At 48.7% G+C, this 106,171-nt stretch overlaps 3 protein-coding genes and 2 pseudogenes across 7 annotated transcripts; 4 read left to right on the top strand and 1 right to left on the bottom strand.

Annotated features, from left to right (window-relative positions):
• The first annotated feature begins 25,942 nt into the window (after positions 1 to 25,942).
• LOC139252433 (U2 spliceosomal RNA) lies at positions 25,943 to 26,174 on the top strand (annotated as a pseudogene).
• Positions 26,175 to 26,299: 125 nt separating this feature from the next.
• Positions 26,300 to 26,538, top strand: LOC139252434 (U2 spliceosomal RNA; annotated as a pseudogene).
• A 3,325-nt stretch (positions 26,539 to 29,863) lies between these two features.
• Positions 29,864 to 40,959, top strand: LOC139252428 (zinc finger protein 154-like). 5 transcript variants are annotated; one of them, XM_070873422.1, is made up of 3 exons: positions 29,864 to 29,942; positions 33,381 to 33,556; positions 39,709 to 40,959. In XM_070873422.1, exon 3 carries the CDS (start codon positions 40,063 to 40,065, stop codon positions 40,819 to 40,821), a length of 759 nt encoding a protein of 252 aa, XP_070729523.1. In that variant the 5' UTR covers positions 29,864 to 29,942; positions 33,381 to 33,556; positions 39,709 to 40,062; the 3' UTR covers positions 40,822 to 40,959. The 5 variants fall into 5 exon arrangements, with proteins under 5 accessions (XP_070729523.1, XP_070729522.1, XP_070729520.1 ...); XM_070873421.1 differs by having other exon boundaries at positions 33,381 to 33,612; XM_070873419.1 differs by having other exon boundaries at positions 33,381 to 33,815.
• A 6,171-nt stretch (positions 40,960 to 47,130) lies between these two features.
• LOC139252427 (zinc finger protein 420-like) lies at positions 47,131 to 79,055 on the bottom strand. The gene is made up of 4 exons (XM_070873418.1): positions 78,935 to 79,055; positions 68,761 to 68,947; positions 64,325 to 65,527; positions 47,131 to 48,430 (listed from the first exon to the last, which is right to left on the bottom strand). Exons 3-4 carry the CDS (start codon positions 65,218 to 65,220, stop codon positions 47,827 to 47,829), a joined length of 1,500 nt encoding a protein of 499 aa, XP_070729519.1. The 5' UTR covers positions 65,221 to 65,527; positions 68,761 to 68,947; positions 78,935 to 79,055; the 3' UTR covers positions 47,131 to 47,826.
• Positions 79,056 to 98,826: 19,771 nt separating this feature from the next.
• Positions 98,827 to 99,726, top strand: LOC139252425 (zinc finger protein 239-like; the record flags this gene model as incomplete). Its single annotated transcript, XM_070873417.1, has 1 exon — positions 98,827 to 99,726. A coding segment is annotated over exon 1 (651 nt), but the record flags the coding sequence as incomplete, so codon positions are not given.
• Between the last annotated feature and the right edge of the window lie 6,445 nt (positions 99,727 to 106,171).

The following is a 106,171-nucleotide window of genomic DNA, read 5'->3' as shown; positions in this document are numbered from 1 at the left end:
TCTCCTTCACACCCTGATCCCACTCCCCTCTCAACACCACAATTGTCTCTCCTTCACACCCTGACCCCACTCCCTTCTCAACACCACAATTGTCTCTCCTTCACACCCTGATCCCACTCCTTCTCAACACCACAATTGTCTCTCCTTCACACCCTGATCCCACTCCTTCTCAACACCACAATTGTCTCTCCTTCACACCCTGATCCCACTCCTTCTCAACACCACAATTGTCTCTCCTTCACACCCTGATCCCACTCCTTCTCAACACCACAATTGTCTCTCCTTCACACCCTGACCCCACTCCCTTCTCAACACCACAATTGTCTCTCCTTCACACCCTGATCCCACTCCTTCTCAACACCACAATTGTCTCTCCTTCACACCCTGACCCCACTCCCTTCTCAACACCACAATTGTCTCTCCTTCAAACCCTGATCCCACTCCTCAACACCACAATTGTCTCTCCTTCACACCCTGATCCCACTCCCTCCTCAACACCGCAATTGTCTCTCCTTCACACCCTGATCCCACTCCTTCTCAACACCACAATTGTCTCTCCTTCACACCCTGACCCCACTCCCTTCTCAACACCACAATTGTCTCTCCTTCACATCCTGATCCCACTCCCTCCTCAACACCGCAATTGTCTCTCCTTCACACCCTGACCCCACTCCCTTCTCAACACCACAATTGTCTCTCCTTCACACCCTGATCCCACTCCCTTCTCAACACCACAATTGTCTCTCCTTCACACCCTGACCCTACTCCCTTCTCAACACCACAATTGTCTCTCCTTCACACCCTGATCCCACTCCCTTCTCAACACCGCAATTGAGTCTGCCTCCACCAACCTTTCAGGCCGTACATTCCACATCCTAACCACTCACTGCGTAAAAAATTGTTTTCTTCTGCTGCCTTTGGTTCCTTTGCCAATCATCTTAACTCTGTGTCCTCTGGTTCTTCACCCTTCGGCCAATGGGAACAGCCTCTCTATCGACTCTGTGCAGACCCCTCATGATTTTGAACACCTCTATCAAATCTCCTCTCAACCTTCTCTGCTCCAAGGAGAACCCCAGCTTCTCCATTCTATCCACATAACTGAAGTCCCTCATCCCTGTAATCATGCTCCTTAGTCTTTTCTGCACCCTTTTGCAATTTTTCTCCATTTAAATAATAAATTGTTCTTTGATTTTTTTCTGTCAAAGTGCATGACCTCACATTTTCCAACATTATGCTCCATCTGCCTAAATTTTTCCCACTCACTTAGCCTGTCTATGTCCTTTTGCAGGTTTTTTTGTACTCCTCACACATTGCTTTTCCTCCCATCTTTGTATCATCAGCAAACTTGGCTACGTTACACTCAGTCCCTTCTTCCAAGTCGTTAATATAGATTGTAAATAGTTGGGGTCCCAGCACTGATCCCTGCGGCACTCCATTAGTTAGTTATTGTTTGCCAACCAGAGAATGAACCACTTATCCCAACTCTCTGTTTTCTGTTAGTTAGCCAATCCTCTATCCATGCTAATATATTACCCCCAACCCTGTGAGCTTTTATCTTGTGCAGTAAACTTTTATGTGGCACCTTGTCAAATGCCTTCTGGAAGTCCAAATACACCACATCCACTGGTTCCTCTTTATTCACCCTGTTTGTTACATCCTTGAAAGAATTCCAGCAAATTTGTCAAACATGACTTCTCCTTCATAAATCTATGCTGACTCTGCCTGACTGAATTATACTTTTCTAAATATCCTGCTACTGCTTCTTTAATAATGGACTCCAACATTTTCCCAACCACAGATGTTAGGCTAACTGGTCTATGGTTTCCTGCTTTTTGTCTGCCTCCTTGTTTACAGTTTTCCAATCTGCTGTGACCTCCCCAGAATCCAGGGAGTTTTGGTAAATTATAACCAATGCATCCACAATCCCTGCCGTTACTTCTCTTAAGACCCTCGGATGCAAACAATCAGGTCCAGGGGATTTATCCGCTTTTAGTCCCATTATCTTAGTGAGTACCATCTCCTTAGTGATTGTGTTAAGTTCCTCATTGCATAACTTACTTGGTTTTGTACTCTATACTGCTGTTCATAAAGCCAAGGCTCCATATGCTTTAACAGATTGATCAGCTGATCCTGTCACCCTCCCAGATTTGTGTACATACACATGTTTCTGCATCCCCTTTAAATTGTACCATTTAGTTTAAAATGCCTCCCCTTTTTCTTCCTTCCAAAATGCATCACTTTACAATCTCTGCATTAAATTATCATCATCATAGGCAGGCCCTCGAGCGAGGATGACTTTCTTCCACGAGAGTTCACAGATGTTTCAATAAAGGACCCGATGTTCCAGTCCTGAACTCCAGTTGAGGGGGTGGAGGATGCCTGTGCGTGAATTTTTTTAATGTGTGGTGACCGTTGCACATCAGCCAGCACACAAGCTTGACAGAGCTAGGTCTTTATCCAGTGGCAACGATTAACCAGGATGACTGTGTTGATTTCTGGATTCTTTTCCCTCAATCTGGTTCAGCAAAATTACTGAAACGAATACCGTTTGTGCTTTAAACAAAGCAAGCTTTTATTTAAAAGGCAAATCCCGATCGGGGACCTTATCAGACAGAAGGAATGCAACTCTGATAGAACGCACCCACTTCCTACGGACAAAGTGATGTTACATTGTAAAGGGACGACGGTTATACATTTTCGTCAAAAGATAACTAGATAGGGCTAGAGTGACATCCTAGTTCAGCCTATCTCTTTTGATCCCTCTTTCCCTTTGTCCACTCATAAGCTGACCTAAGTATGGTCTGATTTTAAACAAAGATCTTCTGTTAATGTTTCAGGTTAATAACATGATTTAATAAGACCTTGAGGTTTTTCTGCAAGCTGTGGGTTTTTTTTCAATATGTGTTAGTGTTGTAACATTTCGCAGTCTCGAGTCTGAGATGTCATGGCTATTCCTCCATGAATTCTTTGTTAGCTTATACTGTCCCTATACAATTCCCACGTTCTCAACTTCAATGTCTCTATACATTTTTAAACATTCACATTCCCCCCTTTTATCATTCCATGATAACCCTGGTGACTATTCCAGAAGTATCGCATTCAGCCGTTCGCACTCTCTTTCCTGATCCATATTGTTGTTAGTGTCGAGTAGTTCTTCAGTTCGTTGGATCATAACTCGAGAGCCCTTGACCACAAGAGGGTTTGCTAACCTTGCCATCATTACTTTACATCAAAGGTTAAGGCAACCAACAATTAGATAGGATCTCCAAGATCCATCTGATAGCCAATCAAACCAGCTAGATCCTTCTGCTGGTGTGGATAACTTCTTCACCTCCCTTCTTATGTGATCAGCGAGATTGGTTATGTTTTCTGAACTATCAGGAATGTAAGTGCAACATTCAGATCCTATCAGGGCACATGTTTCCCCTTTCTCAGCTAACAGGTAATCGAGGGCCATTCGGTTTTGTAATGCTATGGTCCTTATTGCTACCATTACAGCTGTGATGCCCTCCAGAGCTTCAGCAGTATTGTATTGGCCCCCCTCCTCTCGTGATAGTTTGGCTCTGAATCCATCTGACAGTCTCAGTAGGGTTAGTGGAACGGGGCGCAAAGGAATTCCCCCTTTGGAATGTATAAGGAATGTGAACACACCCAACATCTAGAAAAGTTCCCATTTTGCGCATAAACATAAGACATGTACAAAAAGGTGTTTACATGGAGCTCTCGTCTCTGTCTCCCCTCCCATGCGCCGAAACTGTCATATATCAACACTATTATACAGACTGTGGCATACAGACACAGTTTCATCTTATGGCTCAGGATTTAGATAAATAGTCCAATTATTTTCCTGATTAAAAGAGTTCAGTTTTCCCGTCTCTCTTCTCAGGTCACCGTCGGTGTAGCTGGCTGTCTATCACTACGGGTAAAAGTTCAAACTGGTCCACGTTCCAATTAGGATGCCAACGGCCTTGTTCAGCTATGGAGAATAGGAAGTCTGGAACAGAAACAGGAGTTAGAATAACCAGTAAAATAGGTTTGTTAGAGGGTGGTGAGCTTGCAGTGGTGCAGGTGAACCCAGGCACTTTTCCCCTCAACCTTGGCTGCAGTGGGGGTAGTGAGTAACACCTGAAAAGGCCCCTCCCATTGTGGCTCTAATCCCTTCCGAATCCATACTTCCTTGGTGCCACGAGGGACAATTCAGGTAAAACTGGGAGGTCGAGGTGAGCATCTTGAACCTGGTTGTGAGCTAGTCGCAGAGCCTGAGTCAGAGAAAGAACATAGGTGGTCATCAGTCGAGCTGAGATACCATATCTAGGAACAATTTCCCTCATTAACACCTTAACAACAGTTTGAGCCTTATTGTCCAGGGTAGGGTAGGCTTCAATCCATTTGCTAAACACATCTACTATTACTAACACATATTTGTAACACTGAACTTTTTGCAACTCAATGTAGTCCAACTGAAATGTCTCAAAGGGACCTTTGGGTAGGGGCATTTTACCCCAATCACAGGGGACTCCCTTCCCTGGATTATGTTGCTGGCAAACCAGGCAATGACTACTGATGTTCTGGGCGAGCGCCTGGAGTCTAGGGTGCCACCAAGTAGCCAAAAGTGTATCACTCGTGGTTCTTGCTCCACAATGAGTAGCAAAATGCATACAGTCAATAACCCATAGAGCCAACTCGTCAGACATGCAAGTCTGTTCCGTGGGAGTGGTCCAGAGTTTAGAAACATTGTCATAAGTACATCCATAATATTTCCACAACAGTTTATCTTTTTCAGGAGCGTCCTCCTGTGCTTTTATAACATCTTGGATGGTTTGCATTGGTTTTTCCGAGGCTAACTTATCCTTCGCAGGATTTTTAGTCTGACTCATCATTTTGGGCACTACCATCTGTTGGTCATGAGAGGCCTGTTTAGCCTCTTTGTCAGCACAGTGGTTCCCTATATCAACCAGGGATTTTTCGGTGGTGTGGGCGGTACATTTAACAACGGCAATGTGCTTGGGGAGCATGAGGGCTTGCAACAAATCAGATACTAGTTATGGGATATCTCATTCCCCTGTGAGGTTAGGAATCCCCTATTTTGCCATAATTGACCGAAATCATGGGCCACCCCAAAGGCATACCTAGAGTCGGTATAGATATTGACTTTGAGATCTTTGGCCAAGATACAGGCTCGGGTGAGGGCGAATAGTTCAGCTTGTTGGGCAGAATAGGCGGTTTCAAAAGCGGCAGATTCCAAGACCTGATTCTCCTGTTTTACTATGGCGTATCCTGAGATTCGTGTACCTTCTGGATTAATAGAAGAACTTCCGTGAACATACATAATACAGTCTGGATCTTCCATTGGTACATCAACTAAATCTTCCCTGACTGATGTGGCCTCTTAAATTAAAGATAAACAATCATGACTGGGTTCTTCCTCATCTTGGGGTGGCTCAGTAAGAAAACAGGCCGGATTAATGGCAGTACAGTGCCGAAAGGTCAGTTTAGGATTGCCTGTGATTTCAGTGGGTTCTGTCGGATAGAGGGCCAGTCCACATTGCCCTGCACTGGGATCTCAATCGGATCAATGGGAGTATAACCCACTTGGGAGGGGTCCTTTGCCCACACATGAGGATCCACATAGTCAGGTATGCCAGAGCCAGTATGATGCTGTAGAGTCGTTAAGACCTTCTCGGGGTCCCCGTGGAATTGGACTGTTCGGCCATGTTTTACAATTTGCACATCCCGGCTGGTAGGGTCAGCCTCGTCTATAGCCTGGCGCACCATAACTTCCAAATCTTTAGCGTGGTGGGGAGGTAATACTTCACGAGTAATATGTGGTGCCACCGTTGGGAACTGTCCATTTCCACAAAATCTGCCTTCCCTTCCGGTCCAGTCACTCGAGCCCTTAATAGAATTTCCTTCACTTCCCCTTCGTGATCCTGATAAAAGTTCTGCAGGTCCTGATTCTTTCCACTGGGATCGTATGCTAGGGTCACGTGATAGGGTGCCTGCGGCAGGTCCAGAGACCACCACTGAGGGGTTCTAGTGGTATAATACTGCCGCTTAAGGGTTCCCTGTTTTACAATAATCCCATCATCTCCACACTCCAAATGCAACTGGAATTTGCAGAGGAGGTCTCTAGCCATCAAGTTACAGTCCAGATTGGTTGTGATAATAAATCGATGTTCCACCGATTCTTCCTGGTAACCCATTTTAACCGGTTCTGACACTGGGAATGTAGAGACTTGTCCCAGGAATCCTGACAGTCCCTGTGTTTCAGTGAAGGCGGGGAGTTTAAGCTTCGATTGTACAGAAGACATGAAGGCTCCCGTATCTATCAAGAAGGGTTGCCACTCATTCCGAATTTTTAACAATATCATCGGTTCGTCATCCGGGGAGGGTCCCTGCACAATCAAGCTGCGCAGTCAATCGGGGGACGGTTGGCCAAAGGGGTTGTTCTGGGAGAAGTTAGTGTAAGATCCCCGTCCTCTCCCCCCTTGCCTTCCTCCTCTTCCTTTTTCATGCTGACGGGAGGGACAATTTCTATTCCAATGTCCTTCTTGCCCACAAATAAAGCATCCATCTTGTCTTTCCCAGCCCCGACCTCTTCCCATACCAGGCTGGGGACAGTAGGGCGGTCCGTAATTAGCAGGGCCCGGGCCATTTGGGTGTTTGATATAACCGTATCTCTGTTTATCCATCCAACCCTGCACGCAATACTGCGGTTCCATCTGGTATCCCCTTGGGTCAGGTTTTGGTCCTTCCACCCGAGGTGGCTCCATACTGATGGGCTTCTGAAGGGTCGTGGTGAGAGCATTAAAGATAGCGTTTAGGCGATCCTGGACATCGTTAGGGTGAGCAACCAACAATGCATCATGAGTAGCACGTCCTAGGTGAGTTAGAAATCGGGCATGCTCAGTTGGGCTCAGGGTTTGCTTTACCAGGGCCCACAGGTCCCTTGATTCTGCATTATATCCATGCATGTCGAGGTCACTCCGTGAAATCGGAGGTCAGGGTTAAGTTGGGTTTGTGGATCCCTTTCAGCTTATTTATCTTAGCCTTTTAACTCTTCAATTTGTTTTGTTTGAGTATCTATTTCTTTATTGTATCAGGCAAGTATTATTACATAAGCTAGTTCTGTTTTTATTTTTATTCTGACTATCGCACCATTCCTCTGTTAGGTGAGACTTTTTTCTATTAAGAAATCCAAATTGGTAATGTTCAGTATGAAATGGCTTTCAATGGAAAGGGTTAACTCCTTTACAGGTTTGTAAGAAGACCTGATGTCATTACTTGACTTCACGTAACCATGTGAAAAAAAATATTTTCATCAGGAAAGGCAGCATTTGATTAAACTCCAATATTTTTTTAACTTCTTGTTCAAGTACTTGCCAAAGATATTTTTTTTTAATTGATTTAAAACGAGACCACACATTTGTTTACTGAAATTCAATTTCGTCATCAGCCTCGGTCAACGCAAAGCCAACCATTTTAACTAAGTAGTCTATCGATACATTTCTCAGAGGTCCCAGTGGAACTCTGAGTACGTTTCTCGTGCACTCTTTCTTTAAGACGTCTACGGTTTTTAATATGTCCTCCTTCTGTCAATGAAAGCCCTAATTTAATGGAGTTTTTCTGCCAACTCGACAGGAGTGATTTTTTTTTAGACTGTAGTGGAATTTTTCTCATAATTTAAAATCTCAGAACATTTTTTTTTTCTTTCAGCACCTATTTAGTACGTTACTTTTTTTTTTGTCTTTTCCATAACTAGAGGGAAGTCTGGCACGTAGGCTGTGGACTGCTTTTCGTTATCTCAATTGTTCCGGCCTCAAGGTCGTGTTATTTAATATATTTTTTTTGAATCCTTTTGAATCCATCTCAGTTGTTTTGCTGGACAAGTAAGTGAGCATGTCAAATCCTTTTTTTAACCACCGGGACCATGTATTTTTTTCTTTTTTTTTAAACTCAACAAACCTATCCTTTGTGCATTTCCTGGCTCCGTAACTTATCATCCGAATATACGTAATTCAATAAGGTTCACACTCTTAAACTTCCCACATACAGGACAACACTACGAAGGGTTAAAAAAACTTTCATTCTGTTTGAAAAAGTGGGTGGAGCTAAAACAAACCACAACTCCCCGCCTTTTTTTTTTTACAGTAAAAATCACAAGCATTTCTCATTTAAAACAGACGTTCACAAGAGTCTCTTTTCTTTCCTATTAATTTTTGGATCCATGATTGATCATCTATCCCTATCTAGCTCTAACTATCCCTACTTTCCGTGTCGCCGCACGGATCTACTTGGGCCTCGAACCCACACAGACACTGGGCCTCGAACCCAGGCAGGCTCTGGGCCTCGAACCCAGGCAGACTTACCTATTCTAACCTATCTTTCCAAGTCGCCGCTTGGTTTGCGTCACCGTGCAATACTTACCTATTCTAACCTATCTTTCCAAGTAGCCGCTTGGTTTGCGTCACCGCGCAATTTCCCTATCTCTCTCCCTATTCTAAGTTTGAAAGGTATTCACCAGATTGTCCTGGATCTCGTTCAGAGACTACCTGAGAACCAGCGAGTGGCTAAACTTTCCTCAGACTTTTGAAACCGGGGGAAACTGGAGCAGTATTGAAATCATACTCACTCCAGTGGCCACTTTCCCTTCGTCTCGTCCAAGGCTAGTCTGGCTCTTAATTCGCAAGTTTTCGGCAATCGTCCGTTGAGATCCCACTTCTGACACCAAATGTTGATTTCTGGATTCTTTTACCTCAATCTGGTTCAGCAAAATTACTGAAACGAATACCGTTTGTGCTTTAAACAAAGCAAGCTTTTATTTAAAAAGCAAATCCCGATCGGGGACCTTATCAGACAGAAGGAATGCAACTCTGATAGAACGCACCCACTTCCTACGGACAAAGTGATGTTACATTGTAAAGGGACGACGGTTATACATTTTCGGCAAAAGATAACAAGATAGGGCTAGAGTGACATCCTAGTTCAGCCTATCTCTTTTGATCCCTCTTTCCCTTTGTCCACTCATAAGCCGACCTAAGTATGGTCTGATTTTAAACAAAGACCTTCTGTTAATGTTTCAGGTTAATAACATGATTTAATAAGACCTCGAGGTTTTTCTGCAAGCTGTGGGTTTTGTTTCAATATGTGTTAGTGTTGTAACATTTCGCAGTCTCGAGTCTGAGATGTCATGGCTATTCTACCATGAATTCTTTGTTAGCTTATACTGTCCCTATACAATTCCCACGTTCACAACTTCTCGACTTTATACATTTTTAAACATTCACACACCAACCCATCAAAGCATACAGGGCAGGTAGAGCATGGGTTAGATACAGAGCAAAGCTTCCTCTGAAGTGTCCCATCAATCACTCACAAGACAGGTACAGCACGGGTTATGTGGAGAGTAAAGTTCTCTCTACACTCTGGGAGGAGAGTTAAACAGCCAGAGGACGTGGTTCACATCGGTACCAATGACATGGGTAGGAAGAGGGATGAGGTCCTGCAGGCAGAGTTTAGGGAGCTAGGAGATAAATTAAAAAGCAGGACCTCAAAAGGTAGTAATCTCTGGATTACTCCCGGTGCCACGAGCTAGTGAGTACAGAAATAGGAGGATCGAGCAGATGGCTGGAGAGATGGTGCAGACGGGAGGGCTTTAGTTTCCTGAGGCATTGGGACTGCTTCTGGGAGAGGCGGGACCTGTACAAGTCGGACGGGTTGCACTTCAACATAGCAAGGACCAATATCCTTGCGGGTGGGTTTGCTAGTGCTGTTGGGGAGGGTTTAAACTAGCTTGGCAGGGGAATGGGAACCTGAAAAAGATTCAATAGGGAGAGGAGTAAAGCTGGAATTAGAAAGCAAAAATAAAGAAAGTGAATTTGAAGGAGAGGATACAAGCAGGAAAAAAAGGTAAAAAAAACAAACTTAAAGGCACTGTGTCTAAATGCACGTAGCATTTGTAACAAAATAGATAAGTTGACGGCACAATTTGAGACAAATGGATATGATCTGATAGCCATTACAGAGACGTGGTTGCAAGGTGACCAGGACTGGGAATTATATATTCAGGGGTACTTGACAATCCGGTAGGACAGACAGAAAGGAAAAGGAGGTGGGGTTGCTCTATGGATAAAGGATGGAATCACTGCAATAGTAAGAAACGATATTGGCTCAAATGATAAGGGTGTTGAGACAGTTTGGGTGGAGATAAGGAATAATAAGGGGAAAAAAGTCACTGGTGGGCATAGTCTATAGGCCCCCGAACAGTAACAACTCTGTTGGTCGGAGCATCAACCAGGAAATAGTGGGGGCTTGTAAAAAGGGAACAGCAATAATCATAGGTGATATTAACCTCCATATTGATTGGACAAATCAAATTGGTCAGGGCAGCCTTGAGGAGGAGTTCATGGAGTGCATAAGGGACGGGTTCCTTGAGCAGTATGTAACAGAACCAACCAGGAGGCAGGCTATCTTAGATCTGATCCTGTGTAATGAGACAGGATTAATAAACAATCTCTGAGTAAAGGATCCCCTCAGAATGAGTGATCATAATATGATTGAATTTCAAATTCAGATGGAGGGTGAGAAAGTTGGATCTCTAACTAGCGTACTAAGCTTAAATAAAGGAGACTATGAAGGCATACAAAGTGACCAAAACTAGTGGGAGGACAGAAGACTAGGAAGCTTTTAAAAGTCAGCAAAGAACGACTAAAAAAATGAAGAAGAAAGGGAAGATAGACTATGAGAGTAAATTAGCACAAAATATAAAAACAGATAGCAAGAGTTTCTATAGGTTTTTAAAAAGGAAAAGAGTGGCTAAAGTAAATGTTGGTCCCTTAGAGGACGAGACCGGGGAATTAATAATGGGGAACATGGAGATGGCAGAAACTCTGAACAAATATTTTGTATCAGTCTTTACGTTAGAGGACACCAACAATATTCCAACAGTGGATAGTCAAGGGGCTATGGGGGGGGGGGGGGAAGAACTTAACACAATCACAATCACTAGGGAGGTGGTACTCAGTAAGATAATGGGACTAAAGGCAGATATATGCCCGGGACCTGATGGCTTGCATCCTAGGGTCTTAAGAGAAGTAGTGGCAGGGATTGTAGATGCATTGGTTGTAATTTACCAAAATTCCCTGGATTCTGGAGAGGTCCCAGCAGATTGGAAAACTGCAAATGTAACGCCCCTATTTAAAAAAGAAGGCAGACAAAAAACAGGAAACTATAGACCAGTTAGCCTAATAGCTGTGGTTGAGAAAATGTTGTCCTTGTTCATTATTAAAGAAGCAATAGCAGGACATTTGGATAAGCAAAATTCGATCAGGCAGAGTCAGCATGGATTTATGAAGGGGAAGTCATGTTTGGTAAATTTGCTGGAGTTCTTTGAGGATGTAACGAACAAGGTGGATAAAGTGGAACCAGTGGATATGGTGTATTTGAACTTCCAGCAGGCATTTGACAACGTGCTACATAAAAGGTTGCCGCACAAGATAAAAGTTCACGGAGTTGGGGGTAATATATTAGCATGGATAGAGGATTGGCTAATAGAGAACAGAGAGTCGGGATAAATGGTTCATTCTCTGGTTAGCAACCAGTAACTAGTGGGGTGCCGCAGGGATCAGTGCTGCGTCCCCAACTATTTACAATCTATATTAACGACTTGGTACCGAAGGGACTGAGTGTAACGTAGCCAAGTTTGCTGACAATACAAAGATGGGTGGAAAAGCAATGTGTGAGCAGGACACAAAAAATCTGCAGAAGGACATAGACAGGCTCAGTGAGTGGGCAAAATTTGGCAGTTGGAGTATAATGTTGGAAAGTGTGAGGTCATGCACTTTGGCAGAAAAAAATCAAAGAGCAAGTTATTATTTAAATGGAGAAAGATTGCAAAGTGCCACAGTACAGCGGGACCTGGGGGTGCTTGTGCATGAAACACAAAAGGATAGTATGCAGATACAGCAAGTGATCAGGAAGGCGAAAGGTATCTTGGACTTTATTGCAAAGGGGTTGGAGTATAAAAGCAGGGAAGTCTTGCTGCAGCTGTACAAGGTTTTGGTGAGGCCACACCTGGAATACTGTGTGCAGTTTTGGTTTCCATATTTACGAAAGGATATAGTTGCTTTGGAGGCAGTTCAGAGAAGGTTCACTCCGTTGATTCCGAGGATGAGGGGGTTGACTTATGAGGAAAGGTTAAGTCGGTTGGGCCTCTACTCACTGGAGTTCAGAAGAATGAGAGGCGATCTTATCGAAATGTATAAGATTATGAGGGGGCTCGACAAGGTGGATGCAGAGAGGATGTTTCCACTGATGGGGGAGACGAGAACTAGAGGGCATGATCTTAGAATAAGGGGCTGCCCATTTAAAACTGAGATGAGGAGAAATTTCTTCTCTCACAGGGTTCTAAATCTGTGGAATTCTCTGCCTCAGAAAGCTGTAAAAACTGGGATATTGAATAAATTTAAGACAGAAATAGACAGTTTCTTAAACGAAAAGGGATTAAGGGGTTATGGGGAGCGGGTGGGGAAGTGGAGCTGAGTCCATGATCTTATTGAATGGCGGAGCAGGATCGAGGGGCCTTATGGCCTACTCCTGTTCCTTGTGCTCTTATGTACACTGTCTAATGAAATGTTCCCAGGGTAGGTGCAGCACGGATTAGATGCAGAGTAAACCTCCGCCTACACTGTCCCATCAGAGACTCCCAGGGCAGGTACAGCATGGGTTAGTTAGAGCGCAACACTCCCTGTACACTGTCCCATTAAACACTCCCAGGGAAGGTATGGAACATAAGAAATAGGAGCAGGAGTGGACCATTTGGCCCTTCGAGCCTGCTCCGCCATTCAATAAGATCATGGCTGATCAGATCCAGGTCTCAACTCCACTTCACTGCCCACTCCCCATAATCCTTGACCCACTTATCGTTCAAAAATCTGTCTATCCCCACCTTAAATACATTCAATGACCCAGCCCCCACAGCTCTCTGAGGTAGAGAATTCCAAAGATTCACATCACTCAGATAAGAAATTTCTCCTCATTTCAGTTTTAAATGAGCGACCCCTTATTCTGAAACTATGCCCTCTAGTTCTAGATTCCCCCACGAGGGGAAACATCCTCTCTGTCAAGCCCCCTCAGAATCTTATACGTTTCAATAAGATCACCTCTAAGTCTTCTAAACTACAATGAGTACAGGCCCAATCTGCTCAACCTTTCTCATTATGAAAACCCCTTCATCTCAGTTATCAACCTCGGGAACTTTCTCTGAACTGCCTCCAGTGCAAGTATATCCTTCCTTAAATAAGACCAAAACTGTACGCAGTACTCCAGGTGTGGTCCTACCAACGCCCTGTACAGTTGCAGCAGGACTTCCCTACTTTTATACTCCATCCCCCTTGCAATAAAGGACAACATTCCATTTGCCTTCCAGATTAATTACAGTAACTGCATGCTAACTTTTTGTGTATAATGCACAAGGACCCCCAGATCCCACTGTACCACCGCATTTTGTAATCTCACAATTTAAATAATAATTTGCTTTATTATTTCTCCGACCAAAGTGGATAAGCTCACATTTTCCCACATTATACTCCATCTGCCAAAGTTTTGCCCACTCACTTAGACTCTCTATATCCCTTTGTAGATTATTGGCGTCCTCTTCACAACTTGCCAGGTTAGCACAGATTTGGCACACAATAAATCTCCGTCTACATTATCCCATCAAATACTCCCAGGGCAGGTACAGTATGGGTTAGATTCAGAGAAAAGCTCCCATCACACTGTCCCATCAAATACTCCCAAGGCAGGTACAGCACAGGTTAGATACAGAGTAAAACTCCGTATGCACTGTCCCATCAAACATTCCCAGGGCAGGTACAGCACGGGTTAGATACAGAGTAAAACTCCCTATGCACTGTCCCATCAAACATTCCCAGGGCAGGTACAGCATGGGTTCAATACAGGGTAACTCTCCCTTACTATAACAGTGACTACAATCCAAAAGTGCCTCATTGGCTGTAAAGCGCTTTGAGGGCTCCGGAGGTCGTGATAGGCGCCAAATAAATTCAAGTCTTTCTCCCTCTTCACTGTCCCATCAGACACTGCCAGCCCATAATGAGCAGGGCTCAGGGAGGTTGGTTGCTAGGCACTGCAGTGATGTCATAAAGCAGGGCCATTCAGCCCAGTGGGTCCTCTCCATGTCCCTTTAAAGGTGGAGAGCTGGGACATCCTGTCTCAACACACATCCCCCTGTTTATACTGAGAATCCCCGGGGAAGGCCCAAGGCCCAGAGTGTGGAACACAACTAAGGGGGAAAGAGGAGGAGAGACGGTGCAGTGTGGGAGATGAGGGAGGAGTCTGCTCATTCCCAGGGGCAGATCAGACAAAGTGCTTTGAGTGGTGGGTCCAGCAGTGAAACTGAAAACAAACAAAGGGAATAAATAAAGATCCAATCCAAGGGAACAAGCAACGGTCATTTGGCAGACATCACAACCGGCCCAGAATTATTCAATGGCGAGCATCGATTGCTTATTGTGGGAGGTTCCACACTTCAACCATCCATTGAGTGAAGAAATGTAGCCTAACATCTCTCCTGAATGGCCTGGCTCGGATTTTAAGATTATGTCCCCTCGTCCTAGACACCTCAAGCAGCAGAATAAATTTCTCTCTATCTACCCGAGCAATTGCTTTCAAATTCACACGACATTCCCACAGACTAGGTGGCGTATGGGTTAGATACAGAGTAAAGTTTTCTCTACACTGCCGCAGAGCACACTTCGGTGTCCGTCCCGACCGCACTGCTGGCAGCTTATCAATTAAAATTCAGCAGCAGTACGATCTGCTACTGCACTGAAAACTTTCCACCCGCAGCTCCTGATCAGTTTCAGGTTAAAGCTCCTTCTAAACTGTCGCATGAAGCACTCCCAGGGCAGGGACAGCACGAATTAGGTATACAGTAAATCTGTGTCAGAGGAAACTGTACCCCAGTGAGAGTCAGTGCCAGAGGAAACTGTACCCCAGAGAGAGTCAGTGCCAGAGGAAACTGTACGCCAGTGAGAGTCTGCCAGAGGAAACTGTACCCCATTGAGAGTCAGTGCCAGAGGAAACTGTACCCCAGTGAGAGTCAGTGCTACAGGAAACTGTATTCCAGTGAGAGTCAGTGCTACAGGAAACTATCCCAGTGAGAATCAGTGCCAGAGGAAACATGCAACAGAGCCTGGTCTCCAGTCATCTTGGATCCCCTTGCCATTGGACCAAGACCTTGCTCTGCCAAGCCCTTGTGGTAGCAAATGTATAAGGGCCACCTCACATTAAAGGAATTCACACTATGATCAATACATAACAATCCTCTTCCTCTGCAGTTATCAATCTATTGCAATTCCCCATGCCTGCAGTTTTGTTATATTACGATTCAAAATATCTTCAGTTATCAGCAACAAATGGCATCTATATAGAAACATAGAAAATAGGTGCAGGAGTAGGCCATTCAGCCCCTCTAGCCTGCACCGCCATTCAATGAGTTCATGGCTGAAGATGCACTTCAGTACCCCCTTCCTGCTTTCTCGCCATACCCCTTGATCCCCCGAGTAGTAAGGACTTCATCTAACTCCCTTTTGAATATATTTAGTGAATTGGCCTCAACTACTTTCTGTGGTAGAGAATTCCACAGGTTCACCACTCTCTGGGTGAAGAAGTTTCTCCTCATCTCGGTCCTAAATGGCTTAGCCCTTATCATTAGACTGTGACCCCTGGTTCTGGACTTCCCCAACATTGGGAACATTCTTCCTGCATCTAACCTGTCTAAACCCGTCAGAATTTTAAACGTTTCTATGAGGTCCCCTCGCATTCTTCTGAACTCCAGTGAATACAAGCCCAGTTGATCCAGTCTTTCTTGATAGGTCAGTCCCACCATCCCGGGAATCAGTCTGGTGAATCTTCGCTGCACTCCCTCAATAGCAAGAATGTCCTTCCTCAAGTTAGGAGACCAAAACTGTACACAATACTCCAGGTGTGGCCTCACCAAGGCCCCGTACAACTGTAGCAACACCTCCCTGCCCCTGTACTCAAATCCCCTCGCTATGAAGGCCAACATGCCATTTGCTTTCTTAACAGCCTGCTGTACCAGCATGCCAACCTTCAATGACTGATGTACCATGAGACCCAGGTCTCGTTGCACCTCCCCTTTTCCTAATCTGTCACCATTCAGATAATAGTCTGTCTCTCTGTTTTTACCACCAAAATGGATAACCTCACATTTATCCACATTATACTTCATCTGCCATGCATTTGCCCACGCACCTAACCTATCCAAGTCACTCTGCAGCCTCATAGCATCCTCCTCGCAGCTCACACTGCCACCCAACTTAGTGTCATCCGCAAATTTGGAGATACTACATTTAATCCCCTCGTCTAAATCATTAATGTACAATGTAAACAGCTGGAGCCCCAGCACAGAACCTTGCGGTACCCCACTAGTCACTGCCTGCCATTCTGAAAAGTACCCATTTACTCCTACTCTTTGCTTCTTGTCTGACAACCAGTTCTCAATCCATGTCAGCACACTACCCCCAATCCCATGTACTTTAACTTTGCACATTAATCTCTTGTGTGGGACCTTGTCGAAAGCCTTCTGAAAGTCCAAATATACCACATCAACTGGTTCTCCCTTGTCCACTTTACTGGAAACATCCTCAAAAAATTCCAGAAGGTTTGTCAAGCATGATTTCCCTTTCACAAATCCATGCTGACTTGGACCTATCATGTCACCATTTTCCAAATGCACTGCTATGACATCCTTAATAATTGATTCCATCATTTTACCCACTACTGAGGTCAGGCTGACCGGTCTATAATTCCCTGTTTTCTCTCTCCCTCCTTTTTTAAAAAGTGGGGTTGCATTGGCTACCCTCCACTCGATAGGAACTGATCCAGAGTCAATGGAATGTTGGAAAATGACTGTCAATGCATCCACTATTTCCAAGGCCACCTCCTTAAGTACTCTGGGATGCAGTCCATCAGGCCCTGGGGATTTATCGGCCTTCAATCCCATCAGTTTCCCAACACAAATTCCCGACTAATAAAGATTTCCCTCAGTTCCTCCTCCTTACTAGACCCTCTGACCCCTTTTATATCCGGAAGGTTGTTGGTGTCCTCCTTAGTGAATACCGAACCAAAGTACTTGTTCAATTGGTCTGCCATTTCTTTGTTCCCAGTTATGACTTCCCCTGATTCTGACTGCAGGGGACCTACGTTTGTCTTTACTAACCTTTTTCTCTTTACATATCTATAGAAACTTTTGCAATCCGCCTTAATGTTCCCTGCAAGCTTCTTCTCGTACTCCATTTTCCCTGCCCTAATCAAACCCTTTGTCCTCCTCTGCTGAGTTCTAAATTTCTCCCAGTCCCCGGGTTCACTGCTATTTCTGGCCAATTTGTATGCCACTTCCTTGGCTTTAATATTATCCCTGATTTCCCTTGATAGCCACGGTTGAGCCATCTTCCTTTTTTTATTTTTACGCCAGACAGGAATGTACAATTGTTGTAGTTCATCCATGCGGTCTCTAAATGTCTGCCATTTCCCATCCACAGTCAACCCCTTAAGTATCATTCGCCAATCTATCCTAGCCAATTCACGACTCATACCTTCAAAGTTACCCTTCTTTAAGTTCTGGACCATGGTCTCTGAATTAACTGTTTCATTCTCCATCCTAATGCAGAATTCCACCATATTATGGTCACTCTTCCCCAAGGGGCCTCGCACAATGAGATTGCTAATTAATCCTCTCTCATTACACAACACCCAGTCTAAGATGGCCTCCCCCCTAGTTGGTTCCTCGACATATTGGTCTAGAAAACCATCCCTTATGCATTCCAGGAAATCCTCCTCCACCGTATTGCTTCCAGTTTGGCTGGCCCAATCTATGTGCATATTAAAGTCACCCATTATAACTGCTGCACCTTTATTGCATGCACCCCTAATTTCCTGTTTGATACCCTCCCCAACATCACTACTACTGTTTGGAAGTCTGTATACAACTCCCACTAACGTTTTTTGCCCTTTGGTGTTCTGCATCTCTACCCATATAGATTCCACATCATCCAAGCTAATGTCCTTCCTAACTATTGCATTAATCTCCTCTTTAACCAGCAATGCTACCCCACCTCCTTTTCCTTTTATTCTATCCTTCCTGAATGTTGAATATCCCTGGATGTTGAGTTCCCAGCCCTGATCATCCTGGAGCCACGTCTCCGTAATCCCAATCACATCATATTTGTTAACATCTATTTGCACAGTTAATTCATCCACCTTATTGCGGATACTCCTTGCATTAAGACACAAAGCCTTCAGGCTTGTTTTTTTAACACCCTTTGTCCTTTTAGAATTTTGCTGTACAGTGGCCCTTTTTGTTCTTTGCCTTGGGTTTCTCTGCCCTCCACTTTTCCTCATCTCCTTTCTGTCTTTTGCTTTTGCCTCCTTTTTGTCTCCCTCTGTCTCCCTGCATTGGTTCCCATCCCCCTGCCATATTAGTTTAACTCATCCCCAACAGCACTAACAAACACTCCCCCTAGGACATTGGTTCCGGTCCTGCCCAGGTGCAGACCGTCCGGTTTGTACTGGTCCCACCTCCCCCAGAACCGGTTCCAATGCCCCAGGAATTTGAATCCCTCCCTGCTGCACCACTGCTCAAGCCACGTATTCATCTGCGCTATCCTGCGATTCCTACTCTGACTAGCACGTGGCACTGGTAGCAATCCCGAGATTACTACTTTTGAGGTCTCACTTTTTAATTTAGCTCCTAGCTCCTTAAATTCGTTTCGTAGGACCTCATCCTTTTTTTTACCTATGTCGTTGGTACCAATGTGCACCACGACAACTGACTGTTCTCCCTCCCATTTCAGAATGTCCTGCACCCGCTCCGAGACATCCTTGACCCTTGCACCAGGGAGGCAACATACCATCCTGGAGTCTCGGTTGCGGCCGCAGAAACGCCTATCTATTCCCCTCACCATTGAATCCCCTATCACTATCGCTCTCCCACTCTTTTTCCTGCCCTTCTGTGCAACAGAGCCAGCCACGGTGCCATGAACTTGGCTGCTGCTGCCCTCCCCTGATGAGTCATCCCCCCCAACAGTACTCAAAGCGGTGTATCTGTTTTGCAGAGGGATGACCACAGGGGACCCCTGCACTACCTTCCTTGCACTACTCTTCCTGCTGGTCTTCCATTCCCTATCTGGCTGTGGACCCTTCTCCTGCGGTAAGACCAACTCGCTACACATGCTACTCGCGTCATTCTCAGCATCGTGGATGCTCCAGAGTGAATCCACCCTCAGCTCCAACTCCACAACGCGGACCGTCAGGAGCTCAAGGCGGATACACTTCCCGCACACGTAGTCGTCAGGGACACCGGAAGTGTCCCCGAGTTCCCACATGGTACAGGAGGAGCATAACACCCGACCGAGCTCTCCTGCCATGACTTAACCCTTAGATACACTTAAATTGGCAACAATGTTAAAAGTTACTGACTAATATAAAAAGAAAAAGAAAAACTACTCACCAATCACCAGCCAATCACTTACCCACTAGGCTGTGACGTCACCTTTCTGTTTCTTTCTACTTCTTTTTTGCCTTCTCCCTGTAGCTGCACAAGTACGCCTTTTATAGGCCTCCGACCCCGGACTCACGCCTCACCAACGAACTCCCGACGCCTCTCGCGGCCTTTTATAGGCCTCCGACCCCGGACTCACGCCTCACCAACGAACTCCTGACGCCTCTCGCGGCCTTTTATAGGCCTCCGACCCCGGACTCACGCCTCACCAACGCCTCATCATGCCTTAAACGTAGTAAAATGTCCCAAGGCACTTCACAGGACTGTTAGCAAACAAACTTTGACACCCAGTCACGTAAGGAAATATTAGCACAGGTGACTGAAAGCTTGTTCAAAAGGGTAGGTATTAAGGAGCATTTTAAAGGTGGAGAGGTTTAGGGAGGAATTCCAGAGCTTATGGCCTCGGCAGCTGAAGGTACGGCCACCAATATTGCTGAAAATTGGGGCTGCTCAAGAAGCCAGAATTGGAGGAATGCAAAGATCTGAGGGTTGTCGCGTTGGAGGAGGTTACAGCAATAGGGAGGGGCAAGGTCCTGGATAGATTTCAAAACAAGGATGAGAATTTTGAAAGCGAGGCACTGATGGACCAGGAGCCAATGTAGTTCAGCGAGCACAGGGATGATGGGTGAATGGAAATTGGTACAAGTTGGGATGAGAGGGCTGAGGACAGATTGAGTAGAATAGGCCTATAATCTCTGGAGTTTAGAAGAACGGAAGGTGATATCATTGAAACATATAAAATTCTGAGAGGAATTGACAAGGGCTGGATAGTCAAGAGTTAGGGTCCTAGTATTAGGATAAGAGATCGGTCATTTAAGACTATGTGGAGGAGCTATTTCTTCACTCAGAGTTTGAATCTTTAAAATTCTCTATCGAATAGCGATCTTACTGAATGGCGGAGTAGATGGGAGGGGCCATATGGCCAACTCCTGCTGCTACTTCCTGTGTTCTTGAGTAAGGATACGGGCAGGAGTGTTGAAGAAACATAGAAATTTACAGTGCAGAAGGAGGCCATTTCAGACCATCGTGTCCGCGCCGGCCGACAAAGAGCCGCACGGCCCTCGGTCAGCAGCCCTGAAGGTTACATATAAACCTATGAACAATGGCGGAAAGGTAAATAGCACCCAGCCCAAACAGCCCGCCTCACACAACTGCATCACCCCTTGCACCGAAACATTCTACACTCCACCCCAACCAGAACCATGTGATGTCCTGGGAGAGGCAAAAAACATGTAAAACCCCAGGCCAATTTAGGGAAAGAAAATGTGGGAAAATTTTTCTCCTACCCATCCAGGCGATCGAAACTAGTCCAGATCACCCTGGCCGTATTCGATTCCCTGCAGCACTTACCATTATATCTGCGCTGGCCAACAAGTGATCTCGTCTAATCCCAATTACCAGCTCGAGGTCCGTACCCTGCAGGTTACGGCACTTTAAGTAGTGAGGGTTTCTGTATCCACTACTCTTCCAGGCAATGAGTTCCAGATCCCCAAAACCCTCTGCGTAAAGAAGCCCCCCCTCAAATCCCCTCTAAACCTTCCACCAACCACCTTAAAACTATGCCCCCTAAGTTTAAGCTTATGTTTACAGAGAGTGCGAGGTGTGAGGCCGATCAGAGGCATGGATGAGGGTTTGAGCAAATGAGCTGAGGAAGGGGCAGAGACCGGCGATGTTATGAAGGTGGAAGTAAGCGGACTTGGTGATCGAGGGAATATGGGTTTGGAAGCTCATCTCGGGGTCAAGAACAACGGCAATCAATAAATTGCAACTCACCATATCTGTGTTTGAGTATATTAGAATACTACATACATCTCGTGATTAATGCTTCAATATTAGTAATCAATATAAAGTAGTTATCAATATATTTTCTTATAATTCTAAATGACCATGAATGAATAATTGATTCTGTGGGTGATGGGCCGTGCTGGTCTTTCAGATGGGTCTGTGCACCGTGATCAGTGAATTGATGATGTGCTTCCAGTTCAATCTTTCCATTGGCTCTCTCACCAGGTGGGAAATATTTGAACATTGAGATCTGATGGTGTCGGTGAGAGTTCAGCCGCACCTAATGTACAGAGACCGGTCCATCTGCTGGGCTCTGCCTCAAACTGGAGTCACCTCTTAGATCAAAGCCCTTTACTCTAAAACACACACAAGATTCACTGTGACTGTGTTTAGAGACAGAAACTGATCTCACTTCACCTCCCATTGCACGGCCTCATGCTGGATAATTGTGCTCGGTGGTTAGTCTCTCCCGGTTTCATTTCCTGTCTTACCTTGTAACCTGTGTACTGTCTACAGGACCGGTGTGTATCTGAGTAAATGGCACTTTCTCTTACCTTTCTCCACAGTCGATCTATTGAAACGCTTTCAATCGGAAGGGGCTCACTGGTTGGTGCTCTCACAATCCTGTGCTGGTTCACCTGCTGTTGTTCCTCAGTCCACAATCCCTGTTTCCTTCCAGCTGTGGAACTTTCGCAATCACTCCGCCATTCACCGGGATCTAATTATCACAGGGCAGGAAATTAGAAGATAAATGTTGTGAAGTGGAATGTAGTGTAGAGTGTTTTTCCAACGTTTCAGAACAGTGTATGTCCAGTATTTCTGTTTGATTTTATCCTTTTCCTCAGATCTCTGTCCCGCCCATCTGGACTTACAGAAAATCACCAGAAATCTCCTCGGGTTACACACTGTCTGATCTCACTTCGCCCCCGGGTTACACGCTGTCTGATCTCACTGGGCCCCCGGGTTACACACTGTCTGATCTCACTGGGCCCCCGGGTTACACACTGTCTGATCTCACTGGGCCCCCGGGTTACACACTGTCTGATCTCACTGGGCCCCGGGGATGGGGACGAGGAGCCGAGGGGAGAGGAGGAGGGGACGGTTACAGGAGGAGGGGAGGGGGACGGTTTCCCAGGACCCCCCCATTCTCTCCCCCTCGTCTGTCTCCTCCCTCCCCAGTCATTCTGGGGATAAGTCTGTGTGCGCATGTCTCTCTCGCCCTCACCCCCATTCCATGTCTCACCTCTCCCCCCCCCCGGGACACTCTCCCTCGGCCCCCTCTCCGCCCCGGTGCCGCTCAGCTCCGCTCACTTTCCGCCATCTTATTTACCTTCACCAACGGCCAACGGCCAACCTCTGGGGATCCTGGACATGCGCAGTGCCGCCTCTCAGGGAGGCGTTGTCCGCCCCTGCAATTGGCTGATTGACCTGATTGACAGGCCGCCAACAAATCGCGACCCTGTATCTGCCACTTACCCCGCCCACTCCCACAGTCCCAGGCGGGCTCGCTCCGGGTCACGCGGCTGCGATTCGAACTCGCGCCGCCGCTCGCTCAGCGCCAGTGACGTCAACAACCCGGCAATAATGAGTGTGTGACGTCAAAACCCCAGCAACGCGAGCTGTGTGACATCAGTAACCTGGCAATGCAGCCTATGTGACGTCATGTAGCCTGGCGGGGAGGGCACTGACCCCACAGAATGGGCGTATACTGAGCCTGGCACAAGGGGAGGGCACCGACCCCAAAGGATGGGCGTATACCGAGCCTGGCACCAGGGGAGGGCATCGACCCCACAGGATGGCCGTGTATCGAGCCTGGCACCAGGGGAGGGCACAAACCCCACAGGATGGCCGTGTATTGAGCCTGGCACCGGTAGTGGTGGGGGGGGGGGGGAGGTGGGGTAGGGCACCGACCCACAGGATGGCCGAGTACCGAGCCTGTTACCAGGGGCGGGGAGGGCACCAGGAAAACCATTGGTTCATTGGTTGTCACGTGTGTGTCCAGCGGGGCGGGAGCTGCGGGTTTTACCATCAGTGACAGGTCCAGATTACCCAGGTGTATCGGCGCTGCATGGCCCATAGGACAGGAACAAGAAGGAGAGAATGTTCTGAAGTTCTATCCTGTACTTACAGTGATGACTTTTGTAAACTCCTTTTAAAGAATATTAGGAGAAGATTAGCACACGGGAACCTCAAACCCAAAGATCACGTCCCTATCTGCCAGAGTCAGTCGATTCATCAAGGGCTGATTATCATCGGCCTTTCACATAAGAACACAAGAAATAGGAGCAGGAGTAGGCCAAATGGCCCCTGGAGCCTGCTCCGCCATTTAATACAATCATGGCCGATCTGATTATAGACTCAGGTCCACTTTCCTGCCCGCTCCCCATAACCCCTTAATCCCTTATCAGTTAAGAAACTGTCTACCTCTGACTTAAATTTATTCAATGTCCCAGCTTCCACAGTTCTCTGAGGCAGCGAATTCCACAGATTTACAACCCTGAGAGAAGAAATTTCTCCTCGTCTCAGTTTTAAATGGGCGGCCCCTTATTCTAAGATTATGCCCCCAAGTTCTAGTCTCCCCTATCAGTGGAAACATCCTCTCTGCATCCACCTTGTCAAGCCCCCTCATAATCTTATATGTTTCGATAAGATCACCTCTCATTCTTCTGAATTGCAATGAGTAGAGGCCCATTCTCCTCAACCTTTCCTTGTAAGTCAACCCTCTCGTCTCCGGAATCAACCTAGTGAACCTTCTCTGAACTGCCTCCAAAGCAAGTACATCCTTTCGTAAATATGAAAACCAAGGCAGTATTCCAGGTGTGGCCTCACCAATACCCTGTACAACAAGCAAGACTTCCCTGTTGTTATACTCCATCCCCTTTGCAATAAAAGCCAAGATCCCATTGGCCTTCCTGATCACTTGCTGTACCTGAATACTAACCTTTTGTGTTTCATGCACAAATAACCCAGGTCCCGCTGCACTGTAGCACTTTGCAATTTTTCTCCATTTAAATAATAACTTGCTCTTTGATTTGTTTTGCCAAAGTACATGACCTCACACTTTCCAACATTATACTCCATCTGCCAAATTTTTGCCCACTCACTTAGCCTGTCTATTGTTTTGCAGGTTTTTTGTGTCCTCCTCACACATTGCTTTTTATCACATCTTTGCATCGTCAGCAAACTTGGTTACGTTACACTCGGTCCTTTCTTCCAAGTTGTTAATATAGATTGTAAATAGTTGGGGTCCCAGCGGCACCCCACTAGTTACTGATTGCCAACCCGAGAATGAACCATTTATCCCGACTCTCTGTTTTCTGTTAGCCAATCCTCTATCCATGCTAATATATTACCCCCAACCCCGTGAACTTTTATCTTGCGCAGTAACCTTTTATGTGGCACCTTGTCAAATGCCTTCTGGAAGTCCAAATACACCAAATCCACTGGTTCCCCTTTATCCACCATGTTCGTTACGTCCTCAAAGAATTCCAGCAATTTGTCAAACATGACTTCCCCTTCATTATTCCGTGCTGACTCTGCCTGACCGAATTATGCTTTTCCAAATGTCCTGCTACTGCTTCTTTAATAATGGACTCCAACATTTTCCCAACCACAGATGTTAGGCTAACTGGTCTAGTTTCCTGCTTTTTGTCTGCCTCCTTTTTTAAATAGTGGTGTTACATTTGCCGTTTTCCAATCTGCTGGGACCTCCCAGAATCCAGGGAATTTTGGTAAATTATAACCAATGCATCCACTATCCCTGCCATTACTTCTCTTAAGACCCTAGGATGCAAGCCATCAGTTCCAGGGGATTTATCTGCCTTTAGTCCCATTATCTTACTTCTTAGTGATTGTGATAAGTTCCTCCCCTGCTATAGCCCCTTGACTATCCACTGTTGCAATATTGCTTGTCTCCTCTACCATAAAGACTGATACAAAATATTTATTCAGAGTTTCTGCTATCCCCATGTTCCCCATCATTAATTCCCGTTCTCGTCCTCTGAGGGATCAACATTTACTTTAGCCACTCTTTTCCTTTTTATATACCGAGAGAAACTCTTGCTATCTGTTTTTATATTTTGAGCTAGTTTACTTTCATAGTCTATCTTCCCTTTCTTAATGATTTTTTTAGTCATTCTTTGCTGGCTTTTAAAATCTTCCCAATCTTCTGTCCTCTCACTTGTTTTGGCCACTTTGTATGCCCTTGTTTTTAATTGGATACCGTCCTTTACTTCTTTAGTTAGCCACTGATGGCTATCTTTTCTTTTACACCCTCAATGAAACTGGAACTGGATTGCAGTGGGACTTTCAGGAGAATATTAAAGTTGGGCACCACAGAAATAATTACAATCTGAGCGTCAATATCAGGGCAACTTATTCCCGGGGCATTCATTCATCGTGGGCCACCCCGACCTGTGAGAGGACACCACCGCAGGTCAGGAGGATAAAAGAGCAGCGTGGGTCCTGGAATATCGTGGGTCACCCCAACCTGTGAGAGGACATATTCTAATCGCTTCTCGGCCTGTGGCGGATGGCGTAGTTGTATGCGGACAATGTATCGCTTCTCGGCCTTTTGGCTAAGATCTGCATAACTAACCTGACCAGCCACCATGACCTCCGGGTGGTTTCTCCCTGGTCAGGAAGGTATATGCTTGCTTTTTTGGAAACAGGAGGTGGGTGGGGTGGCTTGACCCATCCACCTCCACGGAGGTGTGTGGGATGGCTTGACCCATCCACCTCCATGGCACGAACCTGGTATTGCAGTACTTCCAGGAACGGTGCAGTGGCTCTAGGCCTTTTGGCTAAGAGCATTGGCGCAGAGTGATCCTTGGCATGTGCAAGGTGACCTCTGGCGTTTGTGATTTGACAAAGAATTGGAACGATTGGCTACGAATTAAAAAAAATATATATATATATTCTTCTCGGCCTTTTGGCTAAGATCATGCGTAACTGACCTGACAGGGGAGTAGCCACCATGACCTCCGGGTGGTTCTCCCTGGATCAGGAAGGTATATGTTTGCTTTTTTGGAAACAGGAGGTGGGTGGGGTGGCTTGACCCATCCAACTCCACGGAGGTGTGTGGGGGACCTGACCCATCCACCTCCATGGCAAGAACCTGGTATTGCAGTACTTCCAGGAACGGTGCAGTGGCTCTAGGCCTTTTGGCTGAGAGCATTGGCGCAGAGTGATCCTTGAATGGGCCCAAGGTGACCTCTGGCGTTTGTGATTTGACAAAGAATTGGAACGATTGGCTACGAATTAAAAAAAAAAAAAAATATTCTCATAGGAGTCCACCTCCTGGGTGTGTGGGGGGCCTGACCCATCCACCTCCATGGCACGAACCTGGTATTGCAGTACTTCCAGGAACGGTGCAGTGGCTCTAGGCCTTTTGGCTAAGAGCATTGGCGCAGAGTGATCCTTGATGTGTGCAAGGTGACCTCTGGCGTTTGTGATTTGACAAAGAATTGGAAAGATTGGCTACGAATTTAAAAAAAATATATATTCTCATAGGAGGTGGGTGGGGTGGATTGACCCATCCACCTCCACGGAGGTGTGTGGGGTTGCTGACCCATCCACCTCCATGGCACGAACCTGGTATTGCAGTACTTCCAGGAATGGTGCTTGGGCTCTAGGCCTTTTGGCTAAGAGCATTAGCGCAGGGTATCCTTGATGTGTGCAAGGTGACCTCTGGCGTTTGTGATCTGACAAAGAATTGGAAAGATTGGCTACGATTAAAAAAAAAATATATATTCTCATCCGTTTCATGTACTGCTTTCATCTGCATAGTGCTACATGTAACGTGATTCGTGATCGGTATTGAAATGTATCCTGGAATGTAATGTAAATCTGTTATTATCTGCTCCATGTAATACCCTTATTTGCACAGTACTACATGTAACGTGATTTACGGATTGTACTAAACTGTACCTTGAAATGAAATGCACGCTAATGCATCGTATGGAACTGTTGTCAGCATCCAAACGAATTGTATGGAATTGCTGACCGCAAGGTACTGAACTATTTTCCAATGTATTGTGAAAATTTTATATGAATAAAGTACATTTTTGAAGAAAAAAAAGCCATCGTGGGTCGGGAGGATAAAAGAGCATACCACTGCAGCTTCCAGAGTGAGCTGCTACAAGTGTGCGACGGCTTCGAGGTGGGCGACTGGATGACATCATCAAAACCCAGGTCGCAGTTTGGAGCGTGGGCAGGAACATCAGCGGGATCCAGGTACAGCCAAGGAGCGGAAAGATCGGGGCGGAGGACCGGTGAGAGATCGTGGCGGAGGTGTGGCGAATGTTTTTGTGGCGGAGGAACAGTGAGAGATCATGGCGGAGGAACAGTGAGAGATCGTGGCGGAGGTGCGGTGAGAGATCGTGGCGGAGGTGCGGCGAATGTTTTTGTGGCGGAGGAACGGTGAGAGATCGTGGCGGAGGTGCGGCGAATGTTTTTGTGGCGGAGGAACGGTGAGAGATCGTGGCGGAGGTGCGGCGAATGTTTTTGTGGCGGAGGAACAGTGAGAGATCGTGGCGGAGGAACGGTGAGAGATCGTGGCGGAGGAACGGTGAGAGATCGTGGCGGAGGAACGGTGAGAGATCGTGGCGGAGGTGCGGCGAATGTTTTTGTGGCGGAGGAACGGTGAGAGATCGTGGCGGAGGTGCGGTGAGAGATCGTGGCAGAGGAGCGGTGAGAGATCGTGGCGGAGGTGCGGTGAATGAGGGTACGGGGCCCAGAAGAGCCGAGAGCCCAGGGGCAGCACGGACCTGCCCACACTGCGATATGTGTGCGCACTAGGTCCTTGCATCAGAGCAGGTCTCCTGCCGTCCTGGTTAACCCTTGCCACTGGATAAAGGCCGAGCTCTGTCAATCCCGTGTGGTGGCTGGTGTGAGATGGTCACCATACGTTAAAACAATCCAGGCACAGGCATCTTCCACCCTTCAATTGGAGTTCAAGACTGGAATATCGGCTCCTTCATTGAAACATCTGCGAACCCATGTGGAAGCAAGTCATCCTGGTTCCAGAAACCGGCAATGATGATGAAGACCATTCTCGGGGAGGTTGCGGGTATTCCCGGGATTCTGTAGATATTGTGGGAGGCAGATTAGTTCGGTGACAATCACAGATCCGCCCCGGAATAGACAAAACAATCTGTGACCCTCCTGTGATGCACCTGGGGACCTTTTACTGCGGTAAAGGCGCTATATAAACACAAGTTGTTGTTGTTGTCCCGCCAATCCCTCTTTTTTTTCATAGGCAGTCCCTCGGAATCGAGGAAGGCTTGCTTCCACTCCTAAAATGAGTTTTTTTGTGGTTGAACAGTCCAATATGAGAGCCACAGACCCTGACACAGCTGGGACAGATATTCGTCGGAGGAAGGTGGGGATGGCACTGATTTATCACACGCTCCTTCCGTTGCCTGCGCCTGACCTCTTCACGCTCGCAGCGCTGAGATTCGAAGAGCTCAACAACCTTCCAGATGCACTTCCTCCACTTAGGGCGGTCTTTGGCCAGGGTCTCCCAGGTGTCAGTGGGATTGTTGCACTTTACCAGGGAGGCTTTGAGGGTGTCCTTGTAACGTTTCCTCTGCCCACCTTTGGCTCATTTGCCATGACGGAGCTCCGCGTAGAGCACTTGCTTTGGGAGCCCCATGTCTGGCATGCGGACAATGTGGCCTGCCCAGCGGAGCTGACCAAGTGTGGTCAGTGCTTCAATGCTGGGGATGTTGGCCTGGTCGAGGACGCTAACGTTGGTGCGTCTGTCCTCCCAGGGGATTTGCAGGATCTTGCGGAGACATCATTGGTGGTATTTCTCCAGCGACTTGAGCTGTCTGCTGCGCATGGTCCATGTCTCTGAGCCATACAGGAGGGCGGCTATTACTACAGCCCTGTAGACCATGAGCTCGGTGGTCGGTTTGAGGGCCTGGTCTTCAAACACTCTTTTCCTCAGGCGGCCGAAGGCTGCACTGACGCACTGGAGGCGGTGTTGGATCTGGTGGTCAATGCCTGCCCTTGTTGATAAGAGACTCCCGAGGTTTGGGGAATAGTCCCCGGTGTCCAGGGCCACGCCGTGGACCTTGCTGACTGGGGGGCAGTGCTGTGCGGCGGGGACAGGCTGCTGGAGGACCTTTGTCTTACGGATGTTTAGTGTAAGGCCCGAGCTCTCGGCCGCCTCAGTAAATACGTCACAATGTCCTGGAGTGGAACACAGGGGCAAAGGTCACCGCCCGTTAAACATTCAAATATTTCAACCCAACCGCCAAGCTCCGAGCGCAGCCTCGCTCAACCCAAATCATGGCCGCAAACCCCGCCTCCCGGCGGCGCTGATTGGCCAGGAGCGGCCCGGTGATGAGCTCCCGGGGGAAGCGGATTGGCCGGAGCGGCTGTCACCCAGAGTGAGGGAGGTGGGTTTTCGTGGGCGGGCTCTCCCGGGGGGAAGCGGATTGGCCGGAGCGCCTGTCACTCAGAGTGAGGGACTCGGGCCTCAGTGGGACTCGGAGCTCGGGCAGTGTGTTTGGGCTGGGCGCCAGTGACGCGGCGCTGGGCCCTTGTGTCGGTGAGTTGGAGCCGGTGGGAGCGGCCGCCTGGTTTTATACCCGGGGGGTGAGGGCTGGGATGAGGGGAGGGGGGATTGAGGAGGAGGGGGATGTGTTTGCTCCAGTCTGTACTATATATAATGTGTTGAATGTTGTTGTGGATTGTTACACAGGGGAAACACATTGAAATAGTGTTTGCAATGACAGGGTCTGCTGCCCAGTGAGTGAGCCACAGGCCTGGCTGCTGGGTACAGGATGTGCTGCAGAGGGCACAGATCAAATGTTTCATCTATTGGAAGGTAATGCACCTAATTCCGGACCTGCCAAGTCTGTTATTTGGAGTGGGCACCATATAGCGGATCATTTTTAAATTCACAAACCGCAGCCGTGCCTTCAGCTGCCTGGGCCCTGAGCTCTGGATTCTCTCCCTAAACCTCTCCGCCTCTCTACCCCTCTCCTTTAAAGCGCTCCTTAAAACCTGCCTCTTTTACCAGCTTTTGCTCACCTGTCTTAATATCTCCTCACGTGGCTCAGTGTTGACACCGATTTAAGAAGCGGGGTGAAATGCAACTTTTTATTTTAAACACAGCGAGTTGTTGTGATCTGGAACTACTTTTGAAGTGTACTTGTGGTTGTAATGTCGGAAACGTGGCCGTCAATCTGCACACGGCAAGCTCCCACCAGCAGCAATGTGTTAGCGACCAAATAATATGTTTTTGTTGATGTTGGTTGAGGGATAAATATTGGCCAGGGTATTGTGGATAACTTCCCCTGCTCTTCAAAATAGTGCCCTGAGATCTTTTACATCCACCTGAGGGGGTAGACGGGGGCTCGGTTTAATATTTCATCCGAAAGACGGCACCTCCGACAGTGCAGCGCTCCCTCAGCACTACATTGGTGTGTCAGCCTAGATTTTGTGCTAAAGGTTCTGGAGCAGGACTTAAACCCATAACCTTCTGAGTCTTAAAAAAACCAAATTGGTAATACAGAAAAATAGACAGGAGGAGTTGGGGGCAGGTCTTGGTGCAATTATCTCCCTCCTGTCACTATATGAAGGCACAGTTTTAAGAGGATGACTTCTTTACCCAGAGAGTGTTGAGAATGTGGGATTCGCTGCTGCATGGAGTTGTTGAGGAGAATAGCATAGATGCAATTAAGGGGAAACTAGGTTCTTTATTATTCTTTATTGTCATCCTTTATTATCAGGGTCCCCCCCGCTTTACCATTCGAGCCTGCTCCCCCGTTCAATAAGATCTTGGTTAATCTTCGACCTTAACTCTACTTTCCTGCCCAATCCCCATATCTCTTGATTCCCCCAGAGTCCAAAAATCTATCGGTCTCAGCCTTAAATATACTCAGAGACTCAGCATCCACAGCCCTTTGGGTTAGAGAATTCCAAAGATTCACATCCATCTCAGTGAAGAAATTCCTCCTCATCTCGGTCTTATATGGCCGACCCCTTATCCTGAGACGATGTCCCCTAGTTCTAGACTCTCCAGACAGGGGAAACAACCTCTCAGCATCTATCCTGTCAGTCCCCCTCAGAATCTTGTGTTTCAATGAAAACACCTCTCTTTCTTCTTAACTCGAGAGAGTATGGGCCCAATGTGCATTGGGGAGGGGGGAATAGGATGAGGATGGGGGAGAGGAAGGGGGATAAGAAGGGGGATGGGATGAGGATGGGGAGAGGAAGGGGGATGGGATGGGATGGGGAGGGGGATGGGATGAGGAGTGGGAATGGTGAGGCAGAGGAAGGATGCAAATAATCCCTATAATATAATGGTGGGTAATCTTAGTCATGGGTTAAAGACGATCTGTGCATGGGATCTTCTGTTTTTTTGAGGGGGCTGTCCTCTATTGTAAGGTGTGTATGTGTGTGCTTAAATTAGACTTGTAGTGTGAAGAATCTGCTCATAGCTGGAGTATGGGTAAGAAATGATTGAATCAGCAACGACAGGAAATGATGCTGTATCAGGACTATCTCAGTCACACACTATCGCTGACTTGTGTCTGACAGTTTCTAGCAGAGGACATGTCATGCTGCAATAATGGTGTGTGTTAATCCCGTAGAAAGAAAGACTATATCGTGTTTTTCACAAGCTCAGGACATCCCAAAGTGCTTTACAGCCAATGAAGTACTTTTGAAGCGTAGTCAGTGTTGTAAAGTAGGAAACGCAGCAGCCAATTTGCGCACAGCAAGATCCCACGAACAGCAATGTGACAATGACCAGCTCATCTGTTTTAGTGATGTTGGTTGAAGGATAAATATTGACCCAGGATACTGAGGTGAACTCCCCTGCTCTTCTTCCCAATAGGAAACATGGTGTTGCCTGACTTTACATTTTATTTAAATTTCAGGATATCTTGTGAGCTGGAGGAGGGCAGGAATCTTACTGTGAATCTAATGTTGTTGAAGTTTCAAAAGCTCAGTACTTCTGTTCATAGTTCAGCTGATTCTGCATGTCTTAACTCAGTATGTCCCGGCTCAGTGTGATTGGGACAGTCATGCCGCATACTCTGTGTTGATGCAAAGCAGTTTGAGATTGATGGCGAGGGGAGATGTGCAGAGTAACTCTGAAGACCAATAGTTTCCATTGACCGTGGGCCAGGAGAGAGTTTGACTCCACTTCAGCTTTGCACCAGCTGCAACCATTATGAAGTGAAGTTAAAACAGTTGGTCCAGCTAAGAATTTATTTTAAAATTCACATTTAATCTTTCTAATTTTAACAGAGCCCCGACTCTGCTGTCAGCACCTAGAATCATAGAAACACACAGCACGGGAGGAGGCCATTCGGCCCATCGTGCCTGTGTTGGCTCTTTGAAAGAGCTGTCCCATTAGTCTCACTCCCTTGCTCTTACCCCAGAGCCCTGTGAATGTCTCCTAGTCAACTATTTATCCAATTCTCTATTGAATCTGCTTCCACCACCCTTTCAGGCAGGGCACTCCAGATCACCATAACTCACTGTGTAAAAATGTATCCGCTCATTTATCCCCTGGATTTTTTTTTTGCCATTTGCCAATTATCTCTAGATCTCTGAGTTTCAATCTCAGGAAAAAATGAAGACAATCCTACATTCTCTGAGGAAGAAGAAAACCTTCTTAAGATTTTAAGTTTAAGCTCGAAGAGAGCATCTCCGAAATGAAGGTGAATTCTCAGTGGGCCGATATGGGCTGTGCCTGTACGGGTAGCGTGTTATGCACCCCATGCCCGGCTAACAAAACTCTATCCCTGTGCATTTTCAGCAGCTTGGCTTGGTGTTTATTAAGCATTACGGCTAAAGGGATCAAGGGGTATGGAGAGAAACCAGGAATGGGATACTGAAGTTGCATGATCATATTGAATGGTGGTGCAGGCTCAAAGGGCCGAATGGCCTACTCTTGCATCTATGTTTCTATGTGCTGGTGACCTGCGATAGTTTTACTTCCTTTTTTAACAAACTCTTTTTGTCTTCACAGGAACAGTCGAATCAGTCGCAGAACCTCATCGACTCTGAATTTTCAACATTGCGCAATATTTTGGATGAAAAGGAACAGAATTTGGTCGAAGAACTGAATGAGGAAAAGATGATATTTTATTCGGAATGGAGATAAATCTGCGAGAAATCCGAGACCATTCACGATAAGCTTTCCTTGTTGTATATAAATAACCTGAACTTGGGGATAGAAAGTACAATTTTGAAGTTTGCAGGTGATACAAAACTTGGCAACGTAGTGAATAGTGAGCAGGATAGTAGCAGACTTCAGGAGGACATGGACAGACTGGAGAAATGGGCAGATACAGTTTAATGCGGATGAGTGTGAAGTGATGCACTTTGGGGCAAACAACATGGAGAGGCATTGTAACCTAAATAGTGCTATTTTGTGGGTTGTGAAAGAACAGAAGGAACTGGGGTAAATGTTCACAAACCTTTGAAGGTGGCAGGGCAAGTTGATAAGACAGTGAAGAAAGCTTGTGGGATACTTGGCTTTGTAAACGGGGGCATTGAATTCAATACATGCTGAACCTTTACACATCACTGGTTAGGCCTCAGGGCAGTGGAAGCAGATTCCATTGGGACGTTCAAACGGCAATTGGACATGTAGTTGGAGAGAACTAATTTTCAGGGTTATGGGGAGAGGATTGGGTGTGGGAATAAATTGGACAGCTCTTTCACAGGATCAACAGCTTTAATCTCCTCGTGTCTTTGACATCCAGGCCCACATCACATCCCTGCTGTCCACTCTGCTGTGCCTGAATATATGTTTTTCCTTTAATTTACTTTTTTTTAAAAATTCATTTCACTGAGTTGTGGAAATCTGGAAGTCCCTCCCTTAAAAGACTGAATGCGAGGATCAAACCATTCACCATTTTCCAGACTGAGATGGGTAGATTGTTGTTGGTGAAGGGCATCAAGGGATTATGGAGCAGAAGTGGGTAAATGCAGTTGAGGTACAGATCGAACTGAATGGTGGAACAGGCTCCTCCTGTCCCTGTGCACCATCCTCTGCAGTCAGCCATGTTTATAATATTCCCACAACACTGGAGTTCCTGAGTGCTGCAGTAACCTCGTGTTTTGGAATTGCTGATTCCGAATGCATTCAGCATTCACGTCTATACAGCTTACTGTAGATGTTCCATCTTTTGGCCCCTAGTTTACCCTTGTTAATGTTACCTGGTTCTTGTATATCACCCACCTGCTGTCTAGATTCCACTCTGTAATCAATGTCATGTGGATCACCTTTCCTCCTGGCCTTCTCCCTCCTCCAATGTAAATGCTTCTTGCAGCTACTTCAACGTTCCTGACCAGTTCCATTGTTTTTATTTGGTTATATCTCTCCCATTTTTTCTCAGAAGAACACCACCATTTACTTTTCGAAGTCCCAGTATTATTTTAGCCGCAGGTTGACAGTTATTCATATTTGAAATATTCTTTGCAAACATCTTTTTCACCAAAAACTGTTAGTATAACAAAGGAAATTGCCTTGATTTTTCTAAGCCATTCTTGCATGGGAAGCTTGAGTCCTTACAGGATTTCTTACACTGTCATTTAGCCCTTCCTGCTGCTCCTCCAGTACCTTTTGTCATATATCTTCAATATGCACAGACCTATCTCTCGGTAACCAATTCATCATCATTACCACACTCATCACCCACCTCCCTACCGCCAGAATCTCCCTGCACCTCACCAACTGCATCTTTGTCCTAACAATGTTCTCTGGCTTCTGAACTACTTCCTCCATGACTTGGTCTTCTGCATTAGCAGTTAGTACTTGATCTATTTGAACGGAGAGCCTTTCCTGTTTTCTTACATAACCCGTAAAATGTAGAAATTGTGTTTTTGATTCCAAAGTCTAACTGGTTAATGTGAACAGCAGTGGTCCCAGCCCTAATCCTTGTGGAAGACCATTATTCATTATTATACTTTTTGTTTTTATTTTCTCCTTTAGTAGGGATTCCATTATTTTTCCTGCCACCGATGTGAAGCTAACTAGTCTGTAATTACCTAGACATGTTCTATTCTCCTCCTTAAATATAGGTACTCCGTTAGCTGTTCGCCAGTCCTCTGGCAATACACCTTTTTCTGAAGAATTTTTAAATATGTGCAGTAATGCCTCTGATATCTCTTAGATTCTTTTAAAATACGTGGATGCAGAGGTTTTATCCTGAGTTTGATTAGTTTATTTAATGTATCCCCTTTCTTTATTTTAAATGCACTTCTCATTACTCATGTCATGTCCACCTGTTCTATCTAAATACCGAAGCGAAATAATGATTTAATATTTCTGCCATCTCGCTATCGTTACTCGTGGCATTGCCTGTCTATCCTTTAATGGCCCTATTCCCATCCCAACCTTCCTTTTCCTATTATCTTCCTGTAAAATATTGAATTTTGTTTTATGTTCCTTGATAATTTCATTTCATATTTCCTCTTTGCCTTCCTAATTTTTTTTTTTTTACTTCTCTCCTGATCCCTTTGTATTCTCCCTTATCATGCCCTACCCTGTTGTTTATCTACTTAATGTATGCCTCTTTCCTTACCCTCAATTGGTCAAATCACTTTCAATCACCTGACACCCCAAATCCTTTCCACCATCCACAAGGTACAAGTCAGGAATGTGATGGAATACTCTCCACATGCCTGGATGAGTGCAGCTCCAGCACCACTCAAGATGCTCGACACCATTCAGGACAAAGCAGCCGCTTGATTGGCACCCCACCCACCACCTTCATCATTCACTCCCTTCACCACTTTCGCACTGTGGCTGCTATAGGGAGGGAGGAACTATCACTAAAGTAGTAGTACTCGGTAAAATAATGGGACTAAAGGCGGACAAGTCTCTTGGACCTGATGGCTTGCAGTGTGGGGTCCTAAAAGAAGTGGCTGCAGAGATAGTGCATGCATTGGTTTTAATCTACCAAAATTGCCTGGATTCTGGGGAGGTCCCAACGGATTGGAAAACCACAAATCTAACATCCTTATTTAAAAAAGGAGACAGACAAAAAGCAGGAAATATAGACCAGTTAGCCTAACATCTGTCGTTGGGAAAATGTTGGAGTCCATTATTAAGCAAGCAGTAGCAGGACATTTGGAAAAGCATAAATTCAATCAAGCAGAATCAGCATGGGTTTATGAAAGGGAAATCATGTTTGACAAATTTGCTGGTGTTCTTTGAGGATGTAACGAGCAGGGTGGATAAGGGAGAACCAGTGGATGTGGTGTATTTGGATTTCCAGAAAGCATTTGATAACGTGTCACATAAAAGGTTACTGCACAAGATAGAAGTTCCCGGGGTTATCATGGATTGAGGATTGGCTAACGAACAGAAAACAGAGAGTCGGAATAAACGGGTCATTTTCCGGTTGGCAAACGGTAACTAGTGGGGTGCTGCAGGGATTGGTGCTGGGGCCTCAACTATTTATAATCGATATTAATGACTTGGATGAAGGGACCGAATGCAATGTGGCCAATTTGCTGATGATACAAAGAAGGATGGGAGAGCAAATTGTGAAGAGGACACAAGAAATCTACAAAGGGATATAGACAGGCTGAGTGAGTGGGCAAAAATTTTGCAGATGGAATACAATGTGGCACAATGTGAGGTTGTCCAATGTGAGGCAGAAAAAATAGAAAAGCAATTACAATTTAAATAGAGAAAAATTGCAGAGTGCTGCAGTACAGAGGGACCTGGGGGTCCTTGTGCATGAAACACAAAGTTACTATGCAGGTACAGCAAGTAATCAGGAAGGCAAATGAAATGTTGGTCTTTATTGCCATGGGGACAGAGTATAAAAGCAGAGAAGTCCTGCTACAACTGTACAGGGTATTGATGAGGCCACACCTGGAGTACTGCATACAGTTTTGGTCTCTGTATTTAAGGATATACTTGCATTGGAGACTGTTCAGAGAAGGTTCACTAGGTTGATTCTGGAGATGACGGGGTTGACTTATGAAGGTAGGTTGGGCCTATACCCATTGGAGTTTAGAAGAATGAGAGGTGATCTTATCGAAACATATGATATGAAGGGGGCTCGACAAGGTGGATGCAGAGAGGATATTTCCACTCATAGGGGAAACTAAAACTAGGGGACATAGTCTTAGAATAAGGGGCCGCCCATTTAAAACTGAGATGAGGAGGAATTTCTTCTGAGGGTTGTAAATCTGTGGAATTCTACGTCCCAGAGAGCTGTAGAGACTGGGTCATTGAATATATTTAAGGCCCTGAACAAGGGACTGCACAAAGTCGCGCGCTGCGGCTCAAACAATCAACGGTGCAAGTCCCGCCCCTCGGGCTCCCTGATTGTTGGTTGGAGGACCCGCCGGATCGCTGCTCCAGGCCGCCCCGCTCGCTCCCCATTGGTCGGAAGCTCCCGTAAATCAGGCCATGGGCCCGTGTCACGTGTCCTGCGAGCGCGTTCCGCCAAACTGGTCTCGGGACCCGGATGTGCGTACTCTCAGGTTTGGATTTCCCTTTATTCTCTCCATATCTCCCTCCTCCCCCCCCCCCCCGTGCAATTCTTTACCCAATCGGAGCGGAGAAAACTCCGATTGCGGCTCTTAAACGGACACAAACGCCTTTCCCCGGAAGGCCCCATGCCGACTCCGTGCCACAGGATCCGAGTGCGCAGGCGCAGCTCCGAGTGTGGGGGGAGGGGGCAGTTATTACCATTGCGACCGAGAGGGAGGCGCTGTGCCGGACACGGTTCCCGGTGCGCAGGCGTGGACTCTGGGCTGTCAATCACCCATCAGGCAGTGCGACTGCTGGTGAGACCTGTGACATCATACAATCCCAGACATTTACAGCACAGGAGGAGGCCATTGGGCCCATCGTGTCCCTGCCAGCCGGCACAGAGCTCTCTGGCCTAATCCCACTTTACAGCTCTTGGTCTGTAGCCCTGTAGGCAACGGCACAAAAAAGAAAGACTTACATTTATACAGCGCCTTTCACGACGATTGGCATCTCAAAGTTCTTTACAGAGAACGAAGTACTGTTGGAGCATAGTCACTGTTGCAATGTGGGAAACGCGGTGGCTAATTTGAGCACAGCAAGTTGCCACAAACAGCAATGTGATAATGACCAGATAAACTATTTTTATTATGTTGATTGAGGGATAAATATTGGCCGGGACACCAGGGATAACTCCCCTGCTCTTCGAAATAGTGCCAATGGATCTTTTACATCCACCAGAGAGAGAGCAGACGGGGCCTCGGTTTAATGTCTCATCCGAAAGTCGGCTCCTCTCCCTCAGCACGACACTGGTGTGTCAGCCTAGATTTTTTTTTTGTGCTCAAGTCTCTGGAGTGGGACTTGAACTCACAACCTTCTGTCTCAGATGAGAGTGCTACCCACTGAGCCACAGCTGATCCCTCTGCTAAGGGACAGAGGTCCTTGCTATCCACTCTATCCAGGCCCTCATAATTTTATACACCTCATTTAGGTCTCCCCTCTAATCCTTCTACCAATTACTTTAATTCTCTGCCCCCTGAGTTATTGACCATTCTGCTAAAGCAAACAGGTCCTTCCTATCCACTCTATCTTGGCCCCTCAAGTGCACATCCAGGTACTTTTAAATGCTATGAGGGTTTCTGCCTCTACCACCCTTTCAGGCAGTGAGTTCCAGACTCCCACCATCCTCTGGGTGAAAAAAACTTCTCAAATCCCATCTACACCTTCGACCAATTACTTTAAATCTATGCCCCCCAGTTATTGACCCTGCTACTAAGAGAAATAGGTTCTTCCTATCCACTCTATCTTGGCCGCTCATAATTTTATACACCTCAATGAGGTCTCCCCTCTGTTCCAAAGAAAACAACCCCAGCCTATCCAATCTGTCCTCATAGATAAAATTCTCCAGTCCAGGTAACATCCAAGTAAATCTTTGTACCCTCTCTGGTGCAATCACATCTTTCCTGTAATGTGGTGACCAGAACTGCACACAGTACTCTAGCTGTGGCCTAACTAGAACCCAGCCAGTCAGCACCTTCAGGGGAGGAGAGGGAGGGGAACCAGTGAGTGCAGAACTGAACCCAGCCAAAGTCAGCACCTTCAGGGTCAGAGAGGGAGGGGAACCAGTGAGTGCAGAACTGAACCCAGCCAGAGTCAGCACCTTCAGCAAGAAGGAAAAAATGTTGGAGATGATGTAATGGGTTTGGATTTCAGCATGGGGAGTAGGGATAGTGTGTGTGACGGGGATTTACAGCTGTGGGGACACCAGAGAGGAATGTGTGTACCATAGAAACTAGAATTGACTGTTCTGAATTTCTATCCTGTCCTTAGTGATGACTTTTGTAAACTCCTTTTACAGGGGATTAGAAAGGGAAGATTTGTAGATGGGAAACTCACACCAAACATCACCAAGATCTGACAGTCACTTGATCCACCGCAACATGAATATCATAGGCCTCTGAATGTGGAAAGAGAAATGTTTGTCTGTTCTGTCTGCGGGAAAAGATTTCAAACATCAGTGTGATTGGAAAAGTACCGAGACACACATACCCGAGTGAGTGTTCCTGTGCAGACTGTGGAAAGAGCTTTAACCAGTTACAGCCTGAAAAAACATCGCACCATTCACAGCGGGGAGAAACTGTACATATGTTGTGTGTGTGGACCAGGCTTCAACTGATCGTTCAATCTGGAGAGACACAAGGACACCCGCACCATGGAGAATCCGTGGAAATGTAGGGACTGTGGAAAGGGATTCCGTTCCCCGTCCCTGCTGGAAATTCATCGACGCAGTCACACTGGGGAGAGGCCGTACACCTGCTCTGTGTGTGGGAAGGAATTTACTATTTCATCCAACCTCATTGAACACCAGCGAGTTCACACCGGGGAGAGGCCATTCACCTGCTCAGAGTGTGGGAAGAGATTCACTTGTTCATCTCACCTCACTCATCACAAGCGAATTCACACTGGAGAGAGACCGTTCGTCTGCTGTGTGTGTGGGAAAGGATTCATGAAATCATCTCACCACCTGAGACACCTGCGTTTTCACACTGACGAGAGACCGTTTACCTGCTCCGTGTGTGGGAAGGGATTCACAAATTCATCCAACCTTCTGGCTCACCAGCGTATCCACACTGGGGAGAGGCCGTTTACCTGCTCTGAGTGTGGGAAGGGATTCAGTCAGTCATCCAGTCTGCTGAGACACCAGCGAGTTCACACTGGGGAGAGGCCGTTCACCTGCTGTGTGTGTGGGAAGGGATTCACTCAGTCATGCAATCTCACTGCACACCAAGTTGTTCACACCAATCGGAGACCATTTAAATGTTATGACTGTGAGAAGAGCTTTAAAAGCAGAAGTGATCTGAGGAAACACCAACATATCCACACTGGGGAGAGGCCGTTCACCTGCGCTGAGTGTGGGAAGGGATTCACTGCCCCATCCCACCTGCTGAAACACCAGCGAGTTCACAAGTGACTGCAGGGATTGGATTCTGCTGTGAATCACATCGGGACTGAACCGTGTTCATTCTGACAGTCGGGCTGTGTTTCTCCTGTAACTGGGCTGGAATTTTATTTTCTGGATATCTGACAAATAAATCAGCTTTGGTTCCAACACAGTGTGTCGATTCCTTGATTTCTCCAATATAAGAGGAGACTAATTGATATCCTGTTACCGACTGATCCTTTTTTGGAACTTTTCTCCATTTAACAAAGACCTGTCCTTATGTAGCACCTTACCTGACCTCAGGATGTCCCAAAGTGCCAATGAGGTACAACAACATCAAAGTACATTTGAAGTGCATTCACTGTTGCAATGTAGGAAATGCGGCAGACAATTTGCACACAGCAAGCTCCCACGAACAGCAATGTGATACTGGTCAGATAATCTGTTTTAGTGATATTGATTGAAGGCTGATGGGGCCTCGGTTCAGCGATTCATCCGAAAGATGGGAACACTGACAGGGCAGCACTCCCTCAGTACTGCATTGGAATGTCAGCTGAGATTTTGTGCTCAAGTCTCTACAGGTGGACTTGAACCCACAATCTACTGACTCAGAGACAAAACTGCTACCGCTGAGCCACGACTGACACTCGATCATTACTTGTGATTATTTTAGTTCTCATACCTTCGGTTACTCGCATGGACAAACCGCAGCTCGCCATACCTTCCAGAGTGCCTCTCCTAGCCTTGGTATCCAGAGAAGGTATTGGTAACATGTCCATGTACCTGCCTGGAAGTGTTTGATGGGACAATGTAGAGGGAGCTTTATCTAACCCGTGCTGTACCTGACTGGAGAGTGTTTATGGCGGACACTAGGTGCTCAGAATACCCCATTCCCCGCCACAGACATCCATCACCTCGATGAGAACATCAGTTAACCCAAAGATAAGAGAAACCCATCAGTTCCTCCCCCGGACACCGATCCGGAGGGACAGTGAGTGTCCCGAACATTGTTGTACAGTGTGCTCGATAGTTCCTCCCGTGGTCTGAGCCTTTTGGTGATGATTTGAATTTGATGCCCTCGAATTACTGACTCATCGACTGGTGGAAATAGTTTATCCTCATTTACCTGATCAAACTTTGAACACCTCCCTCAGATCTCCAATTACCCTTTGTTCTAATGAAAAGAGCCCCAGTTTCTCCAATCTCCCCTGATAACTAAAGCCTCTCTTCCCTGGTATCATCTCAGTGAATCTCTCTGCATCCTCTCCATGGCCTCGACATCCTTCCTGGTGTAAGATCCCCAAAACCTGACACAATATTCGAACTGCAGCCTAACCAATGATTTGTACAGGTTTACATGCCCTCTGCTCTTTTGTACTCCACACCCCTATTTATAAAACCTAGGACCCCATGTGCTGTTTAACCACTTTATCAACATAAAATGGCTAAAATACATTGACTTTAACTTAAATGTGCATCATGGGAAAGAAAAGTTTAGTCTGAGTTAGAAACTCAAACAATCGATTCACTGCAGACAGGTCACCATGGCAACACTGATCAGACATTCCATTCACTGAACCCACTGTTGCAATCTGTAATCAGATCGGGGGAAAGAACAGAGTTTGTCTGTCAGTAACCACAATGTAAGCTCAAACCAGAGTGAGTAACACAATAGATTCGATTATAATGTGTTATGTTGATACCTATAATTGTGGAACTATAAGAAATAACAACTAACAGCAGGCAGGGGAGTTTAGGGATATTGAGAAAATTACTGAAGAAAAGTAACTGCTGGGAACCAGGGAAAGTGACCTTGTAAATCACAAATGAGAGAAGTTCCAGCTGTCTTTTCCTCGCTTCCTGCCAAAACCCAGCTGGGAAGGCAAAGAAGAGTCCGGTGCCAGAGGTGGATCAGTGCAGGGTATAAGAGTGAGGGGAGACTGATGTAAGGGGGCAGTCGGGATTGGAGACACCGGAGATCAAGCTCAGGGCATCCAGCGGGCTGACCTGGTGTCAGTTACTGTGGACACGCAGGACTTGCATCTTTACTCTGATGTGGTAGAGCACAGAGGATCTGCTCAAATTATATTTCTTATGTTAAAGTTGCTAATAATAATTGAATATATTTAAGGTGGAGACAGACAGAGTTTTGAAAGATAAGGGAGTGAAGGGTTATGGGGAGCAGGCAGGGAAGTGGAGTGGAGTTGAGGCCAGGATCAGATCAGCCATGATCTTATTGAATGGCAGAGCGGACTCGAGGGGTCAGATGGCCTACTCCTGCTCCTATTTCTTGTGTTCTAACACTAGACTCTCGATCCTTAATTTCACACAGCCAGACGAAGTGACTGCCCAGTTAATCTGTTTATGGCTGTGTTAGTTGAGGGGGGAAATGTTGACCAAGGCTCTGGGAGCACCTCTACCTTTTCAAATATTTTCGGCCCCTGAACAGGTAGACAAGGGGTTCTTGATTTACTGTCTCATCTGAAGGATGACACCTCAGACAATTGCTCCCTCTGGGATCAAGGGATATGGCGAGAAAGCAGGAATGGGGTACTGAGGTTGCATGTTCAGCCATGAACTCATTGAATGGCAGTGCAGGCTCGAAGGGCCGAATGGCCTGCTCCTGCACCTATTTTCTATGTTTCTATTACAACCCTAAATCTCTCTGCTCCTCTACTCCATTGAAAGTTTTACCATTTAATGTACATTTCCTCTCTTTTTCTTCCTCCCAAAATCTATCGCAGCACATTTCTCTGCATTAAATTTCATTTCACATTTACCCGCTCCAATTACTAACCTGTGTATTGACAATGAAGGCACTTAAAGTCCGCTTCAGTTGGCCATGGGTCCTTTTTGGCATTAACTGGAGATTTTGATCATATGCCCCATATACCTAAGCCCAGATCATTTCTCTACATCGAGCAGAGTAATGGTCCCAACACTGACCCTGGGAGACTCCACTGTTTACGCCCTCCAATTCTGACGGGATTCGATGCAGGAAGAATGTTCCCGATGTTGGGGAAGTCCAGAACCAGGGTTCACAGTCTAAGGATAAGGGGTAAGCCATTTAGCACCGAGATGAGGAGAAACTTCTTCACTGAGAATTGTGAACCTGTGGAATTCTCTACCACAGAAAGTTGTTGAGACCAATTCGTTAGATACATTAAAAAGGGAGTTAAATGTGGCCCTTACAGCTAAAGGGATGGAGGGATATGGAGAGAAAGCAGGAATGGGGTACTGAAGTTGCATCATCAGCCATGATCATATTGAATGGTGGTGCAGGCTCAAAGGGCTGAATGGCCTACTCCTGCACCTACTTTCTATGTTTCTATGAAGAACCTCCATTAACCGCTACTCTGTTTTCTGCCCTAAATCCAACTTCCTATCCAGCTGCCCCACTCCCTTTAATACTCTGAGCCTTAATTTGATCAACAAGCCTCCTGTCCGGCACCTTATCAAACACCTTTTGACAATCCATCTACACAACATCCCCTGCATTTCCTGAAACCCTGCTGTCTGTCCTGAATGAATACATTTCACAAACAAATGTTGGAATGTTTGCTCCGCACCACAGCATTTCATCTGTTTAAAGCCACAACAGAAAGATCCCGTTTTCTCAAGATAAATCAATTTTAAAAATGATGCAGTGTTTCAGCCAATGAGGGAGATCCGGGCTCAGCCCCACCCACAGTGGCACAAGCCCTGCCCCTCACACTGATTGGTTGGAGGACCATCTGACGACTAGCTCCGGCCCCGCCCCGCTCTTCCTAACCCCTGGGGGGGGTCTCCACACACCGAGTGCGGGCCCAGGCCCGAGAGACAAACTCCGCATTATCCGCCTCCCCACAATTACCCGCCAGTTTCAGACACAAACCCCGAGACAACCAGCAAATGCCGGGAAATCCCCATCGAGTCAGGGAGCGTCTGTAAATGGAGGAGAAATGGGGACTGGTCAGGGAGCGTCTGTAAATGGAGGAGAAATTACTATTTTTAGTTAACAAATGTATCAGTGATTTTAATGGGACTCTTTCCGTGTCCCAGCTCCTGTAAATACTGGCTGTAAAGGGACCGGATTCTCAGGAGGCTCCACAGCGCTGGCTGCTTGTGTGTCAGTGATCTCCCATCACATTAATGTGCTTCTACTGTGTGTGTGTTTAATAAAGTGCCAGGAGCACTTCACAAAAAGTGGGGAACCAGTGAGTGTGGAACTGAACCCAGCCAGACTCAGCACCTTCAGGGGAGGGGAACCAGTGAGTGTAGGACTGAAACTAGCCAGAGTCAGCACCTTCAGGGGAAGGGACAGAGGGAAACCAGTGAGTATAGAACTGAACCCAGACAGAGTCAGCACCTTCAGGGGAGGAGAGGGAGGGGAACCAAAAATTGAGGAGCACGCCCTTCAGGTAACTATACAGAGACTGCAACCTCTCACATTGAATATATACATGGGCCATGGACTCCTCTAGGCTGCAAAAAACAAACCCAGCCTTGGAATCTGGAAGGGTGTTAAGAACGGCTCTCTTGCTGCTGAAACCCTCATTCTTGCTTTTGTTACCTCTAGACTGGACTACTCCAACTCACTCCTGGCTGGCCTCCCACATTCTACACTACGCAAATCTGAGGTCATCCAAAACTCAGCAGCCCATGTCCTAACTCGCACCAAATCACGATCACCCACCACCCCTGTGCTTTCTGACCTACATTGGCTCCCAGTTAAACAAGGCCTCGATTCAAAATTCTCATCCTTGTTTACAAATCGCTCCATGGCCTTGCCCCTGTCTTTTTCAGCCTCACAACCCCATAAGACCTCTGCACTCCTCAAATTCTGTCCTCTTGAACATCCCTCATTGTAACTGCTCAACCATTGATGGCCGTGCCTTCAGCTGTTTGGGTCCTAAGCTCTGGAACTCCCTCCCTAAACCTCTCCGCCTCTCTACCTTTCTTTCCTCCTTTAAGATGCTCCTTAACACCTATCTCTTTAACCAAGCTTTTGGTCATCTGGCTTAATTTCTTTTATGGCTCAGTGTCAAATGTATCTGTTGTGTCTTGTTACACTGCTGTGAAGCAGCTTGGGCCGTTTTACTATGTTAAAGCCGCCCTATAAATAAAAGTTATTAATAATAATAAAAACTGTTGCACACGACTGCTCCGTGCAACACTCTCCACCCCAGATCCCCAGTGGTGCAGGAAAGGACCCCTGTGTAGAGAGCCCTCCATTGGGGACCCCAGCCTCTGCTGGACGGCAAGATGACCCACCATTGCGCCTGAGACTGAGCAATGAACAAAATTCATCAATCAATGTCACAGAAACCCGAGTGCCCGGGTTCTCAGCCCTGGGGCCAAGTACGCTGGCCGCCACTTTTCCATCACTAACTCGCACCTTAGACCCGGCCCAGTCTGGCTCAGTCACTAAATGCTTTCTAACTGTGATTCTAACTCTGATGGAAAGCTATGAGGCCTCATTTTATTGTGACCCCTATCAGAGAGGCTTTTAATGGCTTTAATAAACTGGCAATAAGATTTTTATTTTAAAAATTGGAACGTGGTGAAAAACGCCACGAGCGCTGCCACAAAACTGACTGAGAAATCAGCGCCCCTGCCACAGGACTCAATATCCACCCCCTCCACCTCTGGTGCACTGTGTCTGCAGTATGTACCCTCTTACAAAATGACCATGGTCAGATCGTGTGGAGTCAAAGGTCAGGTAGCAGAATGGATGGAAATATGGCAACAAACTGCCCTCAACTCCAACAAATGATTTCTGTTTTGCAGCCATCTTTCCATCCATTCTGCTGCCTGGCCCTTCACTCCACACGGCCTGACCTTGGTCATCTTGCAGATCTTACATACTGTTGTGGATAGCAAGCTGGTTACAAAACAGGAAACAGAGTAGGGATTAAGTGTAGCTACCCAGTTTGGCAATAGGCGGGAGGTGGTGTTCCACAGGGATCGGTGCTGGGACCACTGTTCTGGCAATAGGTGGGGGGTGGTGTTCCACAGGGATCGGTGCTGGGACCACTGTTCTGGCAATAGGTGGGGGGTAGTGTTCCACAGGGATCGATGCTGGGACCACTGTTCTGGCAACAGGTGGGAGGTGGTGTTCCACAGGGGTTGGTGCTGGGACCACTGTTCTGGCAATAGGTGGGAGGTGGTGTTCCACAGGGATCGGTGCTGGGACCACTGTTCTGGCAACAGGTGGGAGGTGGTGTTCCACAGGGATCGGTGCTGGGACCACTGTTCTGGCAATAGGTGGGAGGTGGTGTTCCACAGGGATCGATGCTGGGACCACTGTTCTGGCAATAGGTGGGAGGTGGTCTTCCACAGGGGTCGGTGCTGGGACCACTGTTCTGGCAATAGGTGGGAGGTGGTGTCCCACAGAGATCGGTGCTGGGACCACTGTTGTTCACCATTTACATAAAGGATTTGGACTCGGGAATCAGAAGTACAATTTCCACATTTTTAGATGACACAAATTGGAAAGTAGATTTAATACTGAGGAAGACTGTGACAAAATGCAAGACATTAATAAGTTTCAGAATGCGTGTGTAATTGGCAAATGTATTTCAGTACAGATCAGTGAGAGGTGGTGTGTTTTGGTAGGAAGAATAAGGAGGCCACATTATATTTGGAAAATAAGAGTCTAAATGGGGCAGAGGAGCAAAGGGATCGAGGGGTACAGATACACAAATCACTGAAAGTAGCGACACGGGTTAATACGGCCATTTAAAACAGCAAACAAAGTACTGGGGTTCATTTCTAAAGGAGCCTTCTGCTCCGTGCCCAGGAGCTCTGAACAATGAAAGAGTGTGGCTGGGACTCATTTCGTACACACCTCAAGATTAACCCGCACGACGACTTTGTGTCAGTGCAGAGAGACGAGGAAGACCAAAGTGCCATTTTCCCCTCTCAGTGTGGTCCTGAAGGACTGTGTCCAGGCTGAGGTTCTGTTCCCGCTGAACGATCCTCTGTCAGAATGAACATGGTTCAGTCCTGCTTGTAATTAAGAGCAGCAAAAACAGCAGAATCCATACCCTGCAGTCACTTGTGAACTCGCTGGTGTGCCAGCAGGCTGGATAAACGAGTGAATCGCTTCCCACACTCAGAGCAAGTGAACGGCCTCTCCCCAGTGTGAACTCGCTGGTGTGTCAGCAGGTTGCATGACTGAGTGAATCCCTTCCCACACTCAGAGCAGGTGAATGGCCTCTCCCCAGTGTGAACTCGTTGGTGTACAGTGAGTTTAGATGATCGCCTGAACCCAGTCCCGCAGTGAGAGCACCTGAACGGTCTCTCCCCACTGTGAACACGTTGATGGCAGCTCAGTTCCCCGGAACTTTTATAGCATTTCCTGCAGTCCGGGCATTTAAAAGGTCTCTCCCCAGTGTGAATTCGCTGGTGATTCAGAAGGTCGGATGACTGAGTAAATCCCTTCCCACACTCGGAGCAGGTAAACGGCCTCTCCCCAGTGTGAACTCGCTGGTGATTCAGAAGGTCGGATGACTGAGTAAATCCCTTCCCACACTCGGAGCAGGTGAACCGCCTCTCCCCAGTGTGATTGCGCTTGTGCCTTGATAGGCCAGAGATTCGGCTGAAGCCACGTCCACACACACAACACATGTACACTTTCTCCCCACCGTCAACGGTGCTTTTTGCTTCCATATTGAGAGACCGATGATATTCAGGTCCTGATGAATCAAGTGACTCTGTCAGATCTTGATGCAGTGTGCGATCTGAGCTTCCCGTCTGCAAATCCGCCCCTTCTAATACCCTGTAAAATTAATTTAAAACAGGAAAAAGGGAGTGTGAGAGAGAACCCACAAAGAGGCAGATTAGAAAATTGAACAATGAATCTGCTAATTTGTGGGGCCGGCACTCGAACAAAGTGACCATGAAAGCGGCCGGATTGTCGTAAAAACCCAACTGGTTCACTAATGTCTGACTCTGGCTGGGTTCAGTTCTACACTCACTGGTTCCCCTCTCTCTCCTTCTCCATCCTACAGCCCAGTCATTGATAATCCCCTTCCCCACCCTACAGCCCAGTCATTGATAATCCCCTTCCCCACCCTGCAGCCCAGTCATTGATAATCCCCTTCCCCACCCTACAGCCCAGTCATTGATAATCCCCTTCTCCACCCTACAGCCCAATCATTGATAATCCCCTTCCCAACCCTACAGCCCAGTCATTGATAATCCCCTTCCCCACCCTACAGCCCAATCATTGATAATCCCCTTCCCAACCCTACAGCCCAATCATTGATAATCCCCTTCCCAACCCTACAGCCCAATCATTGATAATCCCCTTCCTCACCCTACAGCCCAATCATTGATAATCCCCTTCCCCACCCTACAGCCCAATCATTGATAATCCCCTTCCCCACCCTACAGCCCAGTCATTGATAATCCCCTTCCTCACCCTACAGCCCAGTCATTGATAATCCCCTTCCCCACCCTACAGCCCAGTCATTGATAATCCCCTTCCCCACCCACTGCCCAAAACACAGTAACACACACCCCCCCCCCCCATGTGCCCAATGTCCGTGTGTGAACCTCGACAGTGAGTGTCGACAGGCTATTAGTAGGAGCATAGGAACAGGAATAGGCCATTCAGCCCCTTGAGCCTGTTCCGCCATTCAATTAGATCAGTATTTTAACTCCGTCTACCTGCCTTGGTTCCATCGCCATTAATACTGTTGCCTAAGGAAATCTATCTATCTCAGTTTTGGAATTTTCAATTGGTCCCCAGCCTCCGTTTTATGGGGAACAGAGTTCCGGATTTCCACTAGGCTTTAAGAGCATAAGAAATAGGAGCAGGAGTAGGCTAAACAGTCCCTCGAGCCTGCTCCACCATTCAATAAGATCATGGCTGATGGGATGGCAAGGCTGACATATGAAGAAAGACTGGATCAACTAGGCTTGTATTCACTGGAATTTAGAAGAATGAGGGGGGATCTCATAGAAACATATAAAATTCTGACGGGATTGGACAGGTCAAATGCAGGAAGAATGTTCCCGATGTTGGGGAAGTCCAGAACCAGGGTTCACAGTCTAAGGATAAGGGCCTATAGGACCGAGATGAGGAGAAACTTCTTCACTCAGAGAATTGTGAACCTGTGGAATTCTCTACCACAGAAATTTGTTGAGTTCAGTTCGTTAGATATATTCAAAATGGAGTAAGATGTGGCTCTTACAGCTAAAGGGATTGAGGGGTATGGAGAGAAAGCAGGAATGGGGTATTGAAGTTGCATGATCAGCCATGATCATATTGAATGGTGGTGCAGACTCAAAGGGCCGAATGGCGACTCCTGCACCTACTTTCTATGTTTCTACCTCAGCTCCACTTTCCCGCACTATCCCCGTATCCCTTGATTTCTTTAATGTCCAAACATCTATCGATCTCAGCCCTGAATACACTCAACGACTGAGCATCTACAGCTCTTTGGGGCAGAGAATTCCAAAGATTCACAACCCTTTGAGTGAAGACATTTCTCCTCATCTCAGTCCTAAATGGCCGTCCGTTATCCTGAGACTATGACCCCTAGTTCCAGACTCTCCAACAAAGAGAAACAGCCAATCAGCATTTGTGTGAGGAAGTGCTTCCTGACATCACCCTGAACGGCCTGGCTCTGATTTTAAGGTTGTGACCCCTTGTTGTGGACTCCTCCACCAGAGGAAATCGTTTCTCTCCATCCACCCTATCAACTCCTTTAATCTTAAACACCTCAATTAGATCACCCTTTAATCTTCTATATTTCTCATAATTTACAAACGTCATCACTAAGTACAGGATCATGGAATCACTAAAGTTTATAGCATTGAAGGAGGCCATTCAGCCCATCGTGTCTGTGCCGGCCGACAAAGAGCTATCCAGCCTAATCCCACTTTTCAGCTCTTGGTCCGTGGCCTTGTAGGTCACGGCACTTCAAATGCATATCCAAGTTTGTTTTAAATGCTATGAGTGTTTCTGCCTCTACCACCCTTTCAGGTGGCGAGTTCCAGACCACCACCACCCTCTGGGTGAAGAGCTATCCCCTCTAAACCTCCTACCACTTTAAATCTATGCCCCCTGGTTGTTGACCCTCTGCTAAGGGGAATAGGTCCTACTATCCACTCTATCCAGGCCCCTCATAATTTAATACACCTCAATTAGGTCTCCCCTCTCAACCTCCTCCCTTCCAAAAAAAACCCAGCCTATCCAATCTTTCCTCATAGCTAAAATTCTCCAATCCAGGCAACATCCTCCGAAGCACTTATCGTTTTGAAAATTATTGCATGGAGAAGCCTATAAAAAGGCCCAGCCTCCGTGAGTCGTTGGGAGTTCGTGGTGCATCAGCCAGAGGCTCGGGAGGTGCGAGGAGAGGCCTATAAAAAGGCCCAGCGTCTGTGAGTCGTCGGGAGTTCGTGGCGCGTCGGCGAGAGGCTCGGGAGGTGCGTGGAGAGGCGGAGCTTGTGCAGCTACAGGGAGGCAAAAAAGTAGAAAGAAATCGAAAGGTGATGTCACAGCCAAGGGGGTAAGTGATTGGCAAGTAGTTTTTCTTTTTCTTTCTTTATCAGTCAGTAACATTTTAACATTGTTGTTGCTCAATTAAGTTAATCTAAGGGTTAAGTCATGGCAGGAGAGCTCGGACACGTGTTATGCTCCTCCTGTACTATTTGGGAACTCGGACGCTTCCGGTGTCCCTGACGACTACGTGTGCGGGAAGTGCATCTACCTGCAGCTCCTGATGGACCGCATTGCGGCACTGGAGCTGCGGGTGGATGAACTCTGGAGCATCCATGATGCTGAGAATGGCGTGAATAGCATGTTTAGCGAGTTGGTCACACCGCAGGTAAAGGGTACACAGCCAGATAGGGAACGGGTGACCAACAGGAAGAGCAGTGCAAGGAAGGAAGTGCAGGGGTCCCCTGCGGTCATCCCCCTGCAAAACAGATACACCGCTTTGGGTGCTGTTGAGGGGGATGACTCATCAGGGAAAGGCAAGTTCATGGCACTGTGGCGGGCTCTGCTGCAGAGGAGCGCAGGAAAAAGAGTGGGAGAGCGATAGTGATAGGGGATTCAATTGTAAGGGGAATAGATAGGCGTTTCTGCGGCCGCAACCAAGACTCCAGGATGGTATGTTGCCTCCCTGGTGCAAGGGTCAAGGATGTCTCGGAGCGGGTGCAGGACATTCTGAAAAGGGAGGGTGAACGGCCAGTTGTCGTGGTTCATATAGGTACCAACGATATAGGTAAAAGACGGGATGAGGTCCTATGCGACGAATTTAGGGAGCTAGGAGCTAAATTAAAAAGTAGGACCTCAAAAGTCGTAATCTCAGGATTACTACCAGTGCCACGTGCTAGTCAGAGTAGGAATTGCAGGATAGCTCAGATGAATACGTGGCTTGAGGAGTGAAGGGAGGGATTCAAATTCCTGGGACATTGGAACCAGTTCTGGTGGAGGTGGGACCAGTACAAACCAGACGGTCTGCACCTGGGCAGGACCGGAACCAATGTCCTAGGGGGAGTGTTTGCTCGTGCTGTTGGGGAGGAGTTAAACTAATATGGCAGGGAGACAGAGGAAAATAAAAGGGAGACAGAGGCAAAAGATAGAAAGAATAATAATAAAAGTGGAGGGCAGAGAAATCCAAGGCAAAAAACAAAAGGGCCACATTACAGCAAAATTCTAAAGGGGCAAAGTGTGTTAAAAATACAAGCCTGAAGGCTCTATACCTCAATGCGAGGAGTATTCGGAATAAGGTGGACGAATTAACTGTGCAGATAGCAGTTAATGGATATGATGTAATTGGCATCACAGAGACATGGCTCCAGGGTGACCAAGGCTGGGAACTCAACATCCAGAGGTATTCAACATTTAGGAAGGATAGACAGAAAGGAAAAGGAGGTGGGGTGGCGTTGCTGGTTAAAGAGGAAATTAATGCAATAGTAAGGAAGGACATTGGCTTGGATGATGTGAAATCGGTATGGGTGGAGCTACGGAATACCAAAGGGCACAAAACGCTGGTGGGAGTTGTGTACAGGCCACGAACCATTAGTAGTGAGGTTGGCGACAGCATCAAACAAGAAATAAGGGATGTGTGCAATAAAGATACAGCATTTATCATGGGCGACTTTAATTTACATATAGATTGGGCTAACCAAACTGCTAGCAATGCGGTGGAGAAGGATTTCCTGGAGTGTTCTAGGGATAGTTTTATTGACCAATATGTCAAGAAACCAACTCGAGAGCGGGCCATCCTAGACTGGGTGATGTATTATGAGAAGGGACTAATTAGCGATCTTGTTGTGCGAGGCCCCTTGGGGAAGAGTGGCCATAATATGGTAGAATTCTTTATTAAGATGGATAGTGACACAGTTAATTCAGAGACTAGGATCCTGAACTTAAGGAAAGCTAACTTCGATGGCATGAGGCGTGAATTGGCTAGAATAGACTGGCAAATGATACTTAAAGGGTTGATGGTGGATAGGCAATGGCAAACATTTATAGATACATGGATGAACTTCAACAATTGTACATCCCTGTCTGGAATAAAAAGAAAACGGGGAAGGTGGCTCAACTTTGGCGAAGAAGGGAAATTAAGGATAGTATTAGATCCAAGGAAGAGACATATAAATTGGCCAGAAAAAGCAGCAAACCTGAGGACTGGGAGAAATTTAGAATTCAGCAGAGGAGGACAAAGGGTTTAATTAGGAGGGGGACAATAGAGTACGAGAGGAAGCTTGCCGGGAACATAAAAACTGACTGCAAAAGCTTCTATAGATATGTGAAGAGAAAAAGATTAGTGAAGACAAACGTCGATCCCTTGCAGTCGGACTCAGTTGAATTTATAATGGGGAATAAAGAAATGGCAGACCAATTGAACAAATACTTTGGTTCTGTCTTCACGAAGGAAGACACAAATAACCTTCTGGATGTACTAGGGGACCAAGGGTCTAGTGAGAAGGAGGAACTGAAGGATATCCTTATTAGGCGGGAAATTGTGTTGGGGAAATTGATGGGATTGAAGGCCGATAAATCCCCGGGGTCTGATTGTCTGCATCCCAGAGTATTTAAGGAAGTGGCCCTAGAAATAGTGGATGCATTGGTGATTATTTTCCAACAGTCTATCGACTCTGGATCAGTTCCTATGGACTGGAGGGGAGATAATGTAACACCACTTTTTAAAAAAGGAGGGAGAGAAAACAGGTAATTATAAACCGGTTAGCCTGACATCAGTAGTGGGGAAAATGTTGGAATCAATTATTAAGGATGAAATAGCAGCGCATTTGGAAAGCAGCGACAGGATCGGTCCAAGTCAGCATGGATTTATGAAAGGGAAATCATGCTTGACAAATCTTCTGGAATTTTTTGAGGATGTAACTAGTAGAGTGGACAAGGGAGAACCAGTGGATGTGGAATTTTTAGACTTTCAAAAGGCCTTTGATAAGGTCCCACATAAGAGATTGATGTGCAAAATCAAAGTTTTGGGGGCAATGTACTGGCGTGGATAGAGAATTGGTTGGCAGACAGGAAGCAGAGTCGGGATAAACGGGTCCTTTTCGGAATGGGAGCCAGTGACTAGTGGAGTGCCGCAGGGCTCAGTGCTGGGACCCCAGCTCTTTACAATATACATAAATGATTTGGATGAAGGAATTCAGTGTAATATCTCCAAGTTTTCAGATGACACTAAACTGGGTGGCGGTGTGAGCTGTGAGGAGGATGCTAAGAGGCTGCAGGGTGATTTGGACAGGTTAGGTGAGTGGGCAAATGCATGGCAGATGCAGTATAATGTAGATAAATGTGAGGTTATTCACTTTGGTGGCAAAAACACAAAGGCAGATTATCATCTGAATGGAGGCAGATTAGGAAAAGGGGAAGTGCAATGGGACCTGGGTGTCATGGTTCATCAGTCATTGAAAGTTGGCATGCAGGTACAGCAGGCGGTAAAGAAAGCAAATGGTATGTTGGCCTTCATAGCTAGGGGATTTGAGTATAGGAGCAGGGAGGTCTTACTGCAATTGTACAGGGCCTTGGTGAGGTCTCACCTGAAATATTGTGTTCAGTTTTGGTCTCCTAATCTGAGTAAGGACGTTCTTGCTATTGAGGAAGTACAGCGAAGGTCCACCAGACTGATTTCAGGGATGGCTGGACTGACATATGAGGAGAGACTGGATCAACTGGGCCTGTATTCACTGGAGTTTAGAAGGATGAGAGGGGATCTCATAAAAACGTATAAGATTCTGACGGGACGGGACAGGTTAGATGCGGGAAGAACGTTCTTGATGTTGGGGACGTCCAGAACCAGGGGATACAGTCTAAGGATAAGGGGGTAGGCCATTTAGGACAGGGATGAGGAGAAACTTCTTCACTCAGAGAGTTGTTATCCTGTGGAATTCCCTGCCGCAGAGAGTTGTTGATGCCAGTTCATTAGATATATTCAAGAGGGAGATAGATATGGCCCTTACGGCTAAAGGGATCAAGGGGTATGGAGAGAAAGCAGGAAAGGGGTACTGAGGTGATGATCATCCCTGATCTTATTGAATGGTGGTGCAGGCTCGAAGGGCCGAATGGCCGACTCCTGCACCTATTTTCTATGTTATTATTGATGAACTTTTCAAAGTGTGGTGCCCAGAATTGAGCCCAACCCTCAATATCTGAGGTCTAACTAGTGACTGATAAAGGTTGACCATAATGAGCTTGTTGTTGTGCTCTATACTGCTATTAATGCTTTAACAGATTGATCAGCTGATCCTGCCCCTCACAGATTTGTGGTCACCTTTAAATTGGACCATTTGGTTTAGAATGCCTCCCATTTCTCTCCTGCTTCCAGAATGCATTGAGTGTGGGTGTCCCTGGGAGCCTGAGGCCCTGTCCCCGCGGGCGGGCGGGACAACCCCGGGCTCAGCCTCTGGCCTGTTATTTATTTTTTTTTTTTTGGGGGCACTAAAATCAAATTTTTCCTTTTTCCAGTGCCCCCTATAAAAGGAGAGGGGGACACTAAAAGCACCGGCAATTAAAACAAATTAAACTTTAAAACGTAAAATCAAATTAAAATTTGGTTGCCGGGCGTGATGATGCACTCCAGTCCCTCCGGTGCCCACCTCTCGCGGAAGGCCGCGAGCGTACCGGTGGACACCGCGTGCTCCATCTCCAAGGACACCCTGGATCGGATGTAAGAGCGGAAGAGAGGCAGGCAGTCAGGTTGTCTGGCCTGTTATTGGGCCCTGGGCCCTACACCAGGTGTTTATGTCACTCACCAGCCCCACTCGCGGCTCCAATTCCTGCCCCGCGCCGACAACCCACCGTCTCGTGTTCCACATCATCTGGGCTCCACCAATTGTTGCCGCCGCCGCCCGCGCATGCTCAGTGCTGGAGATCCGGGGGGGGGGGGAATGGTGACCGCAAGCCCCGCCCCTCGCACACTCCGATTGCTCGGTCCCCCAGCCCCGCCCGCTCGGTCCTCCAGCCCCGCCCCCTGCTCATCCTATTGGACCGGAGCCGCCGTCAATCACCCGTGCAGCGTGAGCTGAGCATGCTCGGTGGGGCGGCTGTGAGATGGGCGGAGGGAGGGAGCGGGTTAATAAAACCCGGGGGGCCGCGGGCTTCACACACACCGAGTGCGGGCCCAGGCCCCGCCGTCCCGCCTGAGAGACAACACTCCGCATTATCCGCCTCACACACACCCGCTGTGGGCCTCCGGCCTTTCCCCGGGCGGGGGGCAGCTGCGGGGCTTTCTCCCGGTGACAGGCCCCCCCCCCCCGGGGGGACAGAATGTTGTGTCGGATCTAGAATTGTCTGTTCTGTATCTCTATCCTGTATTGAAAGTAACAATGTTTGTAAGCACCATTTATTTGCCGGGTATTAGAAGGGGAGGATCTGCAGCTGGGAAACTCAATCCAAACATCGCCTCAAGATTTGACAGATTCCCGGATTGATCAGGATCACCTTCTCATCAGCCTTTGTAAAAACACCAATCACAGCGGGGAGAAACAGGACACATGTTGTGTGTGTGGATACACCTTCAACCAATCGTTCAGTCTGTGAGACTCGTGCACCCACCTGACTCAACACTGTAAATGTGGGCACAGTGGGAATGGATGGTGTTGTACATGGAAAGTGATTCAGTCGCTCATCTCACCAACTGACATTCGAGGAGTTAGATAACAGACTTTCTCCTGTGAATATAGAGTTGGTTTATTGGCCTGTGATGTGTTTACTTATTCATCCTGTTGACTCTAAATCTTTGCCAATTATTTGGTGTGATTGGTTTACATGTGCGTCTTTTAAAAAATATGTTTGCTGAGTGGATTCAAATACAAATTGAAACCAGGTTTGCAGGCTTGATGCTCCATTCACACATCGAAGGTGAGAGAGATGCTGTGGGGCACACACTAAGTCCAGTATCCGAAGGTGATTAACAGACTGGGTTTTATGTTTCGTGATCCTGGGCGTCTTACCAACACCTTCCCTGGAGACCAAGGCTAGGAGATCAACTCTGGAAAGTATGGGAAATTGGGACTTGCCCCTGAGAGTAACCGAAGGTATAAGAACTAAAATAATCCAGAGTTAGAAAGGAGAAAAGGCCCAAAATGGAGCAGTCGGTAACAGGATGTCAATTAGTCTCATCTTATTTTGGAGTCATCAAATATTGACACACTCTGTTAATTGAAATTGCAAAATATTAAACTCCAGCCCAGTTATAGGGGATATTAACATCAGCAGAAACAATCCCCAACTGATAGAATGAACACAATTGAGTTAGGATGTGATTAACAGCAGCAATAACAGAAGAATCCAATCCCTGCAGTCACTTGAGAACTCGCTGGTGTCTCAGCAGGTCGGATGAATGAGTGAATCCCTTCCCACACTCAGAGCAGGTGAACAGCATCTCCCCAGTGTGACTGCGACGATGCATTTCCAGCTTACAAGTTGGGTTCAGTTCTGCACCTGCTGTGCGCAGAGTGAGAATAAATTCAATGAGCTGCTAATTTTCTCTACTGGGTCTTCTGTGCTGGCCCAATAGGCTGAGTCCATGCTGGCCCAATAGGATGAGCCCGGGCTGGCCCAATAGGTTGAGCCCGGGCTGACCCAATAGGATGAGCCTGTGCTGGCCCAATAGGGTGAGCCTGGGCTGGCACAACAGGGTGATGCAAAGACCAGAACTGTGTGAGTACTCCTGCTGTGTCCTAACTAGTGTTTTACACAGTTCGAGCATAACCTCCAGAGGGAGGTGGGAATCTGGAACTTACTGCCTGAAAGAATAGTAGGGGCAGAAACCCTCATCGCGTTTACAAAAGTACTTGGATGTGCACTGGAAGTGCATTAACCTACAGGGCTACGGACCAAGAGCTGGAAAGTGTGATTAGGCTGGATAGCTCTTTTTCGGCCACACAGACATGATAGGTCTAATGGCCTCGTTCTGTGTTGTAAACTGCTATGATTCCATGTCACTAATCCTCTCCTGTCTGATATAAACCAACCCCACAGTCACTGACACCAATCCCCTCCTGTCTGATATAATGTTGTGAAGGACAATGGAAGGCCAGAAGATTGGGAATTTTTTAGAAACCAGCAAAGGACGACAAAAAAATGATAAAGACAGAAAAGATAGCATGAGAACAAACTAGCAAGAAATATAAAAACAGACAGTAGGAGCATCTGCAGGTATATAAAAAGGAAATGAGTAGCTAAAGTAAACGTTGGTCCCTTAGAGAATGAGACTGAAGAATTAATAACGGGAAACACGGAAATGGCAGAGATTTTGAACAAATATTTTGTCTTGTTCTTCACGGTAGAGGACATTAAAAAATCCCAACAGTTGATAATCAAGGAGCTATTGTGGTGGTGAGGGTGGGGTGAGGGGGGACTTAAAACAGTCACTATCACTAGAGATAAAGTACTCAGCAAACAAATGAGACTAAAGGTGGACAAATCCCCCGGACCTGATGGCATGCATCCTAAGGTCTTCAGAGATAGTGGATGTACTGGTTGTAAGCTGCCAAAATTCCATGAATTCTGGAGAGGTCCCAGCAGACTGGAAAACTGCAAATGTAACACCCCTATTCAAGTAAGGAGGGAGGCAGAGAGCAGGAAACCACAGACCAGTTAGCCTACCATCGGTCATTGGGAAAATACTGGAATGCATCATTAAGGAATTAGTAGCAGGACATTTCAAAAATCATGTTGCAGTCCAGCAGAGTCAGCATGGTTTTATGAAAGGGAAATCATGGTTGATAAATTTGCTGGAGTTGCTTGGCGATGTAATGAGCAGAGTGCATAAAGGAATACCAGTTGAACTTGTATATTTGCATTTCCAGAAAGCATTCTTTAAGGTGCCACACAAAAGGTTACTGCACAAGCTAAGAGCTCACGGGGTTGGGGGTAATATATCAGAATGGATAGAGGATTGGCTAAGTAACAGAAAACAGAGAGTCGGTATAAATGGGTCGTTTTCTGGTTGGCAAACTGTAACTAGTGGGGTGCTGCAGGGATCAGTGCTGGGACCTCAACTATTTACAATTTATATTAATGACTTGGATGAAGGGACCAAGTGTAACACAGTCAGATTTGCTGATGATACAAAGATAGGTGGGAAACCAAGTTGTGAGGAAGATGCAAATAATCTCGAAAGGGATATGAATAGGATAATGAGGTACCAACGATATAGGTAAAAAATGAGATGAGGTCCAACAAGCTGAATTTAGGGAGCTAGGAGTTAAATTAAAAAGTAGGACCTCAAAGGTAGTAATCTCAGGATTGTTACCAGGGCCACATGATAGTCAGAGTAGAAATAGCAGGATAGTTAAGATGAATAGGTTTCTTGAGGAATGGTGCCAGAGGGAGGGATTCAAATTCCTGGGACATTGGAACCGGTTCTGGGGGGCGGGAGGGGGGGGTGGGACCAATACAACCGGTCTGCACCTGGGCAGGACCAGAACTATCCTAGGGGGAGTGTTTGCTCGTGCTGTTGGGGAGGGTTTAAACTAATACAGCAGGGGGATGGGAATCTATGTAGGGAGACAAAAGGAAGTAAAATGGGGGCAGAAGCAAAAGGTGGAAAGGAGATAAGGAAAATTGGAGGGCAGAGAAACCAAAGGCAAAAATCAAAACGGGCCACATTACAACATAATTCGAAAAGAATAAAGAGTGTTAAAAAAAACAAGCCTGAAGACTGTCTCAATGTGAGGAGCATTCATACTAAGGCGCAGATAGCTGTTAACGGATATGATGCAATTGGGATTACGGAGACATGGCTCCAGGGTGACCAAAGCTGGTAACTCAACATCCAGGGGTATTCAATATTCAGGAAGGATAGATAGAAAGGAAAAGGAGGTGGGGTAGTGTTGCTGGTTAAAAAGGAGATTAACGCAATAGTAAGAAGGACATTAGCTTGGATGATGTGGAATCTGTATGGGTAGAGCTGCAGAACAGCAAAGGGCAGAAAATGCTAGTGGGACTTGTGTACAGACACCAAACAGTAGTAGGGAGGTTGGGTATGGCATCAAACAGGAAATTAGGGATGCGTGCAATAAAGGTACAGCAGTTATCATGGGTGACTTTAATCTACATATAGATTGGGCTAACCAAACTGGTAGCAATACAGTGGAGGAGGATTGCCTGGAGTGTATAAGGATGGTTTTCTCGACCAATATGCCAAGGAACCAACTCGAGAGCTGGCCATCCTCGACTGGGTGTTGTGTAATGAGAGAGGATTAATTAGCAATCTTGTTGTGCGAGGCCCCTTGGGGAAGAGTGACATTAATATGGCAGAATTCTTCATTAAGATGGAGAGTGACACAGTTAATTCAAAGACTAGGGTCCTGAACTTAAAGAAAGATACCTTCGATGGTATGAGACATGAATTGTCCAGGATAGACTGGCGAATGATATTTAAAGGGTTGATGGTGGATAGGCAATGGCAGACATTTAAAGATCACATGGATGAACTTAAACAATTGTACATCCTTGTCGTGGGTAAAAATAAAATGGGAAAGGTGGCTCAACCGTGGCGAACAAGGGAAATTAGGGATAGTGTTAAATCCAAAGAAGAGCCATATAAATTAGCCAGAAAAAGCAGCAAACCTGAGGACTGGGAGAAATTTAGAATTTAGCAGAGGACAAAGGTTTTAATTAGGAGGGGGAAATCATCATCATAGGCAGTCCCTCAAAACTAGGATGACTTGCTTCCACGCCAAAATAGGATGAGTTCACAGGTGTTTCAATAAAGGACCTAATATTCCAGGTCCTGAACTACATCCTGAAGGGAGGAAGATGCCTGTGCGTGGATTTTTTTAAGGTGGTGGCCGTTGCACAGAAGCCACCACATGGGCTTGACAGAGCTAGGTCTTGGTCCAATGGCGAGGATTAACCAGGACGACTGGAGACCAGCTCTGCTGCATGGATCTAGTGCATACACATATCACAGTGTGGGCTGGCCCGTGCTGACTCTGGGCCCCTGGTCCCGAACTCACACCTCTTCTGGGCCCCAATCATGTCCCTCCACAGTCTCTCACTGCTCCTTTGCCCCGACCTCGCCGCTCCTGCTGCACCGACCCTTGGTCCAATCATCAACCTGGACCTTGATGACTTCACTCTTTGCTGCCTTCACAGCTTGCGCTATTCCCTGAAGCTGCATGCCTCCACGCTGCTCCCTGGGCTGCACACTGCTCCTTTTATGGCCCCGACCTGCCATAACATATCCCGATCTTCCAATATAACACGGACAGGGTATCCGGACATTTATCACATTGCTGTTTATGGGAGCTTGCTGTGTTCAAATTGGCTGCTGCGTTTCCCACATTACAACAGTGACAACACTCCAAAAGTACTTCATTGGCTGTAAAGCGTTTGAGACATTTGGTGGACATAAAAGGCACTACATCAATGCAAGTTTTTCTTTCTTAATACAAAATACTGCAGATGCTGAAATCTGAAATAATAACAAACTGCTGGAAATCTCAGCAGGTCAGGCAACATCTGAGAGAAAGAATAGAGTATGAGAAGAAGCTTGCAGGGAACATAAAAACTGACTGCAAAAGCTTCTATAGTATGTGAAGAGAAAAAGATTAGTGAAAACAAACGTAGGTCCCTTGCAGTCAGATTCAGGTGAATTTATAATGGGGAACAAAGAAATGGCGGGCCAGTTAAACAACTACTTTGGTTCTGTCTTCACGAAGGAAGACGCAAATAATCTTCCGGAAATATTAGGGGACCGAGGGTCTAGTGTGAAGGAGGAACTGAAGGAAATCCTTATTAGGTGGGAAATGGTGTTCGGGAAAATGATGGGATTGAAGGCTGATAAATTCCCGGGGCATGATCGACTGCATCCCAGAGTACTTAAGGAAGTAGCCCGAGAATTAGTGGATTCATTGGTGATCATTTTCCAACAGTCTATCGATTCTGGATCAGTTCCTGTGGACTGGAGGTAGCCAATGTAACACCACTTTTTAAGAAAGGAGGGAGAGAGAAAACGAGTAATTATAGACCGGTTAGCCTGACATCAGTAGTGGGGAAAATGTTGGATTCAATTATTAAAGATGAAATAGCAGCACATTTGGAAAGCAGTGATGGGATCGGCCCAAATCAGCATGGATTTATGAAAGGGAAATCCTGCTTGATCAATCTTCGAGAATTTTTTGAGGATGTAACTGGTAGAATGGACAAGGGAGAACCAGTGGATGTGGTGTATTTGGACTTTCAAAAGGCTTTTGAGAAGGTGCCACACAAGAGATTGGTGTGCAGAATTAAAGCACATGGAATTGGGGGTAATGTACTGATGTGGATAGAGAACTGGTTGGCAGACAGGAAGCAGAGAGTCGGGATAAACGGGTCCTTTTCAGAATGGCAGGCAGTGACTAGTGGGGTATCGCAGAGCTCAGTGCTGGGACCCCAGCTATTTACAATATACATTAATGCTTTGAATGAGGAAATTGAGTGTAATATCTCCAAGTTTGCAGATGACACTAAACTGGGTGGCAGTGTGAGCTGTGAGGAGGATGCTAAAAGGCTGCAGGGTGACTTGGACAGGTTAGGTGAGTGGGCAAACGCCTGGCAGATGCAGTATAATGTGCATAAATGTGAGGTTATCCACTTTGGTGGCAAAAACACGAAGGCAGAATATTATCTGAATGGCGGCAGATTAGGAAAAGAGGAGGTGCAGCGAGACCTTGGTGTCATGGTACATCAATCATTGAAAGTTGGCATTCAGGATTATCAGGCGGTGAACAAGGCAAATGGTATGTTGGCCTTCATAGCAAGGGGATTTGAGTATAGGAGCAGGAAGGTCTTACTGCAGTTGTACAGGGCCTTTGTGAGGCCACACCTGGAATATTGTGTTCAGTTCTGATCTCCTAATCTAAGGAAAGACGTTCTTGCTATTGAGGGAGTGCAGCGGAGGTTCACCAGACTGATTCCTGACATCGCAAGACTGACATATGAGGAGAGACTGGATCAACTGGGCCTGTATTCACTGGGGTTTAGAAGGATGAGAGGGGATCTCACAGAAACATATAAAATTCTGACAGGACTGGACAGGTTAGATGCAGAAAGAATGTTGCCGATATTGGGGAAGTCCAGAGCCAGGGGACATAGTCTAAGGATAAACGCTGAGCCATTTAGGACTGAGATGAGGATAAAGTTCACTCAGAGTTGTTAACCTGTGGAATTCCCTATCGCTGAGAGTTGTTGATGCCAGTTCATTGGATATATTCAAGGGGGAGTCAGATAAGGCCCTTACGGCTAAAGGGATCAAGGGGTATGGAGAGAAAGCGGGAAAGGGGTACGGAGGTGAATGATCAGCCATGATCTTATTGAATGGTGGTGCAGGCTCGAAGGGCCGAATCCTGCACCTATTTTCTATGTTTCTATGCACAGATGGATCTGGGGGTTCTTGTACATGAAACACAAAAGGTTAGCATGCAAGTACAGCAGGTAATCAGGAAGGCAAATGGAATGCTGGCCTTTATTGCAAGGCGGGTGGAGTATAAAAGTAGGGAAGTCCTGCTGCAACTGTACAGGGCGTTGGTAAGACCACACCTGGAGCACTGCGCAGAGTTTTGTGCTGGAGTGGTCTTTATTCTCGTGCCGAGGGGATTGCTACACCAGACGGGAGAGGCAACATTTGGGAACACTGATTCCCCACCAATTCCCATTCCGCTTCTTTCTGGTGGATAATGGAGGGGCCACTGTGTGTAATGTGCAAGTCAGTAAGAATTGTCAGCAAGCTCTTTCTAATTGGACATTTTATTCAGTAGAAACTTTCACACACTATTGTAGATTTTGTACCAAAGATCAATTTAGGATTAAAGTAAAAGTTCATAATATATTGCAAACTAACTTTCTGTTGTGAGTCGCTGAATTAAGGGGAAAGATTACACACAGCGTTTCTTAAATGGACACTGCAGCCCTGAGAACACCATCAGCAATATATGCAGAATATTAAAGTCCAGCCAAGTTATAGAGTTATTAACATCAGCAGAAATAAACCCCAACTGTCGGAATGAACATGGTTCAATTGGGATGTGATTAACAGCAGCAATAACAGCAGATTCCAACCCCTGCAGTCACTTGTGAACTCGCTGGTGTGTCAGCAGGTGGGATGACCGAGTGAATCGCTTCCCACACTCAGAGCAGGTGAAAGGTTTCTCCCCAGTGTGAACTCGCTGGTGCGCCAGCAGGTTGGATGAAAAAGTGAATCCCTTCCCACACTCAGAGCAGGTGAATGGCCTCTCCCCAGTGTGAACTCGCCGGTGTATCAGCAGGTCGGATGACCGAGTAAATCCCTTCCCACACTCAGAGCAGGTGAATGGCCTCTCCCCAGTGTGAACTCGCTGGTGTGTCAGCAGGGTGGATGACGTAGTGAATCCCTTCCCACACTCTGAGCAGGCGAACGGTCTCTCCCCAGTGTGAACTCGCTGGTGTATCAGCAGGTCGGATGAACATGTGAATCCCTTCCCACACTCAGAGCAGGTGAATGGCCTCTCCCCAGTGTGAACTCGCTGGTGTGTCAGCAGGTGGGATATCTGAGTGAATCGCTTCCCACACTCAGAGCAGGTGAAAGGTTTCTCCCCAGTGTGAACTCGCTGGTGCGCCAGCAGGTTGGATGAAAAAGTGAATCCCTTCCCACACTCAGAGCAGGTGAATGGCCTCTCCCCAGTGTGAACTCGCTGGTGTATCCGCAGGTCGGATGACCGAGTAAATCCCTTCCCACACTCAGAGCAGGTGAACGGTCTCTCCCCGGTGTGAACTCGCCGGTGAGCTACAAGTTGGGATGACCCAGTGAATCCCTTCCCACATTCGGAGCAGGTGAACGGCCTCTCCCCAGTGTGACTGCGTCGATGAATTTCTAGCTCAGACGGTGATCTGAATACCTTCCCACAGTCACCACATTTCCACGGTTTCTCCATGATGCGGGTATCCTTGTGACTCTCCATGGTTGGACGATGGGTTGAAGCCTCGCCCATGCACACAACACATTTACAGTTTCTTCGCGCTGTGAATGGTGCGATGATTTTTCAGGCTGTTTAATTGGTTAAAGCTTTTTCCACAGGCCGTGCACTGGAACACTCACTAGGGGGTGTGTGTGTCTCAGTGCTTTTCCAGTCACACTGATGTTTGAAATCTTTTCCCACAGGCAGAAGAGACAAACATTTCTCCTTCCACTTTCAAAGGCCGATGATATTTAGGTCCTGATGAATCGATTGAGTCCGTCAGATCTTGGCGTGATGTTTGGTTTGTGTTTCCTGTCTGAAAATCTCCCCTTCCAATATTCTGTAAAAGGAGATAATAAAACTCATCACTGTCAGTACAAGACAGAAATTCAGGATAGACACATCTAGTTTCCATGGAACATTCTTTCCTCTCTTGTTCTTCCAAAGCTGTAAATCCCTATCCCACACATTGTCCCCCCTGCTGTGCTGAAATCCAAACCCATCGCACATTTCTAAACTGTTTCTCCTCCACTCCCAGTTTTCACCACCAATTCTGGCTGGGTTCAGTTCCACACTCACTGGTTCTCCTCCCTCTCCACCCCTGAAGGTGCTGACTATGGCTGGGTTCAGTTCCACATTCACTGGTTTCCCTCCCTCTCTTCCCCTAAAAGTGCTGACTCTGGCTTTGAGGAACAGGGTGGATGAAGGGGAACCAGTGGATGTGGTGTATTTGGACTTCCAGAAGGTATTTGACAAGGTGCCACATAAAAGGTTATCGCACAAGATAAAAGTTCACGGGGTTGGGGGTAATATTTTCGTATGGATAGAGGATTGGTTAATTAACAGAAAACAGAGAGTCGGGATAAATTCTCGGTTTGGCAATCAGTAACTAGTGGGGTGCTGCAGGAATCAGTGTTGGGCACCCAACTATTTACAATCTAGATTAATGAATTGGATGGAGGGACCGAGTGTAATGTAGCCAAGATGGGAGGAAATGCAATGTGTGAGGACACAAAAAACCTTCAAAATGACATAGACAGGCTAAGTGAGTGGGCAAAAATTTGGCAGTTGGAGTATAATGTTGGAAAGTGTAAGGTTATGCAGTTTGCCAGAAAAAAATTCGAAGAGCATGTTATTATTTAAATGGAGAAAAATTTGCAGTACAGCGGGACCTGGGGAGTCCTGCTGCATGAAACACAAAAGGTAAGTATGCAGGTTCAGCAAGTGAACAGGAAGGCCAATGGAATCTTGGCCTTTATTGCAAAGGAGATGGAGTATAAAAGCAGGGATGTCTTGCTACAGTTATACGGGTTATTGGTGAGGCCACACCTAGAATACTGCGTACAGTTTTGGTTTCCATATCTAAGAAAGGAGATACTTGCTTTGGAGGCAGTTCAGAGAAGGTTCACAAGGTTGATTCCGGAGATGAGGGGGTTGACTTATGAGGAAAGGTTGAGAAGGTTGGGCCTCTACTCATTGGAATTCAGACAAATGAGAGGTGATTTTATCGAAACGTATAAGATTATGAGGGAGATTGACAAGGTGGATGCAGAGAGGGTGTTTCCACTGATAGGGGAGACTAGAAGTAGAGGGCATAATCTTAGAATAAGGGGCCGCCCATTTAAAACAGATGAGGAGGAATGTCTTCCCTCAAAGGGTTGTAAATCTGTGCAATTCGCTGCCTCAGAGAGCTGTGGAAGCTGGCTCATTGAATAAATTTAAGACAGAGATAGACAAGTTCTTAATCGATAAGGGAATAAGGGGTTATGGGGAACAAACAGAGAAGCGGACCTGAGTCCATGATCGGCTCAACCATGATCATATTAAATGGTGGAGCAGACTCGAGGGGCCGTATGGCCTACTTCTTCTTATGCTGACTCTGGCTGGGTTCAGTTCTACACTCACTGGTTCCCCTCCCCTGATGGTGCTGACTCTGGCTGGGTTCAGTTCTTCAATCACACATTTCCCACTCTCTGCTCCCCTGATGGTGCTGACTTTGGCTGGGTTCAGTTCTTCAATCACACGTTTCCCACTCTCTGCTCCCCTGATGGTGCTGACTCTGGCTGGGTTCAGTTCTTCAATCACATGTTCCTTTCTCCGCCCCTGAAGCTTCTGACTCTGGCTGGGTTCAGTACTACACACACTGGTTCCCCTCCCTCTCCCTCCCCTGATGGTGCTGACTCTGACTAGGTTCAGTTCTACAATAACTGGTTTCCTCTCTCTCTCCTCCTCTGAAGTGCTGGCTATCTTAGATCTGGTCCTGTGTAATGAGATAGGATTAATAAACAATCTCCGAATAAAGGAGCCCCTTGGAATGAGTGATCATAGCATGGTTGAATTTCAAATTCAGATGGAGAGCGAGAAATTTGGATCTCAAACCAGCGTTCTAAGCTTAAATGACGGAGACTACATAGGTATGAGGGCAGATTGGGCAAAAGTGGACTGGGAAAATAGATTGAAGTGTAGGACGGTTAAAGTGTAAGGCCAAATTACAGCAAAATTCTAAAGGGGCAAAGTGTGTTAAAAACACAAGCCTGAAGGCTCTGTGCCTCAATGCGAGGAGTATTCGGAATAAGGTGGACGAATTAACAGCACAGATAGCTGTTAACCAATATGATGTAATTAGCATCACGGAGACATGGCTCCAGGGTGACCAAGGCTGGGAACTCAACATTCAGGGGTATTCAACATTCAGGATGGATAGACAGAATGGAAAAGAAGGTGGGGTGGCATTGCTGGTTAAAGAGGAAATTAACGCAACAGTAAGGAAGGACATTAGCTTGGATGATGTGGAATGACTATGGATGGAGCTACGGAATACCAAAGGGCAGAAAACGCGAGTGGGAATTATGTACACACCACCAAACAGTAGTAGTGAGGTTGGGGGCAGCATCAAATAAGAAATTAGGGATGCGTGCAATGAAGGTACAGCAGTTATCATGGGCGATTTTAATCTACATATTGATTGGGCTAACCAAACTGGTAGCAATGTGATGGAGGAGGATTTCCTGGTGTGTATTAGAGATCGTTTTCAAGACCAATATGTCGAGGAACCAACTAGAGGGCTGGCCATCCTAGACTGGGTGATGTGTAATGAGAGAGGACTAATTAGCAATCTTGTGCGAGGCCCCTTGGGGAAGAGTAGAATTCTTTATTAAGATGGAGAGTGACACATAATTAAGGTGAAGATAGGCACATTTTTGAGCGATAAGGGAGTAAAGGGTTATGGGGAGCGGACAGGGAATTCGAACCTAATCCATGATCGGATCAGCCATGATCTTATTGAATGGGGAGCAGGGTCAAGGGGCCAAATGGCCTGCACCTGCTCCTATTTCTTATGTTCTGGAGAATTTCCCCTCCACTCCCAGTTTTCACCACCGATTCTGGCTGGGTTCAGTTCTACACTCACTGGTTCCCTTCCCCTGAAGGTACTGACTCTGGCTGGGTTCAGTTCTACACTCACTGGTTCCCCTCCCCTGTAGGTGCTGACTCTGGCTGGGTTCAGTTCCAGACTCTGACATAATTCACTTTGTTCCTGCACTAACATGGCCGCGCATGCGCTTTGCTACTCACTGAATACAGATGGCAGACCGTTGAACCAGCCTTCCTACACCAAAATGTCCGCCGTTAGCCTGGTCCTGTGACCGAGAGTAAGCCCCGAAGCTGCAACCGCCGATATTCCGGTTATTATTCCGGGCTTGCGGCGGGCACCGGTTGTTTATGAAGCCTCCCCGGCTCCCCGTTGGTTCATTACTCCGCTCTGTACCGATGAAAAGGACACTTCTGAGGAGCCTGCACAAAACTTGTGCTCTCCGCCATTACCCGCACTGCACACACACCAAAGCCCCGCCCCCCAGGACCCGCGCCTGCGCACTGAGCTCCTGTAGTCTGGGTGCGGCACATTCTTCCCCACGGGGCATGCTGGGTACATAAGACCATGAAAAATATAAGCAGTAGTGGGCCACCCGGACCCCCGGGCCTGCTCCCCATTCAATAAGATCATGGCTGATCTGATCATAGAGTCAGCTCTACTTCCCTGCCCGCTCCCCAGAGCCCTTTACTCCCTTATCGCTCAAAAATCTGTCCATCTCCGCCTTAAATATATTCAATGAACCAGCCCTCACGGCTCTCTGGGGCAGAGAATTCCACAGATTTACAACCCTCTGAGAAAAGAAATTCCTCCTCATCTCAGTTTTAAATGGGCTGAGGAGAAAGGCTGCATTTGTGAATAGAACAGGATTTACTGTGATTGCATTGGACACTGAAACATGTTCATTCTGGCAGCTCTTGTTAGTTTCTGATGATCTTAATAGCCCCTATACGTGAGCTGGAAATTGATACCCTGTATAAACGTTGAATAAATTATCTGTGTTTCAAAAACAGTGTTTCGAATACTTGATTGTTCCGTGATCACAGGAGACCAATTGATGTTCCATTTTAGTGCTTTTTCTTAATCTAACTTATATCACTTCTCACCAATTTGTCTTCTTTCATATCAAACCCCAAACTTGTTCTGTTTGAGGTCCTACAAGACGAATTTATGGAGATAGGAGCTAAATTAAAAAGTAGGACCTCAAAGGTAGTAATCTCAGGATTGCTACCAATGCCACGTGCTGGTCAGAGTAGGAATTGCAGGATAGCTCAGAGGAATACGTGGCTTGAGGAGTGGTGCAGAAAAGAGGGATTCAAATTCCTGGAATATTGCAACTGGTTCTGGGGGAGGTGGGGCCAGTACAATTGATCTGCACCTGGGAAGGACCGGAACCAATGTCCTAGGGGGAGTGTTTGCTCGTTCTGTTGGGGAGGGATTAGAGTAATATGGTAGGGGGATGGGAACCTATGCAGGGAAACAGAGGGAAGTAGAATGGGGGCAGAAGCAAACCCATTGTACATGTCAACAATTCTATTTAAGTGCTGTTCAAAAGGCAGTGTCATTAATTTAGAATTTTTTTACATCAACAACAATACCAGGAATCAGTGAGTGTAGATGAATGGAGTAGGATTCAGGAGTAGAAAGAAGAAAAGTAAAAGTGGAGGGCAGAGAAACCCAAGACAAAAAGCAAAAAGGGCCACATTACAGCAAAATTCTAAAGGGGCAAAGTGTGTTAGAAAGACAAGCCTGATGGCTCTGTGCCTCAATGCGAGGAGTATTAGTAATAAGGTGGACGAATTAACTGCACAGATAGCTGTTAACAGATATGATGTAATTGGCATCACGGAGACATGGCTCCAGGGTGACCAAGGCTGGGAACTCAACATTCAGGGGTATTCAACATTCAGGAAGGATAGACAGAATGGAAAAGGAGGTGGGGTGGCGTTGCTGGTTAAAGAGGAAATTAACGCAATAGTAAGGAAGGACATTAGCTTGGATAATGTGGTATCAGTATGGGTGGAGCTACGGAATACCAAAGGGCAGAAAACGCTAGTGGGAGTTATTTACACACCACCAAACAGTAGTAGTGAGGTTGGGGACAGCATCAAATAAGAAATTAGGGATGCGTGCAATAAAGGTACTGCAGTTATCATGGGCGACTTTAATCTGCATATTGATTGGGGTAACCAACCTGGTAGCAATGCGGTGGAAGCGGATTTCCTGGAGTCTTTTATGGATGGTTTTCTAGACCAATATGCCGAGGAACCAACTAGAGGGCTGGCCATCCTAGGCTGGGTGATGTGTAATGAGAAATGATTAATGAGCACTCTTGTTTGCGAGGTCCCTTGGGGAAGAGTGACCATAATATGGTAGAATGTTTTGGTAGAAAATGGAGAGTGACACAGTTAATTCAGAGACTAGGGTCCTGAACTGAAGGAAAGGTAACTTCGATGGTATGAGACGTGAATTGGCTAGAATAGACTGGTGAATGATACTTAAGGGGTTGATGGTGGCTTGGTAATGGCAAACATTTAAAGATCACATTGATGAACTTCAACAATTGTACATCTCTGTCTGGAGTAAAAATAAAACGGGGAAGGTGGCTCAATCGTGGCTAACAAGGGAAATTAAGTATAATGTTCAATCCAAGGAGGAGGCATATCAACTGGTCAGATAAAGCAGCAAATCTGAGGACTGGGAGAATTTTATAATTCAGCAGAGGAGGACAAAGGGTTTAATTAGGAAGCGGAAAATAGAGTTTGAGAGGAAGCTTGCTGGGAACATAAAAACTGGCTGCAAAAGCTTCTATAGATATGTGAAAAGGAAAAGATTAGTGAAGACAAACGTAGGTCCCTTGCAGTCAGATTGAGGTGAATTTGTAATGGGGAACAAAGAAATGGCGGACCAGTTGAACAAATACTTTGGTTCTGTCTTCATGAAGAAAGACACCAATAACCTTCCGGAAATACTAGCAGACCGAGGGTCTGGTGAGAAGGAGGAGCTGAAGGAAATCCTTATTAGACGGGAAATTGTGTGAGGGAAATTGATGGGATTGAAGGCCGATAAATCCTCAAGGCATGATAGTCTGCATCCCAGAGTATTTAAGGAAGTGGCCCTAGAAATAGTGGATGCAATGGTGATCATTTTCCAACAGTCTGGATCAGTTCCTATGGGCTGGAGGGTTGCTAAATGTAACACCACTTTTTTTAAAATGGCGGGAGAGAGAAAATGGGTAATTATAGATCAGTTAGCCTGACATAAAGAGTGGGAAAAATGTTGGAATTAATTATTAAAGATGACATAACAGCGCATTTGGAAAGCAGTGAAAGGGTCAGTTCAAGTCAGCATGGATTTATGAAAGGGAAATCATGCTTGACAAATCTTCTAGAATTTTTTGGGGATGTAACTAGTAAAGTGGACAAGGGAGAACCAATGGATGTGGTGTATTTGGACTTTCAAAAGGCTTTTGACAAGGTCAAATAGCGGATGCATTGACAGTCATTTTCCAACATTCCATTGACTCTGGATCAGATCCTATCGAGTGGAGGGTAGCCAATGTAACCCCACTTTTTAAAAAAGGAGGGAGAGAGAAAACAGGGAATTATAGACCGGTCAGCCTGACCTCAGTATTGGGTAAAATGATGGAATCAATTATTAAGGATGTCATCACAGCGCATTTGGAAAAAGGTGACATGATAGGTCCAAGTCAGCATGGATTTGTGAAAGGGAAATCCTGCTTGACAAATCTTCTGGAATTTTTTGAGGATGTTTCCAGTAAAGTGGACAAGGGAGAACCAGTTGATGTGGTATATTTGGACTTTCAGAAGGCGAGGTCCCACACAAGAGATTAATGTGCAAAGTTAAAGCACATGGGATTGGGGGTAGTGTGCTGACATGGATTGAGAACTGGTTGGCAGACAGGAAGCAAAGAGTTGGAGTAAATGGGTATTTTTCAGAATGGCAGGCAGTGACTAGTGGGGTACCGCAAGGTTCTGTGCTGGGGCCCCAGCTGTTTACATTGTACATTAATGATTTAGACGAGGGGATTAAATGTAGTATCTCCAAATTTGCGGATGACACTAAGTTGAGTGGCAGTGTGAGCTGCGATGAGGATGCTATGAGGCTGCAGAATGACTTCGATAGGTTAGGTGAGTGGGCAAATGCATGGCAGATGAAGTATAATGTGGATAAATGTGAGGTTAACACAGAGAGGCAGACTATTATCTGAATTCAGACAGATTTGGAAAAGGACAGGTGCAAAGAGACCTGGGTGTCATGGTACATCAGTCATTGAAGGTTGGCATGCAGGTACAGCAGGCGGTTAAGAAAGCAAATGGTATGTTGGCCTTCATAGCGAGGGGATTTGAGTACAGGGGTAGGGAGGTGTTGCTACAGTTGCACAGGGCCTTGGTGAGGCCACACCTGGAGTATTGTGTACAGTTTTGGTCTCCTAACTTGAGGAAGGACATTCTTGCTATTGACGGAGTGCAGCGAAGATTCACCAGACTGATTCCCGGGATGGTGGGACTGACCTATCAAGAAAGACTGGATCAACTGGGCTTGTATTCACTGGAGTTCAGAAGAATGAGAGGGGTCCTCACAGAAACGTTTAAAATTCTGACGGGTTTAGACAGGTTAGATGCAGGAAGAATGTTCCCAATGTTGTGGAAGTCCAGAACCAGGGGTCACAGTCTAAGGATAAGGGGTAAGCCATTTAGGACCGAGATGAGGAGAAACCTCTTCACCCAGAGAGTGGTGAACCTGTGGAATTCTCTACCACAGAAAGTAGTTGAGGCCAATTCACTAAATATATTCAAAAGGGAGTTGGATGAAGTCCTTACTACTAGGGGGATCAAAGGGTATGACGAGAAAGCAGGAATGGGGTACTGAAGTTGCATGTTCAGCCATGAACTCATTGAATGGCGGTGCAGGCTAGAAGGGCCGAATGGCCTATTCCTGCACCTATTTTCTATGTTTCTATGTTTCTATGTCCCACATAAGAGATTGGTGCGCAAAATCAAAGCACCTGGTATTGTGGGTAATGTACTGACGTGGATAGAGAACTGGTTGGTAGACAGGAAGGAGAGAGTTGGGATAAACTAGTCCTTTTCAGAATGGCAGGCAGTGACTAGTGGGGTGCCGCAGGACTCAATGCTGGGACGCCAGCTATTTACAAGATACGTTAATGATTTAGATGAAGGAATTGAGTGTAATATCTCCAAGTTTGCAGATGACACCAAGCTGGGTGGCAGTGTGAGCTGTGAGGAGGACGCTAAGAGGCTGCAGGGTGACTTGGACAGGTTAGGTGAGTGGGCAAACTCATGGCAGATGCAGTATAATGTGAGCTAATCCACTTTGGTGGAAAAAACATGAAGGCAAAATATTATCTGAATGGTGGCAGATTAGGAAAGGGGAGGTGCAACGAGACCTGGGTATCATGCTACATCAGTCATTGAAAGTTGGCATACAGGTACAGCAGGTGGTAAAGAAGGCAAATGGTATGTGGGCGTTCATAGCTAGCGGATTTGAGTATAGGAGCAGGGAGGTCTTACTGCAGTTGTACAGGGCCTTAGTGAGGCCTCACCTGGAATATTGTGTTCAGTTTTGGTCTCCTAATCTGAGGAAGGACGTTCTTGCTATTGAGGGAGTGCAGCGAAGGTTCACCAGACTGATTCCCGGGATGGCAGGACTGACATATGAGGAGAGACTGGATCAACTGGGCCTTAATTCGCTGGAGTTTAGAAGGATGAGAGGGAATCTCATAGAAACATAAAATTCTGACGGGACTGGACAGGTTAGATGCAGGAAGAATGTTCCCGATGTCGGGGAAGTCCGGAACCAGGGGACCTTATCTAAGGATAAGGGGTAAGCCATTTAGGACTGAGATGAGGAGAAACTGCTTCACTCAGAGAGTTGTTAACCTGTGGAATCCCCTACCGCAGTGAGTTGTTGATGCCAGTTCATCGGACATATTCAAGAGGGAGTTAGATATGGCCCTTATGGCTGAAGGGGTCAAGCGGTATGGAGAGAAAGCAGGAAAGGGGTACTGAGGGAATGATCAGCCATGATCTTATTGAATGCTGGTGCAGTCAGAATCAAGGGAAGTCATAACGGGGAACAAAGAAATGGCAGACCAATTGAACAAGTACTTTGGTTCGGTATTCACTAAGGAGGACAAAAACAACCTTCCGGATGTAAAAGAGGAGGTGCAACGAGACCTGGGTGTCATGGTACATCAGTCATTGAAGGTTGGCATGCAGGTACAGCAGGCAGTTAAGAAAGCAAATTACATGTTGGCCTTCATAGCCAGGGGATTTGAGTACAGGGGCAGGGAGGTGTTACTAGAGTTCTACAGGGCCTTCGTGAGGTCACACCTGGAGTATTGTGTACAGTTTAGGTCTCCAAACTTGAGGAAGGACATTCTTGCTATTGAGGGAGTGCAGCGAAGGTTCACCAGACTGATTCCCGGGATGGCAGGACTGACATATCAAGAAAGACTGGAACAAGTGGGCTTGTATTCACTGGAGTTCAGAAGAATGAGAGGGGATTTCATAGAAATGTTTAACATTCTGATCGGTTTCGACAGGTTAGATGCAGGAAGAATGTTCCCAATGTTGGGGAGGTCCAGAACCAGGGGTCACAGTCTCAGGATAAGGGGTAAGCCAATTAGGACCGAGATGAGGAGAAACTTCTTCACCCAGAGAGTGGTGAACCTGTGGAATTCTCCACCACAGAAAGTTGTTGAGGTCAATTCACTAAATATATTCAAAAAGGAGTTAGGTGAAGTCCTGACTACTAGGGGGATCAAGGGGTATGACGAGAAAGCAGGAATGGGGTACTGAAGTTGCATGTTCAGCCATGAACTCATTGAATGGCGGTGCAGGCTAGAAGGGCCGAATGGCCTACCCCTGCACCTATTTTCTATGTTACGATGGGTCAGACGGTCTCATGAGAAGGAGGAACTGGAGGAAATCCTTATTAGTCGGGAAATTGTGTTGGGCAAATTGATGGGGTTGAAGGCCGATAAATCCCCAGGGCTTGATGGACTGCATCCCAGAATATTTAAGGAGGTGACCTTGGAAATAACGGATGCATTGACAGTCATTTTCCAACATTCCATATACTCTGGATCGGTTCCTATGGAGTGGAGGGTAGCTAATGTAACACCACTTTTTAAAAAAGGAGGTAGAGAAAAACCAGGTAATTATAGACCGGTCAGCCTGACATCGGTAGTGGGTAAAATGATGGAATCAATTATTTAGGATGTCATTGCTGCGCATTTGGAAAGAGGTGACATGATAGGTCCAAGTCACCATGGATTTGTGAAAGGGAAATCCTGCTTGACAAATCTTCTGGAATTTTCTGATGATGTTTCTAGTAGACTGGACAAGGGAGAACCAGTTGATGTGGTGTATTTGGACTTTCAGAAGGCTTTCGACAAGGTCCCACACAAGAGATTGATGTGCAAAGTTAAAGCGCATGGGATTGTGGGTAGTGTGCTGACGTGGATTGAGAACTGGTTGGCAGACAGGAAGCAAAGAGTAGGAGTAAATGGGTACTTTTCAGAATGGCAGGCAGTGACTAGTGGGGTACCGCAAGGTTCTGTGCTGGAGATCCAGCTGTTTACATTGCACATTAATGATTTAGACGAGGGGATTAAATGTAGTATCTCCAAACTTGCGGATGACACTAAGTTGGGTGGCAGTGTGAGCTGCGAGGAGGATGCTATGAGGCTGCAGAGTGACTTGGATAGGTTAGGTGAGTGGGCAAATGCATGGCAGATGAAGTATAATGTGGATAAATGTGAGGTTATCCATTTTGGTGGTAAAAACAGAGAGACAGACCATTATCTGAATGGTGACAGATTAGGAAAAGGGGAGGTGCAACGAGACCTGGGTGTCATGCTACATCAGTCATTGAAGGTTGGCATGCAGTTACAGCAGGCGGTTAAGAAAGCAAATGGCATGCTGGCCTTCATAGCGAGGGGATTTGAGTACAGGGGCAAGGAAGTGTTACTACAGTTGTACTTGGTGAGGCCACATCTGGATTATTGTGTACAGTTTTGGTCTCCTAACTTGAGGAAGGACATTCTTGCTATTGAGCGAGTGCAGCGAAGGTTCACCAGACTGATTCCTGGGATGGCAGGACTGACATATCAAGAAAGACTGGATCAACTGGGCTTATATTCACTGGAGTTCAGAAGAATGAGAGGGGATCTCATAGAAACGTTTAAAATTCTGACGGGTTTAGACAGGTCAGATGCAGGAAGAATCTTCCCAATGTTGGGGAAGTCCAGAACCAGGGGTCACAGTCTAAGGATAAGGGGTAAGCTATTTAGCACCGAGGTGAGGAAAAACTTCTTCACCCAGAGAGTGGTGAACCTGTGGAATTCTCTACCACAGAAAGTTGTTGAGGCCAATTCACTAAATATATTCAAAAAGGAGTTAGATGTAGTCCTTACTACTAGGGGGATCAAGGGGTATGGCGAGAAAGCAGGAATGGGGTACTGAAGTTGCATGTTCAGCCATGAACTCATTGAATGGCGGTGCAGGCTCGAAGGGCCGAATGGCCTACTCCTGCACCTATTTTCTATGATTTCTATGTATGATTTGAAATCCGTTACTTTCTGTATCAGTTAACCCGGAACAGATTAAATTTAACAAACTCATCCACACATTTTACACGTGATAGCCTGTGAAATATCGTGATATTTGTAATTGTTATTGCCACAAATTCCGTTCCCTAGTCACTGATTCCATTCCTCTCCCTAACTTCTGTCTGACACTGAACCAGTCTGTTCGCAACCTTGGTGTCATACTTAACCCTGAAATACGTTTTTGACCACATATCCACAGCATAACTAAGATTGTCTAGTTCCACCTCTGTAACATCGCCCATCTCTGCTCTTGCCTCAGCTCATCCACCGCTGAAGCCCTCATCCATGCCTTTGTTACTTCTGGTCTTGACAATTCCAACGCACTCCTCCCACATTCTACCCTACATAAACCAGAGTTGATCCAAAACTCGGCTGCCCGTGTCCGAACTCACACCAAGTCCTGCTCACCTATCACCCCTCTGCTCGCTGACCTACACTGGCTTTTGTTAAGCAACGCCTTGAGTTCAAAATTCTAATACTTATTTTCAAATCCCTCCATGGCCTCGCCCCTCCCTAGCTCTGTAATCTCTTCCAGCCCCACATCTGCTCCCCTCACCCCCCGGCCAAAAATATATCTGCCTTCCTGAGCATCCCTGATTATCATTGTTCAACCACTGGTGGCTTTGTTGGCTGTGCCTTCTGTTGTCCAGGCCCCAAGTTCTGGAATGCCCAGCTTAAACCTTCCTGTCTAACCCGTGCTGTACCTGCCCTGGCAGTTTTTGATGGGATAGTGTATCTAGGGGATATAGTCTCAGAAAAAGTGGCCGCCCATTTAAAACTGAGATGTGGAGGAATTTCTCCTCTCAGAGGGTTGTAAATCGGTGAATTCTCTGTCCCAGAGAGCTGTGGAGGCTGGGTCATTGAATATATTTAAGGCGGAGATAGACAGATTTTTGAGCGATAAGTGAGTAAAGGGTTCTGGGGAGTGTGCAGGAAAGTGGAGCTGACTCTATGATCAGACCAGCCATGATCTTATTGAATGGGGAGCAGCTTGGGGTCCGGGTGGCCCACTCCCGCTCCTATTTCTCATGGTCTTCACCCACCGAGCATGTTTTTTTCCCTTGTCTCTAGTGCCCACTGATCATTATCCCACCATTCACACCCCATCCTGACTAATGTTGTTCTAACTCCTGTCAGTACTATTTGAAATCGGCCCATCCTCCCTTTTGTCTCTCTAATCACTCCTGCCTTCCCCCCAATCACAGACCTTCCCTGTTGTCCTTTCTCCCCCTCCCCCTTTCAGTGCTCCTTCAGGATCTATTCTTTCCCAGCACTCTCCAGTTGTGACGGAGGGCCGCGGCCCCGCCCCCTCTGACGCTGCCCACAGATGCTGCCTGGGCCGCGGACACTTCCAGCATCTTCTGTTTGTGTCGCCAGAGACACTTTCCCTTCAGCACCGCGCGCCTTGGCTTGTTCGCCGATTGATTGATTGGCGCCTCGGCCCCACCCCCGCCGCCGCTGATTGGCGCGGAGCAGCGCGCGCTGGGTGGGCTGGTGTCCCGCGCCGCCTCGCCATTGGCTGCGGGCTGACGGGCGGTTGGCGGGCTCCGCTCGCGGCCTTTGAACTCGGGGGCCCGGGTGAGGCGGGGCGGAGTTGTGCGCAGGCGCGGGCCAGCCTATTGGCCGCGGACGGATGGACGACGTTTCACCGCCGTCGCGGAGGATGGAGCAGCGGCCCGAGCAGCGCGCCCGGTCTCCCTGCGGACTCACATACTCACGGACACGCGCGGGTAGCGAGATTTGGCCGCCGAGTCTGCGGGTGGCGGCTGCGGGGCACCTTCCGGCGGGGACGGGCCTTGGATACTGTCGGGGATTGTGGGGAGTTCGGCCGCCATCTTTGGGCAGCACGGGACCGGCCTCCACAGGGAGCGACAGGGGCGGGGCTTCCTGACGTCACAATGCTTTCCATTGTCCCTCTGCAGGGCAGAGAGCATGCGCGGCGGCCATCTTACTGCAGGGAGGCCATCAGGTGCAGGATGGGGACCAGTGACATGAATACATGAGAACATCAGAAATAGGAGATGAGTCGGCATTTGGTCCCTCGAGCTTGCCGCCATTCAATAAAATGATGGCTGCAGCATCTGGGGTGGTTCTCCTTGGAGCAGTGATGGTGCAGGGCAGGTTTAACAGAGGTGCTCACAATCAGGAAGCTTTAGATTGAGTCAGGGAACAGAGTGGTTCTCCTCACACAATCAGAGAATGTTTACAGCACGGAAGGCCATTAGGCCCGTCGAGACCCTGCTGGCTCCCAGCTCGTCCCACTGCCCCGCCCTTCCCTCACACCGGCCCTGCAAATGTTTTCTTTCAGAAACTTAATCAACTCTCTTTTGAAAGCTGTTGTTGATTCTTCCTCCACTACCCTTTCAGGCCGTGCATTCCAGATCCTAACCATGTGGTGTATTTAGATTTCCAAAAAACATTCAATAAGATGCCACACAAAAGGTTACTGCAGAAGATAAAGGTATGCAGAGTCAGAGGAAATGTATTAGCATGGATAGAGAATTGGGTGACTAACAGAAAGCAGAGAGTCAGGATAAATGGTTCCTTTTCGGGTTGGAAATCGGTGGTTAGTGGTGTGGCACAGGGATCAGTGCTGGGACCATAATTGTTTACAATATACATAGATGACCTGGAAGAGGGGACAGAGTGTAGTGTAACAAAATTTGCAGATGACACAAAGATTAGTGGGAAAGCGCGTTGTGTAGAGGACACAGAGAGGCTGCAAAGAGATTTGGATAGGTTAAGCGAATGGGCTAAGGTTTGGCAGATGGAATACAATGTCGGAAAATGTGAGGTCATCCACCTTGGGGGAAAAAAACAGTAAAAGGGAATATTATTTGAATGGTGGTTTGGCGGCCTTGGAGGCGGGGCAGTTCTTGCGAACGTGCCCCACCTCCCTGCAGACATGGCACCGCACGCCGTCCGACGTCCATTAGACACGGTAGGCAGTCCCGTCGTGCACCACATTAAAATTGCCTTCCGTCGTCTCCTCCCATGCCAGCTGGACAAAAAGCTGGCGGCGGAAGGAGAACACATGGCGCAGGCTGTTCTCCCTGAGGCCGAGCGGTATGGGGTTGATCCCCGATCTTACCTCCCCCAGTTGGTGTAGGTGAAGGAGGAGGAGCTCAGCGGGAACAAAGGGCGGGACGTTTGAAATGATGACCCTCTGCGCGGTGGCCTCGAGAGGGTCCACCGGCAGGAACGTCCCTCCCACCGTGAGCCCCTTTTCAAGGGCCAGGGACACCGCCCGCTCCGACCCCAGGAAGAACACAGCCTTCCCAGACATCTTGGAGGCTGCGACAATGGCCGAGGGGCTGACTACCCCAGCCATCGCCCGCACGCACTCCTCGATGCTCATTGTGGGGTGAGTGTAGCTCTTGACCCCGTGTTTCTTGGTGATAAGTCTGAAAGGTGGCAGGGCAGCAGGTGGCGCAGGAGGTGCCGTGGATGTGGACACCACCTGCGCATATGTCCTTGCTGGCCCTGCCACCGGCGTGGATGGGGTCGCCATCACGGGGTCCCTTTAAGGCCTACACCCACACCAAAGTCACAGGCCTTAATGGTCTTAATTGGCCTCGTTCAATAAGACTGAGCAGAGGAGCTCTTAACGACGCACACCTCTGCCCTAGTTGACAATTGGGGAGGGGCCTTGCTCCCTCTGCTCAGTTGTCTTAATTGTTTTTTAAAATTTAGGAGGAAAGGGCTCTCAGAGAGAGAGGGGAGAGACAGAGAGAGAGAGATAGAGTGAGGGGGTGTGGGAAAGAGGGAGGCTGCGAGGGCAGGTCTCCCCTCACATCGATGGTTGGGTGCACTCCCCAGATGGCAAACAAAACACAATCTTTGGGGTGGTCTTCGGGTGGGGGGAGAAGATGTCTTCACCTGGGGCAGCTGGAGCCACACAGGCACACACTCCCAACGATGTTAATTAGGGTAAATATATAGTTATCAGCCTGGTAGCTCCAGCTATCCCAGGCTAGGCAATGGGGGAGGGGTGCTTCAGTGGTGTGTGAGGCCTAGTTGAAAGCAAGACCCCCAAACACACTTCCACACACACACACCCCCCGCGATGTTCCGGCCCTCGAAAGGTCTTCTTTTCTCCCCCACCAATACAACAATGTCTTTCGGGGAATGCACCAACACCCACCTGTAGAATGATGCAGAATCTCCCTCCTTCCACACAGGTTGTTGTTTTTTACCCCTCTCTCCAACTCTCTGTAGCAGTAATAAAGGTGATAAATGTTTCTGTACTCCACCTCTCCCTCCGGATGTTGAGTGGGTAGCAAGCCAGCCCTTCCCTCCTATTCCTGGGCTGGTCTCAGGGCTCACTCCAGGCCTTCCACACAGTAGCAAAGCAGGTAGCTCCTTCCCTCACAGCAGCAGGGCTCCAATGGAATAGGCCACGCCTCCACTGCTCCACCATTGGTCCTTGTGCATGAAACTCTTTTTGGAGTTTATCTGAAAAATATAAAACATTAATCCGTGCCACCCGACCTGGATGACACACCAGACATTTACAAGGCCCTTTTTTTTACCTTTTTTGTGTTTTTTTTGTGTTTTTGTTCTTTTTTTGTTTTTTTTGGGGCACTAAAATCACATTTTTTTTCCAGTGCCCCGTATAAAATGGGAGGGGGACACTAAAAGCACCAGCAATTAAAACAAATTAAACTTTAAAACAGAAAATCAAATTAAAATTTGGTTGCCGGGCATGATGATGCACTCCAGTCCCTCGGCTGATGGCACCCTTGGCCGTGCCCAGGAGCAGTCCTACGAGGAGGCCCTCAGACCTACCCGCTCCCCTCCGCACAGGGTGCCCAACGATCAGGAGAGTGGGACTGAAGTGCAGCCAGAATTTCAGGAGCAGCCCCTTTAAATAATAAAACAGGGGCTGCAACCTCGTGCACTCATTAAAAACATGGAACACGGACTCCTCCAGACCGCAGAAATTGCAGGCGGCCTGGGAGTCCGTGAACCGGCTTAAAAATTTGTTGCACGGCACTGCTCCGTGCACCACCCTCCAGGCCAAGTCCCCGATGAATAGTGGGAGGACCCCTGCATAGAGTGCCCTCCATCGGGGACCCCCGCCTCCTCCGGACGGCAAGATGGTACGCCATGGCGTGTCCGGACGGCCGGCGAGGATGGCAAAGTTGAGAGTATGCAGGAGCAGCCCGTACAGGAAACCCCTCCGCGCGGAACTGAAAGGCACGGAGGGGATTTCCCATAGGCGGCTCAAGTTGTGATGCGCCGGACCCGAGGGAGGTTCCGGGGTTTGGTGCCGATGAGGAATTCCGTCCGGACGAGGGTCAGTTCGGACGGGATCTCCCCACGTGCTTGAGCCTCCTCGATGCACCTAACGGGGTCAGGGCCCAGAGCTGTTTTTAGCGACTCGATGGCATCGGCCGCGTGGCGGACGTTGGCAGAATTTAGGCGCCGCGCCTGCGTGTCTGGCGCCATCCAGCCCGCTCCTCCACCATCGAGCAGGTCCCTGACCCTGGTCACCTCACCAGCCACAGCCCTCTCTTCCGACCGCCACATAAAACCTCGGTCGTGGAGGTACGGATTCCCGAGCAGCGGCTCCTGCAGGACGGCCGCCACTCCAGCCAGCGGAGAGCTGCGCTTGGTGGAGACTTTGTTCCAGACCCTGATGAGTTCCTTGGAAAAGACAGGCAGCTCCCGGAGGGCGGTCCTGACACTCCCCAAGTTCACAAACAGGAGCTGCGTGTCGTAATTGAGGTCGTGCTGCTGGCGGAAGAAATACGTCGCCAGAGCACACCACCTAGGAGGGGGCTCGACGTAAAGGTATCTCTGCAGGGTCTGAAGACGGAAAGTCGCGAGCTGTGCGCTGACACACACCAATGACTGACCGCCCTCCTCAAGCGGGAGACTCAAGACCGCAGCAGAGACCCAGTGCTTCCTGTTGTTCCAGAAGAAGTCCACCAGCTTCTTCTGTATCTTGGTGACAAACGCAGGGGGAGGGGTCAAAGTGACCAGCCGGTACCACAACATTGCGGCCACCAGCTGGTTTATGACTAGCGCTCGAACCCTGTAGGACAGCACTCGGAGCAGTCCTGTCCAGCGCCCTAGGCGAGCGGCGACCTTGGCCTCCAGCTCCTGCCAGTTCGCCGGCCAGGCTCCCTCGTCGGGGCTAAGGTAGACTCCCAGATAGAGGAGATGGGTCGTGCTCCAGGCAAAAGGCCTGAGCTCCTCCGGCAGGGAGTCCACCTGCCACTGACCCACCAGGAGTCCGGAACATTTCTCCCAGTTGATCCTGCCGGAGGACGCGGCCGAGTAAATCTCCTGGCACTCACTCATCCTCCGCAGATCAGCGGGATCCTCTACCGCGAGGAGCACATCATCGGCGAAAGCCGAGAGGAGGACCCCCACGCCCGGCCCTTGCAGAGCCAGTCCCGTCAACCTCGTCCGCAAGAGGCGCAGGAAAGGCTCCACGCAAACAGCGTATAACTGGCCGGACATGGGGCATCCCTGGCGCACCCCTCTCCTAAAGCGAAGGGGCGCCGTCAAGGACCCGTTAACCTTAATCAGACACTCCACGGCGGCGTACAAAAGTCGGATCCGGGCGACGAAATGCGTCCCGAACCCGAAAGCGCGCAGAGTTCCGAGCATATAGTCGTGATCCACCCTGTCGAACGCCTTCTCTTGGTCGAGGGATAGGAAGGCGACCGACAGACCAGCCTCCTGGGAACAATGGATGAGGTCCCGGACCATATGGATGTTATCGTGGATTGTCCGGCCCGGGACCATGTCGGACTGGTCAGGGTGGATCATGTGGTCCAGCACGGCACCAAGGCGAGCAGACATTGCCTTGGCGAAGATTTTGTAGTCCGTGCTGAGGAGGGAGACCGGGCGCCAGTTCTTAAGGAGGCGGAGATCGCCCTTCTTAGGCAGCAGGACGATGACTGCCCTGCGCCAAGAGAGGGGCATCTCCCCGGTTGCCAGACTTTCCCCCAGGACCCGCGTGTAGTCGCTCCCCAGGACGTCCAAGAACGCCCTGTGGAACTCCACGGTCAGCCCGTCCAGCCCCGGGGATTTTCCCCTCAAGAGCCGGGCGAGGGCACCGGTCAGCTCCGCCAGGCTTAGCGGAGCTTCCAGATTTTCGGCGCCCTCCGGGCTGACCTTCGGCAGGTCCTCCCACAAAGCTCTACGCGCTTCCTCGCTGGACGGATCCGGAGAGAACAGAGCCTCGTAATATTCACGCGCCCTGTTGTTGACGCCCTCCGGATCCGAGAGGAGAGAGCCGTCGTCGGCCAGCAGCGTCAAGAGCTGCTTACGGACACTCTGCCTTTTTTCCAGCGAGTAGAAGAAGGGGGAGCCGCGGTCCAGATCCCGCAGGAACCGGATCCGCGACCTCACGAACGCGCCTCTGGACCCGACGAGCTGCAGGTCCTTCAGCGCGGCCTTCGTCGCTTCGTACACCGTCCGCAGGGCCGGGTGCTGGACGGCTTGACCGAGACAGGCTTTCAGGTCGAGCACCTCTTTTTCTAGGCGCCCGACTCTGGCCCCCCGCCTCTTGGTCGACCCCCTCGTGTACTCTTGACAGAAGACGCGGACGTGAGCCTTGCCCACGTCCCACCATAGCCTCAAGGAGGGGAAGCCCCCGTGCTTCCTTCTCCAGTCGGACCAGAATCGACGGAACGAGTCCTGGAACCGCACGTCCTCCAGCAGCCGGTTGTTAAAGTGCCAGCACGCGGACCCCGTCCTCGCGCGGAGCGAAGCGAGCTCCGCCCACACCAGGTGGTGGTCCGAACACGGCACCGGCCGCATGGAGGCCGCCGGGATGCAGGAAACGTACGCCCGAGACACGTAAAGGCGGTCGACTCTAGACCATCCTACTCCAGGCCTCACCCAAGTAAAGGCGCTGGAGTCGGGGTGGAGATTTCGCCAGACGTCCACCAAGTCGAAGGACCCGACCAGGTCCCTCAACTTCTCCATCGCCGTCATGCACTGCGGGGCACCGGAGCGGTCCCTCACCTCGAGGGTGCAGTTAAAATCCCCCCCGAGGACAATGCAGTCGCCGCCGTCGATGGAGCCAAGAAGAGCGGACACCTCATCAAAGAAGCGCGTTTGCTGCGGGCCGGGCTGAGGGGCGTACACGTTCATGAGATGGAGCGGCACGTCCCCCAGGCGAACCGTTACGTGCAGCAAGCGGCCTGGCACGGGCTCCTCGACCCCCAAGATCTCCGTCTGAAAATGCGGGCCCAGCAAGATGGCCACCTCACTAGAAATGGCGGTGAGGTGGCTCATGCGGACCTCTCCTTGCCATTCCAGGAGCCACGTGGCTTCGTCTCCCGGAACGGTGTGGGTTTCTTGCAGGAAGCACACCACATATTTCCCCTCCCGCAGGAGCGAGAAATTGTCAAATCTACGGCGTGCCCCTCTGCCGCCGTTGATGTTGAGGCTGGCTATGGTTATCTTCATGGCAAAAGCATAGTGCAACCTCTACCTTAACCTATTGTGGGGGAGGGAGCGGAGTCTTTTGTTGAACTCCGCTCCCTCCGCAGCCCAGCAAGGAGTCCCTCGAGCTCGCGCAGCTCAAGTTGTGGCGCGTTTGTCAAGGGCCCGCCCGAGGCCAAGGTTTTAATGGCGACGCGGACGGACCCCTTGATCAGCTCTGGCTCGGACCATTATTCCAGGGCCAGTCGGGCTTGGTTGCAGCGACCCCGGCTCTGGGCCAAAAAGTCCCGGAGTTCCTTTGCAGGAATGAGGATGGTCTCGGCGGCGGCCGCGAGCAGATCCACCGCCTCACTGGCGGTGGTCTCCAGATTTTCTCCCGCGTCCCCCACCGAGTCCCCGTCCTCCTCCGGGAGGTGGCCGCCAGCAGCCGGCCCATCGACCGCACAAGGTACAGCAAATGACCCGGCCACTCCAACCGGCCCTGGCTCTGCCCCGATCCCACCCCCAGGATCGTCGGCAGAGGAGTCCCCACTGGGCTCTTTTCAAAATGGTGCTGGGTCGGGAAATGACAGCGGAAGGGGTTCCCCCTCCGCCCCAGGAACCGGGGAACAAGGAGAGACCCGGCCATAGGAAATCCCCAGGCTCCCCAAGTGCCCCAGCTCCAAAGTAAGGGGCGAGGGTGGGTGTTCCTCCCCCTCCCCGCTGCCACCCCCCGGCCCAGCATTTACAGTTTCGTTAAAATTCTTGATAATTTCGGTTTCTGCCGGGTCGAGCAAATCCCGGGGGAAGTTGGATATTGGCTGGGCGGGCTCAGATTCGGCCTTTTCGGCCCCGCCCGCCTCAGTCCCCGGGACGCCCGGCCCGGCGGCTATGCATTCCTCCGCTGGCCCCACGCCCCCCACGACAGGCAGATCTTCCATGCCATACCCGGGCGGCAGAGGCTGGGCAGCCTCGACTGTCTCACCCTCCCCGGGGACAGACTCCTCCCGCCTATGGCGCTGCTTGGGGGCGCTGGTGGGGGACGCGGGACATGCGGCGGGCACCGACTCCTCCGCGGAGGGATGTTGTTCCCCCTCCGCCTAAACGGAGCGGCGCCTCCTTTTGTTGCTGGAGGTGCGCTGAGGCAGGGAGATCTCCATGTCTGCTGAGGCCTCCCGCTCCGCCCCCCCTTTTCCTTTTCTTGCCCGCGCCCGGGCCCCTCTGCGGTGTTGTTCAAGGGCACGGGCTCAGGGCACCTTGCGCTCGCCGGTGACTGGGTTGGGCCGAGCGCGGTGGTCAAACTTTCCGGCGCACTGAGGGGACCCGCCTCTAGATGTCTCGTCGTCTACCGCGCCTTTTTTTCGATCGGACGCTCTCCCTCCCCCCCGCCGGAGGCCGTGAAAACAAAGGCCCCCGACGATGCCCGCGCACCTACGGCTCCCGGCACGCGGACGCAACTAGGGGGAGGGGTGGCGGCGGCGCCAGCCTTGGCCGCCCTCGGTGGTTTGGCGGCCTTGGAGGCGGGGCAGTTCTTACGAACATGCCCCACCTCCCTACAGGCATGGCACCGCACGCCGTCCGACGTCCAGAAGACGCGGTAGGCAGTCCCCTCGTGCACCACATTGAAATTTCCGTCCGTCGTCTCCTCCCGCGCCAGCCGGACAAGGAGCTGGCGGCGGAAGGAGAACACGTGGCACAGGCTGTTCTCCCTGAGGCCGAGCGGTATGGGGTTGATCCCCGACCTTACCTCCCCCAGTTCTTGTAGGTGAGGGAGGAGGAGCTCAGCGGGAACAAAGGGCGGGACGTTTGAAACGATGACCCTCTGCGCGGTGGCGTCGAGAGGGTCCACCGGCAGGGACGTCCCGCCCACCGTGAGCCCCTTTTCGAGGGCCAGGGACACCGCCCGCTCCGACCCCAGGAAGAACACGGCCTTTCCAGACATCTTGGAGGCTGCGACAATGGCCGAGGGGCCGACTACCCCAGCCATCGCCCGCACGCACTCCTCGATGGTCATTGTGGGGTGAGTGTAGCTCTTGACCCCGTGTTTTTTTGTAATAAGTCGAAAAGGTGGCAGGGCAGCGGGTGGCGCAGGAGGTGCCATGGAAGCGGTTGCCACCTGCGCATATGTCCTTGCTGGCCCTGCCACCGGCGTGGATGGGGTCGCCATCACGGGGTCTCTTTAAGGGCTACACCCACCCCAAAGTCACAGGCCTTAATGGTCTTAATTGGCCTCTTGTCTAAAGACTGAGCAGAGGAGCCCTTAACGAGGCACACCTCTCTCCTAGTTGGCAATTGGGGAGGGGCCTTGCTCCCACTGCTCAGTTGTCTCAATTGTTTTTTTTAAATTAATTTGGGAGAAAGGGGTCTCAGAGAGAGAGGGGAGAAAGAGAGTAACAGAGAAAGAGAGAGGGGGGTGGGAAGGGGGGGGAACTGCGAGGGCAGGTCTCCCCTCGCAGCTGTGGGTGGGTGCAATCCCCAGATGGCAAAACACAAAGTCTTTGGAGTGGTCTTCAGGTGAGGGGAGAAGATGTCTTCACCTGGGGCAGCTAGAGCCACCAGGCACACACTCCTAACGATGTTAAAATGGGTATTTAAAGAAAAGAAATCTTCAGCCTGGTAGCTCCAGCTATCCCAGGCTAGGCAAATGGGGGGGGGGTTTAGTTGTGTGTGGGGCCTAGTTGTAAGCAAGGCCCCCACACACACTTCCACACACACACACCCCCCGTGATGTTCCGGCCCTCAGTGGTCTTCTTTCCTCCCCCCACCGATACAACAAAGTCTTTTTGGGAAATGCACCCACACCCACCTGTCGAAATGGTAGAGTCTTCCTCCTTCCACACTGGATGTTGTTTTGGTCTTTCCCCCTCTCTCCAACTCTTTGTAGAAATGGTAAAAAGTTGTAAGTTTTCTGCTTTTTCCTCCTCTCCCTCTGGGTGAAAGTTGGTGGTGAAGCCCCTTCCTTCCTTCTCTTCCTGGGCTGTTCTCAGGGCTCCCCAGGCAGGAGCAAAAGTTGGTAGCTCCTCTCCTCACTGCAGCACAGCTCCAGCTGTGCAGGACACGCCTCCACTGCTCCACAATTGGTCCTTGTGCATGAAACTCTTTTGAGTTTACCTGAAAATAAATATAAACATTAAACCGTGCCACCCGCCTGGGTGACAGAGCAGACATTTTCAAGGCCCCTTTTTCTTTTTCCTTTTTTTTTTTTTTTTTTTTTTTGGGGCGCTAAAATCAAATTTTTTCCAGTGGCCCCAATAAAAGGGGAGGGGGACACTAAAAGCACCGGCAATTAAAACAAATTAAACTTTAAAACGTAAAATCAAATTAAAATTTGGTTGCCGGGCGTGATGATGCACTCCAGTCCCTCCGGTGCCCACCTCTCGCGGAAGGCCGCGAGCGTACCGGTGGACACCGCGTGCTCCATCTCCAAGGACACCCTGGACCGGATGTAAGAGCGGAAGAGAGGCAGGCAGTCAGGTTGAACGACCCCCTCGACCGCCCGCTGCCTGGACCGGCTGATGGCACCCTTGGCCGTGCCCAGGAGCAGTCCTACGAGGAGGCCTTCGGACCTACCCGCTCCCCACCGCACAGGGTGCCCAAAGATCAGGAGAGTGGGACTGAAGTGCAGCCAGAATTTCAGGAGCAGCCCCTTCAAATAATAAAACAGGGGCTGCAACCTCGTGCACTCAATAAAAACATGGAACATGGACCCCTCCAGACCGCAGAAATTGCAGGCGGCCTGGGAGTCCGTGAACCGGCTTAAAAATTTGTTGCACGGCACTGCTCCATGCACCACCCTCCAGGCCAAGTCCCCGACGAATAGTGGGAGGACCCCTGCGTAGAGTGCCCTCCATCGGAGACCCCCGCCTCCTCCGGACGGCAAGATGGTACGCCATGGCGTGTCCGGACGGCCGGCGAGGATGGCAAAGTTGAGAGTGTGCAGGAGCAGCCCGTACAAGAAACCCCTCCACGCGGAACTGAAAGGCACGGAGGGGATTTCCCCGAGGCGGCTCAAGTTGTGAGGCGCCGGCCCCCGAGGGAGGTTCCGGGGTTTGGCGCCGATGAGGAATTCCGTCCGGACGGGGGTCAGTTCGGACGGGATCTCCCCACGTGCTTGAGCCTCCTCGATGCACCTAACGGGGTCAGGGCCCAGAGCTGTTTTTAGCGACTCGATGGCATCGGCCGCGTGGCGGACGTTGGCAGAATTTAGGCACCGCGCCATCGAGCAGGTCCCTGACCCTGGTCACCTCACCAGCCACAGCCCTCTCTTCCGACCGCCACATAAAACCTCGGTCGTGGAGGTACGGATTCCCGAGCAGCGGCTCCTGGAGGACGGCCGCCACTCCAGCCGGCGGAGAGCTGCGCTTGGTGGAGACTTTGTTGCAGACCCTGATGAGTTCCCTGTAAAAGACAGGCAGCTCCCGGAGGGCGGTCCTAGCACCCCCCAAGTTCACAAACAGGAGCTGCGTGTCATAATTGAGGTCGCGCTGCTGGTGGAAGAAATACCTCGCCAGAGCACACCAGCCAGGAGGGGGCTTGACGTAAAGGTATCTCTGCAGGGTCTGAAGATGGACGCACACCAACGACTGACCGCCCTCCTCAAGCGGGAGACTCAGGACCGCAGCAGAGACCCAGTGCTTCCTGTTGTTCCAGAAGAAGTCCACCAGCTTCTTCTGTATCTTGGCGACAAACGCAGGGGGAGGGGTCAAAGTGACCAGCCGGTACCACAACATTGCGGCCACCAGCTGGTTTATGACTAGCGCTCGACCCCTGTAGGACAGCACTCGGAGCAGTCCTGTCCAGCGCCCTCGGCGAGCGGCGAACTTGGCCTCCAGCTCCTGCCAGTTCGCCGGCCAGGCTCCCTCGTCGGGGCTAAGGTAGACTCCCAGATAGAGGAGATGGGTCGTGCTCCAGGCAAAAGGCCTGAGCTCCTCCGGCAGGGAGTCCACCCGCCACTGACCCACCAGGAGTCCGGAAAATTTCTCCCAGTTGATCCTGGCGGAGGACGCGGCCGAGTAAATCTCCTGGCACTCACGCATCCTCCGCAGGTCAGCGGGATCCTCTACCTCGAGGAGCACGTCATCGGCGTAAGCCGAGAGGACGACCTCCACGCCCGGCCCTTGCAGAGCCAGTCCCGTCAACCTCGTCCGCAAGAGGCGCAGGAAAGGCTCCACGCAAACGGCGTATAACTGGCCGGACATGGGGCATCCCTGGCGCACCCCTCTCCTAAAGCGAAGGGGCGCCGTCAAGGACCCGTTAACCTTAATCAGACACTCCGCGGCGGCGTACAAAAGTCGGATCCGGGCGACGAAATGCGTCCCGAACCCGAAAGCGCGCAGAGTTCCGAGCAGATAGTCGTGATCCACCCTGTCGAACGCCTTCTCTTGGTCGAGGGATAGGAAGGCGACCGACAGACCAGCCTCCTGGGAACAATGGATGAGGTCCCGGACCAGATGGATGTTATCGTGGATTGTCCGGCCCGGGACCGTGTAGGACTGGTCGGGTTGGATCATGTGGTCCAGCACGGCACCAAGGCGAGCAGACATCGCCCTGGCGAAGATTTTGTAGTCCGTGCTGAGGAGGGAGACCGGGCGCCAGTTCTTAAGGAGGCGGAGATCGCCCTTCTTAGGCAGCAGGACGATGACTGCCCTGCGCCAAGAGAGGGGCATCTCCCCGGTCGCCAGACTGTCCCCCAGGACCCGCGCGTAGTCGCTCCCCAGGACGTCCCAGAACGCCCTGTGGAACTCCACGGTCAGCCCGTCCAGCCCCGGGGATTTTCCCCTCGTGAGCCGGGCGAGGGCACCGGTCAGCTCCACCAGGCTTAGCGGAGCTTCCAGATTTTCGGCGCTCTCCGGGCTGACCTTCGGCAGGTCCTCCCACAAAGCTCTACGCGCTTCCTCGCTGGACGGATCCGGAGAGAACAGAGCCTCGTAATATTCACGCGCCCTGTTGTTGACGCCCTCCGGATCCGAGACGAGAGAGCTGTCGTCGGGCAGCAGCGTCAAGAGCTGCTTACGGACACTCTGCCTTTTTTCCAGCGAGTAGAAGAAGGGGGAGCCGCGGTCCAGATCCCGCAGGAACCGGATCCACGACCTCACGAACGCGCCTCGGGACCCGACGAGCTGCAGGTCCTTCAGCGCGGCCTTCTTCGCTTCGTACACCGTCCGCAGGGCCGGGTCCTGGACGACTTGACCGAGACGGGCTTCCAGGTCGAGCACCTCTTTTTCTAGGCGCCCCACTCTGGCCGCCCGCCTCTTGGTCGACCCCCTCGCGTACTCTTGACAGAAGACGCGGACGTGAGCCTTGCCCACGTCCCACCATAGCCTCAAGGAGGGGAAGCTCCCCTGCTTCCTTCTCCAGTCGGCCCAGAATCGACGGAACGAGTCCTGGAACCGCACGTCCTCCAGCAGCTGGTTGTTAAAGTGCCAGTACGCGGACCCCGTCCTCGCGCGGATCGAAGCGAGCTCCGCCCACACCAGGTGGTGGTCCGAACACGGCACCGGCCGCATGGAGGCCGCCGGGATGCAGGAAACGTACGCCCGAGACATGTAAAGGCGGTCGACTCCAGGCCTCACCCAAGTAAAGGCGCTGGAGTCGGGGTGGAGATTTCGCCAGACGTCCACCAAGTCGAAGGACCCGACCAGGTCCCTCAACTTCTCCATCGCCGTAATGCACTGCAGGGCACCGGAGCGGTCCCTCGCCTCGAGGGTGCAGTTAAAATCCCCCCCCCGAGGACAATGCAGTCGCCGACATCGACGGAGCCAAGAAGAGCGGACACCTCTTCAAAGAAGCGCGTTTGCTGCGGGCCGGGCTGAGGGGCGTACGCGTTCACGAGATGGATCGGCACGTCCCCCAGGCGAACCGTTACGTGCAGCAAGCGGCCTGGCACGGGCTCCTCGACCCCCAAGATCTCCGGCTGAAAATGCGGGCCCAGCAAGATGGCCACCCCACTAGAAATGGCGGTGAGGTGGCTCATGCGGACCTCTCCTTGCCATTCCAGGAGCCACGTGGCTTCGTCTCCCGGAACGGTGTGGGTTTCTTGCAGGAAGCACACCGCATATTTCCCCTCCCGCAGGAGCGAGAAATTGTCAAATCTACGGCGTGCCCCTCTGCCGCCGTTGATGTTGAGGCTGGCTATGGTTATCTTCATGACTAGAGCATAGTACAACCTCTACCTAACCTATTGTGGGGGGGGAGTGGAGTCGTTTGTTGACCTCCACTCCTTCAGCAGCCCAGCGAGGAACTTTTTGAGCCGGCGCAGCTCAAGTTCTTGAGCCTTTGATAAGGGCCCGCCCGCGGCCATGGTTTTAGCCGCGGCGTGGACGGACGCGACGAGCAGCCCCGGCTCGGACCATCTTTCCAGGGCCAGACGGGCATGGTCGCGGCGACCCCGGCACCTGGACCAAAAAGTTCCGGAGTTCCTCTGCGGGAATGAGGAGGGTCTCAGTGGCGGCCGCGAGCAGATCCACCGCCTCACTGGCGATGGACTCGAGATCTTCACCCGCGTCCTCCACCGAGTCCCCGTCCCCCTCCGGGAGGTCGCCGCTTGCAGCCGGCCCGTCGACCGCACGAGGTACGGCAAACAGCCCGGCCGCTCCATCTGGCCCTGGCTCTGCCCCGATCCCACCCCCAGGATCGTCGGCAGAGGAGTCCCCACTGGCCTCTTTTAAAATTGGTGCTGGGTCGGGAAGCAACAGCGGAAGGGGTTCCTCCTCCACCCCAGGAGCCGGGGAACACGGAGAGACCTGGTTTAGAAAATTCTCCAGGCCCACCAAGTCCCTCAGCTCCAAAGTAGGGGGCGAGGGTTGTTGTTCTTCCCCCTCCCCGCCGCCACCCCCCGGTCCATCGTGTGGATGTATGTTAAAATTTTCAGTTTCTGCAGAGTCGAGCAAATCCCGGGGAAAATTGGGTATTGGCTGGGCGGGCTCAGGTTCGGCCTTTTCGGCCCCGCCCGCCTCAGTCCCCGGGACGCCCGGCCCGGCGGCTACGCATTCTTCCGCCGGCCCCACGCCCCCCACGACAGGCAGATCTTCCACGCCCTCCCCAGGAGGCAGCGGCTGGGCAGCCTCAACTGTCTCACCCTCCCCGGGGACAGACTCCTCGCGCCTGCAGCGCAATTTGGGGGCGCTGGTGGGGGACGCGGGACACGCGGCGGGCACCGACTCCTCTGCGGAGGGATGTTGTTCCCCCTCCGCCTCATTGGGGCGGTGCCTCTTTTTGTTCCTGGGGGTGCAATAAGGCAGGGAGACCTCCATGTCTGCCGAGGCCTCCCGCTCCGCCCCCCCTTTTCCTTTTCTTGCCCGCGCCCGGGCCCCTCTGCGGTATTGGTCAAGGGCTCAGGCACGGGCTCAGGGCACCCCGCGCTCGCCGGTGACGGGGTTGGGCTGAGCGCGGTGGTCATATTTTCTGGCGCACTGAGGGGATCCGCCTCTGGTTGATTTGCCTTCTTCCGCGCCTTCTTTCCGGTCGGACGCAATCCCTCCCCCCCGCCAGAGGCCGTGAAAGCATCGGCCCCAGGCGATGCTCGCGCAGCTACGGCATGCGGACGCATCTAGGGGGAGGGGTGGCGGCGGCGCCAGCCTTGGCCGCCTTCGGTGGTTTGGCGGCCTTGGAGGCATGGCACCGCACGCCGTCCGACATCCAAAAGACGCGGTAGGCAGTCCCCTCGTGCACCACATTAAAATACCCCTCCGTCGTCTCCTCCCGCACCAGCCGGACAAACAGCTGGCGGCGGAAGGAGAACACGTGGTGCAGGCTGTTCTCCCGGAGGCCAAGCGGTATGGGGTTGATCCCCGACCTTACCTCCCCCAGTTGGTGTAGGTGAGGGAGGAGGAGCTCAGCGGGAACAAAGGGCGGGACGTTCGATATGATGACCCTCTGCGCGGTGGCCTCGAGAGGGTCCACCGGCAGGAACGTCCCGCCCACCGTGAGCCCCTTTTCGAGGGCCAGGGACACCGCCCGCTCCGACCCCAGGAAGAACACGGCCTTCCCAGACATCTTGGAGGCTGCGACAATGGCCGAGGGGCCGACTACCCCAGCCATCGCCCGCACGCACTCCTCAATGCTCATTGTGGGGTGAGTGTAGCTCTTGACCCCATGTTTTTAGTAATAAGTCGAAAGGGTGGCAGGGCAGCAGGTGGCGCAGGAGGTGCCGTGGAAGCAGTTGCCACCTGCGCATATGTTCTTGCTGGCCCTGCCACCGGCGTGGATGGGGTCGCCATCACGGGGTCCCTTTAAGGGCTACACCAACCCCAAAGTCACAGGCCTTAATGGTCTTGATTGGCCTCGTTTGATTTGACTGAGCAGAGGAGCTCTTAACGAGGCACCTCTCCCCTAGTTGGCAATTGGGGCGGGGCCTTGCTCCCTCTGCTCAGTTGTCTTAATTGTTTTATCTTTTTTTTTAATTTAGGAGGAAGGGGTCTCAGAGAGAGAGGGGAGAAACAGAGAATAACAGAGAAAGAGAGAGGGGGGTGGGAAGGGGGGGGGGGAACTGCGAGGTCAGGTCTCCCCTCGCAGCTGTGGGTGGGTGCAATCCCCAGATGGCAAAAACACAAACACAGTCTTTGGGATGGTCTTCAGGTGAGGGGAGAAGATGTCTTCACCTGGGGCAGCTCGAGCCAACCAGGCACACACTCCCAACGATGTTTAATTAGGTGATGAAAGTCTTGAGCCTGGTAGCTCCAGCTATCCCAGGCTAGGCAATTGGGGGGGGGGGTTCAATTGTGTGTGGGGCCTAGTTGTAGCAAGGCCCCCACACACACTTCCACACACACACACCCCCCGCGATGTTCCGGCCCTCAGTGGTCTTCTTTCCTCCCCCCACCGATTCAACAAAGTCTTTTTGGGACTGCACCAATACACCCACCTGTAGAAATAGTAGAGTCTCCCTCCTTCCACACTGGATGTTTGTTGGTCCTTTCCCCCTCTCTCCAACTCTTTGTAGAATGGTAAAATGTTTGAAAGTTTTCTTTTCTCCTCCTCTCCCTCTGGGTGAAAGTTGGTGGTGAAGCCCCTTCCTTCCTTCTCTTCCTGGGCTGTTCTCAGGGCTCTCCAGGCCTTCCAGGCAGGAGCACAAGTTGATAGCTGCTCCTCTCACTGCTCACAGCTCCTACTGTGCAGGACACGCCTCCACTGCTCCACAATTGGTCCTTGTGCATGAATCCCAAAAAGTTAGTTTGCAGGTGCAGCAGGCAATCAGGAAGGCGAATGCAATATTGGCCTTCATTGCAAGAGGGATGGAGTACAAAAGCAGGGAGGTCCTTCTGCAAATTGCATACAAATTGGCCAGAAATAGCAGTGAACCCGGGGACTGGGAGAAATTTAGAACTCAGCAGAGGAGGACAAAGGGTTTGATTAGGGCAGGGAAAATGGAGTATTAGAAGAAGCTTGCAGGGAACATTAAGGCGGATTGCAAAGGTTTCTATAGCTATGTAAAGAGAAAAAGGTTAGTAAAGACAAACGTAGGTCCCCTGCAGTCAGAATCAGGGGAAGTCATAACTGGGAACAAAGAAATGGCAGACCAATTGAACAAGTACTTTGGTTCGGTATTCACTAAGGAGGACACCAACAACCTTCCGGATATAAAAGGGGTCAGAGGGTCTAGTAAGGAGGAGGAACTGAGGGAAATCTTTATTAGTCAGGAAATTGTGTTGGGGAAATTGATGGGATTGAAGGCAGATAAATCCCCAGGGCCTGATGGACTGCATCCCAGAGTACTTAAGGAGGTGGCCTTGGAAATAGTGGATGCATTGACAGTCATTTTCCAACATTCCATTGACTCTGGATCAGTTCCTATCGAATGGAGGGTAGCCAATGTAACCCCACTTTTTAAAAAAGGAGGGAGAGAGAAAACAAGGAATTATAGACCGGTTAGCCTGACCTCAGTAGTGGGTAAAATGATGGAATCAATTATTAAGGATATCATCGCAGTGCATTTGGAAAATGGTGACATGATAGGTCCAAGTCAGCATGGATTTGTGAAAGGGAAATCATGCTTGACAAACCTTCTGGAATTTTTTGAGGATGTTTCCAGTAAAGTGGACAAGGGAGAACCAGTTGATGTGGTATATTTGGACTTGCAGAAGGCTTTCGACAAGGTCCCACACAAGAGATTAATGTGCAAAGTTAAAGCACATGGGATTGGGGGTAGTGTGCTGACGTGGATTGAGAACTGGTTGTCAAACAGGAAGTAAAGAGTAGGAGTGAATGGGTACTTTTCAGAATGGCAGGCAGTGACTAGTGGGGTACCACAAGGTTCTGTGCTGGGGCCCCAGCTGTTTACATTGTACATTAATGATTTAGACGAGGGGATTAAATGTAGTATCTCCAAATTTGTGGATGACACTAAGTTGGGTGGCAGTGTGAGCTGCGAGGAGGATGCTATGAGGCTGCAGAGTGACTTGGATAGGTTAGGTGAGTGGGCAAATGCATGGCAGATGAAGTATAATGTGGATAAATGTGAGGTTATCCACTTTGGTGGTAAAAACAGAGAGACAGACTATTATCTGAATGGTGACAGATTCGGAAAAGGGAAGGTGCAACGAGACCTGGGTGTCATGGTACATCAGTCATTGAAGGTTAGCATGCAGGTACAGCAGGCGGTTAAGAAAGCAAATGGCATGTTGGCCTTCATAGCGAGGGGATTTGAATACAGGGGCAGGGAGGTGTTGCTACAGTTGTACAGGGCCTTGGTGAGGCCACACCTGGAGTATTGTGGACAGTTTTGGTCTCCTAACTTGAGGAAGGACATTCTTGCTGTTGAGGGAGTGCAGCGAAGATTCACCAGACTGATTCCCGGGATGGCGGGACTGACCTATCAAGAAAGACTGGATCAACTGGGCTTGTATTCACTGGAGTTCAGAAGAATGAGAGGGGACCTCATGGAAATGTTTAAAATTCTGACGGGTTTAGACAGGTTAGATGCAGGAAGAATGTTCCCAATGTTGGGGAAGTCCAGAACCAGGGGTCACAGTCTAAGGATAAGGGGTAAGCCATTTAGGACCGAGATGAGGAGAAACTTCTTCACCCAGAGAGTGGTGAACCTGTGGAATTCTCTACCACAGAAAATAGTTGAGGCCAATTCACTAAATATATTCAAAAGGGAGTTAGATGAAGTCCTTACTACTCGGGGGATCAAGGGGTATGGCGAGAAAGCAGGAAGGGGGTACTGAAGTTTCATGTTCAGCCATGAACTCATTGAATGGCGGTGCAGGCTCGAAGGGCTGAATGGCCTACTCCTGCACCTATTTTCTGTGTTTCTATGTAACTGTATGGGGTATTGGTGAGGCCGCACCTGGAGTACTGCGTGCAGCTTTGGTCACCTTACTTAAAGAAGGATATACTAGCTTTGGAGGGGGTACAGAGACGATTCACTGGGCTGATTCCGGAGATGAGGCGGGGTTACCTTATGATGATAGATTGAGTAGACTGGGTCTTTACTCGTTAGAGTTCAGAAGGATGAGGGGTGATCTTATGGAAACATTTAAAATAATGAAAGGGATAGACAAGATAGAGGCACAGAGGTTGTTTCCACTGGTCGGGGAGACTCGAACTAGGGGGCACAGCCTCAAAATACGGGGGAGCCAATTTACAACCGAGTTAAGAAGGAATTTCTCCTCCCAGAGGGTTGTAAATCTGTGGAATTCTCTGCCCAAGGAAGCAGTTGAGGCTAGCTCATTGAATGTATTCAAGTCACCGATCGATAGATTTTTAACCAATAAGGGAATTAAGGGTTATGGGGAGCGGACGGGTAAGTGGAGCTGAGTCCACGGTCAGATCAGCCATGATCTTGTTGAATGGCGGAGCAGGCTCGAGGGGCTATATGGCCTACTCCTGTTCCTAATTCTTATGTTCTTATGTTCTTATGAGTGTAGACCTGAACACGGCCAGAGTCAGCTCCTTTAGGAGAGGAGAACCAGTGAGTGTAGAACTGAACCCAGCCAGTGTCAGCAGCTGCAGGTGAGGAGAAGGAAGTGTACCAGTGAGTGAGTGTATTTCTGAACCCAGCCAGAATTGGTGGTGAAAACTGGGAGTGGAGGAGAAACAGTCTAGAAATGTGCGATGGGTTTGGATTTCAGCACAGCAGGAGGGACAATGTGTGGGACAGGCTTTACAGCTTTGGAAGAACAAGAGAGGAAAGAATGTTCCATGGAAACTTGATGTGTCTATTCTGAATTTCTGTCTTGTACTGACAGTGATGAGTTTTGTTATCTCCTTTCACAGCTTTTTAGAAGGTTAGATTTTCAGACAGGAAACACAAATCAAACGTTGCGTCAAGATCTGACGGAGACAATCGATTCATCAGGACCTGAATATCATCGGCCTTTGAAAGTGGAAGGAGGAATGTTTGTCTGTTCTGCCTGTGGGTAAAGATTTCAAATATCAGTGTGACTGGAAAAGCACCGAGACACACACACCCGAGTGAGTGTTCCAGTGCATTGACTGTGGAAAGAGCTTTAGCAGTTGCACAGCCTAAATGAACATTGCACCATTCAAATTGCAGAGAAACTGTAAACGTGTTGTGTGCGTGGGTGAGGCTTCAACTGATCGTCCAAACATGGAGAGTCACAAGGATACCCGCACCATGGAGAAACCGTGGAAATGTGGTGACTGTGGGAAGGGATTCAGAAAACCATCTGAGCTGGAAGTTCATCAACGCAGTCAAACTGGGGAGAGGCCGTTCACCTGCTGTGAGTGTGGGAAAGGATTCACTCGATTATCCCATCTACAGTCACACCAGCGAGTTCACACTGGGGAGAGGCCGTTCACCTGCTCTGAGTGTGGGAAGGGATTCACTCAGTCCTCCACCCTGCTGAAACACCAGCGAATTCACACTATGGAGAGACCATTCACCTGCTCTGAGTGTGGGAAGGGATTCACTGAGTCATCCACCCTGCTGACACACCAGCGAGTTCACAATGAGGAGAGGCCATTCACCTGCTCTGAGTGTGGGAAGGGATTCACTTGTTCAACCCACGTGCTGACACACCGGCTAGTTCACACTGGGGAGAGGCCATTCACCTGCTCTGAGTGTAGGAAGGCATTCACTCAGTCATCCACCCTGCTGAGACACCAGCGAATTCACACTGGGGAGAGGCCGTTCACCTGCCCTGAGTGTGGGAAGGGATTCACTTGGTCATCCACCCTGCTGACACACCAGCGAGTTCACAAATGACTGCAGGGGTTGGAATCTGCTGTTATTACTGCTGTTAATCACATCCTGACTGAACCATGTTCATTCTGACAATTGGGGTTTGTTTCTGCTGATGTAATAACCCTATAACTGGGCTGGACTTTAATATTCTGTATATATTGCTGATTGTGTTCTCGGGGCTGCAGTGTCCATTTAAGAAATGCTGTGTGTTATCTTTCTCCTTAATTCAGCGACTCTCAACAGAAATTCAGTTTGGAATAAAATTATGAACGTTTACTTTAATTTTAAATTGACCTTTGGTATAAAATCTACAATCGTGTCAAAGTTTTCACTGAATAAAATTAGAAAGAACTTGCTGACAATTCTTACTGACTTGCACATTACACACAGTGATCCCTCCATTATCCACCAGAAAGAAGGGGAATGGGAATTGGTGGGGAATCCGTGTCCCCAAATGTTGCCCTTCCCGTCTGGTGTAGCAATCCCCTTGGCACGGGAATGGAGACAAGTCCAGACCTAAACTGTGCGCAGTACTCCAGGTGTGGTCTTACCAATGCCCTGTGCAGTTGTAGCAGGACTTCCCTACTTTTATACCATCCCCCATCATTCCATTTGCCTTCCTGATTACTTACTGTACCTGCATACTAACTTTTTGAGTTTCATGTCCAAGAACCCCCAGATCCTTCTGTACTACAGCATTTTGTAATTGTCACATTTGAATAATAATTTACTTTTTTATTTTTCCTACCAAAGAGGATAACCTGACATTTTACCACATTATAGTCCATCTGCCAGATTTTTGCCAGATTTTTGCCAGCTCACTGAGCCTATCGATACCCATTCGTAGATTATTTGTGTCCTCCTTACAACTTGCTTTCCCACCCATCTTTGTATCATCAGAAAATTTGGCCGCGTTACACTCGGTCTCTTCATCCAAGTAACTAATATAAATTGTAAATAGTTGAGGCCCCAGCACTGATCCCTGCGGCACCCCACTAGTTACTGATGGTCAACCAGACAATAAACCAGTTATCCCACTTCTCTGTTTTCTGTTAGTTAGCCAATCCTCTATCCATGCTGATATGTTACCCCCAACCCCAGGAACTTTTACCTTGTGCAGTAACCTTTTATGTGGCACCTTGTCAAATGCCTTCTGGAAGTCCAAATACACTGGTTCCCCTTTATCCACCCTGTTCGTTACATCCTCAAAGAATTCCAGCAAATTTGTCAAACATGACTTCCCCTTCATAAATCCATGCTGACTCTGCTTGACCGAACTTTGTTTTTCCAAATGTCCTGCTACTGCTTCTTTAATAATGGACTCCAACACTTTCCCAACCACAGATGTTAGGCTTTTTGTCTGCCTCCTTTTTTAAATAGGGGCGTTACATTTGCAGTTTTCCAATTTGCTAGGACCTCCCCAGAATCGAGGGAATTTTGGCAAATTACAACCAGTGCATCCACTATCCCTGCCGCTACTTCCCACTCCGCTGCTCTTGCCTCATAACCCTGCAAATCTTTCCAACTCAAATATTTATCTATTTTCAAAGTAACATGAATCTGCTTCCATCTCCCTTACAGGCAGTGCATTCCAGGCCATAACATCTGGCTGCTTAATTTTTCCACCTCGTGTAGCATCTGGTTCATTTGCCAATCACCTTAAATCGGTGACCTCTGGTTACCGAGCCTTCTGACACTGAAAATTGTTTCTCCTTATTAAGAGAGTTGGTGGGCTGGAGGAGATTGCAGAGATAGTGAGGGGCGAGGCCTTGGTGGGACTTGGACATGGAGTATTTTAAAGGTTGAGGCCACCAGCTGTCTCTCCCAGTGCAGAATGTGACTCACTGCCAACAGGAAAGGTTTTTGTTTAATGACTAAAGATGCATAATGAGGGTAAATCAATCTCTGTACCTTTTAACTAACAGCAACACAGACCCCCGACACTGTAAATTGTTTCTCATTATAGAAGCATAGAAATTTACAGCACGGAAGGAGGCCATTTAGGCCCATCGTGTCTGCGCAGGCCGACAGAGAGCTATCCAGCCGAATCCCACTTTCCAGCTCTTTGTCCGTAGCCTTGTAGGTTACAGTACTTCAAGTACACATCCAAGTATTTTTTAAATGTGATGAGGGTTTCTGCCTCGACCAACCTTTCAGGCAGTGAGTACCAGACCCCCACCACTCTCTAGGTGAAGAAATTTCCCCTCTAAACCTCCTACCAATTACTTTAAATCTATGCCCCCTGGTTGTTGACCCCCCTCTGTGAGCGGAAATAGGTCCTTTCTATGCACTCTATTTAGACCCCTCATAATTTTATACACCTCAATAACGTCTCCCTTCAGTCTCCTCTGTTCCAAAGAAAACAAACCCAAATTGTTAAGAGGGTTGCTGGGCTGGAGGAGGCCACAGAGATAGACAGGGGTGATACTTTGGAGGAATTTCAACAAGTGGAGGAGTATTTTAAAGACTGAAACCACCAGCCATCTCCTCCAGCACAGAATGTGACTCACTACTAATAGGAAGGCTGTTACTTTAACTACTACGAATGCATAATGAGGGGAAATCAATCTCTGTTCCTTTAACTAACAGTGACATGCTAAGAGGGAAATTAATGATCTTTTCAATTTTTATTCGACTTGGCACTGAAGTGCCTGGAACTCATAATAGGAACTCCAGAGAAACAAAATACTGACAAATGTTCACCTCTTATGTTGCCAAAACAAACCTCGATTTAACTGTGAAAAGATAAATTCTTTAAGAGGGGTTCACACTGACTCACCTGACAGTCCGACTAAGGATCCAACCCTCAATCAGCGCGATTGGTCGCAGAACATGCTGCTGCCTTGGCCCACCTGTCATGTATTATACAGGTTGCCTGGGGTTGCATACTACCAGCAGACGGCTTACCTGTTGGAGTCCTAAGGGATCCCAGCATCCCTTAGGAGCACTGTATATAAGCAGGTCTCCCACACTGTACCAGCACTCTGGAGTCTGAATAAAGGAGCTTAGATCACAGTTACTCATTGTCATATAAATTAGCCAGAAAAAGCAGCAAACTGGAGGACTGGGAGAAATTTAGAATTCAGCAGAGGAGGATAAAGGGTTTAATTAAGAGGGGGAAGCTTGCTGGAAACATAAAAACTGACTGAAAAAGCGTCCATAGATATGTGAAGAGAAAAAGATTAGTGAAGACAAACGTAGATCCCTTGCAGTCGAATTCGGGTTAATTTATAATAGTGAACAAAGAAATGGCTGACCAATTGAACAAATACTTTCATTCTGTCTTCACAAAGGAAGACACAAATAACCTTCCGGATGTACCAAGGGACCGAGGGGCTACAGAAGGAGGAACTGAAGGTTATCCTTATTAGGCCGGAAATTGTGTTTGGGAAATTGACGGGATTGAAGGCCGGTAAATCCACAAGGCCTGATAGTCTACATCCCAGAGTAATTAAGGAAGTGTCCCAAGAAATAGCGGATGCATTGGTAATTTTCCAACAATCTATCGACTCTGTATCAGTTCCTATGGACTTGAGGGTTGCTAATGTAACACCACTTTTTTTTAAAAAGGAGGGAGAGAGAAAACGGGTAATTATAGACCGGTTAGCCTGACATCAGTAGTGGGAAAAATGTTGGAATCAATCATTAAGGATGAAATAGCAGCGCATTTGGAAAGCAGTGATAGATTGGTCCAAGTCAGCATGGATTTATGAAAGGGAAATCATGCTTGACAAATCTTCTGGAATTTTTTGAGGGTGTATCTAGTAGAATGGACAAGGGAGAACCAGTGGATGTGTATTTGGACTTTCAAAAGGCTTTGACAAGGTCCCACACAAGAGATTGGTGTGCAAAATTAAAGCACATGGTATTGGGGGTAATGTACTGATGAGGATAGAGAACTGATTGGCAGACAGGAAGCAGAGAGTCGGGATAAATGGGTTCTTTTCAGAATAGCAGACAGTGATTAGTGGAGTGCTGCAGGGCTCAGTGCTGGGACCCCAGCTCTTTACAATATATATTAATGATTTAGATGATGGAATTGAGTGCAAAATCTCCAAGTTTGCAGATGACACTAAACTGGGTGGCGGTGTGAGCTGTGAGGAGGACGCTAAGAGGCGGCAGGGTGACTTGGACAGTTTAGGCGAGTGGGCAAATACATGGTAGATGCAGTATAATGTGGATAAATGTGAGGTTATCCACTTTGGAGGCAAAAACACGAAGGCAGAATATTATCTGAATGGCGGCAGATTAGGAAAAGGGGCGATGCAGCGAGACCTGGGTCTCGCTGCATCAGTCAGTGAAAGTTGGCATGCAGCTACAGCAGGCGGTGAAGAAGGCAAATGGTATGTTGGCCGTCATAGCAAGGGGATTTTAGTATAGGAGCAGGGAAGTCTTACTGCAGTTGTACAGTGCCTTGATGAGGCTCCACCTGGAATATTGTGTTCAGTCCTAATTTGAGGAAGGACGTTCTTGCTATTGAGGGAGTGCAGCGAAGGTTCACCAGACTGGTTCCAGGGATGGTTGGACTGACATATGAGGAGAGACTGGATCAACTGGGCCTTTATACACTGGAGTTTAGAAGGATGAGGGGATCTCATAGAAACATGTAAGATTCTGATGGGACTGGACAGCTTAGATGCGGGAAGAATGTTCCGGAAGTCCAGAACCAGGGGACACAGACTTAGGATAAGGGGCATGCCATTTAGGACTGATATGAGGAGAAACTTCTTCGCCCAGAGAGTTGTTAACTTGTGGAATTCCCGACCGCAGAGAGTTGTTGATGTCAGTTCACTGGATATATTCAAGAGGGAGTTAGATATGGCCCTTACAGCTAAAGGGATCAAGGGGTATGGAGAGAAAGCAGGAAAGGGGTACTGAAGGAATGATCAGCCATGATCTTATTGAATGGTTGTGCAGGCTCGAAGGGCCGAATGGCCTACTCCTGCACCTATTTTCTATGTTTCTATGTCTACAGTACTCAGTTGCATTACTTTATTATGAGCATAACAATTGGCGACGAGATAATTAACAACCACGCGAACAACCACGGAACACTGTTGGTCTCGTGGAGAAATTCTCAGAAGGGGATGATTGAGAGGCCTTCATGGAGTGACTCGACAAATACTCTGTAGTCAATGAGCTAGAAGCAGATGAGAACACTGCCAAACGAGGGGCGATCCTCCTCACCGTCTGCGGGGCAACAACCTATGGCCTCATGAAGAATCTTCTCGCTCCGGTGAAACCAACAACCAAATCCTATGAAGAACTGTGTACGCTGGTCAGAACGCACCTAAATCCGAAGGAAAGCGTTCTGATGGCAAGGTATCAATTCTACATGTGTCAGTGGTCTGAAGGCCAGGAAGTGGCAAGCTACATCGCCGAACTAAGGCGCCTTGCAGGACATTGGAATTCGATGGATTCCTTGAGCAAATGCTTAGAGACTTTTGTGCTTGGCATTGGCCATAAGGTTATCCTTCGCAAACTGTTGACTGTTGAAACACCAAATCTGAGCAAAGCCATAACGATAGCCCAGGCATTTATGGCCACCAACGATAACACTAAACGAATTTCGCAGCATAAAGAGGTTTTGGCAAGTACTGTACACAAAGTAATGTCCTTTTCAGGCAGAAATGGATATGGCAGAATGTACACGCCTGCAGCTGTACGTCCGCAGATGACCCAGAGTCTGCCATCAATCATTAATGCAAGGCAGTTAACACCTTGATGTTGCTGTGATGGTGATCATCGAGCCCATCAATGCCGCTTCAAACACTATGTGTGCAAAGGCTGTGGAACAATGGGACACCTCCAGCGAATGTGCAGATGAGCTGCAAACCCTGAAAACCACCATGTTGCAGAGGAGAACAGATCAATGGTGGATCAGGCTGAACTAGAGACTAGAACTGAGGAGGCAGAAGTGTACTGGGTACACACCTTCACCACGAAATGGCCACCGATCATGCTAAAAGTCAAACTGGATGGAATTCCAGTATCCATGGAACTGGACACGGGTGCGAGTCAGTCTATCATGAGCAAAAAGGCCTTTGACAGGCTGTGGTGCAACAAGGCACACAGGCCCAAGATTAGCTCCATTCATCCCAAGGTAAGAACTTACACTAAAGAGCTGATCCCTGTAATTGGCAGGGCAGCAGTAAAAGTCTCCTATGATGGAACAGTGCACGAACTCTCACTATGGATTGCACCAGGAGATAGCCCCACGCTGTTCGGCAGAAGCTGGCTGGGAAAAATCCGCTGGAACTGGGACAGCATCCGAGCACTCTCGTCCGTTGATGACGCCTCATGTGCCCAGGTTCTGAGCAATTTCCCATCATTGTTTGAGCCAGGCATCGGAAGTTTCTCGGGGTCAAAGGGACAGATCCACTTGGTTCCCGGTACACAACCCATCCACCAAAAGGCG

Source organism: Pristiophorus japonicus, unplaced genomic scaffold, assembly GCF_044704955.1.
Source record: "Pristiophorus japonicus isolate sPriJap1 unplaced genomic scaffold, sPriJap1.hap1 HAP1_SCAFFOLD_468, whole genome shotgun sequence".
In the NCBI taxonomy this organism is placed as follows: domain Eukaryota; kingdom Metazoa; phylum Chordata; class Chondrichthyes; family Pristiophoridae; genus Pristiophorus; species Pristiophorus japonicus.
Note: the sequence above shows the minus strand (reverse complement) of the source record. Positions and strands in the feature narration are given on the sequence as shown.

What these genes read in the sequence shown, in the direction of transcription:
- LOC139252428 (XM_070873422.1), top strand. Translation starts at nt 40,063, where the DNA reads ATGGAGAATCCGTGGAAATGTAGGGACTGTGGAAAGGGATTCCGTTCC.
- LOC139252427 (XM_070873418.1), bottom strand. Translation starts at nt 65,220, where the DNA reads ATGGGCGAGGCTTCAACCCATCGTCCAACCATGGAGAGTCACAAGGAT. An exon ending in ACACACCAGCGAGTTCACAA is followed by an intron (nt 48,431 to 64,324) that starts GTGACTGCAGGG and finishes GGAAGCAAAAAG; the next exon opens with CACCGTTGACGGTGGGGAGA.